Genomic DNA, 135,550 nt, shown 5'->3' with positions numbered 1-135,550 from the left:
CATTCCTAATCAGAGAACAACTTGCCTCTATAAGTTGTGGCTGAGAAGAAGAGAAGAGATTTTAAGAAAAAATTAGATAACCATTTGTCGAAATGATACAGGGTCTCCTACTTGAGCATGGAATTGGACTAGAAGACCTCCAAGGTTCTTTCCACTCTATTATTCTTCTCCTCTTTCCCAAGGTTATTCTCACTTACCATTATAGAAATTTAATATGGAAGCATCACAAGTGGAAATGGGATTCAATTAATACTTTAAGGAAAAAGAGTAAAATACTGTAAAGTAATTAAATGGATATGAAAACGTTATTTGTGACACTGAGAGTACTTTCATGGATATGAGGTGTCCTTGGTGCTCTCTGAGTTTGCTTGTTTTCTTGTGGACATGTCATTATCCTAACTAGGTAACATCATCAGTGCTAGTAATGAGTGCTGTTTACTGTCAGTTTATTTTCTGGCATCTTGCCTGTCTGTGTGAGTGGGGAATGTCTTAGGGATTCTTTGGTTGGGCTGTTTACTAATGGCAGTTTCTTGATTGTCTATGTGCCTATTAAAGGCTGATTTGTCAGAGTGCCAGGCTTCTAGAAATTTCCTGGCATTTTTGGATTCGGTCTGGTCTAGGATTGTCACATTTTCCCAATAAAAATTATGATTAAATCGGGTCTATATATTGTGAAATTAAAGAATTTTTGTCATGCCTTTTGACTACCAGTTGGTGTTCATGGATGCGTTCTGCCAGTCTTCTGCCTGTTTGGCTTACATAGTGGTTGTTGCAGTTCTTACATTGTATGTTGTAGATAACTCCTGTTTTTTCTTCTGGGGTTGCTGGGTCTTTGGGTTTACTTAGGATGTTTTGAAGAGCTTTAATTAGCTTATGTGCTATGTTGATTCCATGTGGATGTAATAGTCTATTTGCAGTTTCTGAGATATTCTTGTAGTGCAGTATAAATCTTTTTAGTGTTTGTGTTGGTTGTGCTGTATTTCATGGATATAGAAATCTGATACAGATGGGAGGGTTATTGGTTGATTATATTCTACTAAGAATCTGCATTTTTTTAATTAAATGCAATGTAAAATATACAAAATAAATAGAAATTATACTAAGACTGTAATATCTTTCAGATATGTTGTACTTCAGCTTGCACAATTCCTAAACATATTTGGAATTATAGGTTTTTATTGTCTGTCAGGCAGCAAATTGGGCAAGGCTGGTTATAGCATAATAATTTTCAGTCTGTAATGATCTTTCTTTATCCCTAAAGTTTTCTTGGCAAGATTTCAGAAGTAGTTTGCCATTGCCTGCTTCCTAGGGCTAAAAATGATTTGCCCAAGGTCACACAGTTGACTTTGTGCCTAAGTATGAGATAAATCATGGTATCCCAATATCCAGCCTGATGCCTTTCTGAGGCTTTCTAAATTAAATATTTAACATCCTTAAATTATCTCAGCTTATTGCAGAATGAGATGATGAGATAACAGGTAAAGCAGGAACAACTTCCTCAGCTTATGAACTATTATACCTTTATTCATCGGGGTGAGCATAAGTTAAAATATAAAAAAAATAATATAGATACATATTGATTATGAAAATGAAAGATCATTTGTTATGTCCTGGGAGCGATGGCGAATAAAGAATACACATGTTTCTGGAACAACTCTTTATTGTGCTTATTTCAAACTCCAACAACAATGAGCAACGGCACGCAGGCCTCCTTTTATACGTCCCAATTCCCGGACAAGATAGCAACATCACTAGGCACTTTTTGCGCCTTGCGCATGCGCGCTCAGCTGGCGCCACTCAGTCTGGTCCCGGGCAGCTTTTGCAATTGCCTGGGAATCTTGCAATGTCCCGAGCCTGCATTTGCAGGCTCAGACACAACATCCCTCCCCCCTTAGCTAGAACACACACAGTATTTGTTCTTACAATCCATACAAGAATATAAAATAATTTATAAAAATAATATTTTTTTCCATCCTACAGACACTCCATTCCACTACAACTTGTTTGCCACTCTCTAATGTGTGCTTCATGGGTTCTATTGCTACCCACATAGGTTCCAACTCCTCACCATAGACTTGTACTGTTCTTATCCTGACAAGAACCTTACATACTCATTTAGGTGTTTAGGAGGGGCCTTAACGCTTTGGGACCTTTGCAGGATGAGGGAGGGTACCTGGCCTGACAGCTTCCCTGTTTGACTGGAAAGAGCAGGACTTGACCTTAAGGGTGCCTGGCCTACCAGCCTGTCTGATGGGCTCACTAGACCAGGACTTTTATGCACAGGTTTTGCAGGGTGTTCCAGCAGAAATGCCAGAGTTTCCCCCAGGCTCTGTGAGAGCAGCTGCACTCTCCCACCTTCTGAGTTGGCTGAGGATTCCAGAACTACTCTGGATGGTTCCTGAAAATCTATGTCCTCAAGCCAGCGACCGTTTTCGGATGTGCCCTGTGAAACAGGTGTGTGTAAGAGGCCCCAGTATTTGGCGGACCCCAAGGTCAAGCCTGAGGTGCCAGAGTCAGGAGGGGACTTTCTGCTTTCCCCCCCTTACATAGGACCTCCTTTTGGAAGCAGTTTTGCAGAATTGAATCTGCTTCCTAGCTGGGTTGCCAGTTCTTGCGTGTTCTGTGAGTTCTGTGGATACCCCCGGTTATCCTCCCTGTCTGGAGTGTTACTGTTTCTATATGGAATATGTGGATGCCCCCAAGGTGACTCCCTGGCTGGAGTGTGTCTTGGTGTGTAGGGTAGTTCTCTGCCCCATGAATTCTTGTTTGGAGCACTTGCGGAATCTCGGGATGGAGGATCAAAGAACTCTTCAGCTGCTGGCACTGGCTGCTAACATTGATCCTCAGAATGTATTCTATAACCTTCCTCCCCCCCCCCAGAGCAGAGCCAGGAGCAGAAGGGTGAGACTCCAGCCTCACATGCAGCTGATGTATGTGCCACTGAAGAACGCGGCCGTCTTCCAGGGACACTTCATAGGACAGAGGCCCTGAGACCTTACAGACCACAGCTGGTACTCAGAGATGACCAGTCCCATAGTTCCAAGTCCAGACCGGAGCACCCACTTGCAGACTCTGCAGATGCAGCACCTCAGATGCCCCCCTATCCGGATGCAACCTGTCCAGCTTAGTAATAAGCGGGTGACCCCAACGAAGTTCAGCAGGGGTCTTCCTGGTGGTTGTGCAGGTTGTGGTGCAATGTGCAAGAAGAAAGTCTGCTAATCTGTGATGCCAGTCACCGTAAGTCAGTCTCTTAAGGGCATCCTTGGTGGTGCGCACCATACGTTCAGCCATTCCATTGGTGGATGGGTGGAAAAGAGCAGAAGTTGCATGGCGGATCATGTTGGCCTGGAGAAAAACCTGGAACTCAGAAGAGGTAAATTGAGGACCGTTGTCTGAAACTAGAACATTTGGAAGGCCATGAGTTGCAAAAAAAACTTCTCAGCACCTGGATAGACTTGGCAGCAGTAATGGAGGACACAGGAACAACCTCTAGCCACTTATAATGGCTATCAACATTAACCAAGAAGAATTGCCCCTGAAAGGGCCCAGTGTAAACTATATGTACCCTGGACCATGGGGTGTGAGTTTCCTCCCATCTATGAACTGGGGCCTGAGGCATTTCAGGCCGGGACTGTTGGCACACATGTCACCCATGCACTTGAGCCTCAATGGCTTTATCAAGGCCAGGCCACCACAAATGGCTGCGTGCAAGCACCTTCATCCCAACTATGCTAGGGTGTCCCTCATGTAAAGAATGCAGCACTCTACCTACCAACCACCCTACTTCCCCATAGCAGACAACCCTTGAAAGTGAACAACTCATGTCTTCTTTGCCAGAAACTCTGAAACTCAGTATCAGGGCATCTGTCAGGCCATCCTGACAACACCCATGACAGAACATGTGTGAACGTGTGGTCAATGTCAGTTTCTGCAGCCACATCCCTTGCATTGAGGGGAGACTCAGGCAGCTCTTGAACGGACAAAATATTAATGGCTGGAGTAGGATCAGGCTCCAGTGTTGGAAGGGGTAATCTACTCAGAGCATCAGCATGACCCATTTCCTTTCCAGGCTTGTGAATTAAAGAGTGGTCATATGCTGACAGGAAAATGGACCAACGCAGCATACGAGGAGAAAGAATAGGTGGGGTCTGTTTGGTTGTGGTGAACAACCCTAGCAGAGGCTTATGGTCAGTGTAGACCGTGAAATGGCAGCCGTATATGAAATCATGAAACTTCTTAATGCTAGCCACAATGGCCAGCGCCTCCCTCTCAATCTGAGCGTAGTTCTGCTCAGCAGAAGACAAGGTTCTGGAATAATACTCTACAGGGACCTGTGTCCCATCAGCCAACAGATGGCTAAGAACTGCCCCCACTCCATATGGAGAAGCATCGCAGGCAATGCAAACAGGCAACTGCTCATTGAAGTGAGCCAGTACAGCATTAGAAGTAAGCAAGGCCTTAACCTCATTGAAACTTTTTTCATGGACCTCAGTCCACTGCCAACAGACTTGTTTGTCTAAGAGCCTGTGCAAGGGCTCAGCTATAGCAGTTTTGTTTGGCAGAAATGCATGGTAAAAGTTTAGTAGCCCCAAAAAGGCTTGTAGTTCCCCTTTAGACTTAGAGATTGGGGCCTGCTGAATGGCCTTTAATTTAGCTTCAGAAGGGTGGATGCCTTGACATCTATCCTGAATCCCCAAAAGTCAGTAGAATTGACTCCTATCTTACACTTGTCCTTTTTTAACTTGAGACCTGCATCCCTAAAACGAAGTAAGACAGCCCTTAATCTCTCAGCCAAATTTTGAAGTGATTCTCCTGCAATGAGGACATCATCAAAATATGGACAGACTCCTGGAATACCCTTCAGTGTGTTCTCCATAACACTCTGGAAAATGCCAGGGGCTACATTTACCCCACATTGCAATCTCTTCACTTTAAAAGCTCCTTTATGAGTCACAATCGTCTGAGCCTCAGCAGCTGCCTCATCAACAGGCAACTGTTGATAGGCCTGTGCCAGGTCAAGCTTCGCAAAAATGCTCCCCCCCTTTAGGGAAGCCAGAATGTGACTTATAACAGATACTGGATAAGCATGTTGCTGTAGTGCCTTGTTTAGTGTGCACTTGTAGTCTGCACAAATACGAATGTCCCATTAGCCTTTAAAGGCATTACTATGGGGGTTTCCCAAGGACTAGAATCTACAGGCTCTAGAATGCCCTGCTGGAGCAATTTGTCCAATTCAGCATCAATCTTGTTTTTAAGTGCAAACAGAACTCTCCTAGGCTTGACCCTAATGGGTGCTATGGATGGATCTAATCGTAGTGCAACTGGAGGCCCCTTGTAGATTCCAAGTTCTGAGTTAAACACATCTGCAAATTCCCTGCAGACTTCTGCAAGACTAGATGTTTGCAAATGGTGCAGCCCTGTGACCTGAATTCCCAGAGCCTCAAACCAATAGTGTCCAATAAGACTCGCATGTTCACCCCCAAAAACCAACACATCTAAAGGACCTTCAAAATCCTTGTACTGTACCTTAAGCGTGGCCTCCCCCTTAACACACACCTTAGAATTCTGAAAGTCTGTAAGTATCACAGTGGATGGCCTGAGTTTCACTCGAAGACTACTGCTGCTGCAAATCTTCCTGAATGTGTTGAGGGAAATTATGGAGAGAGCGGACCCAGTGTCCAATTCCATGGATAAGGAAACCCCTTGCAACTTTACTTTAAGGGACAACTTTTTTTTTAGGGGTTTATGTGTGCCTGTCTTCAGAATACTTCTGTGTGTTGTGCAGAAACCCACCCTATTTTGGCTGGGGACCCTGGTACCTTTCAGATGCAATTCTTCTTTAGGTTGTACCTTCTGATGACTCAGACATATGGCTGCAATGTGGCCTTGCCTTCCACAGGCCCTACAAATGGCGAATCGGAACAGGCAGTCTGCTCTTCTGTGGCATCCTCCGCATCCGAAGCATTGTGGAGTTATTGAAGCCTTTTCTGTGCGATCCCTCTGTCTCCTTCCAGCTGCCTGGTAGAGCTTATTCACCTCATCTTCAGGAACCTCTTCCGAATCTTCTTGCACATTCTCCTGGTGGACAGCAACAGTCTCTGGAGGGCTTCTGGTGGGCTGCATGTTTTTTACTGCTCCGCCTGCTGCTTCTTCCGCTGTAACTTCTCACAGAGCATCCTGGAATGAAATGTCTTCTTTCGCAAAGATCCTTTGCTGTAAGTCTCTATTTCTTAGTCCACACACAAAACAATCATGCAGCCTTTCCTCTAAATCTTTAAATTCACAAGGTCTGGCTGCTCGCCTCAATGCTGTGATAAAGTCCTTAGCAGATTCGCCTGCCCTCTGATCCCTTTGTTCAAATGTGTGCCTCCATGCAATGACGGACAGCTTGGGCTGAAAATGTTCCTTTAGAAGTTTCTTTAATACGGGTATATTACACCTTCCAGCGAAGCAGGAGCCACGAGGTTTTCAGCAATTTCAAAAGTCTCTTGGCCGCATACACACAACAATGTGGCAGCCTTCATCCCATCTTCACGAACTTGGTTAACCCTAAAATAGTTCTCTACGCTTGCAACATATGATTCCCATCGTTCCGGATGTGCTATGTCGAATTCTGACAAGTGGCCGATTTTCGCCATTGTAGTTTGCTCTTCACCACTCACTTCTGCAGAGAAAGGGTCTCTCAGCCAAACTCACCCTCCAGCGACGCTGTACTGGCAGAATAGCTGCTGAATTTGACGCCATTTTCCCTTCCAGGACTTCTTTTGGGTAAGTCTTAAAGCTTCCTTCTAGCTTTCCTTGTTAAGCATCCCATCCTTGTCACCAGTGTTATGTCCTGGGAGCGATGGCGAATGAAGAATATACATGTTTCTGGAACAGCTCTTTATTGTGCTTATTTCAGACTCCAACAACAACAAGCAATGGCATGCAGGCCTCCTTTTATATGTCCCAATTCCCGGACAAGATGGCAACATCTGAGTCCTTTGGGATTGGGCGGCATATAAATAAAATTAAATAATAATAATAATAACATCACTAGGCACTTTTCGCGCCTTGCGCATGCGCATTCAGCTGGTGCCACTCAGTCTGGTCCCGGGCTGCTTTTACAATTGCCCGGGAACCTTGCAATGTCCCAAGCCTGCATTTGCACACTAAGGACACAACAGTGTTCTTGTCTCTGGATACAAAAGAACCAATTGCCTTGGCACCTGATCACTGCTCTGTGCTTGGCAAAACATAATTGCGATGAAGGTAGTAATCTAGTGACAGTATTTATCTGGGGAAGAAAATCTGCTAGGCAAAGTGGTAGCAGCCAAAAGTAAATTTCTGCTTGACCCATCACAAGTGTGGGAAGCAGTGGCTCAAATATTAAACCTTTATTTACATGTTAATTCTATGGTGGATATTTTATAGTTCCCAAATTGTATGTAAGATATCCATACTTTTCTGTACAGACAATGTTGCTGTTATATCAGAGAGCAATGTTGGATTTATACAAGCTATTTAAACAATACTTCACTATGACAAGCAAAACCATCTGGTACTTAGTTTTTGCAGGAAAAGCAAATAGAAAAGCTAAATCAGAGAAAGAAATAAGATTGGCCTCAAAAATATCTTTGAATATTTGGGGTGAGGTTTTACTCCAAACGGACCTGGAACACACATAATGATTGTTTAACACATCTAATCTCAAGATAATCGTTCCTTTTAAGCATCTTTCTGCAATAAAAGAGGACAAACTAATAATACCAGCTGCATTAAAACATTTTGAAGCTAAGTCTTTGACCCAAATCCTACATGACACACAGGTTCAAGCCAAGAAAGACAAACTGGAGAAAAATGCAAGCAAAATTCTCGAAAGCCATATTTGCTGCTTCTAAGAGGAATACTGATGTTAACTATTACTTCACTATATCATCAATATATTCATGATTTACATCAGTGGTGGGATTCATATATGTGAACAACCAGTTCTCTGTATGGATGCTGCTTCCAGAAGTCCATTCTGGGCCTGGATAATAAAAAATGAGCTACCAGTTCTGCCGAAGTGGTACAAACCACCGATTTTCATACTATATTAGATGTAATATCCATCAGTATTAAATTATTAGTGGCTATTTTAACATAATATATGACAATAATGGAAGAGTCATATTAGATTTGGAAAATATTATAGTAGTATGTTTCTTTTTTCTCCTTTCCTGGTCCTCCTCCTCCTCCTCATTTAGTAATTATTTGGAACCATGTTAGCTGCTGGCTTGCATTATTTATTTTTTATTATATGGTTCAGTTTGAATTGTCTGAACTGAATCTACATCTTCAAGAAAGTTAATAATATATATACAAAGAAATATTTTTAAAAAAGCAAGCCAGTATCGTGAATCTACTACTGCAGATTATAACACGCAAATACATGCTTTTCAAATGGTTCTTGCTGTTCTTGGTATTGCAACGCTCCATGCCTTGTGTTCATGTTTTCAACAAACTGATACTGTACTATGCTCACAGTATATGCTACTGAGAAGTTATTGTTTGTTACCACTTCTACAATGAGTAGGGTTACAACAGACTGCAAAATGAGATGAGAGGTGATGCTGTGGAAGAAATATTCTCAGTAGTCCTGTCATCAATGTCTCTAATGACTCCAAGGAAATTGACTCTACCCAAATGTTGAGAAATTGTTTGCCAGGAAAGTGTCCTCCAGGGACATTGTCCTCTCTTATTTCAGTTTAATTAATCATATAACAAATGTATCTCTTTTCTTTTGAATGAGTAAAATACAATGTCTTCAAAAGTTTCCTGCAACATTTTGAAACAGGGCTTCACAGAAATAGGAAAATCAATTATTTCCTCAATGCAGCAGAAACTCTTAACTCTGTAAACTTAGCAGATGTATACATCTTGATGTCAATGTTTATAAAGGTCAACCAATATCCTGAGCAGAATAATGACAGTACCGATATCCAACGTTGTCTCACTCTTGACCAACGGCAGAGTTGGTTGTGATATCCAAGCTGTAGAAGTGTCTACATTGAGAACCTTTTATTTATTTATTTCAAATATATAAATGGACACTTCTTTAAACTTGTTCATTTACTCTTCCTATTATATCCACAGTTTCTCTGAGAATAAAGAAGAGTGTCAAGCGGTTTTTTTTTTTAAATTATTTTAAGATTAGTGATACAAATGGTTTGGGCTGATTTGAGGGTGATCTGTCTGCAACATCTGTCATCCTGTTGATTCAGATGATCTGGCTGGCTAGGCAGGTGTCTCCTTCCCCCAGCGCTCCATGTGTATCCCTCCCGAAGCTGTGTGCTCGGTGGAAGAGGATGACCATTCCAGATAGAAGGAGTGTACCGATCTTTGGTCAAGGGTTTGGGAGGGAAAAAAAACAATTCACCTTGAAAAAGGAGAAAATTACCCAAAGTGAGATGGGTAATAGCAATAGGATTTAGACTTATATACCACTTCACAGTGCTTTACAGTCCTCTCTAAATGGTTTACAAAGTCAGCATATTGCCCCCAACAATCTGAGTCCTCATTTTACCTACCTTGGAAGGATGGAAGGCTAAGTCAGCCCTGAGCCGATGAGAATCGAACTGTCAAACTGTAGGCATCTGGCAGTCAGCAGAAGTAGCCTGCAGTACTGCTTTCTAAGCACTGTGCCACCACGGATGTGGTAGAGAGAATTCAAGGGCACCCTTGTCTTGATGGGAAAGAGATGAGTAGATTTCAATTAGCCAGGTAGTTTTCTTTTATAAAAAGGCTGATTCCATCTGCTGCACCAGTTCTGCCATCTGTAGTTTGGTAGGTCTGAAGCTTAAGGAAAATCTCTAGTCTCTATTCCTCTATAGTTTAATTTTCATGAAAAAGAAATAATTATAAACCAAATCAATATTTTTACTGAAATAATAATTAACTTTTTCCCTATGACTGTGGTGGCAAACCTATGGCACGCGTGCCACAGACGGCACTCAGAGCGCTCTCTGTGGGCACGCTCACTGTCGCCCCAGTCCTAGGCCTTCAGCTGGATTTTATAAAACCTTTTTGCTTTAGGTCTCCACCGCCATGTGCAAAAAAAAAAAAGGTTCAATCAATCAATCAATTGCAACTTCTCGTGGGAAAAAAAAAGATCTCTCAATGTTGGAATTGATTGAACTTTTTAGTTCCACCCAGTCTGCTGTTACTAACACAGCCACGTCCACCCAATGGGCCACACCCACCCAGCACCCGACGATACATAAGTGGGTTTTGGGTTGCAGTTTGGACACTCAGTCTCTAAAAGCTTCGCCATCACTGTCCTATGGCAATCTTTACCTACTGCTACAGATCCAAAGTGATTTGTAATGTTTATTGCTTGGTATATAACATTAAAGATTTTTAAAAATCACAACTACTTTATCTTGTCACTTTCAGGTTCTAATTTTCTTTTGCTATATTTTTGAAAGGGCAGCTTCATAAAAGAGAAATACAAATTTAAAGACCTAGCTTTTTTTATTAAAAAGTTTTTATTTTCCATTTATTCATACAAAATACAATTACATTCCTAACCATTGGTACCGCCTGCCCATTCCCCACAGGCTGCGTCCACCCTCTCTAATCCTTCCCCACTTCCCTCCTCTTTCTCCCCTCCCCTCCTACTCTCTTCCCCTCCCCTTCTCCTCTAACCATCCTACTTCCTCCCTACTCCCTCCTCCCCTCTCATCCCTCTCACACACATGAACGCAGCATAAGGGAAATGCCCAAGCGTTTACCATGTCTATATTATCATTACCCACCCACCCTCAACCCTCCCCCCTCACTTCCCAGAGCAGAATACAGGGTTATTATTAAGTTAACAATAATAAAAAAGAAAAAAGAAAAAAAGAAAATAAAAGAGAAAAAAAACATCATACTTAACCTTTAACTCCCCTTAAATTAAGTCATATAAACAAATCTCTACAACAGTTACTATAAAATTTACTCATAAAATAAATGAAACTTTATAGTCCCATATTTTTTCTGAATATAATCTATCCATCTTCTCCATACAATAATATATCTTTCTTGTGTATGATCCTTCAAATAAGCAGAAATTTTTGCCATTTCTGCAAAGTTAGGAACTTTAAATATCCATTCTTCTAAAGTAGGCAACGAGTCTTTCTTCCAATACGAGCCTACTAATAACCTTGCTGCAGTTAATAAATTCAACATTAAAGTAGTTTCTTTGTCATTTAAATCCACAAAGATACCCAATAAGAATAATTGAGGGGTGAACTTTATCTTCCTTTTAAAAATCTTTTGAATGTTCCACCAAATCATAATCCAAAAAGCCTTTACCTTTTTACAATTCCACCAAACATGAAAATATGTCGCATCCATATTACCACATCTCCAACATTTGGGTTGTAAATTTGGATACATACAAGATAATTTTTAAGGATCTAAATGCCATCTGTAAAACATTTTATAAAAATTTTCCCTCAAATTTTGAGCTTGTGTAAATCTAACATTTCTAATCCAAATTGTCTCCCATAAATCCAGTGGGATTGGATCCTGGATATTCTGAGCCCATTTAATCATACAGTCTTTAACCAATTCTGTTCCAGAGTCTAATTCTATTAAAGCATTGTAAATTCTTTTAATATGGGCCTGACTCTGATCTTTAATCTGAATAACCAGATTTCCATCTTCTAGTGTTATTCCTTCTTTTTTATCTACAGTCCACCTGTCCACTATTTGTAAATATTGAAACCATGACTGTAGAATATTTTCTTGCCTTAATACATCTAGAGATTTTAAATGCCAATCCGAACCTGACCAAGTTAATAATTCTTTATACAAAATTTTATCAAAATTCATCCCCTTAGAAATCCCCTCAATTGCATGTCTAAGAATCCCCCAGATAGGTATTTTATAGTTTAACCTATAATAATACTTTTTCCAAACTCGAAGTAAGGCACTCCTCAAAATATGTGATTTGAAAGCCCGGTCCACTTTCTTATTAAAAATTAAATATGCATGCTAACCATACATTAAATCCCACCCTTCAAGAACAAGAATATCCTTATTTGTTAAATTAAGCCAATCACTTATCCAAGTTAAGGTGGCTGCATCATAATATTTATTTATTTATTTATTTATTTATGAGACTTATATACCGCTTTAAGTGCAAGCACTCTCTAAGTGGTGTACACCAGTAAGCAATGTATGTATGTATGTGTATATATAGTAAGCAATGTATGTATATATATATTTGCATTGCCCCCAACAATCTGGGTCCTCATTTTACCTACCCCGGAAGGATGGAAGGCTGAATCAACCTTGAGCCAGTGAGATTTGAACCGCTGACCTGCTGAACACAGTCAGCTAAAGTGGCCTGCAGTACTGCACTCTAACTGCTGCGCCACCTCAGCTCTTATATAATTTCAAGTTAGATGCTTTAAGTCCTCCTCTTTCTCAGGAATCTTGCAAAATCTTAAACTTAACCCTTGGTTTTTTCCCAGCCCAAATGAATTTATTGATACCCTTCTGCCATTCCTCCAAATTTACATCTTTTTTTAAAATAGGTATCATCTGAAACAAGAAAAGAAACTTTGGTAGAACATTCATTTTTACAGCTGAAATTCTCCTCAACAATGACAATTGCAGTTTTTTCCAGTCATTTCAATCCTTTTGCACTTTTGCCCATAGTAATTCATAATTATTTTTATACAATTTTCCATTTGAGGCAGTTAAATATACTCCCAGATATTTAACCTTTTTCACGATCTGAAAACCTGTGGCTTTAACCAAACTTTCCTTGTCATTGGCTAACATATTCTTAGATAATATCTTAGTCTTATGGTTATTGACTTTAAAACCAGAAACTTTTCCATAATGTGTTATACGTTCTAATAGACAATCAACCGCTCTAATCGGTTGTTCCAAAATCAAAATCAAATCATCCGCAAAAGTTCGTAATTTATACTCATTTTTTCTTATCTTTATGCCCTTGATTACCGTTGATTCTCGAATCTGGATCAACAAAATCTCCAATGTCAAAACAAATAACAATGGAGATAATGGGCATGCTTGTCTTGTCCCTTTTTCAATATTAAAAGTCTCAGTCAATCCCCCATTAACAACAATTTGAGCAGATTGTTGCTGATATATAGCTTTAAGTGCATGTAAAAAATTATCCCCAAAATTCATTTTCTCTATCAGTGAGAATAAGAATTGCCAATCTAATTGATCAAAGGCTTTTTCAGCGTCCAAAAATATAAAAGCCACAGGAATCTGATTGTTCTTATCCAAATACTCAATTAAGTTAATAATTTGTCTAACATTATATTTCATGTATCGCCCTGTTATGAATCCTGATTGATCACTGTGAATCAAATCCTTCATAACCTGCATTAATCTATTTGCAAAATTTTTGTAAAAATCTTGTAATCTACTTTAATAATGATATTGGCCTATAATTCTTAGGCTCTGTAAGATCTTGATCCTCCTTTGGAATCAATGATATAAACGCTCTTTTCCAAGAAGAAGGAACTTGTGCTCCCAGCAAGATACTATTAAAAAGCTCCTTTAATGGCTCCAACATTTCTTCATATAAATTTTTATAATACATTGACATCAATCCATCTGTTCCTGGAGACTTTCCCACCTTTAACTGCTTGATAGCTAAGCCAATTTCCTCCACAGTAATTAAACAATTCATCCCATTTTTCTTTCCTCAGAAAGTTTAGGAAAATGTACTGATTGTAAATATTTATCTATATCCATTCCCTTTATATTTTCACTTCAGTATAGTTTTGTGTAAAAATCTAAAAAACTCTTTTTAATCAAATTTTGCTGAAAAACTTCAGTACCTTTATATTTTACTTTCTCTATAATCCTAGCCTTCTGTTTCTTTCGTAACTGATAAGCTAACCACCTCCCAGGCTTATTTGCATTACAAAAAGTATTATGTCTCATATAACGCAAATTGGTAGCCACCTGATCTGTCATCAACATATTAAATTGTTCCCTATCGATGTACCCTTATTCATATTTAAAGCAAAAAACTCCCTTAAATACTCTTTACATTTTTGTACAAACTCTCCCCGGGTAAACAAATTCTCATTCAGTCTCCAAGGCCTTCTGTTCCCGTCTTCCAAGTATAGCTCCATCCACACAGGACTATGGTCTGAAAGGTCCTGGGAAAGATTTTTACCTTTCTCACCCTAGAAAGAAAATCACTAGTAATCAAAAAGAAGTCAATCCTTGAAAATGACTGATGTCTATCCGAATAGAAGGTAAAATCTCTATCACTTGTGTTTCTTTCTCGCCAAATGTCAATAAGTTCCAACTCTTCTTTCAAATCAAAAAAAGTTTTGAGTAATTTAGTTTGAGTAAAATTTTTTGAAGAGCTCTTTTTATCTATAGTTATATCCAAAACTCCATTCCAGTCACCCATCAAAATTACGGATTTATAATCCAACTGGGATATCTTCCCATGCAAAAGTTTATAAAATTGCTTCTGTTGTTGATTAGGGGCATATAATCCAACAATAAGAACTTTCTTGCCTTGTAACAGTAGTTCCACAAAGACATATCTTCCTTCAAGATCAACCTCAATTAATTTAGCCGATAAATTTTTCTTCACATAAATTACAACACCCCCTTTTTTCCCTGGAGCTGGAGCTATAAAATGTGATCCCAAATGAGAATTTGTCAAATATTTTGAGTCCTTTGAAGTTATATGAGTTTCTTGCAAACATATCATTATTATGTTGTTTCAAATAGTAGAAGACCTTTCTCCGTTTCTGAGGTGAATTTAAGCCATTAACATTCCAGGTCAGGAACTTGGCCATTTACACCGGCCTGAAGCCTTTGAAGCATAGCCTGAAGATCAACTGTCGAAGATCTTTTAGGTCTTGCCCCTCCCACAGGCTCTGTAGTAACCATTCCTTCTACTTTATCGCCACTCTTCTGCTGCTGCTCTTTTTCTTTACGTTTATGGGCAGCTCGTGTCATCCTGTGATCTTTTATCTCAAGATTCTGTACAGGCAACACCGCTTGTTCCATGACCATCAATGAAGAAGCTCCTGCCATAACGGGCTCTTCAATTATCCTTGTTTGTGGAGGTGAAGACGGTCTTGCCTTTAGAATAGAGTGATAGAAATCTCTTGTCTTTAAAACTGTAGTTAATCTGTGACGTATTCCATCATAATTCACTACTATTCCTCTTGGAATCTCCCATCTGAACTGGATTTGATGACGTTTTAATGTAAAGTAAAATCTTTTCTACCTCTTAAAATTTTTGGAGGTATTTCTTTTAAAATTATCACATCTTGAGCTGCAATTGGAAACCTCTTTTTATAAAAAGCCTGCATAATTTCATTACGAATAGATCTTCTGGAAAAGTAAATAACCACATCTCTTGGTAAATTTCTCTGTCTGGCCACCCGTGAGTTGACTCTGAAGATCTCATTCCCAACTTCTTCTGGTCTCCATCCAAGATTAAAAGCGATATCTTTAACAATAAGCATCTTCAAATCTTCCTGGGAATTTTCTTTCAAACCCCGGATACGCAATGAGAACTCCATTTCTCTATATTGTGAAATAGTTTGTTCATCCTGTGTAACTTCTATCTTATTCTCCACTTCCACCATTCTAAATTCCAATTTGGCTGCATTTTCAGTAATCTCTTCCATTTTATCGTCAATTCTTTCAATATGCAGGGCAAGACCAGAAAACGCAAATAATATGTCTTCTCTGACCTGTTGTTCTTTTTCTCCAATAATTCTTCTGTAATAGCCTCTCTGCAATTATAAGATCTTTTACCTCCTCTTTAATATCCAAAGCAGTCATTTTTAAAGCCTCTTGTAAGTCTTTGAGAGAGATTGCAGGAGGAGGAGAGGGTGGGGTGATTTTGGTTTAGACTGAGAAACAGGCTGAGTCATTGGGGAGGAAATAGAAGCTTTAGGGACAGAGACCAAACGTTTTGAAGCCATTCTGTTAAATTCAAAGGAGCAAAATTCTTGCCTCTATAATATCACAGTTCTTTAAATAATAATAAAAAGAAAGAAAAAAGGAAAAAAAGAGAAAGAGGAACAAAATTCTTGCCTCTATATTTAAAACATAAACTTTTAACTTTGTTGCAAAGTCAAACAAGAAAGACAGTCGCCATTTTGCCTTTCACTTTCCCTTTCTTCAAAAGGGAAAGTAAACAAAGAGAAGAAAGGGGGGAGAAGATGCTTGCAATTGTTAAAGTCACCAATCAGTCTTAAATCCACTTTCTCCTGGTCTGCTCCATCTGCATTTGAATACTCATAAGCCTCCAAAAAAAAAAAAAAAAAGCAGATGTGGGAGCGGTGCCTTGCTTCATCCCAGAACTTCGGGACAAAGACGTCCTGGAGTGCGGAGTTGGCTCAGGCTCCGAGGGAGCTCTACCCTCCAATCCCTGAAATTATGGGGATCCAGGGGAGCTCTTACCTCTACCTGAGCAGCTCTTCTCTTCCCTTTCTCCCAGGGAAGAGATTCAAGCCGCGGGACAGCTGACTGTAAAAGTCCTGCGGCTTTTACACAACCCAGGAACGGGCTGCTTTGTGAAAAGCAGCCATCGTAGCTGCTTGATCACACCGGAAGCCTAAAGAGCTAGCTTTTAACTACAGCAGTGGTTCTCAACCTTTTTAATGCCGCGACCCCCAACCAGTCGTAAGTCGAGGACTACTCAACCAGTCGTAACTCGAGGACTACTCAATTGGTGCAGCACCATTTGCAGAATGGGACTTTTGGTGGGCTCAGCAGGGCAGAGACAGCCTGGACCATTTCTATTGGCTTTTGAAAGCCAATAGAATTAGACTCTATTCAAGAGAGTCTATTCTATTGGCTTTCAAAAGCCAATGGAATAAAAGGGAGTAGCACAGCTAAGGAAAAGGGGGAAAAAATGGCAGACTGCGTTGTTTGGCAACCCCCGTGAAATGGTCGTTCGACCCCAAATGGGGTCCCAACCCACAGGTTGAGAACCACTGAACTACAGCAAGTAATGTATAGGAATTTTACTTTAGCATAGTCATTAAAGCTTTGTGATGCAACTTTTAAAAAGCCACCTAAATCTTGAACATCATTCACCATAAAAAGAATGGTCAGTAAAAAAAAAAAAAATGTAATGCTAAGTATCCATTCATTATGCAATCTTTTGAATCTGTGTTCAGAGGAAAGGCACACCAGGTCTGGACTTGTTGCCAAGGTCTTCCATTTGAAGAAGTATAAAGCTTGGGCATCTAATTGATATTGACTTAAATAACCCATGTGGATGTTATGGAATGTGTCAGCTGGGCAAAGGAGAAAGTGTGTAGTCAAAGAAAGAAACTGTATTCAGAACACCAATTACATTTTCTAAAACCTGATACCTTTATACCTTTTTTTTTTAAACCAGTCTTAAACAAATTAGCTGCAAGCAAGCAAGTGGCTGATGCTGCAAAAAAACCTAATGGCCATGAAGGAAGGGGGGAAATGCAATTGCGTAATAACAAGATACAGATTGCAATTGAAACCTGACATAATGTTGTATATTTCCCTCAGTTAGAAATACCTCACTTCTAGTAATTTAGCAGTTAATTATTACCACACTTGTCTGCGAGGTATCCAGGCTTCAGGAAATTCAGTGAATCAATGAATATATTTTTCTGAAAGCTGGTTTACTCCGGTTACCATTTTCAGATTATATCTGTATTTTATGAGTTTTCCAAAACCAGTTCCCAAATCCACTGCTTTTTGCTTCATGTTCTTTCTGTATAAAAATGAACTTTATGCCTTACTTTGCCTTCCATTTGCCTGTTAAGAAGCTGCTTCATTTAACTATATAGTTGTTCAGGACGATTCATGAAGCTTCCCTCTTTAGAGCCTCTGAGTGTTTTTTTTCCCCCAATCTGATTTGAAATGTCAATGCAAGTGAAATTTATTTTATTTTGATTTTATTGGTTGTGTGACTGAATATGTTCCATCAAGTTGATGTTTAGATTTTCTGCAGGATAATCTGTTTTTCTTTGATTCAATGGTACTTTGATTCAATGGTACATTCAATGTACATTCAATGGTACATCCACTGTCTTTGTACAGTTAGTCCTCAACTTATGACTGGTTGCTTAGTGACTATTCAAGGTTAAGATGGATCTCTGCAAAGCTACTTATGATCTGGGTTTTAAGTTCCAACGGTCATCTCCCCAATGGTCACATCTTCACATTTTGAGTGTTTGGCAACCAGACCAGATTTACAGCTGTTTGCAGTATCCTGTGATCACATGTTGTGATTTATGACTTTTTGCTGGCAACAGTCACTCAATGACTGTTGCTTCACTTAATGACCATGATGTTCACTTAACCGCCACTGCAAGAAAAAGAGGGATAAAATTGGACACAGTCATGTGGTGACTCACTTAATGGCTAGCATGACTTAATTTTGATTATCAGTCAAGGATCACCTGTACTGAGCTCATGTCTAGTTACTGGTCACCCACTTTTTGTCTTTCCTCCTACTATTCCTTGCATAATGGATTTTTCCAGAGAGTTGTATGTTTAAGGAGGTAGGATTATTCAATTAGTATTTCAAAGACATTTTAGTGGTAAATAGCTTCTATCTTTCAAGATTGACTATCAACTGTAAAGAAACCAGCAGTCAATATATGTGCTGCAGATTAGCACTCTGTAGAATAGCAATGCTTGGATATGTTCAGATATATTCAGACTTTGAATCTAGTCATTTATGCCTTGAGTGGGAGGTTGATTTGTTCTGTCATCCATTTATTTGTTTTCTGGCTATCCATGGCATTCTCAGATGTTTTCTTCAATACCAAAATTTACAAAGCATGAATATTCTTTCCATCCTGCTTCTTCAAAATTCCTTCAATAAAGCACCATAACGAAAAATATTGCCTGCATAATTCTGCTTTTTGTAGGTAAAGATAAATTCTGTTATCTGAATGCCTTTTCCCAGACTTTCATTGCTATTCTACAGAGTGCTAATCTGCAGCACATGTATTGATTGCTGATTTCTTGATAGCTGATAGTCAATCCGGAAAGACAAAAACTTTTTACCACTAAAATGTCTTTGAAATATTAATTGAATAATCCTATCTCCTTAAAATCCTCCATTCTTGATCCAAATCAAAGCAAGCTTTGATCCACTTAGGCATTTTTGGTGGGAAGAGATTAGCCATGTGAAGAGGGAGGAAAAAAGAATTAGTGGGGCTGCAATACAGGTATATCAGGTTTCCCTGCTGTTTTACAAGTAAGAATGCAGAAAGTCATCAAAGAGGGACTTTTGAATGCAATGCAATTATCACATGATGATTACATGCTTTGTTGGTCATTTCAAACAGAAGAAACATTCTGATTTTAGCTAAATGTGATGCTTCAAGAAAAGCCAGAAGAGGGGGGGGGGGGAGAGAGAGAGAGAGAGAGAGAGAGAGAGAGACTTGCAAGTGCTCCCTGTTACTTTGCCCCAAGGTATGGCAGAATAGCCACTTTTTAGCATCTTTCAGAAAAGCATCAGAGTGGGATCTATTCTGCTGTTTTCTGTCTTGCAATTAGATTTAAACACAATATAAATAATTGTAATCTTAAAATACCAGTATTACTTTGCCCAGTCTTTTACTTTCACTGATCTTGGTGAGAAATTCCTATGCCAGAAAGAGAATATTCTTTCCTTTTTATTACTATAAAAAGGTAATGATTTCCAGAATGATTTTTTAAAAACTTGGAAAACTGATGTATTATGATAATATAATCCACAAAAGTGCCTCTGACAAGAGTATATCCCATACCTCCTAGATTTTGGGATGTACATTGGTTTAAACATTCTAGCTTGTATGGAATAGCACCAGCAAGTAAAACTATGCTTTAGTATACTTGTGGTATGCTAATCTAAATGTGTCAAAACTGATCCTCATCATCATCAGAGAACACTGCCGTGGTCATGGAAATGACTGAGACTTTCTTTATTTTATTAAAAAGCATGTACCAACTAACACTATGACGGGCAGTGGAGGGCAATATTCACAAGGCCCTCTATTGACTACCGTGGCATATGGAAGATTGCAATTTCTAATATAAGAAGAATGTATGGTGAAGAACATGAGTTAATAACGTGGAAAAGAAAAAGAGATGTAGATCTGAGTGCAAGTGGTATGTCTTGTGAAGTTATGAGAATATCTGCTTTTGGTTGCTTACCCTGTTATCTACTAACTTTTACTAATCTGAATATGCATCCTCCCTAGAATGGGAAGACAGTAAAGTCAACTCCTTACTAACTCTACTTAAGATACAAACACCTTCCTGTGACAAGCTATTATTTACTCATTGAGAATATATTAAAGTGGTTCATATTTGGATTGAGAAATACACTACGGGAGTAATAATCTTGGAATGTTGAATCATTACACTTATGTAATTGTTGGCGTACTCACTACTTAGTTCAACAATGACAACACATAAAAATAGAATTTTGTAAGTTAATGATAATTTAAAGCTGACTTTTGGGCTAGCTATTCTCTCAACCCAACCCACTTCACACAGTATTGTTGAAGGAAAATATGAGGCAGGAGCACTGTCTATGCTGCTTAGAGATGTAGAAAATAAAGATGGCATAACAACAACAAAACTAACATTCCTATGAATTGTGATACTTAAAGATCCATAGATGATTTTGGGAAAAAATTATGCAACATTGACAATGAAGATGAACAAAGAGAAGGCATTATTGACAGATAATTTCAGTGGCTGGTTGAGAATGAAAACCAGGAAGTTGCAGAATGAATGAGAGTGAGTATCTACTTAGAAAAAGATTAAGGATTTCAAATATGTGGCTTAATAATACACTATTCATGTTACCGCATGAGAAAAGAATTGAACCTAAAAGACAAATTAATTTGGTGATTGATAATGAAAGATAGAGAGAATTAGTGGATAATTATTAGAACTAGTCTTTGGGTTATGGTGGCAATTGGGATTATTGCCAAGCAATGTGCTATAAAGCACAACATTACAGAACTACTTAATTTATCAACAACAATCTCCAGCAATTCCAATTGGTTTTGTAACCTCAAGACATGTAGGCTGTCAAATAGGAACTGGCAGAAGTCACAGTGTTTGTGGGTGCTATGGGTGATAAAGGAGACTGAGAGAAATCCCTGGGAGGCTCAGGGAAGATTAAGTGTGAATTGGGGAGAGTGGAGAGGGGGGTGGCCTGGTTAAAATGCAAGTGCAGGAAAGGCATGGGGTGAAGGACATGGCATCACACGAGTGCAGAAAAGCCAGGTGATTTAACAAAGCAACTTGCAGTCTTTCCTGCTGTGCTCTACATTGACTTTGCCTGACTTTGCTTGGGAGAAGCCAACAAGAAAGATCATAAATAGTGATCAAGTAACTGAAGTACAAGTGCCCAGATCATGAGCACAAGGTTAACAGGAATGGTATAATAATTGTATCTCAAATTCTCAACATCTGAATATAGAATAGGTTATTACTAGATAGTATCAAGAAGGACTTTTTGTCCAGACATTATGAAAAGTGATTTCTGATGTGAAGCAATAGTTTATAGGCCATTCTGAGTGATGATAATAATCACTGTAGTCTACTCAACTATGATGAATTCAGGCTGATCTAGATATAGTATTCCAAATCATTGCCAAATGACTGTACTATAATGATAATTTCTACAATTGTGAGAACAGTCTTTCTATATTTATAATAATCTTGATGCATCTATTTTTGTGATATGCCTAAGAAACACAATCTTAAATCATCACCACAATTTAAATCAGTGTGATTTAAATCTGAGTAAAAATGATTAAAGTTTCCATCACCTAAGTCAAGTTTAAATCAAAAGATTTCACTATTATAATAATAGTGAATTATTGCTATAATCTTGATGGGTTAAATGTGTTCAGATCACTATACCAACAAAATTGCTTAGACTAGTTATAGTATATTATGTTTTCTCTTTTTCTCCTTTTATGGTATAAACTAGACTTTACTGACCTAACAAAAAGTTGCATGCCCCAAGGCATGCAAATATCCAGTAGTAGCTGAAGTAGTAGAACAAGAAAATTCAGGTGGAGAAAGAAAGATGTTCACATTTCCCCTATACCGGGAGCAGCCTAATCCAATATGCTTTTACTCTAAAGTAAAGGAAAGAGATGATTTCTTCTTTTAAAATCCACTTTTTTATATATCTGATGAAAGAAATCTAACACTGCTATTCAAAAGTCAGTGTTTTAGAGAAATGACAAGGTGTACCTGGCAGAACTCTCTGTTCTAAATTATTCAGATGTGAGAACATCAATTGTTCAGTAATAAAACAATCTATCATACTAACAGACATTTGCTACTTAGACAAAACACAGACACCAGTCTTAACATTGGCAGCTGGAAAAAATATTCATCCATTCTGACAGCCATAGGCTAACTATAAAGTACAGGACTAGGTCTGCACCTTCAGCTCTGCCTTCCAGAAGAGAGGAATTGCCTTAGGGCTCAATAGGAATAATATTCAATACCACTTGGCTGAAGATTATTTTGGGTTGTTTGCCTCTGCAGCCATAAGAGATTTTAGAGCCAAGCAAAAGTGAGGGGGGAAGGAAGTGCTTTTATAAAATGTTATGTATGCAGGTATGCATGGAGTAATGGAAAACATGTTAAATTATGGGGTGGTTTGCTGGGGACAGTTGATTGTGAAGTGTGATTAGGCAGATGTTTGACAAAATTCTGAGGGAAAGGAAGCTAAAGTTGACAATAAGCAACATTTGAGAAATATTCAGACATGACCTTAATAATCCATGAATATTTAAAAGGTAGCATTTGACACTGGTTGTACTTAGGTCAGCTTTTGAAAACTGATAAATGAGATTCAACAGTATTTGATAAGGGACATGATTCCCTGACACTGATCAAATCCAGAAACCACTCCACTAGTCCTAAACACAGTTAATAGAAAATAACCCAGAATGAAAATAGTTGGGTTTACCCACATAAAATTATATATAGCCTTTCACTGAATGGCCATTATAGCCCAGGGAGACTGTATGATCCAGAAAAAATCAAACCTTCACTTTCTTAGTGGAGTTCGGGAAGGGAAAAAAAAAACCCGGAGGCAGGTAAATTATTACTGAGATTATAAACTAAACTACATTTCTCAAAAAGTCTGTTTCTTAATGATCAGCTGCACCTATGCATTCAGGTTTGTTTTAAAAGACGAATAAAGACTTTCGGGTGGAGGATGATGCAGACGGGAAGGCACGAAGAGAGAAGATGACTTCTTTCGCTGACTTTATGAAAGCTTGTTAAATGGAAGGGCTCCTTTTGAAGACAAGCAGCTTGTTATCCCTTACTGAAACCCGATCCGGGAGAAGAGGTTGAGCTCTCTGGGCGTGTCTCCCCAATAGCTTCGAGCGAAACATTACATTACCCTTTCGAGGCAAAAAGCAGGTGCCTAAACCCACCTCATCAGCCAGGCGAGGGCATTTGCCAGCTTTCCCTCGACGCAGAAGGAGGATTCTCGCTCGGCTTTAATACTTGGAACTTATAGCTGAAATCCCCGCGTGAGTTCCCCCAGAAGGTTGTAGGTGAGGAGACGCAGAATTGAAATCTGAGGCCGGGGAGGTGGTGGATGAGGATAGAATGCAGGCTTGATAAGTGAGTGCAAATTACAGAAAAGGATCCTGCCACGTGAATGGCAGTGCAAAAAAGAAAGAAAGAAAGAAAGAAAGAAAGAAAGAAAGAAAGAAAGAAAGAAATTCAACTAAGATACGACACTCTCTGCTCTTTTTTTTTTTTTTTTTTTTTTTGCAGGTAAAAGACAATTTTAGTATCCTACTCTCCCTCGTACTGGTCCTCTTTGATTATTTTTGAGCCACGGAAGAGCAAAACTATTTATTTATAAGCCACAAAACGGTTTGTGGATCATGCACTCCCTACACACACGTGTGTGTGTGTGTGTGTGTGTGTGTGTGTGTGTGTGTGTGTGTGTGTTGAGTATTGCTGTTTTCCTCAATCTCAGGTTTTAAAATTATCCCACAGTCCTCAGTCTATATTTGCTATATAGTATTGGTGTTGTAATCAGTATCAGGAAATCATGAGATTGGGTATTTGTGTCTACTTAGACACAGTAATGGGATTCAAATATGGGAACAACGGGTTCTTTGTCTGGATGCTGCTTCCTGAAGTCCATTGTGGGCCTGAGCAACAAAAAATTAGCTACCGGTTCTGCCAAAGTGGTGTGAACTGGCTGAATCCCACCTCTGCTTAGATGGCAATTAAATTCAAGATTCATAGTAGTGTATGCTCAATTAAGGAGGAGAATAGCCACTACTAACCTGTATTGTAGGAGGTTGTTGGCCCAACCAACTGCCATATTCATTGGAGTTATGATGTTCAATACTCAACATCTGGAAGACTCATATTTTAACATCACATTGTAAGGGTTAAATAAATATGTATTTAAATAGCTTCACAACGAGTGTCTTCTGGGTGCCTTCTCATTCTACGAAGAGGCATGAATGTATTTAAATTTTTAAAAAAGAATACATACATTCCTTTCCCTTTTCTGAACTTGAAACAGGAAATTCTATCTATCTATCTATCTATCTATCTATCTATCTATCTATCTATCTATCTATCTATCTATCTATCTAACTATCTAATCATCTATGCCTTTAAGTCAGCCTTGATTCTTGCTTGACTGCCTGAACAAGTACCTGCAGTTTTTTTAGCAAGATTTCAGAAATGATTTGCATTGCATGCTTTGTGGGTCTGAGAGAGACACAGTGACCCAAGGTCACCCAGCTGGCTTTGTGCTGAAGGCAGGACTACAATTTATGGTCACCTGGTTTCTAATCTGATGCCTTAAGTCCCATATAACAAACTGGCTCTCCCACTCAACTAAGCGTCTCAAACTATGAATTTGTCAGCATTACTTTGTTTGCAAATTTAATAATTGATGTGGACTACAATGACAATTCTTTGAATAAGAGATGAATTTGGTTATAGATTGAAAATGAGTTTATGGTCTCTGTGAGCTATCCTATTTTTAAAATGTCTTACATTTCATATATGTTTAAATATATTAGTCATAAATAGGATTTATATGTTTAGCTTAAACAACAACTGTTGAAACAAACCTGGATTTTGGACCACAAAGAAAGAAAGTAAATAATATAAAAATATAAGTCCTTTGGTATTTTACTCTTTCCATGTCATCTCTTTACACACACACTGCAGTCTAATTCATAATTGGTTCTATGTCTTGAAGTGGTTTGCTTTATTTGAGTAAAGTTTATTGTAGGATTCAAGCCATTATGTTTGTGGTCTGAGTGCCTGGAAATTGCAATTGTTTATTTAAATCAGTGGTTCTCAACCTTTTTAATGCTGTGACCCCCAACCTGTTGTAAGTCGAGGACTACTCAACCGGTCGTAAGTCGAGGACTACTCAACTGGTGCAGCACCGTTTGCAGAATGGGACTTTTGGCGGGCTCAGCAGGGCAGAGACAGCCTGGACAATTCCTATTGGCTTTTGAAAGCCAATAGAATTAGACTCTATTCAAGAAAGTCTATTCTATTGGCTTTCAAAAGCCATTAGAATAAAAGGGAGTAGCACAGCTAAGGAAAAGGGGAAAAAATGGCGGACTGCATTGTTTAGCGACCCCCGTGAAATGGTCGTTCGACCCCAAATGGGGTCCCGACCCACAGGTTGAGAACCACTGATCTGAGTAATCACTGTTTCCAGTTAGCACAACATTTTAGATTTCAGTCCATGCTAACTGGAAATGATAATCAATCTGGGTTTGGCCAACATGCTTAGTATTAAGAATCCCATGGACCAATATTAAGAGCTACATAGGTTGGGAAATAGGATATCTGTCTGTCTATCTATCTATCTATCTATCTATCTATCTATCTATCTATCTATCATCTGTCTCTCAGACAGACAGATAGATGGATGGATAGATATAGCGGATTATCCTAGTATTTTCACCATATTATGAAAACCTCGGCTGATCATTTAACAAACCATAGTTTAGGAGAAAATATGTCTTATCTAATACATGACACAAATCACTCTGTATTGGTACATAAATATGTGAATTATACTTCATGCATTTGTGAACATGTGTCAGTAAATATATTGGTCTTTCATAGACCTCAATTCTCAGTTTTTTTGCTACAATTGAAAAAGAGCTATCCCCCAAGAAATTACATTTTATATGAGATGCTTTAGTGACCCCTTCTTGACATATGACCTTCAGAAGTTTGAGCTATAACTCTCATTTATCTGGATGTGATCAGAGACTTTATCCAACAGATATTGATTGCAGCTTGTGGTTGAAGCCATGAGTATGATGCCACTTGGCTAATGCCAGTAGTTTAAATGGTAATATTGTTGGTGAAGAAAAACACAGAAAAAGAAAGATGGAAGCAAGAGGGAGAATAACCCTTAAAAGTTGCTGTATTCCAGTTTCCAGCAAGTCCAGCCAATAAGATAAATGGGGGGAAATAATATTGTGTTCATATCCTGCTCATAAGATTTCCTGTGGCAATTGATTTGCTATTGTGTGAAAGAGGTTATTGGAATAAGCAGGCCTTTGGAATGAACTAGTACAGTCTTATAAATTTGTAGGAGATTACTCTATTTTTTCTTATATATTTATTAACCTTTATGTGTATGGAACATAAATACTTTTGGTTAATATATTATCTTTCATTATGTTAACTGAGAAATTATATTCAGTAACTTCAAGTAATAGAAAATTCCCATTAAATAAATTTGGATGAGAAAAAAGACATGGCAAGGAGAGGAGACAGCTCATGAAATTAGTATCAGCTATCAACCAAAATGAATTGTCATTCTTTTTGTTACTCATCATGTTTCAAGGTTCTGTTGAGTTAATAGGAAAGCAGGCTTTGGCTAACAAGGATTTAATTCAGGATGAGGAGTCTGATCTGTCATTACTAAGATTTGTTGAAGTCAGAAGGATTTGGCTTCAATTATAATCTGTCTGGTATAATATTTATATTGGTGGTTGGGGAGGATGGTTCTGCTTGAATTTTATTTTCCAATTCCAAGAAAAAGAATATATATCTTTCAGGCTAAGATATGTATTCATATGTATTATGTCTTATAGTTTGAAAAAGGTGTTTGAAAAGCTGTGTCTTAAAAGAAACTTCATTCTCATTTGCCAAAAAGAAACAGCAAAAACCAGGGCTGCAGAAAGATAAAAGATTCTTCCAATCTCTCAGGACCCAAAATAACCTCTGAGCTAGAACAGTTCTGGATGAGACCATGTGCCATAGGCTGCCTAGCCATCGGCCATTTAGATTTCAGTTGCACTTTGGCAAAAGGAAATGGACAGGAAGAGAAGACTAACCTGGAAAGTAGATGGGGAAGTTTAGTAGAATCTCTAAAAATGTTTTCCAGTGAGAATTTGGCCTATTTCTTGAATATTTTTTTTTTAATTGTGAGCAATCAGTTAAATTATAGAGCTTTTGGGGAAGCAAATTCCTTAGCAAGACATTAGTTTTCAACAAGGCATGTCTTCCTTCCATAGAAACATAATGTGAGTAAGAAGAACAATTAGTAGGAGAATATTCTGCTATTACTTGCAGAACCATATGATTGGTTAAGGATTGGATATTGGAAAAAATATTTACAGAAATGTCTGAAGAATGTTTAGGGGGCTTTCTTCCTTTCACAACAAATTATCTAAATAAGTTTATTAGTAAGCTAATTAAACACATGTTTAAATGTTTCTCAAACCTGATATTCTGAAGTCACTGTTGCTTATAACAGTGTTGTTACAATACTGTTGTTCCTGTGGCATGAACTTTGATCTGAGGTTCAGTGTGCCCTTCTGGTATTCTTATGGTGGTGGGTTAATCCAGTGGTGCCCAACCCCCAGCCCACAGACCAGTACGGGCCATGGCATGCCAGCAACTGGTCCTCACAAACAAGCAAAGCCCCATCTGTGAGATGCAGGCAGCACACAAAACCATGTGCCCTCTGATCTGTGGAAAAGCGTCTCTCCACAGAGGTTGGGGATCTCTGGGTTAATCCTGTTATGTCCTAAAAGTCATGTCCTGCTTCCCTGAGGCTGTGGCTGATGGCTATGTCCTGTGTTGGATTTTTTAGGTGAGGGGTTGTTGGTTCTAGGGATCTTTGTCTTTCTAATCCCATTAGCTCCTACCTTCCTGGCTCCAGTCTTTCTGAAAGGATTATAAAATTTGTATTTCTACTGACCTGGTTTCTGTTTGAGGCAGAGAGACTTGGGGGTGGGGTGGGGGTTTCTGCCTTTTAAGATCTTCTCCATTATTCTTTTGGGGAAATATAATATATTGCCTGTTTAATATTCTGCAAAATATTTCTTTCTCTGGGGAAGGGGTTGCTGTCTTCCTACATAGGGAAAGGTTTAAGGTTTTTCTTTGTATTATTGTAATGGATATTTACATTTCTGGAGGGTTACACTACTATTAAACTCTTTCTACTCTCAAACTGGCAGGAAATTAGTCTATCAATTTCCAGAAATTACAGTCAAAAGGAGCACCAAAGATAATAGGGTTTGTAGGCTTGGGAATCTTAGGTTGTCACTTCCTGCTAAACAGATGAGGAAATATATTTTCAAAGTTTAAGTAAAATAATCAGATGGTCCTTTGCTGAGACAAAAATATGGAGTACATAGGACTACATGCCAATCAATGAAGTATGAAGTTTGAGCTTCCTTGACTCAAGATGAAGGTGACATAAACAGAGGTAGGATGAATTTCTGGAAACCTTCAGATTATGCTGAATAATGTATACATTTTAGTCACTATTTTATAACAGGGAAAGCAGACAAGAAGTAATTAAATTAAGTTGATTTCAAAACTTTTTTAGAATCTGGATCGTGAGAAGACATTTGACTAAAAGTCAACATTAAGAAAAATATATTAATAAAAGTGTTTGATATGAATTTTAAAATGACCATATTATTTCTGAAATACAATTTCTTTTGATGTAGATTTGTTTTAAAAAAAATGATTGGTTCTTCAACTGAAATTGGGCCAGAGAACAAATCAATGAAGGATAATTCTCGAAGTTACACAGTGAATGATGTTTCTATACCTGGTAATTCTGATATTTCTAATAATTTATTTACATTTATATATCTTTTTCTAAGCTATCTATAGTAAATATATCATTACATTATAACTGATAACTAATCAAGCAAATTACTATGTCTTTTTGGAGTTAGAAATTTCACATATTACAATGTTCTTTCCTATGCCTGAAAAAAGGGGAGGTCCCTTTTAGAATAGAGTACTATAATAATAAGATAATGTCCATAACTTTGAACTATGAGGTAGGAGTCATTGAAATTCACCCTAAGAAACTTTTGATAAAGGGTAATCTCAGTGGTGGGGTTCAGATATGTGAACAACTGGTTCTCTGTGTGGATGCCACTTCCAGAAGTCCGTTCTGGGCCTGGGTAACAAAAAATTAACTACCGGTTCTGCCGAAGTGGTGCGAACCGGCTGAATGCTGCTCCTGGGTAATCACAGATCTCATATTGTTCCATTAACATATTAAGGTTTTATATTTTATATTATGTCTCTGGCCTACAGTTCACACTTTGGGAACATTCAAACATTGTTGAAATAATTTGAGTTAAATAATTTTATTTAACTCTGGTATGCATTCATATACAGTAGTTGTTGAATGAAAACATAGTCTGCTGTCTTTTTGCCTTATATGTGAGCAATTTCCTATTCTGTATAAATATCTTTTAAAGTTTCATGTGAACATTTTATAATGATGAAATGAAATAGAAAAAGGCAAATAATTTTGTTCTGCTAATTATTGATTTATAACAATCAATTTTTAATCCATGTTTAATTTCTTAATGTCATTTACAGGGTTGCTTCATAAGCATGTCAATTCTAGACCTTTTACATTAATTTTTGCAGGTTTATTTTTGTGTAGGTAGATAAATATATTAATAATGTAATCTGCTTTCCCATTAGAAATTCAAAGCAATGGCTGTGACAATCCTGCTTTCCAAATGGATGAAACTACCATACAAAAGGGTCATTTTAAAAAAAAGAAAATGTAAGTGTAATTTAAGCACTTGCACATTTAATTTATTAGAAATTGTTTCAGTTGACTTACTCTCCTGTTCAAATCTTTTTAGAAAGAACAGTGAAACCTCTAAGAAGAAAGAGAAGCAAATGATTGGATTTTTTGAATTGGTTAGTTTGTAATTATATTGATATGAGTTCTCTTTTTTTATTTATTTTTGAAATAGGGGAGTGGATCAGTTTAGAATATACATTTTTCACTGGATGAGGCAAATAGTTACTTCATTGTATAATACTTTGTAAATCTTTGACTGAAATATGTTTTTCTAGCCTGCTTAAAATTTCAGGCTGAGGCTGACACTTCAAAACAAAGTAATTAAGCTATGATTTTCCCCTCTAAAAATACATATGGGGGCTTAGAAGCAATCAGGTAAATAAAAATGATACTAAATGAAGACACTTTCCTCTGTAACTTGTCTATTTCCCCCTTTTTAATCTAAAGCATATTTTAAAATGAAACAGGGTGGGGAAAGAAATATATGGAATATAAAAATTAGGCATCTTGAGAACCAAATTGCCTATTAATGCAATGACAGTTGGCAAATGTTTGATATTGAGCATATATATTAAGTCTTCCAATAAAAATAATGTGTAAATGCTTCTGTCTTACTATCATACAAACCTATTACAAATTATGTAAGTACTGGTTGACCAATCTGGAAACAAGATGGCCAGGACCAGAATCCAGCTGAACTTAGAGGTAAAAGATAAACAAGCATTTTTTTTTTTGTAATATGGTTTCCAAAATACAAATTAGATGCAATATGCAGTAGTACTTAGCCAGATAATTGTCATCAATAGCACAATCTTGTCTGTAAAGCTATATGAAACCTTCCATCACCATTTCATTTAAAATTTTCTGTATCCATTTAGTTTAGCTTTGCAGATGCTCTAGATATCATTTTAATGATTGTGGGATCAATCGCAGCTGTTGCAACAGGAACCGGACAACCAATTATCATCGTCATCTTTGGCCAGATGACAAACAGCTTTGTGGTAACTAGTTTTAATGTGTCTACAGGTAAGAGCTGTGTATCACACTAAGCGATAATATATTGAATTATGATATAGCACCCAACCAGCCAATTGTGGCTTATTAAATGCTTAATGCAGCATGTGAATCTATTGACTAAGAAAACTAATCTGGAGAACTAAGACTGAACACTAATGAACAATTATGAAATATAGCAAGAAAATCTTTGCCCCATATATTCAGAATTTAATATGAAAAATTAATCTTTGATTAATTATGTACCCTAAAATCATTTTTTACTCTTAGGGATCACATAGATTTTTCTCCATGATAATCTATCCCTAACCTCTTCTTTCAAGTCCTTCAATGATGCACCCATTGCCACTATAACTGAATTATCTACCTTGCTGCTAGTTAATCTTTACTGGAAAATAAAAAGCCTTTGGGCAACTTAGTGATGGATAGCCATATTTAGTTGACAACCCCTTTTGTGTTTTTACCAAAACAAAGAAAAAATCCTTATATGGATATATCTATGAATCTGGAAGCTTTCTTATTGTGTAAAATAGTCAATTTGCCATCTGGTATTACCTGAAAAACTAGATTTTGGGATCAGATCTAGAAAGTAATAATTTAATAAATAAAGGTTACTTTCTTTGGACTTTATAGGACTTTAGACTATATCTCTGTGGAGATTTTCAGTCATCCAGGTCATAGTTGTCTCAAAGGTGCTTTTTTTTCCCCTTCAAAATGCAACTGGACTTTTTTTTTCCTTTAGGAAGAAGAAGAAAATGTTTTGCTTGTCATCCTGGAAGCTTCATCAGTTCTGATAAGGGGGGGGGGGAATGGAAGGATAGGTTCTGACAGGATGTGGGGGAATGGAAGGATTGTATTTCTTTGCAGTCAACTGGTCATTAGCACTTTGAAAGAGGGGTAAAAGAATCTATCTATGTTAGAATTGAACACCCCTCCTTCCACAGAGGGGGAGGAATAAGACACCACCAGTTTACAATGCAGCCCTTGCAGCAGTTCCAAGAAGATTCCATAAGCCATTGCACTCTGATTCAGGTATTCCTGAAAGTGCAGATAAACCCCCCAAGTGCCCTCAACAGGCCTCAGAGAGTGCTAACAACCAAATGACTGCAAAGAAATACAATCCTCCATTCCCCTCTCCCCATCCTATACAAACCTATTCTTCCATCTCCCCACCCCCCACCAATATCAGAATTGATGGAGCTTCTTGGATAAGAAGCAAAACATTTTCTTCTTCCTTCTCAAGGAAAAAAATAATCCAGTTGCTTTTTGAAGAAGAAAAAAAAGTACCTTTGAGACTTTAGAGCAGTGTTTCTCAACCTTGACAATTTTAAGGCATGTGGACTTCAACTCCCAGAATTCCACAGCCAGCAATGCTGGCTGTGGAATTCTGGGAGTTGAAGTCCACATGCCTTAAAATTGTCAAGGTTGAGAAACACTGCTTTAGAGTATGTAAAAAAAATTGGATTGCATTGCTGTTTAACATCTATAAATTATCTTCTGATACTCCTGTTGTTGTAATCTCCCTTATAGGAAGTGCAGAAATCAATAACTCAGCCTGCCCTCAGGCTGCCTCAGATATAGAAAATCAAATGGCCTCGTATGTACCTATATATCTTTCCTCTTCTTCCTATTTGTAACTGGCAAACTGTAACACATTTCATTTTATGGTTAACTTATCTGATACTGAATTACTTTGAATTTACTATTTTATTATAAATATAACAATTTAATATTGTTCTTTATTTACATAATAAAATATTTGATTTTATATTCATTATCATTGATTGACTGTATTGATTGTTTGCTTGATTATTATCAACTTTCTAATTTCTTTCTCCTCTTCTTTGTCCACAAGAATGTACTTTAAGTTTTTAAACTGGGAACTATATTTGGGCTTTGGGGCTGAAACTGTAGAAATAAATTATTAACATATGTATTGACTCCTCATGTCTTCCACAGTCATGCGTACTACTTCGTTGGAATTGGCTTTGCGGTACTGCTCTGTAGTTTTGTTGAAATCTGGACCTTTGTGACTACCTCTGCAAGACAAACATCAAGAATACGTGACAAATTCTTTTTTGCTGTTCTTCACCAAGAAATGGCCTGGTTTGATATCACACCAATTGGAACATTGAATACGAGACTGACAGAGTAAGGAGGACTTTTTTTAAATATGAAATTTGGGGAAGACAATCACTGCAACGGACCAAAAGAGGACCAATTTCCATGGTTCATTTAGTTGGGGACCAAATGTGTATTTCTATTTCATCAATTAACCACATTCACTAATTATATTTACTTTTTGTTTTTAAATGTTTTCCAGCCTTAGAACAGAATTTTCAGAGGGCAGTTTATAATAGAACTTGTAACCCTGAAATTACAATTTAAAAATATTTACATGAATTAAAAATAGATAATGTAATATTAAAATACATATTAGACATAGGATTACCAGATATATGAACAGGCAAAGGAGTACATGGATAATTGGAAAGAAGGACAAATTGGGGGGGGGGAGAGGATGCACTATTTAGTATTTGTATTTATATTCATTGAAGGGGAAGGAATTACAAAGGAATAAGCATGCAGATAATGAGGAATATACATTGAGAGGAATGTGCTAGTTCTGGATGTTTGCCTAGCCCTTTTCAGGCTCCTAGTTCAATCCAGTTAAAAGACAAAAGCCTTCAGTGGGTAACTGATTAAGATTTTATCAATTTCAGACATCAGCACAAGCCAGCTGATAGGTACTAATCAACCAATTAAGATCACTGGATAGAGATGATTAACATGACTTTAGCATTTGTTAAGAAGTACTGTGCTGTTAAGAAAAGCTATTCAGGAAAACATACCTTTACTGAACATCTGATAATCCCAGTTAGAGCTAGAGTCTAAATTCATTAAAGCTCTATAGCACCTTAAAAATTAAAATATTAACAAAATAATAAGCCTTGATAGAGCAAAAATAATTTTCCCTGGCAATGGAGGGACAATAAGACAGAAGTCAGCTCAATCTCACAAAGGAGGGATTTCCAAAGCTGAAAAGTCACTACCAAGAAAGAACGGTCAGATAAAAGAAAAACTTCTGCTTAAGAAGCCATGCTTTTTCTCTTCCTTAATCAAATTACTAACGCTGTTTATGTGGCACCATTTTCCAAAAGTCAGAATCCTCCCTGATCACTGTTAGAAACCAATAGTAACTGTATGAGTTCATAATTGCTTGGAGGAATTTCATAATTATTATTTATAATAAACCATGATCTCTGCTCAGCATTTTATCCCTAAATTATAAACATGAATTAAGGAAGCAGTAAATGCTCCAACACTGGAAGTTTTTAAGAAGAGACTGGACAGCCATTTGTCCGAAATGGTGTAGGTTTCCTGCCTGAGCAGGGGGTTGGACTAGATGACCTCCTTTACTATTATTATTGTTGTTTTGTTGTTGTTGTTGTTGTTATTATTATTATTACAATAATTATTGAATGTTTCTGAATATTGTCCTCTGTTGAAATCAGACTCACAAAATGAGCAAAACTATAGTTTGTCAAACGTTCAGTATTTAGCATTATTCTATAATGTTCAGTTTCCCTTCATATATTTTATGCCTTTAATGCAGTGGTTCTCAACCTGTGGGTCGGGACCCCATTTGGGGTCGAATGACCATTTCACGGGGGTCGCTAAACAACACAGTCCGTCATTTTTTTCCCCTTTTCCTTAGCTGTGCTACTCCCTTTTATTCTATTGGCTTTTGAAAGCCAATAGAATAGACTCTCTTGAATAGAGTCTAATTCTATTGGCTTTCAAAAGCCAATAGGAATTGTCCAGGCTGTCTCTGCCCTGCAAACGGTGCTGCACCAATTGAGTAGTCCTCGAGTTACGACCGGTTGAGTAGTCCTCGACTTACGACCGGTTGGGGGGTTGCGGCATTAAAAAGGTTGAGAACCACTGCTTTAATGAATTGTTCCATTCAACTGAGAGCATATCCTTGAGTATGGAGAAATGTTAGAGGGATTTGCTCTCTCTCTCTCTCTCTCTCTCTCTCTCTCTGTGTGTGTGTGTGTGTGTGTGTGTGTAGGCTTTGTAGAATAGGGATGTTTCCATTTGTTTCTGAATGGAATAAAATAATAAAAATAGCATTGGGGAGAAAATTTAATTCTGGACAATTTTTCAACCTGGGAATCTGCTGCAATTATTCCCTGAGCATATTTAGTGAGGCATATTTTTTTACCTGTATCCCAAAACATAAATTTCTAGAACTAGGTTTCTGGAACTGTTAATTATAGACAAAGGGTATTCAACTATCATCTGAAATATCTCATAAAAATGTAAGCCGCTACATTTGATTTTTATGTATGCTGATTTTTTAAAATATGTGAATTAAGATAATTGACAGTAACTATTCATCCTCTGTTCTGTTTACATTGCAGGGATATTAACACAATTCACAAAGGCATTGGAGACAAGATTGGTATAATAATCCAAGATTTTTCAACATTTTTGACAGGGGTTATTATAGGATTTTCATATGGATGGAAGCTGACGCTGGTGATATTGTCTGTTACTCCTCTTATTGCTGTTTCTAGTGCCTTATGGTCATATGTAAGTTTCTGGGGTATACATATTAGCATAACAGAGCTGCATAATTGTTTCCTGATGTAGGAAATTCACTACTGCAAATTTTCAAATGAACAATACCATCATATACTCAAACATTTTTAGTGAAGCAAAGCCTACAATCCTTCAAAATAATTAGTTTCATTGTCAGATGGTTTCTGCCAACACAATTCCCCCTCTATTCAATATCCAATGAAATGTGGTGTCAGAATGCAAGTAGGCGGCAATATAAATTTTCTAAATAAAATAAAATAAAATAAATGCACTTTGTGTAAATAATATGTATATTGAACTTTTATTCAAGGATATATTCATATTCAGAAGTAAAACATATAAATGCTCTTCTGTTTTTCTGTTAGATTAGATAAATTGAGTTTCACCGGTCTGATGCTCTTCAAATGTTTTTCCAACAGCCTAAGGAAGGGCAGCAGTATCTTCCAACATTTCTGGAGGGAAATAGATAGGAAAAGCTATCTAAAATGATTATGTGATTATAATTTAAATTTAAATTATGAATAGAATAGAATAGAATAGAATAGAATAGAATAGAATAGAATAGAATAGAATAGAAATTGAGTTCAATTATTTTTCTTGAACCAGATACTATCAGCATTGACTGCAAAGGAGCTACTAGCTTATGCCAAGGCAGGGTCTGTGGCAGAAGAAATTTTGTCAGCCATCAGGACAGTTGTTGCTTTCAATGGACAGAAGAAAGCTATAGCAAGGTAAGATGACATTTAAATGTGCATAGGACACTGCCTTATGCCAAGATACCAATCAATTTGTCTGAGTACATTTTATGTTAATATTTTATATTAATATGTATTAAGTAGTAGTGCTTCTGCAATCTTCCCCAGATCTTTATGAACTAGAACAGGATCAAAGGATCAAAAACAGGTACAGTCACATTAAGTCTTTTCCAAACCTTAAATTTCCAGGCATCAGACTGTTTGATCTCTCTGTAAATAACTATTCTTTGGACATAAGATTATGTATGTCATGAAAAATTGTATAGATTAGATTTTTTCCCCTCTTTCTTTCCAAAAGCTAAAGGGAAGCAAAAAATATCAGGAACAAAAGCAATGCTCCAATGTAGTATACAAATATACTTCACCTACTTAAATTAATGTGGCCAATAGTTCCCACAGTCAGGATGGTAACTTGGATTATGAAAAATTTGTGCCCTCTCTTGTTCATACAGTTATACATAAAACACTTTCCTAATGTTTAAATTACCATAAAAAATAAAGTTTTGTGAGTTTTCTGTTGCTGAATAATCGTGAAAATTTTGGAGATCCAATTTATTCACATGACATTAAAGTTCATAATGTGCTCTGGCTTGTTCCTGTAATTTGTACTAAATTTCAACCAATGCGTAACGTCAGTTTCTTCAATGGAACATCACTGGATGAAATGTCCTGCTTTTCTCAGGGGAATGTCTTGTAAAAAGACAGACCAAAGGAAATGTCAGTGAGATTTCAACAGCTCCAGGAACTCAATTTTTTTAAAGGAATGATTAAAAGGTACAAATGTATGTTTATAGAAAAGATGTATCATAAAACTGTGCTAAATCTAACATGCTGGATCTGTTTTCAGGTATGATAAAAATCTAGAAGAGGCTCAGTCTATTGGAACAAAAAAGACAATTACCACTAACATTTCGATTGGTGTGTCCCAGTTTTTGATCTATGGATGCTATGCCCTTGCCTTCTGGTATGGAACCAAGCTCACAGTAGACGAAAAGGATAACTATGATATTGGAAGAGTATTAATTGTAAGTTTACATTTTCTATTGAATGCAAATGTTTAAAATAACTATATGTCTAATAAATCTATTAGATAAATTTAATAAATCTATCATCTAATAAATCAAAAGGTTCTTTCAGGATTTGTCATCTTAAGAAAAAAGAAAAGTTCTAAAAGTGCTGACATTGTTAGATAGGCACCTGTTTTGGGACTCTGGGTGTATCTAAAATGCATGAGGTAAGGATGCAAAATATTTTCTAAGAGCATCTTCCTCAAAACATAGTGGATGAATTCAGACCGAATGTATATCTGAATTCATTCTGTTGGTGTTAAAAGTCAAATATCGATTAAATCTATGTATAGACATGCATACATAGATAAGCCTTGACACTGAAAGTGCTGTCAGAGGCATTTGAAGAGATCAGAAAAGTGAAGGTGGTGGCCACAACTATGCAAGCAAGCCCCACATTTTTTCACTTGTGTCATGCATGTGATGCACATGAAAATGAAGGGGCTTTACAGACATGGACACAATGAGAGATATAGTATAGTGTGTGTGTGTGTAGTAGTAGTAGTAGTAGTAGTAGTAGTAGTAGTAGTAGTAGTAGTAGTATATATTACTACTTAACTCTGCACTAGCTGGCCCACAAATTGTTATCCACAGTATTCTGTTGCTTTTCTTTTCCAAGTTAAATACTAGCAATAATAATCTCTATATGGAGGAGATGCCAATAGTTAAAGGAATTCATTATAGAGCATATAAACATGATTGCTTACTTGCAGCATATATCCAGCAAGATGATCTGTGCTGAAAATCATGTTACTAATCTTAAATTCTTCTTGGTGGGAAAATTACCTTTGAATTAAGGTAGCTTTCATCAAAACAGATATAAATAAAACATCAGTGCTGCTTGATTATATGAAATGATCATATTATGAATTGTTACTATTTTAAAACTATGTTTAAATCAACCTATGAAAATTATAGCTATATTCTGGATAGGGAGACCATGCAGCTCCAGAGTTGCTGCACTGGATCTTTGGCCACCCTGCACCCTCATACTGACTGTAATTACTCTGCTGACTTATTAATTGAATCCACAGAATTGAGCACTTGTATTAAACTATTTTATTTCTTTTACTTGACAGGTTTTCTTTTCTGTGCTTATTGGTGCATTTGCCCTTGGACAGGCTTCCCCCAATTTGGAGAATGTGGCCAATGCTCGAGGAGCAGCCTACCAAGTCTTTAAAATTATCAAAAAGGTATCTATGGGCTATAATATATAAATATATTTACGGATATTTGAACACTTCATTTTTGTATTTCTTTGCATCTTCTTAAATAAGAGGAATAACCCTATGGCATATCACTTGAAGGAACAGAGGAATCCTTTGGCCAACCAGGCAATTGCATAAAATGTCGATTCCTTGTTATGGATTTAGAATCTAATTGCAAATGAATCTAAGTTTGATTGTGTTCAAATTTGACAACTTTAAGACTGGGGAATTCTGGGAGCTGAAGCCCACATATTAAATTTGAAAAACATTGAATTAAATCTTGCAGGAGTATCCTGCTTAGGAAAGAAGAGCCTATGGCTATAGTGGTATGAGAATGATAGGATTTCAAAAATCTAGAGCCTCACTGCCTTTCCTAGCATATTCACATGAATAAAATGAGAATAGAACTTGTGAACTATTTCAGCACTGAAAAAGAAGATGAACTGAACTTAAATATTTTTTCTTATTCAGCAATATTCTATTTGATTTCCTTTATTTACTATTCTAGCTTCAAAACAACAAATTGTCCATTTGGTAATTATGGATGGAAGTATATGAACTGAAGGCAAGAACAGAATTGTTTCCTATTTTTGTTTCAACTCTTGGTTAAGTTTCAGAACATTTAATTTGTTGATTTTTGATGTAGTGGAATTACCAGTAGAAGGGGAGGCGACCCCTCTAGGGGAAGTAAAGAGTTGGTTAAGGGGAGGAAATGGCTGAGATTAAGCCCTTAGATCTATATCTGCCATTTTCCAAGGTAGGGGAGACAATCTGGCAAGATTCTTGTAATAAAGGTGATCAGCAATAAAGTGTCTACTTGGGCGTATTCACAAATGATTCCTGTTGTTTGCACCTGACAATTATATGAATATAACAAGAATCCCAAATGAAATTTCTAATATATTTGAATTTAATTAGCCTTAATTGCTAATGATTCTCATATAGTCAAGCCTTGGCTCTGAAATTTATAGGACATCTATTTCTTATTTGAAAAGGCAGCTATATTTCTCAGAAATGCAATTCTGTAAGAAGAAAAGTAATGCATCATTTCCCATGCTTTACATCTCATACTTATTTAACATTGGAGAAAAACCTGCCTGTATTAAATCTGTATGTATAAAAATTACAGATTTCTTTCCCAATTATTTTTCTAGCCTCGTCCCATAGATAGCAGTTCCACTGAAGGATTCAAGCTGGATAAACTCCGAGGAGAAATTGAATTTAAAAATATCTTTTTCAGTTACCCTTCTAGACCAAATATTCAGGTAAGACAGATTTTTTTTCTACCTCTTTTTAGGCCTGTAAAAGAAACGCTGTTTTCTGTATGATCAGGGAAAGGTCTTAAGAATATGTAATTACAAGCTTCGTTACAAAATAGAAACACTCTAGCAGTAATAAAAATGTGTAATTATAGAAGATAAAGGATCTTTCGTAGATATCTTAAATAATTTTAGAATGTTTTCACTGACTAAAAATATGTTAGATAATCTTCAAGAATATTTTTCATGTATTGCAGGCATGACCTATACTGCATTAAGCCAGAGAGGTGACTAAAACATTTTAAATGTATATTTTTATATTTTGAATAATTCCAGATTCTTAGAGGTTTGAATTTAAAAATACAACCTGGACAGACCATTGCTCTTGTTGGTTCCAGTGGTTGTGGGAAAAGCACTACTATTCAACTCTTGCAAAGATTTTATGATCCACCACAAGGACAGGTAGGTTCATTTTAATGCAAGGACAACTAGGGTATCTTATTATTGGGACTTCTGGACTTGACTTTTCAATAAAAGGGCTGACAACACCAACAACAAAACCTCTAATGTACAATACCTAAAAAAGCTGTCTAGCAATCAAACATCTACACTGGTGGCTCTTACAAACTTCTATTTTCCTTCCTGCAGATCACCATAGATGGGCATGATATTCGGACGCTTAATATCAAATGGATGAGGAAAAACATCGGCATTGTAAGCCAAGAACCAGTTTTGTTTGCTACCACAATTGCAGGCAATATTCGTTATGGCAGAGAGGATATTACTGATGCTGAAATTGAAGAAGCAGCCAAAGAAGCAAACGCTTATGACTTCATAACGAAACTTCCTGATGTATGTAGCACAATTTTCACATTCTTGTAAGGATGATCCTCTAATAAGGATTGGATAATCTGTTTGTCCTCACCCATTTATGTGCTTTTCAGGTCTATCACACATTTTTTCTTTAAGCACAATATACTTTATCATAGAGCAATTTATTGAAGCCAGTGTCATCCAACTAACCTTAACACTTGACACCTTGTTGTTTAGCTGATTCTTTATATCTAACATCTTTAACCAGACTTTGTTAAACTAATAATTGTCAGCGTTGGTCTTTGTAGGAATGTCTACAATGATTTAAAAAAAACAAAAAACCCGGGCAAAGATCTTTGCAAAAAGCTAAAAAATACAGAATGTTGGGATCAAAGCCCCACCCATTGTATCCACATGAGAAAACATACAAAAGAGAGAGGGCTTCAGTTGTGGTCTTAATTGCTATTTAGCCTGCTTTCACATGGGCCCGCACATGCACACACCCACACACAGAGTTGCTCTTTTGATCTTTTTCTATGGCTAGTTAGACAAAAAAGTGGAATTTATTTCTATCAGTAAACAATAAAGCACACTTTCCACCTACACCTACAATGCATGTATTCTTTCCATGCTCTATAATATTATCAAACTAACTTAAATGAATTTTCATTGTTGTTATTAGTTGCGAAGTCGTGTCCAACCCATCGCGACCCCATGGACAATGTTTCTCCAGGCCTTCCTGTCCTTTACCATCTTCTGGAGTCCATTTAAGCTCACACCTACTGCTTCAGTGACTCCATCCAGCCACCTCATTCTCTGTCATCCCCTTCTTCTATTGCCCTCAATCTTTCCCAGCATTAGACTCTTCTCCAGTGAGTCCTTCCTTCTCATTAGGTGGCCAAAGTACTTGAGTTTCAACTTCAGGATCTGGCCTTCTAAAGGGTAGTCAGGTTGATCTCCTCTAGGACTGATCAGTTTGATCGCCTTGCAGTCCAGGGGACTCACATGAGTCTTCTCCAGCACCATAGTTCAAAGGCCTCAATTCTTTGGCGCTCAGACTTTCTTATGGTCCAACTTTCACAGCCATACATTGCAACTGGGAAAACCATGCCCTTGACTATACGTACTTTTGTTGGCAGGGTGATGTCTCTGCTTTTTAGTATGCGGTCTAGATTTGCCATAGCTTTCCTCTGCAGGAGCAAATGTCTTTTAATTTCTTGGCTGCAGTCCCCATTTGTAGTGATCTTGGAGCCCAGGAAGATAAAATCTGTCACTACCTCCATTTCTTCCCCATTTATTTGCCAGGAATTGAGAGGGCCAGATGCCATGATCTTGGTTTTCTTAATGTTAAGTTTCAAGCCAACTTTTGCACTTTCCTTCTTCACCCGCATCAAGAGGCTCTTCAGTTCCTCTTCACTTTCTGCCATTAGAGTGGTGTCATCTGCATATCTTAGTTGCTGATATTTCTCCCGGCAATCTTAATTCCAACTTTTGATTCATCTAGCCCTGCCTTTCTCATGATGTGCTCTGCATATAAGTTAAATAGGCAGGGTGACAGAATACAGCCTTGCTAGACTCCTTTCCTAATTTTGAACCAATCAGTAGTTCCGTATCCAGTTCTCACTGTTGCTTCTTGACCCGCATATAGGTTTCTCAACAGACAAATAAGATGGTCTGGTCCTCCCATCTCTTTAAGAATTTGCCACAATTTGTTGTGATGCACACAGTCAAAGGCTTTAGCATAGTCAATGAAGCAGAAGTAGGTGTTTTTCTGGAACTCCCCTAGCTTTCTCCATGATCCAGCATATGTTGGCAATTTGATCTTTGGTTCCTCTGTCTCTTTGAAATCCTGCCTGTACTTCTGGAAGTTCTTGATCCACATACTTCTGGAGTCTAGCTTGTAGGATTTTAAGCATAACTTTACTTGCATGTGAAATGAGTGCAATGATGTGATAGTTTGAACATTCTTTGGCATTGTCTTTCTTTGGAATTGGAATGTAAACTGACCTTTTCCAATCCTGTGGCCACTGTTGAGTTTTCCAAATTTGCTGGCAAATTGAGTGTAGTGCTTTTACTGCATCGTCTTTTAAGATTTTGAATAGCTCAGCTGGAATACTGTTAACCTCCACTAGCTTTGTTGCTGCTCAGCTTTCCTAAGGCCCATTTCACTTCACATTCTAGGAATATGGTTATAGGGACGTTAAGCTCATTAAGCTCATTCTTGTATAGTTCTTCTGTGTAATTTTGCCAACTTTTCTTAATCTCTTCTGTCTCAGTTAGGTGCCTGCCATTTTGGTCCTTTATCATGCCCATCTTTGCATGAAACGTTCCCTTCATATCTCCAATTTTCTTGAAGAGATCTCTGGTTTTCCCATTCTATTGTTTTCTTCTATTTCTTTGCACTGTTTATTTAAGAGGACATTCTTATCTCTTCTAGCTATTCTCTGGAATTCTGCATTCAATTAGGTGTATCTTTCTCCCTTGCCTTTCACTTCCCTTCTTTCCTCAGCTATTTGCAAAGCTTCCTCAGACAGCCATTTTGCTTTCTTGCATTTCTTTTTCTTTGGATAGTTTTAGTTGCTACCTCTTGTACAATGTTGCGAACCTCCATCCATAGTTCTTCAGGCACTCTATCAGATCCAATTTCTTAAATCTATTTGTCACCTCTACTGTATATTCATCAGGGATATGATTTAGTTCATACTTGAATGGCCTAGTGTTTTTCCCTACTTTCTTCAATTTGAGCCTACATTTTGCAATGAGAAGCTCATGATCTGAGCCACAGTCAGCTCCTGGTCTTGTTTTTACTGACTGTATAGAGCTTCTCCATCTTTGGCTGCAGAGCACATGGTCAATCTGATTTCTGTGTTGACCGTCTGGGGATGTCTATGTGTAGAGCCATCTCTTGGGTTGTTGGAAAAGAGTTTTTGCTATGACCATTGTTGTGTCCCGAGCCTGCAAAAGTAGGCTTGGGACGTTGCTTTGGTCCCGGGCATTCCAAAAGCTGCCCGGGACCAGACTGAGAGGCACCAGCCTTGTGTGCATGCTCAAGGTGCGAAAGCGCTCTGCTAATTGTTGCCATTCTGTCCGGGGCTCTGGGCAGATAAAGAGAGGCCTGCATGGCATTGCTCGTTGTTGTGGTTTTGCTGTTAAAACGAATAAAGAGCTGTTAACTGCACAATGAGTCTTCATCATTCGCCCACAATCAAAGGACATAACACTGGCGACGAAGGTGGGATGATTTACAAGCTGAAGAAAGAAAATCTGTAAAGACTTACCCAAGAAATCCTGAAGAGGAGAAGACAGTGTTGGAATTAGCATCTCAGCCTGCCAGTATAGCGTCGCTGGAGGGTGAGCTCAGCTGGAAAAAACCCTTTCCCCAATAGAAGTTGTAGAGGAGCGAGTGGTGAAGGTTGTAACTACAGGATGGCAAAGATTGGTCGTTTATCCGAATTTGATGTCTCACACCCAGAGAGATGGGAATCCTACGTTGCAAGGGTGGAGAATTACTTCAGGGTAAACCAGATTAGAGAAGATGGCTTGAAAGCTGCAACCCTGTTGTGTATCTGTGATCAGGAAGCTTTTGAAATTGCAGAGAACCTGGTGGCCCCTGCACCTCTGGAGTCAGTAACGTATACTGACTTGAAGAAACTTCTAAAGGAACATTTCCAAGCCAACTTGTCTGTTATTGCATGGAGACACACGTTTGAGCAAAGGGACCAGAGGGCAGGTGAATCTGCTAAGGACTTTATTGCAGCCTTGAGGAAAACAGCCAGACCGTGTGAGTTCAAGGATTTGGAAGAGAGGCTGCGAGATCACTTTGAATGCGGTCTAAGAAACAAAGACTGACAGCAGAAGATTTTTGCAAAAGAAGATGTCTCTTTCCAAGATGCTCTACGAGAGGTGACAGCTGAGGAAGCAGCGGGGGGGGGCAGTAAAGACCTTGCGGCCCACCAGGAGCCTTCCAAAGACAGCCACCGTCCACCAAAAGGATGCTCAAGAAGGTTCAGAAGCAGATCCTGGTGGATAGGCTTTACCAGACAGATGAAAGGAAGCAGAAGGAATGTCCAGACAAGGCTCCAGCTGCTGTCCAATGCTTCGGGTGTGGAGGACGCCACAAGTGAGCTGACTGCAGGTTCTGTTCCACCATTTGCAGAGCATATGGCAGGCAAGGCCACATTGCATCTGTCTGTTTGGGTCACCAGAAGGTCCAACCGCATGAAGAATTGCATCTGAAAGGTATGAGGGTCCCCAGCCAACATAGGGTGGGTTTCTACGCATCGCACAGAAAAATTTTAAGGACAGGCACACATAAACCCCTAAAGAAGAAACTGTCCATTAAAGTAAGATTGCAAGGGGTTCCTTTATCCATGGAGTTGGACACTGGGTCCACTCTCTCCATTATTTCAATTAACATATTCAAAAAGATTTGCAACAGCAGTGGCCTTCGAGCCAAACTCAGACCATCCAATATAATACTCACAGATTTTCAGAATTCTAGGGTGTGTGTTAAGGGGGAGGCCACTCTTAAGATACAGTATAAGGATTTTGAAGGTTCCCTAGATGTGGTGATTGTTGGGGGTGAACGTTCGAGTCTTATTGGACTCAATTGGTTCGAGGCACTGGGAATCCAGGTTACTGGGCTGCACCATTTGCAAACATTGAGCCTGGCAGAAGTCTGAGAGGAGTTTGCAGATGTGTTTAGTTCAGAGATTGGATCCTATAAGGGGCCTCCAGTTTCACTCCGGCTAGACCCAGCCATCACGCCCATCAGGGTTAAGCCTAGGAGGGTAACTTTTGCCCTCAAAGGCAAGATTGATGCTGAGCTGGACAAATTGCTCCAGCAGGGCATTTTAGAACCTGTAAACTCAAGTCCATGGGAAACCCCCATAGTAACACCTCTAAAGGCTAATGGGGACATATGTATATGTGCAGACTACAAGTGTACACTGAACAAGGCGCTGCAACAGCACACTTATCCAGTACCTGTAGTAAGTCACATCCTGGCCTCCCTCAAGGGGGAGTGCATTTTTGCGAAGCTTGACTTGGCACAGGCCTATCAACAGTTACCTGTTGATGAGGCAGCTGCTGAGGCCTAGACTATTGTAACTCATAGAGGAGCCTTCAAGGTCAAGAGACTGCAATTTGGGGTAAATGTAGCCCATGGCATATTCCAGAGTGTCATGGAGAGCACACTTCACGGTATTCCTGGAGTCTGTCCCTATTTTGATGATGTCCTCATTGCTGGAGAGTCATCTCAAAATTTAGCAGAGAGATTAAGGGCTGTCTTGCTTCGTTTTTGAAGAGCAGGCCTTAAGTTAAAGAAGGACAAGTGTAAGATAGGAGTCACTTCTACTGACTTCTTAGGATTCAGGATAGATGCTCAAGGCATTCACCCTGCAGAATCTAAGTTGCAAGCTATCCAGCAGGCCCCAAGCCCTAAGTCTAAAAGTGAGCTGCAAGCGTTCTTGAGGCTATTAAATTTTTACCATGCATTTCTCCCACATAAAACTGCAGTAGCAGAGCCTTTACACAGGCTCTTAGACAAGCAGGCCTCTTGGCAGTGGACCAAAGTCCATGAAAAGAGTTTCAATGAGGTTAAAGCCTTGCTCACTTCTAATGCAGTTTTAGCGCATTTCAATGAGCAACTGTCTGTTTGCATTGCCTGCAATGCATCTCCTTATAGGGTGGGAGCTGTACTTAGCCATCTGAAGGATGATGGGACTCAGGTCCCTGTGGCCTATTATTCAAGGACTCTGTCTTCTGCAGAGTGTAATTACACTCAAATTGACAGAGAAGCATTGGCTATAGTGGCGGGCATTAAGAAATTTCATGATTTCTTATATGGCCGCCATTTCATGGTCTATACTGACCATAAGCCTCTGCTGGGGTTGTTTACCACTAATAAACAGACCCCACATATCCTTTCTCCTTGCATGCTGAGATGGTCCATTTTCCTGTCAGCATATGACTATACATTGGTTCACAAACTGGGAAAAGAATTGGGTCATGCTGATGGCCTGAGCAGATTGCCTTTGAACAAATTGGAGCCTGATCCTGCTCCAGCTGTTCATATTCTGTCCATTCAGGAACTGCCTGAGTCTCGCCTCAATGCTAGGGATGTAGCTGCAGAAACTGCCACTGATCACACGCTTATACATGTGCTGACATGGGTGTTGTCAGGATGGCCTGACAAGTGCCCTGATGCTGAGTTCCAAAGCTTCTGGCACAAGAAGCATGAATTGTCTACTTTCAAGGTTGCCTGTTATGGGGTAGCAAAGTAGTGTTCCAGCCTCATTGTGGTCTAGAATCTTGATCTCTCTGCATGAGAGACATCCTGGTATAGTCAGGATGAAATTGCTTGCGCGCAGCCATCTTTGATGGCCTGGCCTCGATAAAGCCATCGAGGCCCAGGTGCTCGGGTGCCAAGTGTGCCAACAGTCCCGGCCTGAAAAATGCCTCAGGCCCCAGTACATAGGTGGGAGGAGACTCAAACCCAGTGGTTTAGGGTGCATATAGATTACGCTGGGCCCTTTTAGGGGCAATTCTTCCTGGTTGTTGTTGATAGCCACTCCAAGTGGCTAGAGGTTGTTCCTGTTTCCTCCATTACTACTGCCAGGACCATCCAGGTGTTGAGAGGAATTTTTGCATCACATGGCCTTCCAGATGTTCTGGTTTCAGATAACAGTCCTCATTTTACCTCTTCTGAGTTCCAGGCTTTTCTTCAGGCCACCCTGATCCACCATGCGACTTCGGTTCCCTTTCATCCATCCTCCAATGGATTGGCAGAGAGAATGGTGCGCACCACTAAAGATGCTCTCAAGAAACTGACTTAGGGTAACTGGCATCACAGGTTAGCAGATTTTCTTCTTGCACACCGCACCACACCATGCACTGCCACAGGGAAGAGCCCTGCTGAACTCCGCTGGGGTCGCCGCCTCATCACTAAACTGGACAGGTTGCACCCTGACAGGGTGGCTTCACAGGTGTCACAACCACAGGCACCTAGGAGAGTCCAAGTGGGCAATCCGGTCTGTGCACGGAACTATGGGCCTGGTCATCTCTGGGTAACAGCTGTGGTCTGCAAGGTATCTGGGCCATTGTCATATGGAGTGACCTTGGGAGACAGCCACGTTCTTTGCAGGCACATAGACCAGCTGTGTTGGAGACTGGACTCTCACCCTTCCGCTCCTGGATCTGCTCTGAGGGGGAGAAGGATCATAATATGCATTCTGGGGATCAGTTTCACAGGTTTTCACTAGCTGCTGCTGAGGCCATGGATGTTTCATCACAAGGTTCCGCAAGTGCTCGGAACAGGAATTCAATAGATAGGGGGTCATCCCACACATCCACAATTACTCCAGACAGCTTTGGCCCAGTCGCTTCACTCTTTCTGGCGCTACTAGTACTAGCCCTCTGCTCTTCCCCAGTAGCATACTGGACAGCTTCTGACCTGAGGGGCTCATCTTCCAGCGTCATATCTTTTTTCCTTTTGGTACTGTCCATGGGGTTTTCATGGAAAAGATCCTGGAGTGGGTTGCCATTTCCTTCTCCAGTGGATCACATTTTGTCAGAACTCTCTGCTATGACCTGTCCATCTTGGGTGGCCCTACATGGCATAGCTCATAGCTTCATTGAGTTACGCAAGCCCCTTCGCCACGACAAGGCAGTAATTTATAACAATACATTATTAATCTTCACATATGAAATGCTTCCACATGCTTAAGGAAAAATCTATAAAGAATTTGAGCTGTTAATCTTTAGAACACCATATTACATTCATTTGAAGTTATAGCAAATATATATTTTCATATGTTATATATCCCTCTGAGTGTTTCAATATGTCTTATCATGAAGATTATGAATAACATTTAATATCATGCTTGTCAGGTATTAGAAAGTTTCTGTCTCTGAGGTCTACTTTGTTCTGTACTAAGGCCCTATCATCCCAAGTGCAAAAGACATCAGTTTAAATAATTCTGAGTTTTGTTTTGAGTTCTACAGCAGAATGACATTCATAAATCTTGCATACAAATCCTGGTGACACCAATTTTTTTCATCCAACTGTAAAAATTAGAGCGGATAGTGTGGGCAATCTATTTTTTTTCTATACTGTTTAGCCAATTAAAACTCAAAAATCTTTATTCATTTTTCTGAAAATCTCCCAGAGATCATCTATTGCAGTGGTTCCCAACCTTTTCTATACCTTGCACTCTTAGAACGCCTCTGATGTGTTCTTGCACCCCTTGCAAAACTTTGAAATAATGGCAACAAATTATGCATATACACTATAATTTTGAAAACCCAAGTTTTCACACCCCCTGGAATATTGTCTCCTATCCCCAGGGGGTGCGAGCATCCCTGGTTGGGAACCCCTGATCTATTGTATTAAGTATTTTGCCTTTGAAAATAATATGGAAACCTCAGGAGGTGCAAAGTGTAATTTTAAGCCACATGAAGAAATATAAAATGCTTTGTAGTAGCAGTGAGCTTGGTAACTATACAGAAGTCCCAGAAAAAGGAATCTCATCCCACCTTATCTTTCCTTAAGCTCATCTTCTCTGCTAAACCTTGACATTTTGGAATTAGGTCAATTTTTTAGAGTTATTATATAATGTTCTTTGTTTTTCTTGCTGAAATAACATTGGATCATATACTTTTCACTGGTAGACTCTTAAATTAAAGGCATATGCATCCAGGTTACGTGGGTGTTTCCAAAACTTTTCTTGAATGAGATTTTTAGCTGCCTTCTGAATATTCAATCATCATTCAATCATACAACAACTTTGTTGTTGTAATGGAGATTGAACTAGCTGTCTCAATTGTGCAGTTCTTCCCATCAATAGTTAATTATATTTAATGACTGGCTTTGTTTAATTATGGTTAATTATAAGGAGGGTTTGTGCATTAGTATATACTCATTTATTTACTTTGAGTAGAGACACTCTCTTTTGAGCAATGGCAATTTTTAATCACACTGGAAACATTAAGAGTCAATTCAGTAGCTCAGGGGTAGAGCAATGAAGTGTTGTATTTGTACAGCATTCATATAAGTGAATAGATGTTACTCGGAGCATGCCAACATGGGACTTCCTTTTTTTTCTTTAAGAATCTTTCATGTCATTGTTTAATTAGGCTATCCCTGAGATTTTGAAACTATTGGCACAGTTCATCTGATCAAAATGTCAAGAGAGCAACAAAGCCATCTCTATATTCAATGAGAAAGAGTGTCTGCAGTTAGAAAGTAGTCTGTTTGCTTTAAAACTGTGTATGTGTCCATGTGCCTCTCAGGTACATATTGTGTGTTTGGCTAATATATTCAATATGCTTGCTTAAATACTAATAATCTGTTGTCACTTAGAAACACATATGAGCATAAAAAGTTTTCATTTCTGTATTTTGAATATCCCAGAAATTTAATACAATGGTTGGAGAAAGAGGAGCCCAGCTCAGTGGTGGTCAGAAACAGCGTATTGCTATTGCTCGTGCCCTGGCTAGAAACCCTAAGATCTTGCTACTGGATGAAGCTACCTCTGCTCTAGATAATCAGAGTGAATCTATAGTGCAAGCAGCACTTGATAAGGTAAACATAGCTGGTTAAATATGACTGTGTAGACCAGGGGTCTTCAAACTTGGCCCTTTTATGACTTGTGCACTTCAACTCCCAGAATTCCTCAGCCAGGCATGCTGCCTGGCTGAGGAATTCTGGGAGTTGAAGTCCATAAGTCATAAAAGGGCCAAGTTTGAAGACCTCTGGTGTAGAGCTTAAAGAATGACTTTAAGAAATTAAAGGCCTATTGGTAAATAAATGCAAGTAAATGCATCCACAGGTGATCGAATTATTTTCAAAAAAGAAAATTTTACTCAAATATGTATTATTTAGTAAAATATGTATTTTATGATGAGAGAGTGTGATAATTGAATTGAAATAATAAATGAAATGAATCAGTGAAGTACAAAGAAAACAAGAAAAACAAGACAGAGACATGCTATTCTCTGTAGGACATAGATAAAAAAATATAATCAATTGTGTTGGTGTACAAGCAATCAATTAAAGCTAAAAGTATGTTGAAGAACATATGTAAGGGCAGTGTATGAAGATCTTCTGCATTCTAAGAGAAAGTCAAGCTTGAGGGTCCAGCAAAGTTTGAAAGAGGGGGGAAAATCGAAGAGGATTTATATAACAGAAATCTGAAGTGGGATAGGGTTTTTTTAACAAACTATTTTGTCAATTTGCTTCTATGATAAACACACTCATGTACTCTGAAAAGCTATAATTATTGTAACAATAAAATAAAAATCACCTAACAGTAACAATGCTAAAAGATATCAATCTTTTAGTGTTTCAGAATGGAGAAAGATAGGCACAGGATTTACTACAACTTTTTATCAGACTCAATATTGTTTGGATTTAAAGATTATGGGTTTAAAGATTATGTATAAATAAAACCTATGCCCTTCCTATATTAGAAGGTTTGTTTTTTTAAAAGGCCATCTTACACTACTTACATCTTAAAGCTACTAATGAAATTTTTAACCTCATAAAATCAAAAGCAATAACATTTATCTAAAGCTTATCATTTAATTTAAGAGCTTCCAACCATTTCACAAGCATCTGGCTCAAAACTGAATGACTAAAAGTATCATTAATGGATAGTGCATGTTCTGGAACCTGAATCAAGATGCTTTGTAATTCAAGGCCAGACAGATAACTCAACAAAGATGATTATAAAACAAATATTTATTCAGGAATACTGGCAGAACTCACGTTTCAGTAGTTTCATCTGGATGTTACATATTTGTTCATCTTTATAGGTAAAATCAGTAATTGCCCCATAATCAATTTAGCCTTCAGCTTGGTGAGTTTTGCAATCAATATGGTACCACAGAGTTCTAATCTTGGTACGTTGTGGCCTTGTTGTATTGTTAGTCTCGCTTTTCCAAAGGCAACCCCGACACTGCAGCTCTCCCCACTGTAGACTCTGATGTATCTTATAGTTGCAGTCAAAATGACGTAAGTGTGGCTCTCCCCACTGTAGACTGTGATGTATCTTAAGGCTGCATTCATCTTCATTGACACATCAGAGGAAGCGTACAATTCTTTCTTTTGTATGGTGGTGAGTGAGCTGGAGACATACATGCATTGCACATGTATACTTTGGAGACATCTTAAGAGTGCACTCCATGACTCCCAGTCTTGTTTTCGTTCTGGCAGACGCGGCCTGTCCCAATGTGTAGTGCTTTGGGAGAACGCGCGTAGCTGCAGAGATTGTAGTCCACTATGGCCAAAGCTGAGTCATTGTGGACAAACAATCTCTGCAGCTACATGCATACTCCCAAAGCACTACACATTGCCACACCATTGACCCCAACAAATCAAACCACAGATGGTAACCGGATGGGTCCACCTGCAGCGGCAATGGTTACACTGCAGGAAGTGCAACTGCTCTGAGATGAGCTCACCAGAAAGGAGTCAATATTGAGGCAACAGGAAGCAGCATCCCGAGGATCTGCCCCCAGACCTGACCACAGAGGAAAATCTTGACCACCAGCTATGCCAGCCTATCAGGGAGCCGGGAACGCACCATCAGAGAAACCTTCCAACAAGTAAGCACACAAGAAATCAGATCCCCTCAGCTCAGCGTAAGGGCAGAGGAATTCAGACCAAACCTACAAAGTCCCTTGTATGTGCCATGGCAAGATACCCTCAGCAGACAACACACTGAAGAAAGTCACCAGCCAGACATGGCACAAGCCCCCGCTCTTGGAAGCGACGCACCACCTCCACCTGGCTACAGCCCATATGCTGGACCAATGTATCCTCCAACATTATAATAATAATAGTAGTAAAGTTGGAAGGGACCTTGGAGGTCATCTAGTCCAACCCCCTGTTCGGACAGGAAACCCTACACCATTTCGGACAAATGGCTGTCCAGTCTCTTCTTAAAAACTTCCAGTATTGGAGCATTTACTGCTTCTGGAGGCAAGCTGTTCCACTGATTAATTGTTCTCACTGTCAGGAAGTTTCTCCTTAGTTCTAGGTTGCTTCTCTCCTTGATTAGTTTCCACCCGTTGCTTCTTGTCCTGCCTTCAGGTGCTTTGGAAAATAGCTTAATTCTCTCTTCTTTATGGCAGCCCCTGAGATATCGGAATACTGCTATCATGTCCCCCCTTATCCTTCTCTCCGTTAAACTAGACATACCCAATTCTAGCAACCATTCCTTATATGTTTTAGCCTCCAGTCCCCTAATCATCTTTGTTGCTCTTCTCTGTACTCTTTCTAGAGTCTCAACATCTTTTTTACCTCGTGGTGACCAAAACTGGATGCAGTATTCCAAGTGTGGCCTTACCAAGGCATTGAAGAGTGGTATTAATACTTCACGTGATCTTGATTCTATCCCTCTGTTAATGCAGCCTAGCACTGTGTTGGCCGTTTTGGCAGCTGCAGCACACTGCTGGCTCATATTTAAGTGATTGTCTACTAGGACTCCGAGGTCCCTCTCACAGTTACTACTATTGAGCATGGTGCCACCTATGCTGTACTTGTGCATTTGGTTTTTCTTGCCTAAATGTAGAACCTTGCTTTTTTCACCAGTGAATTTCATTTTGTTAGTTAGTGCCCAGTGTTCAAGTCTGTCCAGATCCTTCTGTATCCCAAGCCTGTCTTCTGGAGTGTTGGCTATTCCTGCCAGCTTGGTGTCGTCTGCAAATTTGATGAGTTCCCCATCTATCCCTTCATCCAAATTGTTGATGAAGATGTTGAAGAGTACTGGGCCCAGAACAGAGCCCTGGGGCACCCCACTACACACTTCCCTCCATTCCACATTCAGTGGAAGAAGGTTGGACATGGCTTCCAGAGGCATGCGAAAATTCTCTGACAAACCAGGGAAGGACTATTTATTGTGGAAACAATTTTTCAAGCAAGCCATCCATGACGAGAAGCTACACCCAGGGGAAGAGATCAGGTTTATGTTGGCATGGCTGGGACCAGAATCCTCAAAGGTAGTGGATGCGATCTTCGTCGCATGTTTGAGTGACCCACCCATCGCCCTTCGATTAGCCTGGGAAACACTCGACAAGCACTATGGGGCGCCTACTTTGACACAGTCCTCATTTCTCAAGGATCTCTACAATTTCCCTGTCATCAATATCAAAGATCCTAGTTGGAGATTCTCCAACTTACTAGAGCAACTCTGGGCAACACAACAAAGTCGCACCATGCCGGGACTTGCCTGCCTTGACCAGTTCAACACGCAGAAAATTATCATCCAAAAATTACCATGGCAGTTGAAAGATCAATGGTGCAAAGAATCCCTGTCCTACAGGAAGCAGGACCCCAGCAAACCTCCAGCTTTTGCCGTTCTTACAGATTTTGTTTCTGATCAATCAGAATTGTACAATGACCCTTATTACCTTGATGTCGATGACAAATGTTTTACAATGCCAAAATGGTCCAGTCACAACTTAGACATTAACAAGGGTCCTTTCCAAGACATAGAGGACAAAGCACCTATTTCAGTATACAAGACAGAGGTCACGACCCAGCCAAAGAAGACTTCAGACCCGCAACTGCCAAGTAGTATTCATTTCAAACCTCACCTGTCCGAAAAAGGCCTGACTTGTCCAATTCATAAATCTTCACACTCTCTAAACAGTTGCAGAGAATTTGGAAGAAAGTCCCTGGATGATCAAAAGGCCCTGCTCAAGGAGCTTAGGATATGCTACAAGTGTTGTGACTCTATGGATCACATGGCCAAAGATTGTGCAGTTAGGGTGAAATGCCTCCTGAGTAACAGTAACAAGCATCCGGCAGCCTTACATCCAGACTCTAAGAAGCCCTCTGAGAAGCCACAACAAGCAACCTCAACTCCTCCCATGATGACGAGCCTCAACCTGCTTGCAAAGAGCACCCAGTACTGATGGGAGTATACTGCACAGCAAGTATACTCACTGCACCCTCATTCATGGTCCCCCATCTTTCTAGCTAAAGTCTATCCCGATGGGAGACCAGAAGAGGCTGTAAAGATGTATGTCATACTAGATGTACACAGCTCTGCCACAATAGCTAAGTCAGCATTTTTCGACCTCTTTGACCTCCCGACTGAACTAACAGAGTTTGCAGTACAAACGCTTTCAGTACCAATGAGCACAGTGGGGAGGAAAATCTCCGGACTATGTATAGAATCGATAGATGGGAATTCACAGTTTCTGTTGCCACCAGTGTTGGAATGGGAGAAGTTACCAAACAATCACAGCGAAATCTCAACACCAGAGGAGGCAAGAAACTTTCCTCACATAGCTCACATAGCCGATCTAATCCCTCCCCCAGATCCTGAAGCCGAAATTCTACTTATGGTGGGATGAGATGCCCATGGAACCATTGGTTCCGATGAAAGAATCAAAGGCCCACCAGGTACTCCAGTAGCCATTAAGATGGAACTTGGATGGCCATAGGAGGGATGATATGTATCAATAAGTTGCAAACCTCAACCCAAGTGAACGTCTTGAAGACTTCCATTCTCAGTAATGGGAGAGCTTCCCACCTAGAACCATGCCAAGAACACTTCATGCTTTCGACAGCCAAGCCTACTTTAGGAGGTTCCAGAACAGTGCAGATGAGTGTGTGTTTTTATTAGTGCTTGTATGTGTGTGTCTTGTTTTTCTGTAGAATAAGTTTCAGTATTAGTCATTTTTGACAAGATGATTCATTAACCATTTATCCTGTGGTTATTCTATTAATACCAATGTACTTTCCAGAGAAAAGAGTCAGAAATTTTCCTTTAGCATTCCAGTTCTTGCTTTCTTTTATGAATCAGGAGATTGTTTCCATTTTATAAAAGGGCTCATTGCAAAGAGAAAGTTAGCATTATTGACTGAAGCTATACCACCCACAATTATCCCATAATTAATCTACCAAATCTACCAAAACAAGAGCTTTGTTTAAACAGTTCCAGATGATCGTGTCTCCCATTATTCCCAATCCGCCAAATGAAAGTGAAATCTGCATGATATAGACAATATTTTCATTATTTTAGTCAGCCAAACTATAAAAGGATATAAAATATAAAAATAAATGATAATGAATATTTTCATCATTCTTAGAATGTGTACAGATCAAAAGCCAATCTAGACATAAGACCAAAAATCTAAGATGATAAACTCAGGGAATTTAAAAGGATACTCTGAAAATTTGGAAAGTGGCTCCTTGATAGCTACTTAGGCATTTCGAATGTTGCTAAGTGGTTTTCAGTAAAGAAATAGCGGTTTTATTTATATAATTTATATTAATAAGTATACAATAAATGCTTATTATGAGAATACAACGAAACCACAATACTCTCCCCAACAGAAAGTTGCAATCATTTCCACAAAACAGAAAGTATATGTCTGTTATATTTTGTCCCAGTGCTGGGGTCAGAAACAATATGATTTACACTAGACCAGTGTTTCCCAAACTTGACAATTTTAAGGCATGAGGACTTCAACTCCCAGAATTCCACAGCCAGCAACTGGGAGTTGAAGTTCACATGCCTTAAAATTGTCAAGTTTGGGAAACACTGCACTAGACAAAGGTCCTGGAGAGACAAGAGACTTCCTTTTTCCAAAATACTTTAAGCTAGAGGGCATAGCTAAATGTCTATGGAGATTCTCAGTCATCCAAATCATGGTTGTCCAAAAGGTGCTTTTTTTTCAAAAGGCAACTGGACTTGCTTGGTTTTTCCTTAAAGATTTCCTTAAAGATTTTTCACTTCTTATCCAAGAAGCTTCTTCAATTCTGAACTGAAATTCTAAACTAGAGGTCTTCAAAGCAGCCCTTTTCAGTTGTAAGGATCTTTTATAGTTGTCCCATATTATACTTCAATTGGTGTGAAGCATTAGCTATGATTTAAAGCTCTCTATCAATAATGAAACTTGTGGCATAATGTTAACCAGATAAATTTAGCTATAAGTAAACTTTTAAATCTTTGTGATATATTCAACCATATCTAAACAACTATGGATTGCAAACATATTGTCAGAAAATATGAGATATAAATAAGCACTTGAATGTCTTATTAAACCAAATAAGTGGGTTAACAGCAACATATTTGAGAAATCTACATCATTTATGACATGAGCTAAATTTTAAGAGATCTGATCTCTTTAAATTATACATGAAGAAATATAGGATGGAATTGTGAAGAAATTTGTGTTTTAGATAAGGTTTTTTTCCTCTTTATTTATTTCTTTTTCTTTTATCCTTCTTTGAAGGCCAGGGCTGGGCGCACCACCATTGTAATTGCTCACAGACTCTCTACAATAAGGACAGCTGATGTTATTGCTGGCTTTGAGAAAGGTGTTCTTGTTGAACAGGGGACACATAGTGAACTCATGGCACATAAAGGAGTTTACTATGCTCTTGTAATGCAGCAGGTAATGAGATTCAGAGGCTTGGTTCAAATGTGACACTATATGCTTTATGGGGATAATTCCCAAGTGTGCACTTTCTGCCCTTTCCCATATCTTAACTGTGAAAGGTTTGGAATCTTCCATTTTGGGTAAATTGCAATATAGCATTATCTACAAGGGGGGAAATATTCCACCTTAATAAATGATGATCTGAAACTATCTTGTTTTCATCATAGCCAAGAGAAGCTACTATTTGTCCATATTTACATGTTTGAAAGCTGTACTTTGGCTAAACATAAGCAAAACCTGTAGCTACTCCAAAAAGAGTAAAGAGCACATTAGCCCACTTTTCTATAATACTGAATAATAGTCAAGCAAAGTTAATGAGAGGTTATTGGCTCTCTCCACAGGTCAAAGAAATATAATCCTTAAACTACAAGAGCACTTTGTGGAATTTTTGTGTTTGTGTTTTTTTAATTTAAAATCTGAATGTTTAACAGCTTTTGTTTCTTGAACATGGTACTTACAAAGCAAAACATTCATTTCCAGAGTAATCTCTTTTTCCCAAGAATGCCATTGGATTCTGTATAGTTCCCAGATTTGTGAGAAAATGATCATAGTAATGCTTCAGACATAGGTAAATGCAGTCAGGTTTTCAAGATTCTGTTACTGTAGCCTAGTATTTCTCAATTTTGACTGCTTTAAGGTAGAAGGACTTTAACTCCCAGAATTCCCCAGCTGACCGTGATTTTTTTTTTTTTTGCTACAGTCATTAAGCAAATCAAAAAACTGTTAAGTGAATCCAACTTGCTCCATTGACTTTGCTTGTTGGAAGCCAACTGGCAAACCCTGGGATGCTGCAGCCGTATATATCGGTTGCTAAGTGCCCAAATCACACTCTCATGACCATGGAAATGCTGCAATAGTCGTGAGTGAGAGGACTGGTCCTAAGTCACTTTTTCATTGCAGTTGAACTTCAAACAATCACTAAAGGAATGGTTATAAGATGAGGACTACCTGTAGATTTAATTCTCATAAGTTGTAATTAGAAAAGTTAACCCCATTGGTAATTTATTTTTTTTGTTTTGTTTTCATTTTATAAATATTTAGAATTACCAGGGAGAAGAACAAGAGAGTGAAACTTCAAATGAAGAGACAGAATTTGAGACTGAGGATGAGAATAGTGGAATTTCTGAGAAAGAAGATTTATATGAAATAGCAGATCTAAATGATTTGGGGGGTTCTAATGCTGGCACAGAAGTGGTTAAGTATGGAAGTTTACGAAGAATATCCAACAGACCTTCTCTCAGTAGAGCATCTACTAAAAGATTTTCTGAAAGGAAAAGGAGAAAAAAACAGAAGAAGAAGAAGAAGGAAGCAAAGAAGGTCCATGTGGTTAGTATTAAGATTATTTCTAAAATATCTTCTGTGTTAAAAATATGACTCCTCTGTAAGTGGTTTAGTGCTATGTGAAAATTGGCATCTCCATCTTTTGGTTCTAGTAACAAATCAGAATTATAAGAGAAGCTTTGTTCTTTCCATAAATGCCTTATATTTATCCATGTATTTGATTTCATTTTCAGATAAATTCATAGGTAAAAATAACCCAATTGTTAGGAAATATTGGTATTCAGTTTCATTCATCCCTGACCTGTATTTGTTCCTTAGGATAATGTATATGTCAAATAATATGAACAACTTGAGAACACCAGTTAGAAAATTTGTTACACTTCTGGACTTTTGAAATATATTGTATTTCAAATATGCCACATCAAAATTTCATCTGAAACACACAACACTAAAATAATGAGAATCCAAAGTTAATGTACAGGCGGCAAGACCCTAAAGCACACAGAATAATTCAACAGAATAATTCATGCAGAAATGTTGCCATTCATGAGGGATTTCTCTCACTTTTTAGTGACCTTTGTGGACAGATTTTCAGATAAATTGGCTTTTTGTTCTTTTTCTTTTGTTTTCACACTTGTATTCATTGTCTGAGATCATAGAAATGAGTGGGATTGAACACAGAAGCCAGTTTCTTTTCATTACTATACAGTTGAGTAATTCTCAGTGACATTTCACCCATCAATTGCATTGCCTGTTTGTAATTTTGTTGATGACAAGGGGAATTTTCTCTCTTACAGAAAGAGACTCTCCCAGATGTTCCTTATTCCAGGATCCTGGCTCTGAATAAGCCTGAATTCTGCTACATAGGAATTGGGGTCATTGCTGCTGCCATTGCAGGAGGTATTACTCCTGCCTTTGCAGTTCTGTTTGGCAAAATCATTGGGGTATGTTTAGGACCATTTAATATTTCTATTTCCTTTTTTGTAGAATCTATCAAACCAAACAGATGTTCTGATTTCTTATCATGATCGTATTTTATTAGAAGCCGAGGTTATTTACAATGGCTTTACCAATGGCATTTCAATTTTTTCACCATCTCAATTCCATCTCTAGCTTTCCAAAAATACATTTTAAATAGTTCCTCCCAAAAGAAATGAATAATCTTAATCCTTGTAAAAGAAGCATCTTCCAAGGCAGTATAAAATAGGAGACAATAACTCAGAACATATATATTACAGTACTGTTTTTCTGGTGTGCATTTTGAATTTTGTTCTGATATGGTCATCATATGAACAGATGTATACATTGAATGCTAATAGAATAATAAAATGCCATACATAACTTATTTTAAAAGCCACTAACAAGAAAGGTGTGGGAAGACAGAGAGAGAAAAAAGGGGAATATACAGAAAGAGAAAGAAAGAATAGAATCCTCACTTCCTTTTAATCTGGCCCTGCACCATACTTCCACCCCAGGAATCCATACAGATAATCCTCAATTTACAACTATTTATTTAGCAACCATTCAAAGTTATGACAGTGCTGAAAAAAGTGACTTGCAATCATTCCCCACACATACAACTATTATAACGTCCGTGTGATCATGTGATTGTGATTCTGGCACTTGGATACAGGCATTTGGCCTATATTTACACTGCTTGTACTATCCCAGGTTGCATGTTCGCCATTTGAAACCATCTCGGGGTTCCAACAAGCCAAATCAGTTATATGATTTGCTTAAAAACTACAACAAAAAAGATCATAAATTGAGTAGAAGTCACTTAACAACTGTGGTGGAAGTTCCATACTCCAATTCTGGTTGTAACTTGAGGATTACTTGTAGTTTATTCCTGTGAAAATGCAGTTCTAAAAAGAAAAAAAGAGGCTATAAGAGGAATGACAGTTTGCCAACTTGATGATATTTGATAAGCTTTCATAATATTCCATAGCTTTCAGATTCCAGCACAGTTCCAAGTCTGGATATTAAAGTTTACCCAAATTAATACTGAGTATTAAACCCAAATACTCAGGAAACTATTTTTTTTCTTTCTCCAATAAGAACCTGAGGTCTACAACAGTCCTTTGGTCAAGTGCCTCTTCCTTGAAACTTTAGTTGATCGGTGTCTATGGAAAAGATCAGGGGTATCTGCAGGAGATGGTGAAAAAAAGTCGAGATGACAACCTGGACAGTGCAATTGAAGATCCACATATAAAAATAGGTGTTGATTACACATCTCAGCTGCCATCTTGATTATTTTTCAGCACATCTTGTGGATACCTTTGACTTCTCATCAGGATCTCTCCAATGATGGAGTGCTTTCTCCACATAAGAAACAAAAATATCTACATTAGTCTGGTTCAGCCAACAAATTATATATCAGTGTTTTATTTATTAGTCACACTGAACATTATTTTTCATAGAAAGGGATATATAAATATTAACAATAAAATTCACTGAACTATTTCATTCACCAATGGATGAATGAGCTACAGCTCATAGAAACTTATGCTTCTAAGTAAATGTTATTAGTCGGAAAAGGTGTTTACCACACTCCTGAATTTCTCCTGCCAGACTAACACAGTTCTTCTTCTACAGTTATTTTGTATGTTTGTTATATTAATATAACAAACTGCAGGAAAACTGTCACCTCCAGATTTTGCAAATAAATAAAATTACTTTTATTTTATTTTTATTCTTATAGTAATCTTTTCCAAGCTGCTACTTGGCCCTAATTAAATTCCACCTTTGAATTTAATGATTTTTGAACATAACCTCAAGGAATGAACATGATCTGGACTTCTGTTTTTAGAAAGCTGTGAGATTCAGCTAATAAATTCTATCCTGATAGGGAGTTACCAGATGTGACCTGCAGAACTCTATACAGTCACTAGACAGTGGTAAAGAGGTCAACTTTTTTTATAATCACACTGCTGCCATCTAATAGTCATTTCCTATCATCTGAACTAGACATTTGTGGTCACTGAATTAGAATTGGTTTCAAATTCTTCATGTAAAGCATAGTCTGCTGTTCAGAATAGCTAATGGTCCCATACAGGGAAATGAGGGAAATTGGCTTGCGGGAAATGGTTACAATTTGAACTAAATAGAAAGTTTATCATCAACTGTTTCTTGTGCTGGTAATTAAAACTATGCTTTGTCACTCAGGCTTTCCAAGAACAAGATGATGTAAAGAAAAGTCAGAATACAGTGCTGTATTCTCTCATGTTTCTTGTGTTGGGAGTGATCAGCTTAATAACTTATACAATCCAGGTAAGTTCTAATATAAGACCTACTTAATAAGAAATAATCGCAGAGAGGATTGTATACAAAATTATTCAACCAGCACAACAAAAGGCTTTCAATTTTAAAAAGATGGACTTTTGATATTGTGATTTGTTTATCAGAGGGAATCCCATAAATCATATGTATATCATTCTAGATGCTTTGGCTACCTAATGTATACATCCAGACTTTCTCAACATTTGTTTACCTTTTTATTCAAATTTCATCGGGAAGTTTCTCAGGATAGAAATAGCACCTAGATTTATATACTGCTTCACAGTGCTTTACAGCCCTTTCTAAAGGGTTTACAGAGTCAGCATATTGCCCCCAACAATCTGGGTCCTCATTTTACTGACCTCGGAAGGAGGGAAGGCTGAGTCAACCTTGAGCCAGTCAGGATTGAACTCCTGGCAGTGGGCAGTAAGTTAACCTGCAGTACTGCATTCTAACACTGCATCATCACACACAATCATTACTATAATTAGTGATTTCCCCCCCCCCCTTAATTTTGATATGGTTCTGTCTTTATCTCTTGCATTTGTAGTTAAGCTCTGCATTAATAAATGCCTGAAACTGTCACCCCCTCATTTATTGGATATATGCCCTTCAGATGATAATGGTCCTTTTTTAAAAAATAAAAAGCTAATTTTTTGTCTTATACTTTTTGCAGGGATTCACTTTTGGGAAGTCTGGAGAGGCTCTCACAATGCGGTTGCGCTCTCTTTCTTTCAAAGCCTTGCTGCAACAGGTAACAAAACAGAGCAGGAAAGGGAAAGCAAGAGCACTTTGGGGACAGGTTTGGATCACTAATAAAGGAGAATATTTGTAGTTCAGAAATGGGGGGTCCTTGATGTCTCTGAGCTTGACTGATTTCTTGCAGACGTTCCACATCCAAACTAGATACCATCATCAACCATTCGTCTGAAGTGGTATAGGGTTTCCTGCTAAGCAGGAAGACCTCCAAGGTCCTATTATTATTAGAAGACCTCCAAGGTCCTATTACTATTATTATTGCTGTTGTTGTTGTTGTTGTTTTGTTGTTGTTGTTATTGTTATTATTATTACTATTACTTTTGCCTAGAGCTATTTAGAAACATACATTAACAAAAGATTTCTAATGAATGAGAACAGTAAATCTCTAATAATAATAAAAGGGGAATCTCAAGTCAGGTGGCTGAATTTAGGGACATAAGAATGTTCTTTCTTATCTTTCTTATCTTACCAAGAATATGAAGCCTATTTGAGGAAAGATTTTAGGAATTCCCAGATAGCCTAAGCCCTAAGGTTGGCTGCGTTCTCATCTAAGTACTAAACTAGTCCAATTGTACTCCGATTTTCCAATTCAGCCAAGGTTGGTTAGGAACTACCTCCTGCAGTCTAAAATAGTGACGTTGAATAAAAAGCTAATGTTTAAGAAGCTATCAGATCTCAGTCTAGCCTAGAATCTATACAGACTCTAGAAAGAGTGTAGAGAAGAGCAACAAAGATGATTAGGGGACTGGAAACTAAAATATATAAAGAATGGTTGCTGGAATTGGATATGTCTAGTTTAATGAAAAGAAAGACTAAGGGTGACAAAATAGCAAAGAAGACGGAGTCAAGCTGTTCTCCAAAGCACCTGAAGGCAGGACAAGAAGCAATGGATGGAAGCTAATCAAGGAGAGAAGCAACCTTGAACAAGGAGAAACTTCCTGACTGCTAGAACAATTAATTAGTGGAACAACTTGCCTCCAGAAGCTGTGAATGCTCCAACACTGGAATTTTTTAGAAGAAATTGGACAACCATTTGTCTGAAATAGTATAGGGTTTCCTGCCTGAGCAGGGAGTTGGACTAGAAGATTTCTGCCCCTTCCAACTCTGTTATTCTGTTATATAGATATAGTAACATAATGCATCACTGCATCCTTGTAGATTCCAATGGAGTTATGTTGCCAAAAGATTTATTAATTAATCCACAGAACATTTGCATTTCCACAGAGGCACTAAATTTAACATATATTTTAAGAGTGAAAAATATCACCTGAAGGCCTAAGAGGTAATTTCATCATTATGAATAGCTAAGTAGGGGGAAAGCAGCATTTTTAATTCAGGTGTCTCTATCTGTACGCCTTCCCTATTTTTTTTAAATAGACACAACAAATGCTGACTTCCAGAGTTTGTTATGTTTTATTTTGGAAATAATGTGGAATGAACAGATTGGTCCTATCATTTCAGTATTAAACTATTTCAGCCCATTACAGAATAACAGAATAACAAAGTTGGGAGGGACCTTGGAGATGTTCTAATCCAGGGGTAGTCAACCTTGGCTCTTTTATGACTCGTGGACTTCAATTTCCAGAATTCCTGAGCCAGCTTAGCTGGCTCAGGAATTCTGGGAGTTGAAGTCCACAAGTCATAAAAGAGCCAAGGTTGACTACCCCTGTTCTAATCCAACCTCCTGCTCAGGCAGGAAACCCTATAACATTTCAGACCAATGGTTGTCCAGTCTCTTCTTAAAAACTTTCATCACTCTACTGTTTTATTTGGGTGCACCATGGGAACAGGTAGTAGCAGATAAAATATCAAGTTGGCAATTGTGACCATATGATTGAAGCCCTGCCCCCTTTTAAGTAAAAATAGGGCAGGTGTCAATCATGCAGTTTCAGCTATCAATTTAGACCCCCTGTGTGGACACTTCTTGTTTTGTTACATCAACCTTATACTAAATTGATAAATTAAAATCAACACTGAGAACAGCTGGCTGAAAACTCTAGAGTAGCTGCCTTTATGCCACCCAAGAATGATCACCAGTGTAGTGGCTGACAAAATGTAACAGGCTTTACATGCTTTGTGACTACTGTTGTATGTTGGGGACTACAGTAGAAAAGGATTCAACTAAGAGTGACTTATATCTGATTCATTAACTGGGAATAAAAATGAAGACAATTTCAGGGAGTCCTGGCAGAAAAAAAGTTATGTTGCCAAGAAATGTTTATACCATAGTTCACTACAAGAGGAAAGGCTCACAGTAGTTGTTAATTTCAATTATTATTTCAATTTGTTCGTTTTGGTTTTAGGAAATTGGATGGTTTGATGATCACAATAATGGTATTGGAGTTCTGTTAACCAGACTTTCAACAGATGCTTCTCAAGTTAAAGGAGTATGTTTTTTGCTTATTGTTTTTATATATTTTATTGGAATTATAATTATCTTGGTATCAGTAAGAGACTGCTGCAGGAAACAACAAAATAAATCCATTATTTGAATCATTTTCACATTCTAAATATATCATGGCTTGTGCTTGTGTCTTCAGACAATTTTTCTACTTGCACTTTCTAAAAGAGTCTGATTGGGAATAGGGATATATTCCACGAGACTCCAAGATCCCATGAATCACTTTGGCATTGAAGCCATAACTTTTGCAACTAATGTATTGGCTTTTCAGTATTGCCAGATGATATCATATATGCATAAAGAGATGACTCTATGTTAATTCCATTTATAAAAATCCCAATGGGCAATTTCAACTAATAAAGAGAAACTGTGTAAAAAGTGTTTTCAAGAAAGTTAGCAATGTGACTTGCAAAAACAGGGAATAAATGTTAATCATACTACCTGCCATGAACTTTTCATACATATTCCTGTATACCTTAGCAAGACATAGATACATTGTGTTTCCATAGAGGAAGAGAGCCTTTGGTGAGTTGGTGTAATAAAACAGCCTTGTTTTAAATCTTGGAAAATCAAAAGAGATAATTGTCGATTTCAGAAAAGGCAGGCACAGCCACACACTTAATGATTTACCTGTGGAGATGGTTACAAGCCAAATTCTTGGGTGTGCAGTTAACAAGTAGACTGGCTTGGTTGCTCAACAGCATGACACTGATGAAGCGGGCACAGCAGCGCCTGCATTTTCTGCATCACATGAGAAAAGTACATCTTCCTTCCCCTGTCCTCACCACTTTCTAGAGAGGGATGATTGAGAGCATCCTGTCATATTGCATTACTGTCTAGTTTGGAAGCATCACTGCTTCAGACAGGAAGGAGGTCCAGAGAGTAGTGAGGATGGCAGAAAAGGCTATTGATAGTTCACTTCCTTCTATCTAGGTAGGACATAGCATATAAGCATTGTTTGAGCAGGGTCCATTGTTTGAGCAGGGTCTGGAACACTACACATTGTCTTCATGACCTGTTTTCCTTGTTACCTTCTGGGAGGAGGTTCCGTGGTATCCAAAGAACATCCAGATTCAGTCACAGTTTTGTTTCATATAGCATCAACCTTGTGAACTCTGAAGCTTCCTCTTTCTGTTATGTATTCAAAATGGACAGTGATTTATACACACACACACACACACACACACACACACACACACATATATATATGGGTAGATATATACTTTCTTTTGAGAGAAGGCCACAGAATTTCATTTTTAATGTGTGCCAGTAAAATTGACAGTAAAAGTTATCTTATCTTATATCTTATCCTATCTTAGCTTAGCTTAGTTTAGCTTAGTTCAGCTTAGTTTAGCTTAGCTTCTCACCTCACCTCGCCTCGCCTCACCTTACCTTACCTTACCTTATCTTATTTTACCTTATCTTTTCGGTCAGATGTGCTAAACCATCTGAATACACACACACATACACACACAAACACACACACACACATACACACAATCAGATTGATACTGTATGATACAAAGCTATTATATAGAATCTAATAGTTCTGGTTCAAATACCAGTACTACAAAGCCTCCTCGTAGAAGACAGTCTTATTGTGCATTGAATGTTATAAAAGAACGCTTTATTGAGCAAAAGATATAATTTATTTTTCTTATTTATTTTCAAGGCTACTGGAAATAGATTGGCCTTAATGACCATGACTTTCTTCACACTTGTGACAGCTCTTATCATTGCTTTTGCACATGGTTGGCATTTAACGCTGCTCATCCTAGCTTGTATTCCCTTCATCATTGCTGCAAAGGCTATTCAAGCGAAATCGATGAAAGGTCATGCAGCTGAGGATCAAAAATCCCTTGAAGAAGCTGGAAGGGTATCTTCTACCTATATAAATATATGGATAAGATTAAGTCGTGATGATTAGGCAGGAAATGTCATATGATTTGAACTTTCAATAGAGTTACATCGATTCACTGTTTTAGCAAGACCTGAGTCTACTTTAGCAATAGCACATAGACTTATATATTACTTCGCAATGCTTTACAGCCCTCTCTAAGCAGTTTACAGAGTCAGTGTATTGCCCCTAACAATCTGGGTCCTCATTTTACCAACCTTGGAAGGATGGAAGGCTGAGTCAATCTTGAGCCGCTCAGAATCAAACTCCTGGCAGTGAGTAGTGAGTTAGCCTGCAATACTGCATTCTAACCACTGTGCCACCACAGCTCTGGTATGGCCCATAGTCTTCATTTTTCTCAGTAGTGCTTCTCCAGGAAAATGTGGTCTGTTTGTTGACATGCCACCCTTCCTCAGTATGTACTTCAGGCAATGCAGTGTGAAATCACTTAGCACAAACTCAAAAATCTCTGTATACTGAAACAAATAATCTGGGGGAACACACAATTTGAAAACTCAAATTAAACAAGCCTGTAAGAACCTGGCCCTGTGGATGTTGCTGAATTGCAACTTTTATCATCCTTTTTTGTATGCTGACTACTGCTACTGAGAGTTCTTTAAAATAATTTGACAGCCACAGATTCCTTGTCTTCCATTGCAAATTCATACACAAAACTGAAAAACTGCCTCCCCACAGAATGAGTCACCAATTCATCAACACATAGCATTCTTTGCTCAGCAGAATGGGGAAACAAAGAAGCATTTAATCTCTCTTTTGCTTTCTGGAGAGGAAGAAAAAACATCCTGATTTCTTATCCCCCCCCCTCCCTTCACCATGAAGAACATAGGGCAAGAGTGAAGGGATGTCAGAAAGTTAACTAGTTTAAAAAAGATTACCTTGAAAAGGAAGGCAGAGATTTAACTTTTTGGACTGCAATGCCTTTGGAGATAAGCCAAACAATAAATATAATTGTCTAAACTATTATTTAACAATAGTTTAATAAATCACAATTGTCTGGATTTGCATGATAAATTATGAACCATGCACATGTTTTACAGTATGCTATCTCGCGGGTTTTGTGCTTTAGGTAGATAATGCTATACATCACAAAACTCCTTGCATCGGTGAGTGAATGCCTTATATTTTTCCTTTTCTCCCCAAATCTAGATTTCAACAGAAGTTGTAGAAAATATAAGAACTGTTGTGGCATTAACGAGAGAAGATAGATTTTTTGAGAACTACAAAGCAAGCTTATATGGACCATACAAGTAAGAATTTTATTTTTTAATACTTTTTGTATGTGAGTTTGTGTGTGTATGCATATTTTGTATGCATATTCCTCATTGTAGTCATTATTTTAAATTGCTTTTTTATTGAACAAAGTTAAAAAGAACACATCAATAAAAATGAAGGAAACTAAAATACACACACATACATACACATACACATATATAAACAATATACATGCATACATACGAATAATCTCTCTCACACAATTTTAAGAGGTTCTATTTCAACCTCCGGAATTTGAGACTTGAAGTCCACACCTCCTGATAAGGTTATTCAATACTGATTTAGCTAATAAATGGTGGTTAGTTTTGAATTTTGTGATTGATTTTATTTTATGATTGGTTGTGAATTAATTATAATTATTTACTTTTATTAGGGACACACTAAAGAAAGCTCCTATTAATGGATTTTCCTATGCAATAGGGCAGAGTTTCAACTTTTTTATAAATGCTGCTATCTTCAGATTTGGAGCATGGCTTATTGCCCATTGTTTTATGAACTTTGAACAACTGTTTATGTGAGTATATTTGCTTTTATGGAGGGTAATGAAAATACGAACTGAAGTTACCAATTTTCATATATGGATATGTTTTAAAACAAAAACAATCATGTTGAAGTGAAGGAAAAGTTTATAGTATTGACATCTTAGTCACATCTATAAATTGTTTAAGGAAGGCTTACACAGTTAGCACATAAATATGTCATTATCTAGACTGCTTTTGGATGTTTTCCTCACAACCTAAAAAAATTAATACAAATAATTTTAAAATGCAAAACAAGAATTTGAAATATCAATAGTTTTTGGTATTCTTTCATAAAAATTTTCAAGATTCTGTGCAAAAAACTTGGAAATTCTTCATATTAGAACAGGAACATTAAGATCTTCGAGTTGAGATTGCTAAATTTCATGAGAGTCCCCCTACCCCAAAGTTGGAGTATTTCCATTTCTGTGGTTGCATTGTGTTTATTAGTTTATTTGTGCATATTAGTTTATTGACATTTGTGTAATTATGTGAGATCATAGAATAATGGCACAGCTGAAAAGTTCTGTTGGTGTCATATACAAAGAATTAGGAATATATATATACCTCTATATAAATCTCACATGACTATAGAAAACTCTCACAAGACTCTGGGCACTTTACAATTAAAACATAAACAAACAAACAAAACCAGAATAAAATAGCCATTCAAGCAATAAAAAATGTCAAAACAATTAAAAACGATTAAAACCATACAATGCAGTCACTGGGAAAGCACATGAATAGTACAGTCACATGAGCTCCATACCACTCTCCAGTTCCCAGGCCAGATAGCAATGCCAGTCTTCATGCCCTTCTAGAAGGCAATCACGTTTAATGAGCTTGAGCTTTTGGGGAGTGATGTTTTATATGGCACAGGGAGAAGCAGAAAAAGTCCTTCTCCCGGGTCCTGTCAAATACTATCTAGTGGACAGAACCCATAACAGACTACTTCTGACAGATCTGATGGAATGGGTGGATGTCACTTAGGACAGTGGTTCTCAACCTGTGGGTCGGGACCCCATTTGGGGTCGAACGACCATTTCACGGGGGTCGCCAAACAACGCAGTCTGCCATTTTTCCCCCCTTTTCCTTATTTGTGCTACTCCCTTTTATTCTATTGGCTTTTGAAAGCCAATAGAATAGACTCTCTTGAATAGAGTCTAATTCTATTGGCTTTCAAAAGCCAATAGGAATTGTCCAGGCTATCTCTGCCCTGCTGAGCCCGCCAAAAGTCCCATTCTGCAAACGGGACTTACGACCGGTTGAGTAGTCTTCGACTTACGACCGGTTGCGGGTCGCGGCATTAAAAAGGTTGAGAACCACTGACTTAGGAGAATCAGTCCCTCAATAGCCTTGCCCAGCCACATATAACATAAAAATGATGGCTCCTGATAGTTAGTGGGACTCTCCAGATTCGAAAGTAACATGCCTCTAGAAACCTTTTGCTGAAGAGCAACAATGGCAAAGGTTTGCTCTTTTCATTTTCTGTTGAAGTTATAATAAGAATTGGGGCATAATTTCAGTATCTGCCATTAACTCAACAGCTTTTATTGATATCTATAAAGACTTGTGAAAAGCTGAACTTTGGAGCTATTTAAGTGTCAGGTCAAGTATCACTGAGAAGGGAAAGATAAACACTTTTTTTTAAATTATCCATTATAAACTTTGATCTTGACAACAGATAATTTTGAATTCCAAACTCTCAACTTTGCAACATAAAATCTTAGTTTCTGTATGTTCCTGTTTTGATCGATCGATAGTTTAACTGATGTGATAATCTTTGAGTTACTGAAGTTCGCTTTCATAAGGCACATCTATACATATCTTTCTAAGGTTTAAGACATACTGAATTCACTGGGATTTTTCCAACATCATATATATAGATTTACTGCTACAAATACCAGCTCTTGACTTAAATAATCTTCTTGAATAGTATGAAATTCTTTTTCTTCAATTTTTTCAAATTAGATTGCACTGCAGGCACTAGTCATTTGGCAAAATGTTTTACCATATTTTCCGGCATATAAGACGACCTCCGACTTTGGAGAAGATTTGCATGGTTTAGAAAGTCATCTTATATGCCGGAAAATATGGTACTTGATCTTATTTAATATATAGTATGCTCTATTTCCAAGATATAAAACTATTCTATAAAATTATTATGTTTAAAGAGGCTTACATTATAAAACTCAAGTTGTAAAATCAGTGCCATTTGCAACTGGCTTCAACAAAGTTGCAAATACTCTTTAGTATTTTTGTTTTGCATTTTCAGAGTCTTCTCATCAGTGATTTTTGCTGCAATGAATGCTGGCCAAGCTAATTCTCTTGCACCTGATTTTAGCAAATCAAAGGTTTCTGCCCAAAGAATATTTCACCTTTTGGATCGAAAGCCTGTAATTGACAGCTATAGTGAAGAAGGAGAAAAATTAGTAAGATCTAACAGCTTATGCTACCTTTAATATATTGAGTTGACATATTTTCATGAAAATCAGCAATAGTAATTTAGAAACTTTGGTTTCTGCAAATAAACCTAAAAATTTATTAGGCATATGTATAATTATTTGGTAAATGAATAAACCAATATTTCATTCAATATCATTTTAAAATCCTGGAACTTGTTTTTGAGAAAAGCTACTTCTATAAAAGTTTTCCTCCAGTGTCTTTGTTTTAATGATAAATTTAAAGTCATTCTTAAATTAAACTTAACTTTCATTGGATTGTTCCCTTATTTTTTAATGCATTTTAAATATTTGCTGCATTGTATATTGTAAACAATAAAAGGAGTAACAGGAGAGCTAGCCATTCACTGTGTATCTAAATGATCAAGAAAATATATATTGCCTAAAAAGAATAGCCATTTAAATAGCTTTTTCTTTATTTCAGCTAATTTAAAATAATATCAGACTGCTTATGGAAAAAGTCAAATAGCAGAAATTGTTTTAATATGCTATTTTAATTCATAAGATCTGGAGAGAAAAGGTTTGAAAAACTATCCCAGACCAAATCAAAATTTTATTTCTATCTATATGTCTACAGGAGGGAAGTAAGTTATTGTTGTTGCTAAAGCCATTTCACTACTAATTCTATTACTACTATTAGTACCACAGGAGAAATACTGGAGGGGGGGAGGGGAGGAGACAGATCACTGTGCAAAATCATAGCCTTGTTGGATTTGTTCTCATCATGTCCTTACCTTTCCCTGCTATAGGACAAATTTGAAGGCAACATTGAATTTAAAGATATCCACTTTGCATATCCAACCAGAACAGAAGTGCAGGTTTTGCAAGGGCTCAATATAAAGATTAACAAGGGCCAGACACTGGGTCTTGTGGGTAGCAGTGGCTGTGGCAAGAGCACTTCTATTCAGCTTCTAGAGCGATTCTATGACCCAATTTCAGGACAAGTGGTAAGTGGACCTTGGTTCTATTGAAAACATCTCTGCTGCACATGAAGATATATACTAGTTGTAACATCTAGGTTACTTCTTTGTCAGGATCATTGGTTATGAACCTTTATAATAACCCAGGTCAGACAGATAGCTTGATAAAAGAATGTGAAAATTTGGGACATCTTGACTACCTTGTTATTTTGAATCCTGAAGCATTTTAATGTGATTTGTGATGAAGCTGAAGCGTGGAGCAAAGTGTGTCAGAGATCTGTGTAGGAGTAACAATGATATCTGAAATAATGGAATTGGAAAAAGTACTACAAATGTTAGTATTGCAGAGAAAATGAAGAGCGGGAACTCAAATCCTGTAAGAATATAAAAGAGCAGATCAGATGCAAATGTAGACAGTGTAATTATAAAATGTTTGCCTACAGAGTGGATCTATGGCTTTCTTAGCTCTTTCTATGCCCAGCAACTGAAGGATATGGTTATTGTGTCTTTATAAAGTGGCCAAATAAAACAATGATGGATTTAAAAACTACAGGAGGATTAGTTTGTTAAATGTGCTTGGGAAGATATTTGACAAGTGCAAGAGATAATGATGAGCAAAATTTGGGGAGTACAGATTGGTTTTACTGCAAGCAGATGATGGGATTTCACTATTCAGCTAGTCATTTGTAGGCATTTACCTGAGAATCTAAATCAGGGGTGTCAAACTGGTCTGTGGGCTGGTTGCATCATATGCAGGCCACGCCCACCCCAGCTCCAGCAATGCAAAAAAAGTCATGACACATCATGTGACACGGCGAGTTTGACACCTGTGATCTAAATCAGGGCTTTTCAACTAGTGGTATGTGTACCACCAGTGGTACACGAGCACCTGGCTGGTGGTACGCGTAGGATGGGTTGAAAAAAATGTAAAAAAAAATTTTTTTAATTTTTTAAAAATGTAAAAAAAAAAAAGTGTAAAAGTGGATGAGGCAAAATGGCAGCAGCGCCACACAAGCTTGTGGCAAAGTCAGCTGGAACTGCACGTTGCCTGGGTCCTACTGAGAGCCCAGGATCAAAGTGCACAGCTCCAGTTGATTGACGGCAGCCTTGGGGGTAGCAGGCAGACTCAAGCAGTCTTCAGTGGAGATTCCGCTGGAGCTGTGCGACACACTGCCTTGGTTCCCCTCCCTGCCCCCACCCAGATGCCCTCACCTCCCCTAAGCATTTTTTTACTGACCTGCTTTCTGCAGCATTCCCTTTCTCCTGTCCTTCTCAGCCTTCATGTTTTTGTGAGACAAAAAAAAAAAGTTCCATGAGACTTTCTAACTTCTCTCAAGAAGTTAGAAAGTCTCATGGAACTTTTTTTTTCTTTTTTACTCACAACACATGGCGAAGGCAGAGAAGCAAATGAAGGTAGAAAAGCAAAACGGGAAAGAGAGTGCAGCTGAAAGCAGATGAGTAAAAAAATGCTTGGGGGAGGTGAAGTCATCTGGATGGGGATGGGGGCACCAACCTTACCTGCATGGCGATGGGAGGGTTAATGGGGACGTGGGGGACCCAGAAGGAGCTGCATAAAGCAGGCAGAGGGGAGGCTGGGCAGATTGTGGGTGCCGGCAGTGAGCAAAATGGACAGAGGCGCGAATTGGTGTGTGCTCAGAAATGCTGATCTCATGCTCTTGCTCATCTCATTTGCTTGCAGAAAGCTGTAAAGTTTACAGCACCGCCTTTTGGGAGGGGGGAATAAGAATGGGCAATCTGAGCAGGGTGGGATTGGCAGCTGCGCGTTGTTGCTCCAACCACTGTTAGAGGGCATGGGGCGGCCCTCTCTGGCAAGGCCCCACTCACTCTTCCTGCCGCTCTCATGGTTGCCCTCCAGTCACTGGGCTCGGCTCTCATCTGGAGCACAAGGCCTGTTTTTGCCTGCAGGTCAGTGCAGCAATGGGGCTGGAGCCCAAAAGGTGCCCTGTTGCACCCGGGGAGGGGTTGGAGCTGTTGCAGCTGCAGCTGTATTTCAGCTCGGTGCTGAGGAGCCTCCCAGGGTTCAGCCTGGTGCTGAGGCTCCACTGTGCTCGTAAAAGAAATGCCCAGGGCTGCACATGGCTCTGGGCTGTGGCTGCAGCAATGAATGAACCACTTCCCCGCTCGCTGCTTTTCTCTGGCTGTGACCACGAATACTGGTAGAAATGGATGTTGTGAAGAATAAATGTTCATTGAAATAAGTGAAATGACTGTGGAAAAGAGCATGCTTTTGCCAATTTGATTATCATGAAAATGAAAGTTGAGTAATTGAGGAGAAATAAAAGATTTGAATGCACTGGCACTATGATATTTAAGAAATTGACCAGTTAAATAAGAACAGGTGGCTTGAGTTCTGAATTAATGTGAATAAAATACAAAAGCATCACAAAAGAAGTATACTGCGGTTATTTGGTCATATAGAGAGAATGAAATAGAATAGAATCCCCAAAAACTATATGAAAGAAAGCATGAATGGGAGGGCAGAAAGAGAAAATAAGAAAGTTATAGTGGAGAGACTTGATGGGATGCTTAAAAAGGAAGTGTAATGTACAGAACAAAAAGAATATGTTAAATACGGCATATAAGCAGTCAATTTGATACAGTAGTTAATGACCCTGGCTAGAAACAGGAAAATCAAGAGTTTTAGTCTTGCTTTAGATACAAAGTCAGCTAAGTGACCTTGGGCAAGTCATTATCAGTCCTTGGAAGAAGGCAATGGCAATCAAATTCTAAAACAAAAAGACCACAGGGTGTAATCCAGGCAGTTGCAACGATTCAACACTGACTGGAAATCCCTCCTCTCAAAAAAAAGAAAAGAAAAGAAAAAGTAGCATATAGTGGAAACAAGGATAATTTCCAAAGATAGAAAAGTATGAAGTATAAAAAGATACCATAAATTATATTGGTGAAAACTAAATTTAGTTATATATTTTTTTCTTACTACATTTTATTTTGCTTACTATTACCTTCTTTCATTTGCTGTCCAGAAGGGAACAGTGCACAAGTATGCCTACATGTAAGGAATATATTTTTAATTTTGTAATAAAGAGTGCCATGTTTTCCTTTCTGTTTCCAGATTGCAGATGGTGTAGATACCAAATCTCTACATATACAGTGGCTGAGGTCCAGACTGGGCCTTGTGCAACAAGAACCTATTCTGTTTAACTGCAGTATTGCAGAGAATATCCAATATGGAGATAACAGCAGAGTTGTTAGCCAGGAAGAAATTGAAGAAGCAGCCAAAGCAGCCAATATTCACAATTTTATAGAAAATCTTCCAGAGGTATCTAGCATCTTTTTTCTGCATGAGATTAATTATTCCAATCGGTACAGATATCTGTGGTGGAGTAAAACTAATGACCAGCAAAACAAACAAACAAGTGAATAAATAAAAGCAAGAGTGGCTTTGTGAAATTCAACTGACAATTTTTCAGGTAATTCAGGTACTATAATCTCATTTGAAATTTATAACTTGGAGCTTAGAAAAGTTGAGGGAACTTATCCCAAAAGTAGGGTTACTAAACAATCTTCAAGAGAAGGACATATCCTCCTTTGTGTCCTTTGTTCTTTGTCTGGCAGGCATAACGAGGCTTTTTGAGTGTCTAATTTTTTTGGCTGTGTTCACAATAGTCATTGATACTTTTTTGTATCATAATGATGTAAATTATCTATTTCATTTGCTCCCTAGTTTGTTGAGTGATTTAAAGAGTCTATATTTTCATTATTTATTTCATGATGCCAGCAATCAACTTTAACCCAGCCATCTTCAAATCTATTATCATTGTAGTCTGAGGATCATATGATTCATCATGAGTTTCTAGGCTGAAATTTGAAAATGATTCTATATTATCATTAGCACATATAAAGATTTGTTGAAAATTGTTGTGACTAAAAAAACAATCTTTCTGATGCTATAAAAAGTCATTTTATATACAAGCAAGAATTTTTTAAATGCCAATCAGGAAATTGCAACACAATTAGAGTGGCACCAAACTGAAGAAGTTTCTATTCCTGTGAAAAATTGCAAAATTGTATTTTAAAGATTAGGAAACTGATTTATTGTAATCATCATGTTAATGCTATTTACATTCATTTTTCTTTCTTCCTAATTCACAAACTTACTTGAAGTTAGAGTTATGCAAACTATCTTGGCACTCTGAGTTGACTCTCTTACAATACCAACATTGTTCTATTTTTAAAAATCAGAAATACAATACTCGAGTGGGTGATAAAGGAGCACAGCTTTCAGGAGGGCAGAAGCAAAGAATAGCTATTGCTCGTGCTCTTGTACGAAAACCTGCAGTTCTACTTCTAGATGAGGCCACATCAGCTTTGGATACAGAGAGCGAAAAAGTGAGTGAACCCATAGTTGACTTCCTACTTCATGGGTACACAATTTGCCATTGTTTGAGAAATGATCTAAACTGGGGGGGGAAGTGCACCTCTATCTAATGCAGTGGTGGCGAACCTATGGCATGCGTGCCAGAGGCAGCACTCGGAGCCTTCTCTGTGGGCACACACGTTGTCACCCCAGCCCTGCCTTCCCCGCGGCCTCCTCACCAGCAGCTCCCCTGGAGGAGAGTCACCCCCAGGTGCGGCCCGTACAGAGCAGCGCAGCCAAGCACATAGCTGGGCAGCAGGGACATGACTCTACCCTTGTGACCCATGGCATGCAGATGATGCTGCAGGATGTGGACAGAAGGCATAGCTGCCATGGTGCTGCAGGGCTACCTGGGCAATCTGCTGCGGTGGGCCATGGAGGTGGTATGTGGCCCTGCGGCTGGGGGGGGACAGGGGGTGGGAAGGGGCAGAGCAGACAGGGCGGGAGACGGAGCAGGGGTGGGGGTAGTTTTTGGGCACTCGGTCTCTAAAAGGTTTGCTATCACTGATCTAGTACTTTTATAAGGATATTTCTCTTTTGTCTTTGAGTACAGATTGTCCAGAAAGCATTAGATGAAGCTCGGAAAGGCCGAACCTGCATTGTTATTGCTCATCGATTGTCAACAATCCAGAATTCTGATATAATAGCAGTAATCGAAAATGGCAGAGTAGTAGAACAAGGAACTCACAGCCAGCTGCTAGCACTGGAGGGATTTTATTATGCACTTGTCAATGCCCAAGTATCCCATTAGTTGTATTTATAAAACCAGAAACAGAAGTTTGGAGAAGTTAGACCAAGATGCAACATGAAAAATCACCAAACCCAAAGCAGATTTGGGTTTTCAAACAGCAATCTATTTTACTATATTGAAACATAAGTACTAATTATATGGTGGAAGTGGATCTCTTGTTCAAAACTTACACTTTTCATTCTTATTTCTTATTTCTTTTTTTGCACAACCCCTTTAGTGCACCAAAAATTATTCATAGAATTGCAGTCAACATGAACAATGACTGTTGAATGTCCCATTATCAATGAATTCTCAGGTGCCTGCAAATGCAAAGTTCAGATAGTTGGGCTACTTATGTGAAGAAGAAGAAAAAAACTTATTTATATATTGCTGTGTTACTGTTATGTCCTGAGCCTGTGGAAGCAGGCTCGGGGCATTGCAATGGTCCCGGGCAGGTGCAAGCTGCCCGGGACCAGACTGGCTGTCACCAGCACTCGCGCGCATGCGCGGGTGCTAGCGCGCCAAATGTTGCAGTTTGGCCCGGGAATCGCCTATAAAAGAGGCAGGGAGATTTGGGCGTTGTCGGCGTCTTGTAACCAGTATGCTGAACAGAAATAAAGAGTTCCTGAGAACTACAACTGCTTCTCGTGTCATTGCCATTTCGCGAAGGACTTAACACTGGCGACGAAGGTGGGATTGCCTTACATCGACTGAAGACAGGTGTAAGCTTACCCGAGAGTCCTGAGCAGTAGGAACGGCATCAACTCAGCAGCTGCCCGCCAATCCAGCGAGCATCGGGGGTAGGCTGGCTGATAGACCCTTCCTTTTTCTACAAAAATGGCAAAAGTTGGAGACTTTCAGAATTCGATGTCTCGCATCCGGAAAGATGGGAGTCCTACGTAGCCAGGGTGGAAAACTATCTTAAAGTCAATCAAGTAAGAGAAGATAGTTTAAAAGCCGCCACCCTGCTGTGCGTTTGCGGTCAAGATGCATTCAAAATCACTGAAAACATAGCAGCACCTGTACCTCTAGAATCTGTTAACTACACAGATCTCAAAAAACTACTAAAGGAACACTTCCAGCCCAAGTTGTCCATCATTGCTTGGCGCCACACATTCGAACAGAGGGATCAGCGACCTGGAGAATCAGTCAAAGAATACATTGCTGCGCTGAGAAAAGCCGCTAAACACTGCGAGTTCAAGGATCTAGAAGAACGGCTGAGAGACAGATTTGTATGCGGACTGAGGCATAGAGAATTACAGCAGAGACTTTTTGCTAAAGAAGACTTATCATTCCAAGATGCCTTGAGAGAGGTTACTGCAGAAGAGGCAGCGGGCGGCGCCATCAAGAACATGAGGCCGATCAGAAGCACTCCAGAAGCTGTGTCTGTGCACCAGGAAGGAGTCCAAAGGAACCCAGAGGAGGATCCTGACGATGAAGTAGACCGTCTCTACCCCACGAAAGAAGGGAAACAGAAGGAAAGCTCTTCAGCTCTCCCCAAGTGCCTCGGTTGTGGATCGCCACAAGAAGACCGACTGTAGATTCTGCTCTGCTATCTGTAGGGCATGCAGAAAACAGGGACACATTGCAGCTGTGTGTCTGGGCCATCAGAAGGTACAACCTCGGGAAGAATTGCGCCTGAAAGGTACCAGGGTCCCCAGCCAAAACAGGGTGGCTTTCTGCGCTTCGCGAAGAAGCATTTATAGGACAGGCACACACAAGCCCATCAAGAAAAAGCTGTCACTTAAAGTGAAGCTACAAGGGGTTCCATTGGCTATGGAACTGGATACGGGGTCTGCACTTTCAATCATTTCCATGCACACGTTTAGGAAGATTTGTTCTGGCAGCGGATTTCAGGCCAAGCTGAGGCCTTCCGACATTGTGTTAACAGACTTTCAAAACTCCAGAGTGTGTGTTAAGGGGGAGGCCACCCTTACGTACAGTATAAGGATTTTGAAGGTCCACTAGATGTAATAGTAGTAGGGGGTAAACAAATGAGTCTCATAGGACTCGATTGGTTTGAGGCCTTGGGAATACACATCACAGGGCTCAATAGCTTGCAAACAATTGACCTACAAGAAGTCTGCAAAGAATTTGCAGATGTTTTCAGCCCCCAGCTGGGCACGTACAAAGGACCCCCTGTGTCACTGAAGTTAGACCCCACCGTCACCCCTATTAGAATTAAAGCAAGAAGGGTCCCTTTTGCTTTGAAGGGTAAAATTGACACCGAGTTGGACAAATTGATTCAGCAAGGAGTTTTAGAACCTGTCGACTCCAGTCCTTGGGAGACCCCCATTGTCACGCCTCTTAAGGCAAATGGGGACATTCGCATCTGTGCAGATTACAAATGCAGTCTGAATAAGGCATTGCAGCAACATGCCTATCCTGTTCCTGTGGTCAGTCATATCCTGACCTCCCTCAAGGGGGGGTGCGTTTTTGCAAAGCTTGACCTAGCTCAAGCGTATCAACAGCTGCCTGTTGATGATGCTGCTGCTGTAGCTCAAACCACAGGGGGGCATTCAAGGTAAAGAGGTTACAATTTGGAGTAAATGTCGCTCTTGGAATTTTCCAAAGCGTAATGGAAAACACACTACGGGGTATACCAGGGGTTTTCCCCTATTTTGATGATGTCTTAATTGCAGGAGACTCTACACACAACTTAGCTGAGAGATTAAGGGCTGTCCTGCTGAGGTTCAGGAAAACGGGCCTCAAACTTAAGAAGGACAAATGTAAAATTGGGGTGCCTTCTACAGATTTTCTGGGATTCAAAATTGATGCTACCGGGATTCACCCTGCTGAATCCAAATTGAAAGCTATTATGCATGCTCCTAGGCCAAAGTCCAAGGCCGAACTACAGGCCTTTCTGGGCCTTCTAAACTTCTACAACTCCTTCCTTCCAAACAAGGCTAGTGTAACCGAGCCTCTTCATAGGCTCTTGGACAAACAGGCAGTGTGGCAATGGTCACAAAAACACGAAGCAAGTTTCAATGAGGTTAAGGCCTTACTCATTTCTAATAGTGTGCTTGCACATTTCAATGAATCCCTTCCTGTGTGCATCGCTTGTGATGCTTCTCCTTATGGGGTGGGAGCCGTACGAAGCCACCTCAGATCAGATGGAACTCAGGTTCCTGTTGCATATTACTCCAGAACCTTGTCTTCTGCAGAGCGAAATTATGCTCAAATTGACAGGGAGGCTTTAGCTGTTGTTGCTGGAATCAAAAAATTCCATGATTTCCTATATGGCAGGCATTTCACGATCTTCACTGACCATAAGCCTTTGTTGGGGCTGTTTACCACACATAAACAAACTCCCCAAATCATCTCCCCCAGAATGCTGAGATGGTCTATCTTTCTGTCTGCCTATGATTTTTCCTTACTTCACAAACCTGGGAAAGAAATGGGCCATGCTGACGGCCTCAGTAGATTACCCCTGCCGGTAATAGAAGCTGACCCTGCACCAACAATCAATATCCTCTCCATTCAGGCCTTGTCTGAGTCCCCTTTAGATGCCAGGGATGTGGCTGCTGAATCAGCCACAGATCTCACACTTTCACGTGTCCTTTCTTGGGTTTTATCTGGATGGCCAGAGAGCTGTCCAGGCACTGAGTTTCAGAGTTTCTGTTCCAAAAGGAACGAGTTATCCACCTTCCAGGGATGTCTGCTTTGGGAGAGCAGAGTTGTCATTCCTGCCTCAATGAGGACTAGGGTCTTAGGTTCCCTCCACGAGGGTCATCCTGGCATTGTACGTATGAAGGTGCTTGCGCGCAGCCATTTGTGATGGCCTGGGTTAGACAGAGACATAGAAGCTAAGGTGCATGCATGCCACCTTTGTCAACGCTCGCGCCCTGAAATGCCCCAAGCTCCTGTACATAGATGGGAGGAAACACAGTCTCCATGGTCTAGGGTGCACATTGACTACGCTGGACCCTTTCAGGGTCAATTCTTCTTGGTCCTAGTTGATAGCCATTCAAAATGGCTTGAGGTTGTACCTGTCTCTTCCACCACCACTGCAAAGACTATTCAAATACTGAGGGGGATTTTTGCTGCACACGGGCTTCTAGATGTCCTCGTTTCTGACAATGGCCCTCAATTCACTTCTTCCAAATTCCAAGCTTTCTTACAGGCCAACATGATTCGTCATGCCACCTCTGCACATTTCCACCCGTCCACCAACGGTATGGCTGAATGCATGGTTCACATCACCAAGGACACCTTGAAGAAAATTACCTATGGAGACTGGCATCACAGGTTGGCTGACTTCCTCCTTTCTTATCGCACTACACCTTCCACTTCTACCGGGAGGAGCCCAGCTGAACTTCGTTGGGGGCGCAAACTGACTACCAAGCTTGACCGGTTGCACCCGGACAGACTACCTTCCACAATCACACACCCCAGGGCACCTAGACAACTGCTTGTGGATGCCCCGGTTTGGACTCGTAACTACGGGCCTGGTCATTCATGGGTCCCTGCCACTGTATCCAGGGTCACAGGTCCTTTGTCCTACGAGGTGTCCCTGGACAACGGTCATGTCCTGTGACGACACATCGACCAGCTCCGCACTAGATGGAACCTTCCCACTGAGACTCCTGAGTCTTTTCCAGGGGGGAGGGGGACCCCTTTGGGCAAAGGGAAGAGTGCAGGCTGCTGCCTATCAGTAATGAGGGAGCTACAGATAGCTCATTCCGAGATTCCGCGAGTGCTCCAAACAGGAATCCATGGAGCCCAACTAGAACTCAGGCACCAGTGCCCACTCCAGCCAGGGAGTCATCCTGGGGGCATAATCACTACTCACCCACATCACTCAGTACTCCAGTCAGGGAAGATATCCGGGAGCGTCCAAACAACCCACACCCTGCAAGAGAGCTGGCACACATTCCGTCTAGTTGGCCTGACAATACCCCTGTCCTTAGAAGGGGGCAAGCACACAGGGAGGTGGTCGAGGAACCAAATCCCGACTACAACACCTCTGACATCACTCAGGGGACAACTGAGTTTTGGGACAGCACTGAAAGCTGTACCCCAATAAGCCTGGGTACAGAACGGGAACAAGGGGAAAGACAACCTCTTGACAGGTCTAGGACAGACCTGGGAGGTTCTACAGAATTGTCCAACAGTGACAGTCACTTAAGAGGGCCAGAGAGCCTGCAGCCAGGCAGGACAACCAGGTCAAACAGAGAAAGAAGCCCTGGCCTGACGAGCCCGGTGGGCAAGCAAGCAGGCCAGGCATTGGAGCACAGTCCTTGGGAATCACCAGGGTGTAGCAAGGGGGACAAGCATACATCACCCCTCAGTCAAGGGGTACGTGGCAGGTACCCAGAAGTCAGGAGGTCACAGAGAGCCAGATCTCCTAAGTATTTAGAAGATTTTGTAACTCTACTGGCAAAACAGAGTTAACAGAGAGTATTCCTGTACACATAGGAAAATAGAACACTGGGAACAATAGAAGCAGAGGGGATAACTGGTACAAAGTAGTATGGGCACCATGCTCGTATTGGGTTGTATATTATTATTGTATGATCATAGTCTTAGCTGGGGGGGGAAGGGGTGTTATGTCCTGAGCCTGTGGAAGCAGGCTCGGGGCATTGCAACGGTCCTGGGCAGGTGCAAGCTGCCCGGGACCAGACTGGCTGTCGCCAGCAGTCGCGCGCATGCGCGGGTGCTAGCGTGCCAAATGTTGCAGTTTGGCCCGGGAATCGCCTATAAAAGAGGCAGGGAGATTTCGGCGTTGTCGGCGTCTTGTAACCAGTATGCTGAACAGAAATAAAGAGTTCCTGAGAACTACAACTGCTTCTCGTGTCATTGCCATTTCGCGAAGGACTTAACAGTTACCATTTGTTTTTTATTATGATATTGATGATAATTTATGTAAGAGTAATAAAAATGTTACAAAGCTCCATAATGTTCAACTGCATAATGAAACTCAATGAGGTGATACAGTAGATCTGAAAGTAATCAGTCCAGTCCTACTGAAAATATCTTCTATAAGATATAAGATAATATAAATTTCCAAAAACAATTAATTTAGAAAATCAAATTCCAAAATTCCAGGAAGCAGAAAGCAAGAGATATATAGCAGATGTTCCAATGGAACACATATCTCATCAGACTTTAAACTTCAAGAAATAATATACAGAAAACACCCTTAAAAGGTCTAAGTAGTGGGAAATCTCTTTTTTTTTTCTTTATTGAAAAGGAATAAACCAGGAAATTAAAAAAAATCATTTTCTACTGGCTTTATGATAAGCATATTGTTATCATTTTATTTGTAATTGCTACACAATAGACATACAAATTAGTATCAGAATGATATATTGCTGATATAATTTTGAAATGATTGCAGGAATGTTTTTTTTTCATTTATAGTTCTTTTAGAATCTGTTAACATAGTAGCTTTATGTGTTTGCTTTGTGTTTAGAACTAAGTAGGATTTTCTCTCCCGTATTAATTTTGCAATGGCTATTAGAAGTCAGGAGAATATCCATTGCAATTTTATTAAATTACAGTTTCTGATTGTTCTCTTTAACTAATTTATTTTATTTAGCATATGACGATGTTACAATAGTTAGGAGACTACAATGCTAACACAGAATAGTAGATTTTTGGCTGCCTGAGACTGCTAACCCATTTTGTTCATGCTTGTGCACTATTTGTAGTGCATCACAGAGGGCGAGGTAGCTTCACACCCGAAAGACGCACAGCATCTGGCAGTGTCATCTGGACCCTTCTTCCTGCACCGAAGTCACCTCTCAAACAGGCGTCACATCCAGGAAGATCCATCTCCAGCAGGGTTCTAACCATCCACATGAAACACCAGCTTGTTTTTCCACCAAAGTGGTACTTATTTATCTACTTGCAAATAACACACTTTCAAACTGCTAGGTTGGCCAAAGCTGAGGAGAGTGAAATGAGCTCACCTCACCATGTAGTGCTGGAACTCAGACCACTGGAGCAGAGACCATCTCCATCACCATTAAGCCACTGAGCCATAATACATCCTGTTTATAATTTGACTAATTAGTGCACTCCATAAAATTTTTGAAAATTAGTATTCTATTAAATATACACATTGTAGGTTTGTAGTATCACAACAGATAGAAAATAACATGTGTAGCTCAGGGTTGAACTGTGGGGCCCTTGATGCTCTTTGAGCTGGGTTGTTTTCTTACAAATGTTTATTACCAAACAATGTAACATCATCAGTGCAAGTGGGATTTGCTCTCATTTTATATAGCAATACAATAGCACTTCAATTTATATACCACTTCATAGTGCTTTACAGCCCTCTCTAAGCAGTTTACAGAGTTAGCATATTGTCCCCAACAATCTGGGTTCTCATTTTATCTACCTCAGCAGGATAGAAGGCTAAGTCAACCTTGAGCTGGTCAGAATCAAACTCAGGACAGTAAACAGTGAGTTACCCTACAGTACTGCATTCTAACCACTGTGTCACCATGGCTCTAATATACTAATGACTTGCCCTGTCAATGTTAGTGGGAGTGGTCTTGATGGTTCCTTGATTGTACTGTCAGTGTTGCTACCATTTAGTTGTAATATGGGTAGTCCTCAACTTACAACAGTTCATTTAGAGATTGTTCAAGGTTACAACTTCACTGAAAAAAGTGACTTACGACTATTTTTCACATTTACAACCATTGCAGCATTCTTATAGTGATGTGATTAAAGTTTAGATGCTTGATTACTGATTCATACTTATGATGGTTGCAGTGCCCCGAGATCATGTGATCATCTTTTGTGACTTTTTGTCAAGCAAAGTCAATGGGGAAGCCAGATTGACTTAACAAACATGTTTTTAACTTAATAACTGCAGTGATTCATTTAACAACTGTGACAAAAAGGTCATAAAATGGGGGAAACAACATTAACAAATGTTTCACTCAGCAACAGAAAGTTTGGGCTAAACTGAGGTTGTAAGTTGAGGACTGCTTGTAGCCTGTTGGTGGTTTCTGTACATCTTCACCCACAATTTCCATGCAACTTCATCAAAAAGTGCCTGACCACTCAACCCAGTATAGTTCAACCAAAACAAGCAGTTGAAAAGATAACACTGCCATACATTGAAACATCTCAGAAATCATCAACAGACTGTTACAACCAACTGGCATCACTATTAGTACACAAATCAACTAAGTTCTCCAAAACATCCTAAGTAAAACCCAGAAATCCCAGAAATAAAAACAGGAGCCATCTACAACATATAATTTAATGGCTACAACAGCCAGACAGGCAGAAGACTATCAAAGCACATCCATAAACACCAACAAGCAAGCAGAAGACATGATGAAAACTCCTTAATTTCACATGAACAGCCTTAACCATAGTTAATTACCAATCTACATACAACTTTGGGGGAGACTGGAAGATTCAAAAGATCCCCTAATTTTAAAGGGACATAACAATAAAAAAGAGTTCATTTTTCAGCTGGCATGCAAATTAATTTAGTACTTGGTATATCTGCATTTCATCCCATTTCAACCTATCCATTGTGAATTTTCTCTCCTTCATGCAATACCTATCACAATCACTACAGCTGAAACGTAAGTTTTATCCATTGCCACCGGCCTTTTCACTCTCCCACAAAGAAATCATCTTATTTAGAAAAATGATTCAGTGCTGATTGTGATAGGGAGACTGGAAAGTAAATGGGCACAGTGGAGCAAGCAATAGAAGGTGGTGGTACATCTTATAAAGGTCAATCAGCCCAAGTGGCAAAAAACTGAGGAAGAAGCATTTCAAATCATTCAAAAAGATTCTGTCTTGACAAACCCAATATAAAAGAGAATTTCCAGTACTCTGTATCTTCCCCCAAGACTAGCATTTAGTCAAGTCTCTGTAATTCTTGTTTCTTGATTTTATGGTGATCTTTGTGGGGCTTGATAATTACTATATATGCAAAGATGTTTCAACACAGGAAAAGTAATCATTGAGTATATGTAACAACTGTTAATCAAACAAAAATGTTTTGTTCATGGTATATATTGACATTCTTGAACAAAAGGTGTTGGTGAAAGATTATGTAGTATATCTCCAATGTGAGCACTGGAAATGGGAAAGTAGGCTTAAACAGAAATATATAGAATGATATAATGGGGGGAGGAGGGGAAGGGGAGGGGAGGGGGAGGAGGAGGAGGAGGAGAATACAAATGTATGTAAGGGACAGAGTTTCCATCACAACATTGCAATGTCTATTTTGTCACTTGCTGACTCCTGTATGTGAAAGAAGAATGAAAGAATGAAAATTATTACATAAAGCCTAATGGTTTGCTAGGTGATTTAATTGACTAAAATCTTTTAGATGCCATAGCTATTACTAAAATAAGTATAATTAAGGACAAACAGGAATCCCAAACTTCTCTGTATTTTCCCTGCAACTACGGGCACAATGAACATTTTAAAATAATATGGGAGTAGAAGTAGTGTATACCTTTATTTAATGAAAATTATCAGCACTTTTGATCAGTGACGTCATCAAAGTAAACAAACCCACGTGCTGATTACGTCAACAGGGCACAGCCCTAAAAGGAAGTGACGTGCTCAGCCCCCACCCTCCGGATGTGACGTTTTGGCCTAATCCCATCAAGATTGGCAGTCAATCCTCTGGGTACATGATTAGGTTAACCCTAGACTAATTCTATGGACATTCAAAACCAAAAAGAGCTAAGTAAAGTGAATAATTAGCAGAGGCCTGTGTTTTTGGGGAACAAGCCCTACTTTGGGGAGCTGTTAACCCTAGACTATTTCTATGGACATTCAAAACCCAAAAGAGCTAAGTGAATAATTAGCAGAGGCCTGTGTTTTTGGGAAACAAGCCCTACTTTGGGGAGCTGTGAAATAAAAAATAAAAAAGGCTTTTTATTTCTAATCATTCTAGCCTAACGATGCTTTTAATTTTTGTGGAGTTTTAAAAATCAGTGCCTCAAAAGCTGGGGAAAAAGAAGCCCCTGAAAGGCAGCCAGAGCCTGCATTTAACCCCTTTTTTCTAAAAGATATTTTTTTCTAAAAGGTATTTATGTCTAGGTGGTTTTAAAAGCATTTCCTCGAATGCAGGGGGAAAAACAAACAAACACAGCCCCTTTTAAAACCCACAGCTGGTTTTTACCTTTGTAAAAAATCTAAACACACATATTTTGCCATTTGTATCCTGAATAAAATTTATTCTGCCCGCCTTCCCACTATAGCAAAAGACAAGGAATATTAACAGGAATTAAAATGCTCACAAGAGGCAAGCAGCCAACCAGGCTCACAAGAGGCAAGCAGCAAGCAGCCATGTGTGTTTCTGTCTGTCTGCTAGTAAAAAAAGGGGGGGCCTTGTTTGGGATGTGCCCGGGCATGTCATGCTCCCCGTGATCTGGGCATGCGCAATGCTCAAGGGCGTGTCATTGCAAGGGGCAGGGGAGTTTGCTCCCCGTGATCTGGGCATGCGCAATGCTCAAGGGCGTGTCATTGCAAGGGGCAGGGGAGTTTGCGCGGGCAGGGACATGCCCGGGCATGTCATGCCCCCCGTGATCTGGGCATGCGCAATGCTCAAGGGCGTGTCATTGCAAGGGGCAGGGGAGTTTGCTCCCCGTGATCTGGGCATGCGCAATGCTCAAGGGCGTGTCATTGCAAGGGGCAGGGGGAGTTTGCGCGGGCAGGGACATGCCCGGGCATGTCATGCTCCCTGTGATCTGGGCATGCGCAATGCTCAAGGGCGTGTCATTGCAAGGGGCAGGGGAGTTTGTGTGGGCAGGCCTGAACAGCTAGCGATTTAACCCCAGCAGTCTTTTGAAGATGGCAGCCTCTGATGGAGATTTGTTTGATGTAAATTTGACCCCCAAACCACCCAAGCGTGGGCGCAGAATAAGAAAAGGACCTGAGTTATACAGTTTCATTGAAGAGAACAAACTTATAAAACCTTGTTATTGCAGATTCTGCAAAACATCAAATGGTAAGTAAATATATATATATATAAATTAAGAAAACAGTATTTTGATTGGTTGAAACAGCTAGCCTAAATCTACCTTATTTCCTGCTTTAGAAACGGCGGAGTCTCAAAATGTCAGCATGCCTCAGATTCTGAAAGCGTGTATTATTAAAATATTACACCACTGTTTAATGGGGTGTCTACAATCAGATGAAGACCACATGGATGGTACCAGTGAAACAGAACATATTAAAAGCTTATGCTTTAGACTTTCTATGCCTCATGTTCTCTGGATCATCATCAGTATTTCTGACAAAATGAATAACTTATATTTCACCCAGGGTTCCCTTGATGAGGTCAAGACATTCATACAGCGCATCGAAAAGAGCCGTAAACCACTGTCATTAATGTCAAAGATTGAATCTGAATTGCCATTGTCTCTGAAGAGGCTCATATGCCAAAATGTAACAGAAATTAATTACAAGAATCTCTTAATGCTATGAAATTTATAATAAAATGGGTTTTACAAATCACATGAAATATGTATTATGTTTTTCTTTTGCTGACCCCTGTTTAACTTTGGCAGATGTTAAACACAATTTAATCAAAACTCAAGGGGTATTATTCAATTGGGTTTTCCTGATGAGGCGGGGCTGGCCAGATTTGCAAAAGTTGTGAAAAGCACACCTCCTCTGATGTGATTAAGTTGTGACATCACCAGCGTATACAAAAGCAGGGTCCATACTGGTCTAGTCACATTTGCTGGTTTCTGGCATATCTGTACCTCCGGAGCCATTTGATCTGCTAAGAAGACCCTTTTCAGAATGGAAGCCACTATTGTAAGTAGTTTTATGGCTAATTTTTGAAACACTTAAATGCAAAATGGAGTTTTAGAATATTCTTGTCTGCTTGCTTTTTGACTGATTGATTGTTTTATTTCACTAGAATGAATTGACAGACTCAGAATGTTTGAGGGCTTATGAAGGTATTTGTCTTTCATACTTTTCACACATTTAGATTCTGGTAAACATTTCTGCAACAAATCTGACCATAGGATTTCTCTTTTCCTTCAGAATGGGAGGATGATCAGCTATTTACTGGAGTAGTTATTGCTATTGAGAACCAATTGACAGACTCAGAATGTTTGAGGGCGTATGAAGGTATTTGTCTTTCATATTTTCATAACATTTTAGATTCTGGTAAACATTTCTGCAACAATTCTGAACATTGGGGGGCTTTTTTTCCTTCAGAATGGGAGGATGACCAGCCCTATGTAGACCTTACATTACCCCAGGAGCCCCAAGAGGCCCGGCCATGCACAAGCTACACAACACGAATGCTGTTAGGAGGTATAATATTTAGCATTTTATCCAACTACAAAATCATTAGTATTATTTTTTAGAAACTAAAGGTAGGGGAACGGTATTACATTATTAGGAATGTTGGTGATAGCCTTTTGTTTGTTTGTTTAACCAGAGCCGGCCTGCAAAAAAGCAAAAATGCATGGAGGTGGACTTCCCGCATCCCCAGCAGACAGTCATAAATGTGATTTCATGCCAGCATCTCAACCAGAAGGGGAGATATGTCATTCTACACCACAGCTACAAGCCCCTAACTCTGCAAACTCTCAGAATATGAACAATGTTTATTTGGATATGGTACAGGAATGGGAGAAGCCTATCAGGAATTTCAGGACTGTGGAATATTATCAACGCTATAGATTTATTAATCTTGACCGAATCCAGTCTTTCGTAGATGCTATAGAGGCTGTTCATAATGTGATACAGCCTCTTTTGAATAATGTTGCTAGGGACATAGGTCCAAACGATTTTGTTCAACTACGGCTGGATGCAGAGGGGTTAAATCATCCTCTCTTTTCTCTTAGGAGGAATATCAATGATTTAAATGCTGAGGATTTTCTGACCGGTATTGAAAATCTGCTGCAAAGTAAGGCCGAGATATTGTGGGGGGGTGATTTGCAATTAGTGGTTACCGTCGTGAAGAACAAGGAGGGGGGAGGTCTTAGGAAGTTAAGCACTGTGCTGCTCACCAGAGTGCTGGAGAAAAAAAGGCAGCACCTAGTAGATTTCAATGTGGGAGGTGAATTTCTATGTTTTGCTAGCTGTTTGCTCTGGCTGATTGGCGGGGATGTTAGAAATCAAGAAATTATTACCAGGGCCAGGGAACTTCACAATAGACTGGGTGTTTCCACAGAAAACAGAATTGACTTTTCTCAGATACACCTCTTTGAAGAAGCTTTAAGGGTCACTATAAAGATCTTGTTTTATATGCAGGACGGTTGGCGGTTTTTTGTCACAGGTAGCCCCCAGCAAGAAAAAATAGTGTTTATATTGTTACACGACAAGCATTATTATGGCATCAAAAATATCAAGGGCTTCCTGGGTGAACGCTATTTCTGTAAATTCTGCCACACAGCCTACCACCACAAATTTAGTCATGGCTGTCAATATATCTGCAGAGCCTGCCTCCCCCAAGAATGCCAGCAGGTGGTGGGGGAGAAGGCGCGCTGCTGTAGGTGCAAAGAGTTTTGCTGGTCTAAGGTGTGTCTTGAAAGACACACACAGCTTGCTATGGAGGGAAAAGTAGACTGTAAGAATAAAGAATATTGTGAAACGTGTGGGGTTTACGTCTTTAGCCCCCACAAAAAGTGCAAGGAAACCAAGTGTGGACAATGCTCTGAGAAGGTTGAAAGTTTGGAAGGGCATTTATGCTTTCTAAATTCGTTGGACCGGCCGCAAATTGGCAAAAGATATATTATTTATGATTTTGAATGCTGTCAAGAGACAGGCATCCATATACCTAATTATGCCTGCGCCAGGGATATGTTGAAGGATGAGGATGATAAAGATGTTGTGAGGTGGGATTGTTATGGTGTTAGATGCCTGGAGCAGTTTGTAAAGAATTTTATAAATCATAAGTTTAAAGGATGTACTTTTATCGCTCACAACTCCAAAGGTTATGACGGGTACCTATTATACAGACTGTATAATCCCAGCCGGGCATAAGCAGTAGTAAAGCTGGCGATAAATACATTAGTGCATGTCGATTTGGTGGGGTGGTTCTTGGCTGTTTTCCATGTCACAACAGCTGTCTCTGTATCCACAAACTCACATGAGGAAACATCATAATAGGGCACAAAAAGGTATTTGAATAAATCCTCAGGGTTTGTCACCACGGATGTGGTCGGGTGATTGGTGCTCTGACCAAACTTGCCCCACAGCGAATTTAAAAACAGCTTGGCAATCTGTCTTTTAGCAGGATTTACTTCAATGTGGTCACGTCGTAAGCGGACACCTTCCATCTTTTCATAATCCTGAATATATTGCTCTTCATCCTGTTCTGTTTTGCACCAGTCAGGGTAACCACTGGCCTCCTGTTTCTGTCTGAGATGCGTGTTCATATAACCTGAAAATAGCTCATTTGATGTTCTTTCAAAATGCCAGATCTCATAGATTTCAACAATTCTGTAACCTTTTTCTAAAGCTACATTCAATTCAATGGTACACCATGTCCCAGTCAGAGTTCTTTCCTCATCACTGTGTTTACAGGAGGTGGTTTGCAGTTTTTCTGTGTAGGTTGCACACAAACTAAACATTAATTTGCCCCCTGATTTGTGGGGTAGGATTGGGAAATAGAGATTCCTTGGTGGGTACACTTTGACTTTGGCCAACCCAAAATATTGCTTTATGTCCCCAAAGTTTTGGTAGATGATTTGCGGATGGCCAATTGGGTACTCCTTGGTCTTATTCACAAACGGGTACAAACTGGTGAAATCATAGTATAAGATTTGTTCACCGGGTTTTGGTTTGTAGTACAGGCATGTAGCATTTGTTCTACCACCAAAAAAAGCATCTCGAGGATTCAAAGGAGTTGGGAGCTTATTCTCAACTAGAAACTGCTTCAAAGAGGTGTCATCCTCCACCATGGCCCTCCATTCATGTTCCCAGATGCAGCGCACAGCATACCCCTGGCCCCTGAGGTACTCTTCTTTAATCTTAGTACGATTGTGCAGGCCTCCATATGTTGAATCAAGTAATTTGTTGAAGTCTTTTTCAGAGTAGCAGACAGGGCACCCATGAAAAAAACACCCGCGAAATTCAAAAGCTGTGGGAGTTCCATTTATGACAGCAAAACCATCCAAAAAATATTTGCCTACTTGCTTTTCACCCCCCTTCAGAGCATGCTGGATATTGAGATTCTCAGTGTGCTCTATATGCAACAACCATTGAATCGCTGGAGCTGAATACCTTTTCTGTGTCTTGTGATAATTGTCCAAAGGAGCTAATGCAATGGTATAGCTCTTCAAATACATGAACCGGTACTGGGCCATACAGACAGATGCCAGTGTGATATGTTGGAAGGGGTCAATGCCTCGAATCGCTATCTCCTCAACAATATCCCCCCCGACCCCCCTGAAACACTCTCGCTCAGTCATTTCCATCACCTGTTCCCTAAATCGAATACAGGCCTCTCTTAATATATCTACATCTTGTCTGCAATAGTAAGCCAGAGCCTTCTTTAGTTTAAACACAGTACCTGTATTAGCAGAGTGCCATTTCATGAATTCTTCTCTCTCCCCGGGCATCATGGTTTCAGGGCTGTAATACTTGATTTCAGGGAGTGGCCCCACATAGTCTTGATTGGCCATTGTATTGAACAAGTGGGGGAAATATCCTTTGCTGCCTTGAAACCCCATAGCTTTGGGTAATTTGCTTAATTTAAGGGGCAAAAATGAGAGGCTATCAATAAACCGGATCTTATAATCTGGCAGGGTGATACACAAAAGTTTCCCCCCTTGATTTATAAGCTGAACCCTAACCTTTTCACGGATCAATTGCTTCAGTACTAGGTACCCGTCATAACCTTTGGAGTTGTGAGCGATAAAAGTACATCCTTTAAACTTATGATTTATAAAATTCTTTACAAACTGCTCCAGGCATCTAACACCATAACAATCCCACCTCACAACATCTTTATCATCCTCATCCTTCAACATATCCCTGGCGCAGGCATAATTAGGTATATGGATGCCTGTCTCTTGACAGCATTCAAAATCATAAATAATATATCTTTTGCCAATTTGCGGCTGGTCCAACGAATTTAGAAAGCATAAATGCCCTTCCAAACTTTCAACCTTCTCAGAGCACTGTCCACACTTGGTTTCCTTGCACTTTTTGTGGGGGCTAAAGACGTAAACCCCACACGTTTCACAATATTCTTTATTCTTACAGTCTACTTTTCCCTCCATAGCAAGCTGTGTGTGTCTTTCAAGACACACCTTAGACCAGCAAAACTCTTTGCACCTACAGCAGCGCGCCTTCTCCCCCACCACCTGCTGGCATTCTTGGGTGAGGCAGGCTCTGCAGATATATTGACAGCCATGACTAAATTTGTGGTGGTAGGCTGTGTGGCAGAATTTACAGAAATAGCGTTCACCCAGGAAGCCCTTGATATTTTTGATGCCATAATAATGCTTGTCGTGTAACAATATAAACACTATTTTTTCTTGCTGGGGGCTACCTGTGACAAAAAACCGCCAACCGTCCTGCATATAAAACAAGATCTTTATAGTGACCCTTAAAGCTTCTTCAAAGAGGTGTATCTGAGAAAAGTCAATTCTGTTTTCTGTGGAAACACCCAGTCTATTGTGAAGTTCCCTGGCCCTGGTAATAATTTCTTGATTTCTAACATCCCCGCCAATCAGCCAGAGCAAACAGCTAGCAAAACATAGAAATTCACCTCCCACATTGAAATCTACTAGGTGCTGCCTTTTTTTCTCCAGCACTCTGGTGAGCAGCACAGTGCTTAACTTCCTAAGACCTCCCCCCTCCTTGTTCTTCACGACGGTAACCACTAATTGCAAATCACCCCCCCACAATATCTCGGCCTTACTTTGCAGCAGATTTTCAATACCGGTCAGAAAATCCTCAGCATTTAAATCATTGATATTCCTCCTAAGAGAAAAGAGAGGATGATTTAACCCCTCTGCATCCAGCCGTAGTTGAACAAAATCGTTTGGACCTATGTCCCTAGCAACATTATTCAAAAGAGGCTGTATCACATTATGAACAGCCTCTATAGCATCTACAAAAGACTGGATTCGGTCAAGATTAATAAATCTATAGCGTTGATAATATTCCACAGCCCTGAAATTCCTGATAGGCTTCTCCCATTCCTGTACCATATCCAAATAAACATTGTTCATATTCTGAGAGTTTGCAGAGTTAGGGGCTTGTAGCTGTGGTGTAGAATGACATATCTCCCCTTCTGGTTGAGATGCTGGCATGAAATCACATTTATGACTGTCTGCTGGGGATGCGGGAAGTCCACCTCCATGCATTTTTGCTTTTTTGCAGGCCGGCTCTGGTTAAACAAACAAACAAAAGGCTATCACCAACATTCCTAATAATGTAATACCGTTCCCCTACCTTTAGTTTCTAAAAAATAATACTAATGATTTTGTAGTTGGATAAAATGCTAAATATTATACCTCCTAACAGCATTCGTGTTGTGTAGCTTGTGCATGGCCGGGCCTCTTGGGGCTCCTGGGGTAATGTAAGGTCTACATAGGGCTGGTCATCCTCCCATTCTGAAGGAAAAAAAGCCCCCCAATGTTCAGAATTGTTGCAGAAATGTTTACCAGAATCTAAAATGTTATGAAAATATGAAAGACAAATACCTTCATACGCCCTCAAACATTCTGAGTCTGTCAATTGGTTCTCAATAGCACTAACTACTCCAGTAAATAGCTGATCATCCTCCCATTCTGAAGGAAAAGAGAAATCCTATGGTCAGATTTGTTGCAGAAATGTTTACCAGAATCTAAATGTGTGAAAGTATGAAAGACAAATACCTTCATAAGCCCTCAAGCATTCTGAGTCTGTCAATTCATTCTAGTGAAATAAAACAATCAATCAGTCAAACAAGCAAGCAGACAAGAATATTCTAAAACTCCATTTTGCATCTAAGTGTTTCAAAAATTAGCCATAAAACTACTTACAATAGTGGCTTCCATTCTGAAAAGGGTCTTCTTAGCAGATCAAATGGCTCCAGAGGTACAGATATGCCAGAAACCAGCAAATGTGACTAGACCAGTATGGACCCTGCTTTTGTATACGCTGGTGATGTCACAACTTAATCACATCAGAGGAGGTGTGCTTTTCACAACTTTTGCAAATCTGGCCAGCCCCGCCTCATCAGGAAAACCCAATTGAATAATACCCCTTGAGTTTTGATTAAATTGTGTTTAACATCTGCCAAAGTTAAACAGGGGTCAGCAAAAGAAAAACATAATACATATTTCATGTGATTTGTAAAACCCATTTTATTATAAATTTCATAGCATTAAGAGATTCTTGTAATTAATTTCTGTTACATTTTGGCATATGAGCCTCTTCAGAGACAATGGCAATTCAGATTCAATCTTTGACATTAATGACAGTGGTTTACGGCTCTTTTCGATGCGCTGTATGAATGTCTTGACCTCATCAAGGGAACCCTGGGTGAAATATAAGTTATTCATTTTGTCAGAAATACTGATGATGATCCAGAGAACATGAGGCATAGAAAGTCTAAAGCATAAGCTTTTAATATGTTCTGTTTCACTGGTACCATCCACGTGGTCTTCATCTGATTGTAGACACCCATTAAGCAGTGGTGTAATATTTTAATAATACACGCTTTCAGAATCTGAGGCATGCTGACATTTTGAGACTCCGCCGTTTCTAAAGCAGGAAATAAGGTAGATTTAGGCTAGCTGTTTCAACCAATCAAAATACTGTTTTCTTAATTTTATATATATATATTTACTTACCATTTGATGTTTTGCAGAATCTGCAATAACAAGGTTTTATAAGTTTGTTCTCTTCAATGAAACTGTATAACTCAGGTCCTTTTCTTATTCTGCGCCCACGCTTGGGTGGTTTGGGGGTCAAATTTACATCAAACAAATCTCCATCAGAGGCTGCCATCTTCAAAAGACTCCTGGGATTAAATCGCTAGCTGTTCAGGCCTGCCCACACAAACTCCCCTGCCCCTTGCAATGACACGCCCTTGAGCATTGCGCATGCCCAGATCACGGGGAGCATGACATGCCCGGGCATGTCCCTGCCCACGCAAACTCCCCCTGCCCCTTGCAATGACACGCCCTTGAGCATTGCGCATGCCCAGATCACGGGGGGCATGACATGCCCGGGCATGTCCCTGCCCGCGCAAACTCCCCTGCCCCTTGCAATGACACGCCCTTGAGCATTGCGCATGCCCAGATCACGGGGAGCAAACTCCCCTGCCCCTTGCAATGACACGCCCTTGAGCATTGCGCATGCCCAGATCACGGGGGGCATGACATGCCCGGGCATGTCCCTGCCCGCGCAAACTCCCCTGCCCCTTGCAATGACACGCCCTTGAGCATTGCGCATGCCCAGATCACGGGGAGCATGACATGCCCGGGCACGTCCCAAACAAGGCCTACCCCCCTTTTTTTACTAGCAGACAGACAGAAACACACATGGCTGCTTGCTGCTTGCCTCTTGTGAGCCTGGTTGGCTGCTTGCCTCTTGTGAGCATTTTAATTCCTGTTAATATTCCTTGTCTTTTGCTATAGTGGGAAGGCGGGCAGAATAAATTTTATTCGGGTACAAATGGCAAAATATGTGTGTTTAGATTTTTTACAAAGGTAAAAACCAGCTGTGGGTTTTAAAAGGGGCTGTGTTTGTTTGTTTTTCCCCCTGCATTCGAGGAAATGCTTTTAAAACCACCTAGACATAAATACCTTTTAGAAAAAAATATCTTTTAGAAAAAAGGGGTTAAATGCAGGCTCTGGCTGCCTTTCAGGGGCTTCTTTTTCCCCAGCTTTTGAGGCACTGATTTTTAAAACTCCACAAAAATTAAAAGCATCGTTAGGCTACAATGATTAGAAATAAAAAGCCTTTTTTATTTTTTATTTCACAGCTCCCCAAAGTAGGGCTTGTTTCCCAAAAACACAGGCCTCTGCTAATTATTCACTTAGCTCTTTTGGATTTTGAATGTCCATAGAATTAGTCTAGGGTTAACCTAATCATGTACCCAGAGGACTGACTGCCAATCTTGATGGGATTAGGCCAAAACGTCACATCCGGAGGGTGGGGGCTGAGCACGTCACTTCCTTTTAGGGCTGTGCCCTGTTGACGTAATCAGCACGTGGGTTTGTTTACTTTGATGAAGTCACTGATCAAAAGTGCTGATAATTTTCATTAAAAAAAGGTATACACTACTTCTACTTATGGGCACTCAAAGAAAATGGCTGTCATTTTGTGATGTACTGCCAGATGAAATGGGATAACTTGACGTGGCCAGTGTGACATAGCCAGCTCCCCACCACCACCTTCCCACCACCAATTAACCTCTGCCAATTCACTGCTGCCAAGTCGCCACAGACCAACTCACTTCAGGGACAATTTGTTGCGGGCAGCCAAAGAGAGAGCTGGACATGCAGGTGGGCAGAGCACAGGGTGATGTCAGTGGCTAGGAGCTTCCCATTTTCACACCTCCTGGTACCAATGCTGCTGCCAAGCTCAAGGTCAAAGAGACAGTAGTGGACAAGGTGGGTGGCATGTGAAAATGAGACACAACCTGGCTGCCATTGCCTCCCCACCACCCACCGCTCTGCCCATCACCATCGCCAACATCCCCGGCCTCTTCAGCCCAAAGCTAGGCAGCAGTGTCAGTGGCAGGGGGTGTAAAAATGGGAAGCCCCCCAAGCTGCCATCATCACTCTGTGCTTTGCCTACCCACTCATGTGCTTAGCTGGGTTTCCCTCTGGCTTCCCACAGCGAGTTTTCCCCATGGCGAGTTGGCCCTGTGGAGTTATCCTGAGGTGAATTGGGACTGAGTTGGCATAGATGACTTGGTGGTGGCAAGCTGGCAGTGGTGAGCTGGCCATGCCGAGCTATCATAGATTCATTGACAGAAGACATCATGATGAAATTGTGCCTTCTTTGGGGTTTAATGGAAAAAGATTGGGGGGGGGAATGGAACTTTGATGCTATATATGTTGATGCCAGCAAGATTACTTTAGGCACAAAAATAGAAGGGCAGGCAGGTGATTCCTACAATGGACGAAGGACTGCAAATGTTGATGGTGTCAGTATAGATGGCTAAACTGACTGCTTTGATTAAAAAAAAAGACACAATTGTTTTTGTTTCTACTTGGGAACCACTTCTGGACTTTATGCCTGAGGTGGAAAAAAATGAAACTTTGATTTTAGGTTTCACCGATTAGATAGGCTTGTTGTTATAGAAATGGCTAGTTTATATTATTATGTAAAAGCAAAAAGTTGGTGTTTGATGCTATTATCCTATTCCACTGTATCAAAGGGAGTCAGAAGTCAATGGCTTTTCTTTATTTTTTCCCTTTTCCCTATACTTTTCCTTTCCTTTCTCCCTCCGTTATTTTCCTATATTTTTTTTGTATTTTTGTATTTTATATTATAAACTAATAAAAAATGATGAAATTGTGCCTTGGCATTCATCTCTAGTTTTCCATAATGCTCATTATCAATCTCAAATTATTTACAAAATCACAATATAGCAACCACTGATCATATTTCTTTTCTAAAACTGGCTTTGGAAGTTAGTTGGAATTCAAGGATAAATAAAGGGGAAATAAATATAATCCTGCAGGCTGTTACAGCCAAAGCCACAAAGATTGCAATTGCCATCTTGACTTATTTTAATACCACAATCACCCCATTTTGAGATATCCATTCTGAAAAAATAATAATATAGATTTTTAAACTAAAAGTAATAAAAGTAATCTTTCCAATTGTAAAAGAGAAAAATGGGATTGAAAGTTACATCTGTGACCCTAAATCAAAGAGTGTTCATTTCAACACAAAAAATGGTGCCCAGCCTGTTTGTTGCTTCTTCTTTATTTGCTTTTATCCTAACCCTCATTTGATCCCTAAGGAGCTTAGCCCCCATGGTTGCAAAATTAAGAAGAGCAGAGGAGAAGTAATTATAGATTAAGACCAATGTTATGAAACCATTTGCTTCTGGTCATAAGGGTTTGGCATGCAAGCTTTTAATAATTTTTAGATCCTAAACTTTCCCTGAAGGCAACAATTATTGTGCTGACCTGCAGCTATCAGATACTTCATATACTTTTGCATACAAAAAGGGCTTAAGAAATGTTGTTTATTTTTCACTATGTGCTCCCCAAGATATTATATTCCACTCAGTATAGAATGAGTTACAAGCACCTTTCCACTTTGTGTTTCATTGCATAGGACAGTGGTGGCGAACCTTTTAGAGGCCGAGTGCCCAAACTGCAACCCAAAACCCTCTTATGCATTGCTGGGTGCCGGGTGGGTGTGGCCACTGAGTGGATGTGGCCACCGAGCTGTCAGCTCGTACTCACTCGCTGGCTTATTTGCTGTCCGCTCCGACTCATGCTTGCTCTCTTGCTGTCTGCAGCAAATGCTGCTTCCACCGAAAGTTGCTCCTTTTATAGTCTCTCGCCTATTCCCAGACTGTGCATGCACAGAGAGCTGTGCATGTGTGGAGAGGAGGAGGGAACAGCTCGGCCCAGCAATGGCTCGTGTACCACCAGAAACGGCTCTGCGTGCCACCTGTGGCACGCGTGCCATAGGTTCGCCACCACGGGCATAGGAGTACAATGACTTCTCAGGAGTCAAACAATATAACTCTTTCTGAATATGAATGAAGCAAGATTTGTGCAGACCTAATAAAACATGAATTAAAGAATATGTGTGTATGTGATTTTTTTAAAAATAAAACAGATTGTAAATCATTTCCCCTTAGAATAGGCAGCACTTATATGTCTAGTAATTGGATAATATGTAGAACTATCCTTTAACTCCTAAGCTACTACCCACATGTGTTGTGTATGTGGGTATGACCTTGAGATACAGGAGGTAAGAGATGCTGCCTAGGGAACAATCAGATGTGAAAGCCCACACCTGCATAATGGGCGAGAAAGAGATTCAGAAAAGACCCTCTCTAATTTATCACACTGTAAAAAGAGAAGGTGAGAGAATTGTACTTTTAGATTTGCAAAATTCTGTTAATGTCTCCTTAGGGTTAGCAGAATTAGCTCATCTGGTCCTATTTTCTGCCTAACCTACCTGGGAAGGCTCACATGAGTCTTGCCGGCTGTCTCTTTTTATAGCTTGACTGAATAGGAAAGATCTTTCTGAGTTTCTTTCTTTGCCTGTTACTGAGCTATTGGCTCCCCCTCTCCCACACACTTTATCCAAAGCTTCTCTAGCAGTGGTGGGATTCAAATATGTGAAAAACTGGTTCTCTGTGTGGTTGCTGTTATGTCCCGAGCCTTGCAAACGGGCTCGGGGCATTTGCAGGCAGTCCCGGGCAGGTGCAAGCTGCCCGGGACCAGACAGGCTGTCGCCAGCGCCTGTGCGCATGCGCGGGTGCTGGCGTGGGAAAAGTAACACATTGACCCGGGAATTGCCTATATAGGAGGCTGGGAGGTTTCGGGCGTTGCTGAAGCATTCACTTGTAAGCTGAACACAGAATAAAAGGAAACCTGAGAACTACAACTGCTTCTCGCGTCTGCTTTTCGCCAAGGACTCAACACTGGCGACGAAAGTGGGATGCCTTACATCGCCTGGAAAGGAAGAGGTGTAAGCTTACCCAAGTGAGTCCTGAGCGGCGGAACAACGGAATGGCGTTGACTCAGCAGCTACCCGCCAATCCAGTGCACATTCGAGGGTAGGCTGGCTGATAGACCCGTCTCCTGAAATGGCAAAGGTTGGAAGGCTTTCGGAGTTCGACATCTCACATCCAGAGCGGTGGGAGTCCTACGTAGCCAGGGTGGAAAATTACCTCAAGGTGAACCAAGTGAGGGAAGAGAGCTTGAAGGTTGCCACCCTGCTTTGTGTCTGCGGTCAAGACGCCTTCGAAATCGCAGAGAACCTTGCAGCACCTGTCCCATTAGAGTCTGTCAGCTACGCAGATCTAAAGAAGCTATTGAAGGAGCACTTCCAGCCCAAGATGTCCGTCATCGCATGGCGCCACACCTTCGAGCAGAGGGATCAACGATCCGGAGAGTCGGCCAAGAATACATCGCCGCATTGAGGAAGGCCGCCAAGCACTGCGAGTTCAAGGACCTCGAAGAACGACTGAGGGACCGATTCGTGTGCGGCTTAAGGCAACGAGATCTACAACAGAGGCTTTTCGCCAAAGAAGACTTGTCCTTCCAAGATGCCTTAAGAGAGGTCACCGCAGAAGAAGCAGCAGGCGGCGCCGTCAAAAACATGCGGCCGATCAGGAACAGTCCAGATGTTGCATCCGTGCACCAAGAGGACGTCCAAGGGAACTCCGAGGAGGATCCGGACGAGGAAGTCGACCGTCTCCACCCCACGAAGGAAGGGAATCAGAAAGGAAGCTCTGCAGTTCCCCTCAAGTGCATCGGCTGTGGAGGTCACCACAGGAGAACCGACTGCAAGTTCCACTCCGCTATCTGCCGGGCGTGCGGGAAACAAGGACATATTGCAGCTGTGTGTCTGGGCCGACGAAAGGTACAACCTCAGGAAGAATGGCGCCTGAAAGGTACCGGGGTCCCCAGCCAGAATAGGGTAGGTTTTTGCGAAGAAGCATCTTCAGGACAGGCACACACAAGCCCATCAAGAAAAAGGTGTCACTCAAGGTGAAGCTACAAGGGGTTCCATTAACTATGGAACTAGACACGGGGTCTGCCCTTTCAATCATATCCTTACATACATTTAGGAAGATTTGTTCCGGCAGTGGAACTCAGGCTAAATTAAGGCCTTCAGACATTGTGTTAACAGACTTTCAAAATTCGAGAGTGTGTGTTAAGAGGGAGGCCACCCTTAACGTACAGTATAAGAATTTTGAAGGTCCACTAGACCTATTAGTAGTAGGGGGTGAACGAATGAGTCTCATAGGACTCGATTGGTTTGAAGCCTTGGGGATACACGTCACGGGGCTCAACAGCTTACAAACACTCGAACTACAGGAAGTCTGCAAAGAATTTGCAGATGTCTTCAGCCCCCAGCTGGGCACATTCAAGGGACCTCCTGTGTCCTTAAAACTAGATCCCACTGTCACACCCATTAGAATTAAAGCAAGAAGGGTCCCTTTTGCTTTAAAGAGTAAAATTGACACTGAGTTAGACAAACTGATACAACAGGGAATCCTAGAACCTGTTGATTCCAGCCCTTGGGAGACCCCCATTGTCACGCCTCTAAAGGCAAATGGGGACATTCGCATTTGTGCTGACTACAAATGCACTCTTAATAAGGCATTGCAGCAACAGGCCTATCCTGTTCCTGTGGTCAGTCATATTCTGGCCTCCCTCAAGGGGGGGCGCGTTTTTGCAAAGCTTGACCTAGCTCAAGCGTATCAACAGCTGCCTGTTGATGATGATGCTGCTATAGCTCAGACTAGTGTGACCCACAGGGGAGCCTTTAAGGTAAAAAGGCTACAGTTTGGAGTGAATGTCACTCCTGGGATTTTCCAAAGCGTAATGGAAAACACACTACGGGGCATACCGGGGGTTTGCCCCTACTTTGATGATGTCTTAATTGCAGGAGAATCCACACACATTCTAGCTGAAAGGCTAAGGGCTGTTCTGTTAAGATTCAGGAAAACAGGCCTCAAGCTCAAAAAAGACAAATGCAAAATGGGGGTGCCTTCTACTGAATTTCTGGGATTCAAAATTGATGCTGCTGGGATTCACCCTGCTGAATCCAAACTAACTGCCATTTTAGAAGCACCTAGGCCAAAGTCTAAGGCCGAACGTCAGGCCTTTCTGGGCCTCCTGAATTTCTACAATTCCTTTCTTCCACATAAAGCTAGTGTAGCTGAGCCTCTTCACAGGCTATTAGACAAACAAGCAGTGTGGCAATGTTCACAAACACATGAGGCTAGTTTCAATGAGGTCAAGGCCTTACTCACTTCTAACAGTGTACTTGCACACTTCAATGAGTCCCTTCCGGTGTGCATCGCTTGTGATGCTTCCCCTTACGGGGTAGGAGCTGTCCTGAGCCACCTCAGGTCTGATGGAACTCAGGTTCCTGTTGCATATTACTCCAGAACACTGTCTTCTGCTGAGCGCAACTACGCTCAGATAGACAGGGAGGCTCTGGCTGTTGTTGTTGGAACTAATGCTGATAGCCTCAGTAGATTGCCCCTGCCAGTAGTAGAAGCTGACCCTGCGCCAGCTGTCAACATTCTATCCATCCAAGCCTTGCCCGAGTCCCCTCTGAATGCCAGGGATGTCGCCGCTGAAACAGGCACAGATCACACACTTTCACGTGTCCTTTCTTGGGTTTTGTCTGGATGGCCTGAGCACTGCCCTAGTCCTGAGTTTCAGAGTTTCTGGTCCAAAAGGAATGAGTTGTCCACTTCTCAGGGTTGTCTGCTTTGGGGAAACAGAGTGTCATTCCCACCTCAATGAGGACTAGGATCTTAGAGTCCCTCCACGAGGGTCATCCTGGCATTGTTCGCATGAAGGCCCTTGCGCGCAGCCACTTGTGGTGGCCTGGTTTAGATAAGGACATTGAGGCTAAGGTGCATGCATTCCACCTGTGCCAGCGCTCTCGCCCAGAGATGCCCCAAGCTCCTGTGCATAGATGGGAGGATACACAGTCCCCATGGTCTAGGGTGCACATTGACTACGCTGGGCCCTTTCAGGGCCCGTTCTTCTTGGTCCTCATTGACAGTCATTCAAAATGGCTTGAGGTTGTACCTGTCTCATCCACCACCACTGCAAAGACTATTCAGGTACTGAGGGGGATTTTTGCTGCACACGGGCTCCCAGATATCATCGTCTCTGACAACGGCCCTCAATTTACTTCCTCCAAATTCCAAGCTTTCTTACAGGCTAACATGATTCGTCATGCCACGTCTGCACCCTTCCACCGGTCCACCAACGGTATGGCTGAACGCATGGTCCGCATCACAAAGGACGCCTTGAAAAGACTCACCTATGGGGACTGGCATCACAGGTTGGCTGACTTTCTCCTTTCTTACCGCACCACACCGTCCACTTCTACAGGGAGAAGCCCAGCTGAACTTCGCTGGGGGCGCAAACTTACTACGAAGCTTGACCGGTTGCATCCGGACAGACTGCCTTCATCTACCTCACATCCTAGGGCACCTAGACAACTACTTGTGGGTGCCCCGGTTTGGGCTCGCAATTACGGGCCTGGTCATACATGGGTCCCCGCTTCTATTTCCAGGGTCACAGGTCCTCTCTCCTACGAGGTAGCCCTGGACAACGGTCGTGTCCTGCGTCGGCACATCGACCAACTCCGCCCTAGGCGGGATCTTTCAGATGAGACTCCTGGGTCTTTTCCAGGGGGGGAGGGGGACCCTTTAGAGCAAAGGGAGGGGCACGAGCTGCTGCCCACCTCCAATCATGGAGCCACAAACGGCCCATTCCAAGATTCCGCGAGTGCCCCAAACAGGAATTCTAAGAGCCTATCCAACTACCAGGCATTCGCGCCTACTCCAGCCAGGGAGTCATCCCGGGGGTACAATCACTATTCACCTGCACAGCACAGTACTCCAGTCAGGGAGGATACCCGGGAGCATCCCAATAAATCATACCCCTCAAGAGAGCTGGCACATAATCCCCAGAGTTGGCCTGACCTTACCCCAAGTCCTACAGGGGGTCAAACTTACAGGGAGGTGGTCGAGGAACCAAGTCCCGACTGCAACACCTCTAGCCCAAATCAGGGAGTAACTGAGTTTTGGGAAGGTACAGAGACCCACACGAGCCCGGACACAGAACGGGGCTTAGGGATTGGACAGCCTCCTGACAGGTCTTGGACGGACCTAGGAGGTTCTATAGAGACGCCCAGCAGTGGCTATCACTTCAAGGGGCCCGAGGGCCTACAGCTAGGCAGGTCAACCAGGTCACAAAGTGACAGAAGCCCTGGCCTGACGAGCCCGGTGGGCGAGCAAGCAGGCCAGGCATTGGGGCACAGTCCTTGGAAGGCACCAAGGCAAAATAAGGAGAACAGGCTCACGTCTCCCTTCAGCCAGGGAACACCTGTCAGAAACCCAGAGCTGAGAAGGTCACAGAGAGCAAGGAAATCTCCTAAGTACTTAGAGGATTATATAACATTGCTGGCTAAACAAAAGCCAGTAAACAGTAGGAGCACTGGGGAGTAGAACACTGCATCAAGAAATAATTGTATGTTGGTAGTAGTCTTAGCCCGGGGGAAAGGGGTGTTATGTCCCGAGCCTTGCAAACGGGCTCGGGGCGTTTGCAGGCAGTCCCGGGCAGGTGCAAGCTGCCCGGGACCAGACAGGCTGTTGCCAGCGCCTGTGCGCATGCGCGGGTGCTGGCGCGGGAAAAGTAACACATTGACCCGGGAATTGCCTATATAGGAGGCTGGGAGGTTTTGGGCGTTGCTGAAGCCTTCACTTGTAAGCTGAACACAGAATAAAAGGAAACCTGAGAACTACAACTGCTTCTCGCGTCTGCTTTTCGCCAAGGACTCAACAGTTGCCATTTCCAGAAGTCCATTCAGGGCCTGGGCAACAAAAAATTAGCTACCAGTTCTGCCAAAGTGGTGCAAACCAGCTGAATCCCACCACTTTCTCTAGGCAGCATCTCCCCCCTCCCCCACCCATCTTCCAAGTCATTCATGTTTACCATCTCAGAACTAGAAGGAACTTGGAGTTATTATTATTTACATGAGCTCTGAACAAACAAGTTTGAATGTTTCCTTCCTATAAACCAATGAATAGCCATTTTAAACAATATGAAATTAGCTTGTTTTGATATGTTTGTATTACGCAGCTCAGTGAATACTTAATAAGGTGTGGTAATAATAACCTTGCAATTAGATATCCAGCCCAGGAATTGGAACATTAACTCATATAGTTTGTTCTTGTACTGATGTAATATTTTTAGGTTAACTGCTGTGCATTAAGGACCCTTGTGTTTTTCTTATTTATATCTTCAATATTTAAAATTTACTAAGATATCAAGAATTGTAGATTTTTCAGGCTTGTGTATAGATAAAAGAATGATTAAATGCAGTAGTAAGTAATATCTATACCTGACTTGTAGTAACTGATTGCTGATACATGTTATTTACAACATCTGAATTACTGTGGGGTTGTTTTTGTATTTGTTTGGACAAAGAGAACAAAAAATATAAAAACATACTTAAAATTTTAGAGAAATCTGTCTATAATAAAATTGTTCTTTGTATTATTATCCTTAGCTCTGAAGCTGTGTTAATCCATTAATACTGTTCCATGGATTTATATTGATTGATTAATATAATCTTAAAAATCTAAATAATATCAGTGGCACTACAATTTATGTTACATCTTCAATATTCAGTTTCTCTCCAATATACTACTCATCATTTCAAAGCTACTGTAATTCATGCCAAGCCCAATCTACTATTAAAGCCTTTTATAGGCTGAATTCAAGCATAATACCAAGCCATAATGTAGTTATATGTTTTGATTTTTCAGTGTGTGAACTCAGCTATCTATAAACCATTATTTATGACTTGGCATTAAGTATGAATCCAGATAAAGATGTATAAAAAACATTTACAATAGCTTGCAAGGATTCAGCCAAGGAAATTCATGCATAGTATGAGGTCTGCAAGACTTATGATTGCTGACCTAGCAATGTGAGAATGTGAGAAGATTTATGCTTTTGTGCTTCTACCACTCCCAGTGGAGAACAATGATAGACTGCATTTTGATCTAAATAATCTGCTGTATCATCGTTCACTGATTGTTCCTACAAATTCAGTTCCTATACTTCTGCTGTTTTGTTGCAATATAACTACGCTTCATCAATTCACCTCCTATAAATTAAATGGAACAATGATCAAAAAATGAAAGGGCTAGTTCTATGACAAAGAAGCTGTGTGCTGTGACATGCATAAACTACTTCATTATGAATACTTGTAGACAAAAAAAATCAGTATTTTGGGGCAGGAGGAACATCATTTGTTGAATAATTTAAGATATATCTAATCTTTTCTTCTTAAGTTTTTCTGAAATTTAAGGCCATTTCTAACATAAAACCTCATTAACTTTTCAAGTAATCATAAAATATAACATTATTAAATTCTAACAGGATTCCTGTAATGTTAAAAATTCTAGTGAAGAGAGAATTTTTTTCCTGATGTTCATAGTGCTCCAGGAACAAATGTACTTCTAATTATTACTATTGTTTAAATTTTTTGATCTACATCTCCAGTGGACTCTGGGTGACATATAACACTAAGAAAGACCTATAAAAACAGTTAAAAACATTAAATCAGAAGGCAGTTTAGACTAAAATGATCTAATAAACAACAAAATAAAAAACATAATAGATCAGGGGCCTTAAACAAATAAGAGCATCAACATCACGGTTTTAATTTTTTCTGGAATCCATTATCTCGTGGAGGGGATGCTGTTCCAGAGAATAGGGGCATAACAGAGAAGACACACTTCCTAGGTCCCACAAGGATGACAGAGTTTAATGGAGGGGACCTGTAAAGAACCCATTTTGCTGGAAAGTACAGGTAGGCAGAAAAGATGATAGAGAGAGAGAGAGAGAGAGAGAGACAGACAGACAGACAGTCAGACAGACAGACAGATAGACAGATAATATTTATTGTCTTTTTTTATTGTGGGCACAATGGTATACATTAAAAATAAAATTTAGTTGAAGATAAATTGAAGAAGATTAGTGTTCTTCATATATCCAAATTCTGTGTCACCTGTATATAAAGGGGACACAAAAAACCTTTTCCTTTTGGTATTACCAGTCTCACATCCCATGGTAAGAACACTCCAATATGAACCCTATGTATTGGTCTTAATTCATGAGTAACAAGGTGTGTGTTAAGAATGGGAACCATCTTAACTTGAAGTGTTTCTTTGCTCACATGTAGAGAGAAATTCCCTTACATAGAGCAATGTGAAAAACACTTCATGTGTTCCATCCTTGCCTTACTACTATCAAATTTGGCATAGTTATCCTTTGAGCAATGTTTACAGGAGCTTGCTACTATCATTAGAATTATGAAAGCAGTATTGTGATGTCCCATCACATGGTCTACCCTGTTTGTACTTTTATGCAACATCATGACACATGTACAGTACTTCTTTTGGCATTTTGCTTCCTTTGACACCCCCCCTCCTCAACACCAGGGATGTTATTGCATCTTTTTATTTATTTGTTTGTTTATTTATTTCATCTTTTCCAAAGCAATAGTGGCACAAATGGGATTGCAATGAAGAAGAAGAATCACATGGAATTATCCCTCTTTCATGTTCCATATGGTCTACTACACATTTGTTGTTGGGTAGACTCAATGTTTCTCTGTAAGAAGAGAGGTGATATCTTTAAAAACTAAGATTGTACAAATATTAATATGAATGATCCCTGTTTTAAGAAATTCTCTAGGCAAAGATGGAGTGTAATGCATATAAGAATGTAAAAATTTCCAGATATAATACATCAATAAAATCCCTGCCATAAAGGGTACATAAACTGGAGGAAATAAAACTGAGTCATTGAAGGAAATATCTTAACTGTGCTGCTGGCAATAATTTTGTCCAAATGGCAATGTTGTCTAGAGTTACTTAAAACTGTCTGACTAAAATAGAATTGTTTGATTGAAAACCTCAAGCTATATAGATTCTGGGGTTATAATAGCCACAGAAAATTAGATCTTTTGATCTTTTACAGAGCAACACAACCTCATAGATAGTTTCCTAGATTTGAAGCTTTTCTCACACAATACTGACCTCTTATGGCTCAAACGGATACATACTAAAAACCTTTTATCTCAACAAAACAGGCACCACATGTGAGAGAAAAATTTTTGAAAGTCTGAAATAAAATTGGATTAAAAAAGAAAGAAAGAAAAACAAAATGTTGTTGGTGAAATGCCTGAAAAATTAAGCATGTAATTTCAGCTCTCTTAATGAAATCCCATTTGCTCTACTTTGGGTGAATAATGCCCATTATTCACCCAAAGTGAATATAGGGGGAAACCACTGATTAAGGGTTCAGTAAGTCTTGAAAATTGTCTTCAAGTATCTATGCCTGTATCAAACAGACATTGAGTAGATTTCTCAGTTCCTCTGATCACTTAAGATTAGAACCAAGATATAGAAACAGGACTCTCTATAAAAGAACTCTATGACATACAGCTTGCATAGCTGCAGACCAATTGCTTCTGTCTGCCCAGTACATTCCAGCAGACTGAGTCCACTCCAGGTCATCTCCATTAAACACTGACATCTTGTGGGACCTAAGAAGCATGGCTTTTCTCTCACTCATCACTTCATTTTTGAGTTGGCAGTAAATCTATTTTAAAATCTGGATTCTGGGATCTTTCAATACTTGATTCTTGGGAAAACAGATTTTGTCTTTATCTCAGATTCAGTACAATAGAACAGGTACCATAACGCCTGAGGAATCAGCCAACTAACAACCTGATTTTGACAGAGAAACAGGCTCCATTGCAGTCATAAGTTAAGGACTACCTGTAATCTAACCCTGTAGAATTTTTATAGAAATCTTACTATAAAAGATAGTAAAAGATGGCAAAATTAAAGATAACATCTCTTTCCTATAGAATCATGGGTAGGTCATAGTATGTTTATATCTTATTCATGAAACTCATATTTCATTTATTAATGATTGACTGATTGATTCATATCATATATTTTAAACTCATCTTTGAAATTCATGTTCTGGCGCAATCTGTTGTAATATTGTTTCTTCAAAACAATAGGAATAATTGTTAAATATCACATTTATTTAATCCTCAGAGTTAATTCAATGAAATCAGGAAATTACAAGGCACAAAAAATTTTTAACTGCCACTCCATAGTTATTTGATGTAGTTACTTCATTTCTCTGACCATGGTTATACTCACCATTACTTTAATTATGATGGAATGAAGAATCTTAACACTGTTTAAAAAGCCAGGCTTAGAACTGTGGGAAGACAGCACCCCTCCCCCAGAGAAAGAAATAGTTTGAAATATTAAAAAGGCAGAATATTATATTTCTTCAAAGGATCCTAAAGGCAGAAAAGCGGGCCAGTTTTTCTTAATATTCCCTAGTAGAAAATCACCTTTTATAAATGCAGATTTGATAATCTCATTCAGAAAGTCTGAAGTCCCATTCATGAACAAATACTACCAGGCAGAAGCCCATTCAAGACAGGATCTTTTGAAATCCCTTGCAGCAAAACTGATAGCTAACAATAGCAGAGTGATAGAATTAGAACCAACAACCCTTCATCCAAGAAATCCAACACAGGAAGTAAGCCATCAGTCACAGAGAAGCAGAATATGACATTTGGGACATAATAGGATTAACCCACCACCATCAAATTACCAAAAGCTCAGATCAAAGTTCATGACACAGGAACAGGAAGAACAATTCCAAACACAAAAACCCACTACTCCCAACAACATGTGGTCAGCTGCTCCAGAGTCTCATGTCTTCTGGCTCTGCTCTTCAATAAACTACAACCTACTTTCCAAAGCAGTCTCCATTTTGTTTATTCCCAGTTTGGATTGGACCCTGATGAAGACTTTTCCTTCAACAGAACTGAATACCACTGAAAAGGAAAACAAGAAATTCAAGAAGAAACCAACATGGCTGCACAAAGATCTCTCTGGCAAACTGAAAGACAAAAAGAACAAATACAAAAAAATGGAAAGAGGGGCACATAACTAAGGCCAATTATCAGCAGACAGCCAGAACATGCAAAGATTAAGTCAGGACAGCAAAGGCTCAGAACAAACAAAGACTTCAGGATAATAAAGTTTTTTCCAACATATTAACAATAAAAATGTTAAGGAAACAGTAGGACCACTAAAGAGAGAGGATGGCAAGGAAATAACGGGCAGCAGGGAGAAAGCCGAGCTGTTTAACTCATTCTTTGCAGCAGTCTTCACACAAAAAGAAACTATAGCCAAACATACCAAAAAAACTAGAAACAAAAATTAAAATAACCAAGAAAATGGCAAGAGAACACCTATCTGACCTTGATGAATATAAATCACCGGGATCCAGAGTTCTGAAGGAGCTGGCAGATGTTATCTCAGAACTACTACACCATATCTTTAAAAAATCCTGAAGCAACGGGAAGTACCTGAGGATTTGAAATTTCCCCCATCTTCAAGAAAGGGGGAAAAAATGGACCCAGAAAACTTCAGACCAATCAGTTTAACATCAATACCTGGGAAGATCCTAGAAAAGATAATCAAAAAACAGATCTGTGAACAACTAGAAGCAAACAAAGTTATAACTAGTAGCCAGCATGGGTTTGTTAAAAACAGATCGTGCCAAACCAATCTTAGTTCATTCTTTGATAAAGTGACTAGACCAGTGAAATGCTGTGGACATAGTATACTTAGATTTCAGTAAAGCATTTGATAAAGTAGACCACAACCTACTCTTGGTAATCTAGAAAAAGCTGGAATAGACAACATCACCACCAGATGGATCTGTAGCTGGCTGGAAAACTGTACTCAACGAATAGTCCTCTATGGCACTACATCCACATGGAGAGAAGTAAGTAGTGGGGCACCACAAGGTTCCGTCTTAGGCCTAGTACTTTCAGTATCTTCATAAATGACTTAGATGTGGGAATTGAAGGGGAACTCATCAAATTTGCAGATGACACTAAACTGCCAGGAGTATACAACACCCCAGAAGACAAATTCAAGATCCAAAAAGATCTTGACAAACATGAACAATGGGCCCTATCCAACAAAATGAATTTCAATGTGGAGAAAAGCAAAGTTTTACATTTAGGCAGGAAAAAACCAAAGGTGCAAGTATAGATTAGGTGAGACCCGGCTCAAAAGCAGTAACTGTGAGAGGGACCTTGGAGTTCTAGTGGATGATCACTTGATTATGAGCCAGCAATGTGCAGCAGAAGCCAAAAAAGCTAATACAATCCTGGGTTGTATAAACAGAGGCATAGAATCAAGATCACACGAAGTATTAGTACCACTTTATAAAACCCTAGTAAAACACCTGGAATACTGCAGCCAATTTTGGTCACCATATCACAAAAAAGATGTTGAGAGTTTGGAAAAAAATTCAGAGAAGAGCAACTATGATGATCAAAGGCCTGGAGATTAAAACATATGAAGAACGGCTGCAGGACTTAGGTTTGGCTATCTAAAATAAAGAAGAAATAGGGGAGACATGATAGCAGTATTCCAGCATTTGAGGGGCTGCCACAAAGAAGAGAAGGTCATGTTATTCTCCAAAGCACCAGAGAGCAGGAAAAGAAACAGTGGTTGGAAACTGATCAAAGAGACAAGCAACTTGGAATTAAGGAGAACCTTTCTGACAGCGAGGACAATTAACCAGTACAATAGCTTGCCTCCAGAAATTGTAGGCGCTCCATCTAGCCTCTTCTTTTAAAAAGATGGTATATGTTCTCCTGCTTTAGTGGGGGGCTGGACTAGAAGACCTCCAAGGTCCATTCTATTCTATTCTATTCTATTCTATATGGATTTTAATTGAGTAATTAATTAAAAGAGACTTATTAAAGTTGATTAAAATTTTTCTTCACATTTTCTTTTCATTTTACCATGAAATGAACTTAAATTAGATATTGTATTGGGAAAGTTACATAGATTTAAATTAAACTGAATAAACTTAATCTATGTGTCATGAGTCTGACTAATGAAACACTTCAAAGAACTTTCAGGCATGGTTTAACCTAAAAAGCCTTTATTAGTGTAAAAGGAGTGTCAGCACAGCATGGAGAATGCCAAGATCTGAATTTCCCTTCCTTTTCACATAACATTCCAGGCATTTCCCCTCACCAATTTTGGGGTTATGATTCACATCTTCCAATTAACCTGGAGGGCAAAGATTCATTTCTGTTCCTTTCCATGGGCTTTTCTTTCCTCTCTTTTTCTCATCTGAATTAACTCTAAAAGTACTAGACAGTTCTGCATATGTTGTCAAAGCAAGAATATTCAATATTAGCAGCGTTGACATCCGGGCCCCCTTACAAAAAGGACAGATCCTGTAATGTAAACAAAAGCATATGTTAATGACTAGTTTTCAGTTTGTTGGGGTATTTCGCATGAAACCTTTTGACGAGCCTGTCAGCTTTCACCTCACTGGATTTCACCCAGGTGGCTTCAGACAATGGGTATCCCTTCCACTGTACTAGGTACTGCTATTTCCCTTTAAAAATTCTAGAATCAAGAATACATTTCACTTCATAGTGGGTCTGTCCCGCAACTGAGGGGCCCATAGTGGGTCTGTCCCGCAATGAGGGGCCCAGGTGCCTTTTTCGGGGGAGGTCTTAAAGTGGAGCCCCGATAAGGTTTCAACAAGCTGCAATGGAAGACTGGGTGAATTCTCTCTAAAAGTCTAGAGAGTTTTAGTTCTACAGTGACCAGATTGATGATCCTTACTATGGGGAATGGCCCCAAGAATTTTGGTCCCAATTTCTTGCTGGGCAATTTGAGGCGTAAATATTTAGTTGACAAATAAACCTTTTCCCCAACTTGGAATGTTCTTTGGGGAGCCCTCTTACTATCAGCCTGCTTTTTATAGGTTTCAAAAGTCTTTTTAAAGCAGTTTTTGTGTTTCTCCAAACTTCTTCCCAGCCCCTCACCCATTGGTCAAGTGTCTGGGAAGTGGAGAGCACCTGAGGGTATTCAGGTATTGGGCTGAACTCTTTTTCTGTGGCCACTCTGAAAGGCGTGTAGCTGGTGCTGTTGTGCACAGAATTATTGTACACCACCTCTGCAAAAGGGAAGAGGTCAGTTGGTAAGAAACGTAGCATCTAAGATATTGCTCCACCATTTTGTTAGCGGATTCTGCAACCCCATTGGTGGCAGGATGAAAAGCAGATGATAAACCTTGAGATGATCCAATTAATTTAAGAAAATCCCTCCAAAACTTTGCTGTGAACTGTACCCCCCTGTCCAAAATTATTCGCTTAGGGGCGCCATGCAGCCAGTAGATATGTTTCAGGAACAATTTGGTCAATCGTTGGGCAGATGGGAGACCTTTGCAAGCGATGAAATGAGCCTGCTTCGAAAACAGGTCTATCACAATCCAGATGACAGTATTTCCTCTACTTTTAGGTAGGTCCACTATAAAGTCCATAGCTATTTCTTCCCATGGTTGAGAAGGGTCTGCCATGGGTTGCAGTAACCCAGGGGTTTTCCCTGGGATTCTTTTCATTGTGGCACATACAGTACAACTTTTTACATAGTTTTCCACATCGCTTTTCAGCCCCGGCCACCAAAATTGCCGGCGGGTGAAGTGTAGGGTTTTCAAATATCCAAAGTGTCCAGCCTGTTTTACATCATGGCTGTGTCTGAGAGCATTAAGATGGAGGGCTTCTGGCAAATATAGTTTCCCCCCTTTGTAAGCCAAGCCATCCCTGCACGTTAGGGAGGTTTGATTATCTTTGAACCATTGATCAGTGAGGAGCTCTTATTTTATTTTCTTCACCCCAGGGTCATCAGAATTGGGGGCCCTGTGAGGCGTAAGTTGAGCAGCAATTTGTGGATTGGGGATAATTGCCTTGTTAACCTCCTCCCGTTCGCTTTTGTATTGGGGTAACCGGGATAGCGCATCAGCTAGGAAGTTTTTTCCTCCTGGTATGTACTTTAAAGTGAAGTTGAAGTGGTTAAAGTACTGTGCCCACCACACTTTCTTTGGGGACTATTTGCGGGGAGTTTTCAGTGCTTCTAGATTTTGGTGATCTGTCCATACTTCAAATGGCACCTTGCTCTCTTCTAGATAGTGTCGCCAGTTTAATAGCGCCCACCTAATCTTGAAGGCCTCTTTCTCCCAGATTGCCCATCTCCGCTCACTTTCAGTAAATTTCTTAGAGGTGTAGATGCAGGGTTGCAAGACCACACTTTTGTTCTTTTGTAGTAACACAACTCCAACTGTCACATCACTGTCATCGGCTTGAATCGCAAAGGGCTCCCTGGGCAGGGGTGCTTTAGGACCAGTTCAGCAGCAAATAGTCTCTTTAAATTTTCAAAAGCTGTTTGACAGCCCATTGTAGTTGGCAATTTGACAGTTCCATGCTAGTAGTTGGCCCGGTCATGGCTTCCCTCCTCCTTTGGCTGCTTTGAGTAGTTCTGTAAGTGGTAGGGTAATCTTGGCAAAAGAGGGGATGAATTGACAATAAAAGTTGGCAAAACCCAGAAAGCTCTGGATCTGTTTGCGAATCTTTGGGGGCTGCCACTCAATTATAGCTTTCACCTTAGCTAGATCCATTTCAATGCCCTTGTTGGAAATTCTGTAGCCAAGATAATCTAATCGGGTCTGGTGAAATTCACCAATTTGGCATAAAGCTTGGCATTCAATAGTTTCTTTAACACTTCTCTCACCAGCTTTATGTGATCAGTCATATTTGTGCTGTATATCAGGATATTATCAAGATACACCAAAATCCCTTTGTACAAGTGATCATGTAGGACCTCATTAATCAACTGCATAAATACGGCTGGGGCCCCCTGTAGTCCAAATGTCATGACTTTGAACTGATACCTCCCCATAGGACAGTTGAAGCCAGTTTTCCATTTGTCTCCCTCTTTTATTCTCACCCGATAATATGCCTCTCTCAGGTCTAATTTAGTGAAGACACTCCCCTTAGCCAGATGGGTTAATAAGTCCTTTAGGAGGGGGAGGTGATATTTATTTTCAACACTCACAGCATTGAGACCCTTATAGAATATGCAGAGAAGAGATGAAGAAATCCATCTTTTTTCTCTTTGAACAACACAGGGGCTCCCATGGTAGATTTGGCCCATTTGATGAACCCCCTCGCTAGGTTTTTATTCATGTCTTGCTGCATCTCCTCCATTTTGAGGGGGGACATAGCATACATTCTTGGGCGTGGGAGTTTGGCTCCTGGCACCAGTTCGATGGAGCAGTCATTGGGTCTGTGAGGGGGCAGGGCATCACATTCTTTTTCACTTAATGCCTCCACCAGGTCCTGGTATTCATTGGGGATGAGTGGTTTGCTCGGCGGAGGTGAGGTAGCCATGTGCGGTCGCTCATTGGGTGGCCTAAGGTGTCCTACAACATTGGTTGAATCAGTGGGAGGTTAAGGCCCTATAGGTAGTCTCACAGTTCTCATTCCTTTCTCCCACCAGATAAATGGGTCTCTCAGCCGTCACAGTACTTGGAGGTTTTCGTGGGGGTGATTGCTGTCCAGGTTGCTCTGGTGGCTGCTTGGATTCAGGTGGGGGAAGCTTCTTATAGTGGGCAAGCTGAATGTCTAGCTTCACTGCTGCCTGGTACCATTCTTGCAGCTGATCAGGTACGGCTCGATAAATGCAGGCCTGAGAGAGGTGATCGTCTAATCCTTCAATGAAGTGATGGATTAGGGATTGTTCAGGTCACTCCTCTATTCGACCTGCTATCTTGCGAAATTCCCGCACATACTCCAGGGCAGGACTGCCAGCTTGTTTTATTTTGTGGATCTGTTCTCTTGCTTTAAGACCAATATATGGGTCCTCAAATCTTTCCCTCAGTCCTAGGAGGAAGAGGTGGGGGTCCTCCAATTTGGGGGCTTGCTCATTATATAAATTGTTCAGTCATTCGGCTGCTTCTCCCTCTAGCTGGATGCAATCACATCGACCATTGTCCCTGGGTCCGGGTAGAGATAGGCCCAGCAATTCAAATGAGAATGCACTTGGTTGAGGAAAAAAAGCAGCTTCTCTGGGTCCCCATTGAAGGTTGCTCTGAAAAGTGGTGCAGTTATAGGCTGTTGGGGTCCCCACTGTAGCTGTTGCTGCTGGTCCCTTCCTGGCTGCAGATTTATGCCCAGGGGTCACATGTTCGGGGGCTGTGGCCAATCTCCCTGCTGTGGTCGGTCTCCCACCAGCTGCTGATCTCCTGGTGTCTGCACCACCCCAAGCTGTTGCAAGACCTCTATTAGCTGTGGCAAACTCAGAAATCGCTGACCATCCATCTGCTGAGGAACCCAAACTACCCATTGCTGCAGATGCCTCAGACTGGATTTCCCTCTCTCTTCAGGGTTGAGGTCCCTGGCAGGGGAAAACAGGATCTGACAGGCTTTCTGATGTGCAATGGGAGGGGTATAGGCTCCTCTCTCCAGAAATTGATTTCTGCTTTTCACTTCTGGGTTTTGAAATCTTTCCAGTGACTCACCCAAAACTTCGTTATCTCTCCATTCTGCTTTTGAAGTCTTTGCCCCCAACTGGGAGATCTGCCAGAGTTCTTTCTCCCCCGGCTGGCTGCCTGTCACTCCATTCCCAGGGGAAGCTGTTGCTGCTGTCATTCCCCTCCCTAGGGAAGCTGCGCTACTGAGGTGCTGGTCTCAAGCCATCTTTCTCCTTCCATAATGAGATCTTCCCTGAATCTTTGTCAGTCTATCCCCTTTAGATTAGGAATAGTGACTGAGGTCCAGGACCTCTTAATTGGTTTAAAAAATTTGTGGATCTTGGCATGATGTCATGAGTCTGACTAATGAAACACTTCAAAGAACTTTCAGGCATGGTTTAACCTAAAAAGCCTTTATTAGTGTAAAAGGAGTGTCAGCACGGCATGGAGAACGCCAAGATCTGACACTTCCCCTTCTTTGCACATAACATTCCAGGCATTTCCCCTCCCCTATTTTGGGGTCATGATTCACATCTTCTAATTAACCTGGAGGGCAAAGATTCACTTTTGTTCCCTTCCATGAGCTTTTCTTTCCTCTCTCTTTCTCATCTGAATTAACTCTAAAAGTACCAGACAGTTCTGCCTATTTTGTCAAAGCAAGAATATTCAATATTAGCAGTGTTGACATCATGTTTTTATCCAATGCAGGGGGAAAGTCTCATGTGATCACCTTTTGAGGAAGCCTTTCATTTTTTTAGGAAAAGAAAATTCTAGTAGCTGCTTGAGACTAAAATTGGTTTTTAACCTTTGAAGCACCTTGAAGGCCATCTTTAAAACTTCTCTAAGTTGCTGTACCTCACTGGTGACTATAAGACAAATATCCACCAAGAGCATTGCACAGAGGACTACAAATAACCAAGCTGGGAATATGAAATGAACACTGTTTTTCTCAGAAGCATTTTAATACTGCAATCCCTGTGTTTTTAAATCTGTTAAAACATCTTAGCTACAACTGCAGCTGATATTATTCTTTGCTGAATATTTGCAATGGTGATGTTTTAATTACAACGATAACTGCTGCTGTTGTTCCTAGCCAAAGAATTTCTATTTTTGCCAAGATAGACATTTTGCAAATAAATATATGAATAAATAAAAGGTAATGGTCTCTGAGTGGCAATTACATTGCCAGCATAAGGGATCTAATCCTGAAATAAGATCCAGGGAGGACAGGGGAAGCTATAAGCTTTTTTTTTTTTTTTTCCTTTTTTGCATCTGTACTGGGGAACGAAGGAATGCATGCATTTGGCATATAAAAATGTGATTAATATAGAACAGGAATGAAGCAGGGAAATTAAAGCTTTGCTTTTTTCTTATAAATTCCGAATTCAGATTGCAATTTTATTTTACAAGAAAACTCTTGAATGGCATCATATTTAATCTGAATCTTGTTTTCCCCCTTGTTCCAGGAGCTGCCATCAATATAAACCTTTCCTGGTTGATAAGAAATGTGACAGGGCCTACAGAGATGTGTGTTTTCATGTGTAGTTTGTTTTCATCTATTTTGACTTTTTTCCAATGATTTTGCTTCTGGTTTAGATTACTGATGGACTGTGAGTTTGATATTAAGGATTCTTACCTACCTGTTTTTTTAATTTCTTTTAGCACCTTTTTGATTCACGCAGATATTTATTTTGTAATATGAAAGACATATTTTTAAATGAAATAAATCAAAAGTGTTTTCTGCTGCCTTTTAAATAGACTCTCCAGCCCAGGGACAATTGTAATAAGTACACTGAAGAATACAGGTTTCAGTGAGGGACTTTATAACTATTTTCAATAGTCCTGAAGTTTTACAATATTACCAATAAATAATAGTTAGGAAAAATGCATATAGAATTTAATTTAAAAAAAAAATAAAAACAATGAGTTGGCCAAGAGAAAAAATTGATTCATGCTGCACTTACAATTTCAGGCAAAGTTGATATTTTTTAAAAAAATCATAAAACTAGGTGCAAGTTTTGAGGAAACAGAATGGGGGGGTTGAAACTGTATTATATCTGTACCTTGGGGGAAGGTAGGATGTTTTGCTGAATAAAAAAACTGATGGACGATTTTAAAATGTTATTAGACATGGTTTCCTGTTTCCTTGGACTGAGAGGGAGTCACTGGTCCAAGATAACCCATTGGCTACAAGCCTAACATAGGACAGTAACTTATGTCTTTCTTGAACAGACTATCTTGACCTTGTCCATAAAAACAGAGTATAAAGCCATAAAAAGCAGCTCTCCTTCCTCCTCTTAATCATTACAAATATAGGCTGAAGCCCAGATGATAAATAAATACATGATGAGCAGCCTGTGAAAAAATAAATGTCATGGTTCTGACAGATGAAACTCTTCAAAAGAACTTCGAGGCATTGTTTATCTTAAAGAATCTTTTATTTGAATAGCATAATATTGGCACTACATAACTGAAGCCAAAAACTTAATTCCCCTCTCCTGGACACATAATATCAAAGCACAATTCCCTCCTCCAATTAACTGTCATAAATCACATTCCCCAATCAGCTTAAAGCTTGGGCTTCCTCTCCAGTTCTCCAGCCTGCCAATACTTTATCAGCTCTGGGCTCAATAACCTTAATTCTCATGCTAAGTTTAGTATTGTTATGTCTAGCTAGACCAGGGGTAGGCAATCTTGTCTCTTTTATGACTCATGGACTTCAACTCCCAGAATTCCTGAGCCAGCATGGCTCAGCTTGGAAACCTCCCTTTTCCCTCAGCATGGCTGGCTCAGGAATTCTGGGAGTTGAAGTCCATGAGTCATAAAAGAGCCAAGGTTGCCTACCCCTGAGCTAGACTCTCATTTACATCCCCTCTCCCTCTCAGATCATCCAACTCTAAAAGCAAAAGAGAAAAAGATGGCTACATTTCCATCTGTTGTCAATGCAAAACATCCGATGTTATCAGCGTTGACAATATATTCAGATGCATTTGTAAAATGAACAGGTTACTATAAAGTGATTGTTATAGCTTAGGGATGCATAACTGTCCTTTGAAAACTGCCTCAATGTGTATTGTACTAGCATTACATTTCACATCAACCACAGTGAGAAAAAGAGATTAATTTTATGCACAGTTCTAAATGATGCAGATTTTACTGTTAGTCTTCCTATCACAATTTACATTGCTACAAAAGTGTTTGCAATGATCACAATCCCCCTGCAAATGACACAGAATATGGTGTGGGGAATTGTAGCTCAAGGGTAGATCAGGGAAAACTGTCATTTACCCTTCCACAAACAGTAGTGCTATCTACTCATCCAGTCCCATGGATCTAGGCCAGTCCTGCACAACTGGTACAGGGGAAAGAGCCATAAGATTAATCACTGCAAGCCACAAAAGAATAGTTGATGCACCAGATCAGTTGTTTGGTGACTAGGGGTCTAATGGCAGAGGTAGAAATAGCTGGTGGAGTCAGGGAAATTTTGGAAGCCCTTGACATAGTTTTAGGGAGGCAGCAATAGATCTTTCTTAGCAGTGGCAATGTTTGGTGGCGGTAAATTTATTAATTTTTCAGAAAAGGTTGGTGAAGCACACAAAATTGCTTGGCACCTGCATGTAGCTCATGTGCAGATCTGATCAGGCCATAGTTATTCTCTACCTACATTGTTCTTCACACAGAGAATATGACGTTGAAGTGTTTTTCCCATTGACCATAGTTGCATAAAAGCATGGAAAATTGGCTAGTGTTTCCAAGAAGTAAAAAGGGGCGTTGTCTTACCTGAACGCCTTTTCTCAGCATGATGATGGAGAATCCACGGATGGGTTGTCTTAATCTATCTGCTCCAATTAGACTAAGTCTGAAATTTAGTACCGCCCCCTCTGTGCCAACTGCACCCCAGTTTTAGGCTAAGGCGATACCCAGACTTTAGTCCGACGCGTCTGAACAAATGGGGACCAGGCCAACTGACCTAATGGGAGGGAGTGGATTCTCCATCATCATGCTGAGAAAAGGCGTTCAGGTAAGACAACGCCCCTTTCTCCAGCATGATTGGATGGAGAACCCACAGATGGGACATACCAAAGCCCCATGTCCCTAGGGTGGGGAATTAGATTGGGCCTGGTTCCCACCCAATGTTAATGCGTGTTCTAGGACCTTGCATCCAAATGAAGCCGTAGAAGATGCATATATATCCATCTTGTAGTGACGGACAAAGGAGGAGGGCGATGCCCATGTTGCTGCCCTACAAACTTCCTCTATGGATGCCTGGGTAGACCAGGCTGCTGTAGTGGCTGCGCCCCTGGTGGAATGGGCCGTGATATGGCTGGGAGCTTGTAGTGACTGAGTCTGGTATGTCAGAGAAATACAAGCTCTAATCCACCTGCCTATAGTGGGTGAGGAAACCTTCTGTCCTAATGACGAAGGGTGAAATGACACAAACAGAGCCTCAGTCTTGCGGAAGGATGAGGTTCTCTGTATATAGCAATATAAGGCCCTGCGAACATCCAATCTGTTCCACTGAGCCTCTATGTCATTAGATGGGTTCGGACAGAAATCCGGCAAAACTATGTCCTGTGATCTATGATACAAGGAGTTGACCTTGGGCACGAAAGAGGGATCTAACCTGAGAGTAACCCTGTCCCTATGGAAGATACACAGGTCCTTTCTCACTGACAGGGCAGCCAGCTCAGAGATTCTTCTGGCTGAAGTTACAGCAACCAGAAATGCCACCTTCATTGATAATAGTTTGAGCAAACAAGTGTCAATTGGCTCAAAGGGTGGTGAGACAAGAGCCTGTAAAACCTGATGAAGGTTCCAGGAGGGATATCTATGTACCGCTGGTGGTCTGGCATTGTTAGCTCCTTTTAGGAAGGAGCGTATCATAGGGTGCTGTGTTAAGGGTTCCTTGCCACAGGAAATAACCGTGGCGAGTGCTGCTACCTGCCTACGGATGGTGCTTGTGGAAAGCCCTTTGTCCAAACCGTCCATCAGGAACTCCAAGATAACTGGCACTGCAGCCTGTAAGGGTTCAATTTTGTGAGCTAAACACCAATTACAGAAGCTCTTCCACATGGCATCGTATATTCTATTCGTCGAGGGTCGCCTGGATTGCTGGATCATGGCTATGACCCTTGACGAATATGAGTCTAGGCCTAAGGCCTGCCTCTCAAGTGCCAGACGGTTAACTGGAGCCATTGAGGGTCCGGATGATGTAACTCCCCCTGAATGAGGGAGATCCGATTGGCTGGAATCCTCCATGGAGGGGATGCGGAGAGCTCCATCAGGTCAGCGAACCAAGATCCTCTCGGCCAATGCGGGGTGACCAGGAGGATCTCTGCTTGTTCGCGAAGGATCTTCCTGATCGTGGCAGGTAGAAGGGGCAGGGGAGGAAAGGCATAGAGCAGTTCCCTGGGCCAGGGGCTGCGGAGTGCATCTGTTCCTTCCGCTGATGGAGACGGGAACCTGGAAAGGAATCTGGGAAGCTGTGAGTTGGCTGGGGAGGCAAACAGATCTAGGGTTGGGGAACCAAACCTGTCCACGATCTCTCTGAAGATCTTCGGATCCAGCTGCCATTCGGAACGGTCCACGGTGGCTCTGCTCAATGAGTCCGCCTGCTGGTTGGCCACTCCTGATATGTGCTCCGCCCTGATGGAGGCAAGATTCAGTTCCGCCCAAGACCCCAGCAATCTGGCCTCCTGCATGAGAGGCTTGGACCTTGTTCCCCCCTGTCTGTTGATATGGGCCTTGGCTGTGATGTTGTCGGTTAAGACCAGGACGTGCTGGCCCTGTACTAAGCTGCTGAATCTCTTTAGGGCCATGTGTATGGCTCTTAGTTCCAGCCAGTTTATATTGTTCTTTAGATCTTGCCTGGACCACTGACCTTGGGCCCAGTGTGTGTGGAGGTGTGCCCCCCACCCAAATAGGCTTGCGTCTGTGGTGATGGTGATCCTGTCTGGCTCTTTGAATTCTGCTCGCCGTGACAGTGCCGGAGAGTCCCACCAACGAAGGGAGTTCAACACCAACCGTGGAACTCGGACCTTTTGGTGGGATGTGCTGGTATGAAGTCTCTGAAATGGAAGGAGAAGCCACTGTAATTCTCTGGCATGGAGACATGCCCATGGCACAATTTGCACACAGGACACCATCTTCCGTAGTAGTTGTGAAAGGGATGCCAATGTGACTACTCTGTCCCTTCGGATCCGACATACAAGAGTCTGGATAGAGTTCCGTCGGTCCTGAGATAGGTAGACCATGCAGTTGCCTGTGTCTATAACTGCGCCCAAATGGAGGAGCCGAGTTGTTGGTACAGTATGACTTTTCCGGAAATTCACAGAAAAACCGTGCTCCTGCAAAACCTTGATGGCTAGGGCGAGGTCTGCTTGGGCACCTTGGCATGATGATGACTGAATTAGAATGTCATTTAGATAGCATTGAACTCTGATGGGAATTTGTCTAAGGTGGGCTGCAATCACTGCCAGTACCTTTGTAAATACTCTCGGTGCAGATGAGAGGCCAAATGGAAGGGCTCTGTACTGGTAGTGGCGTCGGGCATAACTGAATCTGAGGAATTTGCGGTGTCCAGGAAAAATTGGGATGTGCAAATATGCCTCAGTCAGGTCTATGGGGGTAAGAAAGCTACCTTGCCTGACGCCAGCCAGAATTGATTGAAGTGATTGCTTCTTAAATTTTTTATATCTCAAGTAGAGGTTTAGACCTTTTAAGTCCAAGATCGCCCTCCAGCCCCCTGAAGTCTTGGAAATGACCCTCGTCCTTCTTGGTCTTGTGGTACTGGTTCAATTGCTTGTATTTGCAATAAATGAGCTATTGCCTCTGACATAAGTTCAGCTCCGGTCCTGTTCGTTGAAATAGGACAAGAGCGGAATCTGTCAGGTGGGTGGGAACAAAATTCTAGTCTCAGACCTTGGGAGACGGTGTCTAACACCCATGCGTCTGTAGTAGTGGCCGTCCAAATGCTGGAATAGAGGGCCAGCCGGCCTCCTATGGGAGGTGAGGCTGCAGGTTCACTTGCCTCGCTTAAAGGAGCAGCTCCCTGCGCCTTGAAAGGACCGCTTGGTCTGGAACTGTGATCTGCCTCTGTATGCTGAACGATCTTGTTGTCGTTCCTGTCTCTGAAAGGAGGGGCGAGGAGCCTGGGCCCAGTCCCAGGCTGGCGCTGGCTGAAAGGGCTGCCTTCTGTAGTTACTCTGCGACAAGTTCCCCCAGCGTCTATCTCCCCTCCTTGATGTATTAACCAAGGTCTTGCGTTTATCCTTACCTTCAGTTAGGTATTGCTCTAGCACCTTACCAAAGAGTTGTCCACCTGTATAAGGTTTAGAGGCCAGACACCACTTGGCCTTGGTGTCTGCTCACCAGTTTCTGAGCCAAAGGAGCCTTCGTGCTGAAATGTCTGCCGTGATGGTCCGGGCAGTGTATCTGATCGTGTGTAAGGAGGCATCGGCTAGATACTGGGACGTGGCCACCAACTTACCCAGATTCTGGTGGGCTCTGAGCTGGTCCGGAGGGAGCTCCCGTAGCCACAGGACCGAAGCCCTGGCAAAGAAGGCCATGGAGGTTGCCGCCCTCGTTGCCCAGGCTGATGCCTGGTGGGACCTGCATAGGGCAGACTCAATCTTCTTGTCCTCTGCCCTTAGTGCCTCATTTATGTCCCCAGGGATGTTGGACTTGGGAAACAATGAATTCAAGGGCTCATCAATCTGAGGAATCTCCAAAAGGGAGGTCAGGGAAGGAGCAACATTGAACAATGTTCTCTCTACCGCACCAGGGCTTAAGGGGGATCCTAGTTTTTCCCATTGTTTCTGGACTATATTTAGAAAAAGGGGAGGGCAGGGAATATGATTCTGTGAGACAGAGGGCTCAGTGTATATGGCATGGGGACCCTGGGATGTTGGTGGGTTCTCCTGTTCTTGGGCGAGGTTTGCAGTGGTGCAGGCCTTGAGAAGCGGGGAATTGAAGAAGGAATGGTCAAAGAGACCGACAGGAGGGGTGGGAGGCCAGCTTGTTCAGCTCCTGTAGATTCCAAATCCGATGCGGGATCATCCATCCAATCCGGAGATTGTGAATGATGTGTGGCCTATGGGGGTGGCTGTGGGGTGTTGGAGGCCATAAATTGAGCCACAGCCTGGGCTATCATGGACTGGAGGAGGTTCGGGTTCAGGGCCTGGTTCTCAGGAGGGCGAAGTCCTGCTGCAGTGGGAGTGAATGTGGCCTGGGGCCCTGAGGTGTCCTGACCAGTTATACCCCTCCCTGAAGCCACTGTTAGGTTTGAATCTGACACAGGAATTCCCCTGGGGGGAGACCAGGCCCCTGGGGCTGAGGCACTGTGCGAAGAAAGGGGCTCAAATATAGACCTTCCCATCGTGCCTGTCAGATCTGGGGAGGCCGCTCTCAGTCTTTGGCACCCTTCCTCCCTCTGTGGCTCCCTGATTGGCGACTCCTCTTGGCCGGCTCGCTGCCTTTCTCTGCCATGATGAGTTGCTCTGGTCTCAACCTTGGCAAAACGCCCCCCCTCGGCACTGTACTTCACCAAGGGAGTCTACAGAGATACTTCAGCCCAAAAGGGGGTGGGCGGGGAGTTAATGGGCACCCCGATCACTTAGGATCGATCAGGCCCTCCCCGGTCGAACCTGCTCTCTCGACGATCCTGCCACCGATGATGTAATACTGCCTTCAGAAGAAAGTTCCAGGCAGTCTGGGCCTCAGCCACACACAAAATGGCCGCCAAGGGCTTTTGCCACGCACAAAAGGGCCTCCGAGGGCTTCAGTCACACACAAAATGGCCACCGATGACTTCAGGCACACTCAAAATGGCCGCCAAGGCTTCAGCCCCACACAAAATGGCCGCCAGTGACTTCAGCCACCCACAAAATGGCCGCCAGTGACTTCAGGCACACTCAAAATGGCCACCAAGGCTTCAGCCCCACACAAAATGGCCGCCGGTGACTTCAGCCACCCACAAAATGGCCGCCAAGGGCCTCAACCACATACAAAATGGCCACCGGGGGCTTCAGCCACCCCCAAAATGGCCACCGGGAGGCAATTCAAAATGGCGGCCGCCAATTTCGCGCCCTAAAAAACGGCCGTTGGAAGAAGGCCTTGAAGCCTAGGGTCTAAGCTGCAACGAGCCCTTGTTCGGGTGAATCGCCTGGGCTCCTAAAGCAGCTGGTGGCATGTGATTAGGCCGGCTGGAAAGGCTGTCGTCCAAGGCCTGACAGGCCCTCCCGGCTCCGAAAATTGGGCCGCGCCCAAATTCTCACCTGCTGCTCTCTGCTGGGGCCGAGGGACATGGGAAGGCTCCCTCCAGGCTTGATGAGGCTCTGAAAACGACCTAAATCAAAGGTTTGATCTTGCTGTCCCTAACTGAGGGAAAACAAAGAAGGGAAAAGTTCCCCCCCCCCCAGAGGGAGAGGATTGTGAGTCTGTCAGCCTGAATAGGCTTCAGACTGGGATAATTGATCTTTCTTCTAGATTCTGAATCAATAATAAAATAACAAATAATAATAATAGCCTGAGCTAAGTAATTAAATAGAATTAAACAGTCTTCTGCTCCAGGAGCGAAGACAAAATGCGTCTTGGGGCAAAGAGACTAAGTCTAAAACTGGGGTGCAGTTGGCACAGAGGGGGCGGTACTAAATTTCAGACTTAGTCTAATTGGAGCAGATAGATTAAGACAACCCATCCGTGGGTTCTCCATCCAATCATGCTGGAGAACAGCTGTTTTCAAGCACCTTTTCTAAAAAACTCAAGGCAGAAATATATCTAATACTCCTTCCTTCTCTGAATTTCTCCACAGCAGCAACTCTGTGAAATGAATTGGGCCGAGAAAGACTGACTGGCCTAAAGTCACCCAGCCAGTTTTTATACCTAAAGTAGGATTAGAACTATAGCACAGGTTGGCAACCTGCGGCTCCGGAGCCACATGAGGCACTTTGAGCCTTTCCTGTGGCTCCCAGCCTTCTCTGCCATTTGCAGACAGAGACAAGGACAGAGAGAGGCATTTGCGCTTCCCTGCTTCTCTGTCTCTCTCTCTCTGTGTGTGTGTTTGTGTGTAAAAATGAGAGTGGACTCACGGTGTTCTCCGAAGAGCTGAAAAGCTTATTGGGCAGAGTTCCTCCCTTTGCTGCGTCTCTGTAGGAAGGAGGAAGGGCAGGAGAGAGCTAGCTAGCCCAGCTATGCTGACTCAGGAATTCTGGGAGTTGAAGTCTATGAGTCATAAAAGAGCCGAGGTTGCCTACCCTGAACTTGTTGGAGAACAGCTTGAAACCAGCTTGCCAGGTGAGCAGCAGATAGGAGGGGGGGGGAGAAAGAGAGAGAGAGAGAGGGAGAGAGAGAGGAAAGAAAGAGAGAGAAAGAAAGAGAGTGGGGGAAGAGGACTGGCAGACTAAGGGCAGATAGAGAGAGAGGGAGGGAGAGAGAGAGACCCTTTTGATATCTAAAATGAAGATAACACTGCATATATCCTTTTTTACCTTTATGAGTAAAAAACATGCTCCTAGATTGGAGCTAAATGCAGAACAGACTGATTTATAGTTGGTAGACCGGGTGCCTCACCCAACAAACTTACTCTTCTGAGATTCGAACCTGGGCTATCTGCATGTTAGGCAGATGTTATAACCTCTAAGCCACGGGTTCTCTCCCACTCTGTTAGCTATCAGGAGAGAGACAGGGGGAGGAGATTTTTACCTTGAATGAACACCCTGTCAGCCCAAATATGGGAGAAAGAAATCTTCTTTCTTTTCTTTTCTTTTGCCTGTATCAGCTCAATCTAGAGCCATCCACAAGCAGCAGTCACTAACTGCGACATCATTTTACATTTTTAGGTTTTGCTAACAAAGAATAAAGAGAGAATGGTATAGCTATTTCGAGTTCCTTTAACTCTCATCAGCCAAACTTACTCTTCTGAGATTCGAACCTGGGCTATCTGCATGTTAGGCAGATGTTATAACCTCTAAGCCACGGGTTCTCTCCCACTCTGTTAGCTATCAGGAAGAGACAGGGGGAGGAGATTTTTACCTTGAATGAACACCCTGTCAGCCCAAATATGGGAGAAAGAAATCTTCTTTCTTTTCTTTTCTTTTGCCTGTATCAGCTCAATCTATTACATATATGTATGTATTAGTAAGAATAGTGAAAATAAAAATATGATTCCTGGGTGAATCCATAGTCAATTACCAATAAAACGTGAACACCAGGGATATAATAAACTATAAAAGTTTAATACCATCACCGATCACCAAGCTTTCGTCAGATGCTTCTGACATCGTCAGGGTTAATGCTGGTCTGTGGGAGAGTGCCTTTATAGGTGAGCCGTCATTTGCACACGGCTCCTAGATCTTGTCATAGGTCCTAATTGATTTAACTGCTTTTTAATTACGGCTTCCATACTGATGATTCCTCTTTTCTTGCTTTTACTGTTTGTGGGTGTGTCATTATTCCCCACTACCTCCCACTGTCTTAACTTTGATTTTGACCACACACAAATCTTGGCTTGTGATGCCACAAAGGGGGGCCGCCTATTAAAGGAGGCCTGGTTTTCGGGGGGAAATTCCATTAATCGCCATATAGACATGTGCCCAGCACAATGGACCTTACAAACATGGCAAATGAACTGTCTCTTGAACCGCTGGAGAAGACCTAGGCATCGACCACATGTGTGGGAGAAGAATAGGACATCCCCCACACACAACACGACCAAATGGACATTCCCTTGGCTTCGGACCAAGACGGTAGAACTTTGAAAAATCCCCCACAAATGACAAACAGCCACCAGAAACCTGACTGTCAATTATGGAACAACTTCCCGATGAACGGAGCGAGTGGAGGTGTTTTGACAACTGAATTGCAGCAGGAAAGAGAGAGCGAGCCCCCCCCCAATCGGTTCAATAGGAGAAATACGAACGGAGATAACAACTGTGGGGGGAGGAATAGGAAATACAGCATATGATAGAGCGCTCGGACTACAATCGCACATGCCGGGAGGAATGATTTACCCCCCGGGGAGTGAAACAGACACTCTCATTACGCTAGTTGGGCTGGTTTGTGAGAGGGAGGGGAATAGCTCCGTGGTGATTGATCCCTTGGGAGGACAGAAGACTACGAACGGAGCGTGCCTGAGAGATTCTCCGATGAAGGATGAGGACAGAAGCCCCAAATGGAGTGAGCAACGGATTGACCGGTTATGAGCTAGGCAATGCCTTACTGACATGCACACACTCCAGAATGACTCCTCCCAAGAATATAGGGAGGAGAGTGATGATAGATCTAAGGGAGTGATGGAAAGGAATAGGAGGGAGAGTGGTGCAGGACGGGATGGCACACGGGAGCTACGATCTGAGAGAACAGGAGGATTGGAACGTGGCTCAGAGGGGATGGTTGGAGGAACTCAAAAGAAGCAGAAAACAGCAACTACCGCTCATGACAGACAAAATCACAATGGGAAACTAGTGAAACATGCACTAACTGCAAGGAAAGGGGAAATACCCCAGCTAATTTTAGAACTAGCGAGAAAGACACACGTAACAGCATACGTAGAAAGGGTGAGAAACAACCACACCCCAATGCAGGACACACACTTGGATTACAACGCACACAGCTGGGACCTATGACACGATCCAAGAGCCGAGCGCAAATGATTGGAGGCTGCATATAAGCCCTCCCAACGACTGCCGTTTACACCCTGATGATGTCAAGAGTTCTTGACGAAAGCTAGGTTTAGTAAATAAAAGTTTTAACATTTTCAATTTTTGTATAATTTTATTCTCTTGGTATTCGGCTATTTATTGATTTTAACATGAACATACCCAAGAGTCATATTTTTACTTGCATAGCTGATATATATATATATATATATATATATATGTGTGTGTGTGTGTGTGTGTGTGTGTGTGTGTGTGTGTGTGTGTATGTGTATATATGTATATATGTGTATATGTATATGTATACCTATAATAAAGGTAAAAAAGGATATATGCAGTGTTATCTTCATTTTAGATATCAAAAGTGTTTTGCGGCTCCCAGTGTTTTGTTTTTGGTGGGAAACGGGTCCAAGTGGCTCTTTGAGTGTTTTGGGTTGCCTACCCCTGAACTATAGTCTACTGATTTCTAGCCTGGTGCCTTAACCACTAGAAAAAACCTGGCTCTTCACTTGTTACATACTGTCCTACAATTGGTATGGTGGAAATCATAGAAAGACCATTTTGGTGCAAATCTGTAACCCTAGAAAATAGCGACCTTCTAACCCAGGGGTAGGCAACCTTGGCTCTTTTATGACTCGTGGACTTCAACTCCCAGAATTCCTGAGCCAGCATGGCTGGCTCAGGAATTGTAGGAATTGTAGGAGTTGAAGTCCACGAGTCATAAAAGAGCCAAGGTTGCCTACCCCTGTTCTAACCTTTCCAATCTGTTCTTCCTTTTGGAAACATGAATTCTGTCAGTCCCTGACAGCCCACATTTCCCATAGTCTTTCAGGCTCTAATGGCAGAGTTTGGGGCAAAAATGCAGACATTCTCACAACCATAAATTGCATTGCTTAGTAAGTTCATGATCCAGAGTATGATTCTCAAAGACCCCCTTGGGAGACAAGTTTGCATGATCATGTCCATTCTTTTAACTAACTCAGTGACTTGAAAGTAATTGAAATGAAGTTATTAGCTATGATGTTGCTAAGTGGGGCGGGGAAAACAGGACTCTCATGTCCTTTCTAATATAATATAAATGCTAATTTTTGTAGCCCGGGCACTCTTGTTGATGCTTTGCTAATCACTCATTCGCATGGTAATAGTCCTATGACATTCATCCTATGAAGCTTTTTTTATGATAATAGCAAGTACATTGTGATATATTAGAACAAAAACCATAAGCTGGCTTTAATATGATTATCACAATGGTCCCATGAACTATCTCTTGCAAATAGGCACTGGGCTATTTCATTAAAGTTCACCTCATTGCCAAATTTTGTACAAACAAAGCTCAACAGCCTTGCACTTTACAGAATCCATGAAAGGCATCGTGTCTTCTAAACACAGATAGTCCTCAACATACAACCACAATTGAGCCCAAAATTTATGTTTCCAAGCAGGACATTTGTTAAGCGAGCTTTATCCCATTTTGCTCCATGACCCTTCTTAATTGCAGTGGTTAAGTTAGTAACACAGTTGTAAAGTGAATCTGGCTTCCCCATGGACTTTGCTTGGCAGAAGTTCACAAAAGGTGAATACATGACCCTAGGACATTGCAACTATCCTAAATACGAACCAGTTGCCCCAAGCACCCAAATTTTTCTCATATGACAAGCATGATGGGGATTCTGCAACATTTGTAAGTGTGACAAATGGACATAAGTCGTTTTTCTCAGTGCCACTTTTACTTTGAACAGTCACTAAATGAATGGTTGTAAATCAAGGACTACCTATATCAGTGGTGGTGAACTTATGGCACGCGTACCACAGGCAGCACGCAGAGCCATCCCTATGGGCATGCACACCATTGCTGGGCTTCTTCCCTCGCCCTCTCCACACATGCGCAGTCCGGGAACAGCTGCAAGAGCTGGGCAGGGTGAGGGAACCTATAAAAGGAACAGTTTTGGCGGAAGAATGAGTGAGCGGCCTTTGGAAGCGACCAGTGGTGGGTTTAAAATCATTTTAACAACCAGTTCTCTGCCTCACCTTCCCTCCATCTTGGTCAGGCTGGGCTGCTTGGGGGTCAGCTGGGGTTTGGACAGGAGCGTGGGGGTTATAAGGTCCTGGCTAAGGGAAGGCGAGAGGGTCTGGCTGGTGGAGGCAGGAGGGCAAGGAAGCCTCCGCAGAGGAAAGCCACCCCCCACTAGCCGAGCCTCTCATCCACTCTGCAGTCAGGTAGGATTGATAAAAGGGCACCAGGCAGGGGGCTGAGGGAGCCGGCAAGGGGAAATCAGAGCCTCCATCTTCCTTCTGCAATGCAGCCCCATTGGCGTGAATGGAGATGGCCCCGGGACGACTAGAAGGGAGTCCTCACCTGGTGATGGTCCTGTCTACAAGGTGGCTCTGACGGGGGTGGCAGCTGCTGCTCTGAGCCCTTTGACCAGCCAACCACACAGGGAAGCAGGAGGCGGCAGTGGTGATTCCTGCATCACCAAGCCTGGCCGGCCGCAGATCTGGAAGCAAAGCTATGCTGACCATCCTCGCACTGGTGGGGGCAGCAGCAGGGAAGGTGAGCTGTGGAACATGCCCTCCCCTCCCCACCCGGAGGTGCATGCAGGACAATGTGCAGCAGCAGTGGCAAAGGGTGCCTGCATGCCAGATCCTGCCTTCCCCTGCCGCCGCCACCAGCGCGAGGATGGTCGGCAGAGCTTCGCTTCTGGATCTGCTGCCTTACACTATCAGCCCCCACACACAGAGGCCACACTGTCTGCCCCCATGCGCTGGCAGTGGCAGTGGGGGAAGGCAGGATCTGGCATGCAGGCTCCCTTTGCCGCTGCTGCCACACATTGTCCCGCGTGCGCCTCCAGGCAGGGAGGGGAGTGTAGTAATCAGTGCTCAGTCATTGCAGGGTGCAAATATGGCTGACCATTTTTGCAGTGTTTATTGCCTTTTATATGGTTTTACAAGCAGAAAAATTTAACATGGCAATAGCATTTCATTGGTTAAACTCCTTACCAATCCTTAAGGATAGAAAGCCAGAGGCCCAAAACAGGGAGCAGTTGGCTGTAACATCCTGTTGGTGTAAGCTAGCTGATATCAGGCAGGTGAGATCATTGTACCAGCCTTGGGTACTTTCCCACATTGCCATGGTGATGTGTAGGGATGAGATAATGTAGAGAGAAGAGGCACGCAGGCGTTGGAAGGGCAGTTTGCTGCACACGACCTCTACCTGGCCCCCACCTCTACAGGGGAGGGCGTGTGCCACCTTCCCCATCACTGCTCCCACCAGCGCGAGTATGGTCAGCACAGCTTTGCTTCCAGATCTGCAGCCAGCCGGGCTTGGTGATGCAGGAATCACCACTGCTGCCTCCTGCTTCCCTGTGTGGTTGCCCGGTCAAGGGGCTCAGAGCAGCAGCCTCCGCCCCATAAGAGTCACCCTGTAAACAGGGTCCGCATCAGGTGAGGGCTCCTTTCTAGCCTTCCCAGGGCCATCTCCACTTACGCCGATGGGGTTACCATGATGCAGGAGGCTGTGGCTGCTGACAGACACCGGCAGCCCCCATGCGCTTGCTAGCCTCTGTGTGTGAGGGGGGGCTGATGGTGTCAAGCAGTAGCTGCTCCAGCCCCTGCCTTGCCTTGCCTTTCCCCATGGCAATTGGCACACCCACCCTGCCTCGCCTCGCCTCACCCCGCAGGACGAGCCTCCACCCCACCTGTCAGAGATCCCATGGATCTCTCCCAACCCTGCCCGGCCCCCACAAGTGTCCCTCCCCACAAGCATCATTGAGGTGGCCACACCTAGCATGGCCACGCCCACACAGTCGGCCGTGATCACCCGGCATCCGGCGATAAATAAATGGGTTTTGGGTTGTGGTTTGAGCACTCAGTCTCTAACAGGTTCGCCACCACTGACCTATATTAAGATGATAACCTGTTCTTACTGGAGCTAGAATAGTATTTGTTTGTAATTTATTTGATTTGATGGGAAATATTACAAATGCCAAAGCAGATCTTGCTCCTCCTCCTTTCTCACTGACCTCTGTGAGCTTCCAAAAGGTCTTTTTAGGATAAGCAAAGCTAAGTTGCTGCTGAACCAACAATTTGTAGCCCATCAACACTGATAAAGTATCTACCCAATCAATCAGTGATCAGTTATTTTCCTTCAGATAGAGATTGGGGATGATAAACAAGAAAGGCACTTCCTTTTAGTTCCACACCATTCCACTGCAGCCTACTGAGTTTTAATGGACCATTGGTGTCCTGCAAAAGAACAGGGTTGTTTTTTCACCCCATATGTATGTATGCATGTGCAAAAAAAATGTCTGCCTTTACAATTCTTCCTTTTGAGTTTGTTTTCTAGGTGATGGTGTTCTTTTTCTGAGTGTGTGTGTGTGTGTGTGTGTGTGTGTCTCCCAGTTTCAGCAATGATATAGCCCAAATCCAGTGTATCAGGTTGAGGAGAGCTAGATATAAGGGTATGGTGCTAACAGGGAATGGAAGTAGGAAAAAGTGAGCATTAATTGGCAGCTCAGTTAATTCAGTTTCCACCAATGTTGCCACTATTTGAGTGGAAGGCAGTAATTTCTGCTTCAAGTATATGAGACATGTCTATCTGAATTCAAGTTGCTCCTCCATCTTCTCTGCAGTTGAATATCCCAATCTGGTCCAAGGTCTGAAGTCAAGATGAACTGGAACACACAAATATCAGTTACAGTAAAATACTCTCTTAAGCCATTTTTCTTTATTTTTTATATTAAATGGGAAAATTTGATTTCAATTACTTTTCAAAATAAGCATCTATACAAATTACAATTTTAAAGCTTATGAAGGATTGGGAGTGTGGGAAGAATCAAGAGAAAGAAATGTTTTGGGAAATATTAAAAAGGCAGAATATATTTCCCCAAAGGAATAATAGAGAAGATCTTTAAAAAAGACAGAAACCAGCCCCCCTCCCGAAATCAGCCCAGCTCCTAGGCAGAAGTCAGCTTTTAGAAATGCAAATTCAATAATCCTTTCAGAAAGTTTGGAGCCTTCCAGCTAGAAACTGAAGAAATTAGGAAGATAAATATCTTTAAAATCTACATACCCCACCCAAACTCTAAGACAGAGTGTAATAGGATTAACCTACCAATACAAAAAGGCATACTCAGACTCAGGTCAAAGTACATGACACAGGAAATACAAAGCCTCAAATAGGAACTGGAAACAATCTCAAGAGCTGCAGAAGGTATAAAAGCCCACCACTCTGCTCCACGTGGTCAGTTGCTTTTTTCAGAACCATCTTTCTGTCTGGCTCTCCTCTTTAATAAACTACAATCTTCTTTCTAAAGCAGTCTTCATTTTTATAATCCCTGGCTTGGACTGGACCCTGATGAAAATTTTTCTTTCAACAGGAGTTTAAGCAGATAAGAAACAAATATGTTCCCCCAAGTTTAATAAAGCATGACCAAACTAACTCAAAATCATATGGGAAAACGCCAAAACAAAATCTTCAGCTGGAAAATTTGACAAAAATCTCCTTTAAGCTCATATGAAGCAGCAGCAAAAGCATTGTATTGTCAAGCCATACCTGTAGTGAGCAATCTGTGTTATGTTCCTTTGACATGATCTTTTTGGAAATAACCAGTCTGTTT

The 135,550-nt window shown here is 40.8% G+C and overlaps 1 protein-coding gene across 3 annotated transcripts; it reads left to right on the top strand.

The window, feature by feature from the left end:
• Positions 1 to 23,458: 23,458 nt before the first annotated feature.
• ABCB5 (ATP binding cassette subfamily B member 5) lies at positions 23,459 to 77,688 on the top strand. 3 transcript variants are annotated; one of them, XM_039332373.1, is made up of 29 exons: positions 23,459 to 23,573; positions 28,998 to 29,104; positions 30,001 to 30,085; positions 30,168 to 30,225; positions 30,988 to 31,135; positions 32,654 to 32,720; positions 33,083 to 33,274; positions 35,551 to 35,722; positions 36,338 to 36,462; positions 37,334 to 37,511; positions 38,633 to 38,746; positions 39,916 to 40,026; positions 40,357 to 40,482; positions 40,669 to 40,872; positions 50,246 to 50,416; positions 57,085 to 57,246; positions 58,333 to 58,617; positions 59,370 to 59,516; positions 61,738 to 61,842; positions 62,525 to 62,602; positions 64,911 to 64,994; positions 66,681 to 66,884; positions 68,073 to 68,173; positions 68,572 to 68,712; positions 70,992 to 71,148; positions 71,928 to 72,125; positions 75,193 to 75,399; positions 76,323 to 76,469; positions 77,051 to 77,688. In XM_039332373.1, the coding sequence occupies exons 2-29, from the start codon at positions 29,014 to 29,016 to the stop codon at positions 77,246 to 77,248; spliced, it is 4,056 nt and encodes a 1,351-aa protein (XP_039188307.1). In that variant the 5' UTR covers positions 23,459 to 23,573; positions 28,998 to 29,013; the 3' UTR covers positions 77,249 to 77,688. The 3 variants fall into 3 exon arrangements, with proteins under 3 accessions (XP_039188307.1, XP_039188316.1, XP_039188325.1); XM_039332382.1 differs by lacking the exon at positions 77,051 to 77,688 and having other exon boundaries at positions 75,193 to 75,550; positions 76,323 to 76,455; XM_039332391.1 differs by lacking the exons at positions 23,459 to 23,573; positions 30,168 to 30,225 and having other exon boundaries at positions 29,092 to 29,104.
• The last annotated feature ends 57,862 nt before the right edge of the window (positions 77,689 to 135,550 follow it).

Source organism: Crotalus tigris, unplaced genomic scaffold, assembly GCF_016545835.1.
Source record: "Crotalus tigris isolate CLP2741 ecotype Arizona unplaced genomic scaffold, ASM1654583v1 scf7180000017624.2573661763:2888555, whole genome shotgun sequence".
Taxonomy (NCBI): Eukaryota; Metazoa; Chordata; class Lepidosauria; order Squamata; family Viperidae; genus Crotalus; species Crotalus tigris.
The sequence above is the reverse complement of the archived record's forward strand: the minus strand, read 5'-3'. Positions and strand labels throughout refer to the sequence as shown.

Bases quoted from the DNA above. Each gene is read 5' to 3' on its own strand.
- ABCB5 (XM_039332373.1), top strand. From the start codon at position 29,014: ATGATTGGTTCTTCAACTGAAATTGGGCCAGAGAACAAATCAATGAAG. The intron at 30,226-30,987 runs GTTAGTTTGTAA...GTATCCATTTAG, and splicing joins TGATTGGATTTTTTGAATTG to TTTAGCTTTGCAGATGCTCT. The intron at 50,417-57,084 runs GTAAACATAGCT...CCTTCTTTGAAG, and splicing joins TGCAAGCAGCACTTGATAAG to GCCAGGGCTGGGCGCACCAC.